The sequence below is a fragment of the Pelophylax lessonae genome (assembly GCF_965119305.1).
Source record: "Pelophylax lessonae genome assembly, chromosome: 8".
Classification (NCBI taxonomy): domain Eukaryota; kingdom Metazoa; phylum Chordata; class Amphibia; order Anura; family Ranidae; genus Pelophylax; species Pelophylax lessonae.
This window is the reverse complement of record NC_138775.1, coordinates 60215723-60350554: the sequence shown is the minus strand read 5'-3', so window position 1 is coordinate 60350554 and position 134832 is coordinate 60215723. Positions and strand designations below refer to the sequence as shown.

The 134832-nt window shown below is 43.8% G+C and overlaps 1 protein-coding gene across 1 annotated transcript; it reads left to right on the top strand.

Annotated features, from left to right (window-relative positions):
• The first annotated feature begins 23405 nt into the window (after positions 1-23405).
• On the top strand, positions 23406-118928 carry EOGT (EGF domain specific O-linked N-acetylglucosamine transferase). Its single transcript, XM_082265568.1, has 16 exons — positions 23406-23513; positions 27723-27911; positions 33466-33566; positions 37769-37877; positions 37960-38054; positions 38915-39019; positions 66817-66923; positions 72139-72242; positions 90976-91068; positions 92387-92458; positions 92569-92655; positions 96804-96872; positions 105672-105733; positions 109568-109687; positions 114054-114156; positions 118748-118928. Exons 2-16 carry the CDS (start codon positions 27738-27740, stop codon positions 118892-118894), a joined length of 1548 nt encoding a protein of 515 aa, XP_082121694.1. The 5' UTR covers positions 23406-23513; positions 27723-27737; the 3' UTR covers positions 118895-118928.
• Positions 118929-134832: the final 15904 nt, after the last annotated feature.

The window sequence follows — 134832 nt, the reverse complement described above, 5'->3', positions numbered from 1 at the left end:
CGCCTTGACAGTATGAGAGTACAGCTTAGTAGCCAAGCTACTTGTGTTACAGGCCTGTCACCATATATTCTTATAGAGCACCCACTAGGGGGCAGGCTTGGCCTTCCAAATGCTGTGGCAGAGACCCAGACAGAACTAAAAACCTGTTGGGGTCAGAGTTTGCTTCATACCACCCAAAATAGAGAAATTCGGCTGCTCTTTAAGTTAAATTATTTGTGTAATATTTAAACTTACTTTGAATTCAGTAAGATATTTTTTTTTTAAAAAAAGATTGGTTAAACTAATTGCTTATATTTTATTGACCATAAATAATGTTTCTGCTTGGAGAAAGTACGGTTCCCTTGTAAATGTGTAGATCAGGCCGATTAATATTACTGTTATTTTATATTTTATTTTCTATCAGCATCACTTGCACTCTAAGGGTCCATGCCCACTGGGCTTAAAAAAACGCTGCTTCTACAGTTTTGCGTTTTTGCCTGTAGAAGCAGCTTAATGTTACTCTGTGTGTCCATGCACATTAGGATACTTACAGGCATATTTAAAGCTCAGCATTTAGAGACCGAAAAAAGAAAAACTCTTCTGGTTTGTGTTTGAGAGGAGTTTTCTGGCAGAAGAAAAATGCTAAACACTCCTAAAACCATGTGCAAACATTTTTTTCTGCCAAAAAGAATTTTTATGCCCAGTGTGCATGGACCCTTATTTCCAAAGACGACAGTCATTTTAGTGTTGATTTGGTAACTTATTTATGGGAAATCAAAGCAAAGGGGGCATTTATTTTCTGTTGAGACTTACAAAGTGGTATAAAGCTGAAACCACAAACATGGTAAAATATCTCTTGAGAATAAAAAAAAAAAAAAAAATTGAAAATAAGAATTATTGCGTATTGTGACTGTTCTATTTGCATCACACTGAATGAAAGTTTATTTATATTTATTTATTTTTGTATATAGATTTGATGTACTAAGACTAGACATGCATGCTTACACAATGGGCAAAAGTGAGAGAAATCAATCGATTTTCCCCATCCACACTAAACCAGTGTTTTCAACCTTTTTTGTGCAAAGGCACACTTTTTTCATGAAAAAAATCACGAGGCACACCACCATTAGAAAATGTTAAAAAAATTTGACTCTGTGCCTATACTGACTATATATAAAGTAATTCTCTTGAATAGGAATCAAAGAAATTATTTTATAATTACTTTATTATGAAATAATAAAGTATTTTATAATTTTTCATATTTCTGTTTACTTACTCAGTGCGAAACCTACTTACTTAGTGCGAAACCTGGGCTTGTTTGGCTCAACACAACACAAAGCTGATATTCTGGCTGGGACCATAGCACTGTTAGATAGCTTTTCACCACACACCACGCACAGTGGAGTTGGTTTGTTTGCATCTCTGGTGAAAGTAAATCCAAATGAAATATAGCTTTGGCTATATTGCCTTGTGCCAGAGAATTTGCTTGAGCTTAACCATCTTTGCTTTCTTTTGATCCCCACTCATACTTGGGCTCTCATCTGGCTCTGAATTTTGTTCAGAGTCCAGTTCTTTCCTTTTCAAAAACTTGTCCATCACTGCAGTATCTCACTGTCACTCAGTACTTACTGCGCTTGTCTCCTCCAGATAGCCGCTGTCCGTCACACTCAGCACTCTTCTGCGCATGTCTCCATCCAGATCCATCAGTCAGCGCTCTTCTGCTCATGTCTCATCCAGATCCATCGGCGCTCTTCTGCTCATCGGCGATCTACTGCGATGTCTCCTCCTGTCCTCCTCCTGTCAGTGTAACAGTGACACCGGAGCTATTTATAGTCCTTAACATGCGCTTCGGATTAAATTGGAATTTTTCCCACGGCACACCAGGCAATATCTCACGGCACACTAGTGTGCCGCGGCACAGTGGTTGAAAAACACTGCACTAAACAGTGTGGATGGAGGAATCTCCACTGCTGGCTGTTGTACTCCAAAAGGTGCAGCACTTGATATAAGATGTAATCAATGTTTGGCTGACAATTTTCCACTTGCCTCCTTCGATTTTGAAATTGTCTTTTTCCAGACCAAGTGGTGATGACAGGGCCTTCCATGTCTGAATCAACCAAAATTCCAGCCGTGTACAGCCAGCCTTAAACTTCAGTTTAAACTTTTTTTTATTAGTTTTGGATAGAGTTGGGATGATTTTGTTTCTTTCATGTGTTGAATGCTGTGTGTGTCCCTGTTTGATTTATTCTCATTTCCTCTGTAGTCACCTCGGCAGGAAGTGATACCAACAGGGAGAGACAGTTAAAAGAGAGAAATTTCCTCAACAGTGCAACAGACATCTTTCTTCATTCATTCACATAATTTTTCACTTCATTCTTCAGCTATCATTCTGCCTTTCTTTGTGATTATCATATATAAATGTTTGTTTAATTCATGGTTACTGTTGAACTTTGTTTCAGCACTGATGGAGCGGGAGGAAGTTTGGCCCCTGAAACGCATTGACTACCACTTGTCTTCTTGCATCAAATTATTGGTGTAAAATGTTATGGACTCATAAGATAAACGCTTGGCACTCTGTTCTAAGTTTTCATGTGGATTACTCAATCCGGAGGACCCCTTGCCTTGTAGAGCTGCCTAGGTTATTTCACCAAATCTCGCCATTACAATAAATTTGATGGATGACAGATCGGAGTCCAGCAACTCATATCTACCTTTTCTTTACTTTTACCTTAACCAGGCCATTGTTCTCGTGTCCCTTTGTCCTGCTCTGGTTTATTAAAAGGAGTTTTTCATCTATTATCTGCATGTGTTTTGGATTGAGGAAATACTACTTTCCTTTTTGCTGTTTCAGACAGGTCCAGAAAGGATGTCCAAGCTCCTTCCACCATTTATAAGTAACTTGGAAAGACCCTCAGTCAGGATTAAGGTATCAAAGCTCAGGTTTTCCCCTTTACGGTCTTCTCCGCAGGATAGAGGTGGAAGGCATTCCGGTCATTCTGGTGGCTCCAGACTGGCCTTGCCGGTCTTGGTACGCAGACCTGGTTGGTCGCCGATGCTCCTTGAAGACTTCCTCTCCGAGAAGATCTGCTGTCTCAAGGCCCGATCTTCCATCCTGCTTTACAGTCGCTGGCTTTAACAGCATGGTTGTTGAAAGCCAGGTGTTGAGAGATAGAGGTCTTTCTGACTCTGTAACTCAGACGCTTTTCAAGGCTAGGAAGTCGACTACCATTAAGATTTATCATCGCACGTGGAAATTGTACGTTTCATGGTGTGAATCACTGAAGGTGCACCCTCACTTGTTTCGATCTCTAGGGTTTTGGCCTTCCTGCAGAAAGGGGTTGAACAGCGGTTGGCTTTGGGCACTAACAAAGGCCAAGTGTCGGCTTTGGCTATATGTTTCAAACACCCGTTAGCTACGCATGCCTTGTTTCGTACCTTCATACAGGGAGATGGTCCCTGCTACCGCCGTGGGATCTCAATTTGGTGTTGCCTGTTTTTCAAAAGCCTCCTTTTGAGAACATTCGGGAGATTTCTCTGCTTTCGTTGCTTTCTTGGTGGCTATCACTTCTGCTCGCAGAGTATCTGAATTGGTGCAATAAAAACCAAAAAGTGCAGCGCTGAAATCAGTATACAATTATATAGCTGAAAAGCTCATATAAAGAAAACAAAAAAGGAGAGGGGATAATGTCCAAATGAATAGTCCCAATATTAAGTGCAGAGATGTGAATCCACGTGCAAAATAACTTTCTTCCAGTGACACCAGGGAAAAGTGTAGGAAGGGGACACCCTTGTGCTCAGGTATAACAAGCAGCTTACCGAAATTCCGTGGCTGCTCAATTTAATGAGACAGCCTCTCCCAGCTAGTAATAAACCAGTAGGTCAACCGATATCAAGCTCAGGTGCTTCGAAAGACTCCAAAAGCCGAAAGCCGTTTCCGGTGTGTTGTTAAACCGATCACATTAATATGTGGCACACTTGGAACTTCTCATATACTCCATTGAACGTAAAGCCATATGTAGAAAGAAACAGAGGCCCATAGCGTAATCCCGTAAACCAATAGGTAAATTTATTAAAAAAACTACTTACAATTTAAAAGACAAAAACAGGCATGTAGTATGTGCCGGTCATGGATCTAACCGCGGCGTCCCGCAAGTCTCCAGATCAGCATATGGATAAACGGCCGGCTTCGTTGGGGGGCGTGTGGACGTTTATGTCTGGGATCGCCAACGTTTCGTCATAAGAAAGACTTCTTCTGGGCGTGACCCCAGACGCAACACACACGCCTATGTACCCCCACACCTATGTCACATGACGGTCACCTCTGCCAATGGGTGTTCAATCCCAGGGGGGCGGGAGTAATATGTTAATAACTCGATTCCAATAGGTTAAAAGACCAAAGGAAACCGTCTGGAGATAGGTGGTACAAAACGCTAATAGGAAGTGATGATCCGTCTTCCTTAATGCCCATTCGTTCAAAAGGCAAAGGGGCAGGGAGACGGTCGTCACGTGATGCACATCACATGATGAACAGGAAGTGATGATCAGTATCCTCCGATGACTCATCGTCATCCGGGCGGAAGTGACACGCTCACGCCCATAGCTGACAGGGTAAGAGGGCGGAGGCGGAGGTGCGGTCGTCACTCCAGACACATCCCTTGTAACAGGAAGTGATGATCCTCACTGTTCAAGAGTGGTGTCAGCAGAGTATGTCAAACCCTTGTAACAGGAAGTGACGATCCTCACTGTTCAAGAATGGTGTCAGCAGAGTATGTCAAACCCTTGAAACAGGAAGTGATGATCCTCACTATTCAAGAGTGGTGTCAGCAGAGTATGTCAAACCCTTGAAACAGGAAGTGACGATCCTCACTGTTCAAAAATGGTGTCAGCAGAGTTTGTCAAACAACACCGTCGGTATTCAGGCGCCCCAGACATAAACGTCCACACGCCCCCCAACGAAGCCGGCCGTTTATCCATATGCTGATCTGGAGACTTGCGGGACGCCGCGGTTAGATCCATGACCGGCACATACTACATGCCTGTTTTTGTCTTTTAAATTGTAAGTAGTTTTTTTAATAAATTTACCTATTGGTTTACGGGATTACGCTATGGGCCTCTGTTTCTTTCTACATATGGCTTTACGTTCAATGGAGTATATGAGAAGTTCCAAGTGTGCCACATATTAATGTGATCGGTTTAACAACACACCGGAAACGGCTTTCGGCTTTTGGAGTCTTTCGAAGCACCTGAGCTTGATATCGGTTGACCTACTGGTTTATTACTAGCTGGGAGAGGCTGTCTCATTAAATTGAGCAGCCACGGAATTTCGGTAAGCTGCTTGTTATACCTGAGCACAAGGGTGTCCCCTTCCTACACTTTTCCCTGGTGTCACTGGAAGAAAGTTATTTTGCACGTGGATTCACATCTCTGCACTTAATATTGGGACTATTCATTTGGACATTATCCCCTCTCCTTTTTTGTTTTCTTTATATGAGCTTTTCAGCTATATAATTGTATACTGATTTCAGCACTGCACTTTTTGGTTTTTATTGTATTTTTTGAATCACTGTTAGTTGATTTTGTGCCAGCTGCTCACTATTGTTCTTAATCATTTGGTTTTCTGTCACATCTAGCGCGGAAATTTTTCTTCTATTTATATCTGAATTGGTGGCATTGTCACGCCGCTCACCATATCTGGTGGTACACAGACATAAAGTGGTACTTCGACCTAATCAGTCATTTCTTCCTAAGGTGGTGTCTGATTTTCATCTGAATGAAAATATTGTGCTGCCTTCACTCTGTCCTAAGCCCAAACATTCAAAGAAATTTGCCTTGTGTTCTTTGGATGTAGTTCAGGTGATCAGGGTTTACCTGGCGGCTACTGAGTCTTTTAGAAAGTCAGAAGGATCTCGTAAAGGATTGGCTGCGTCTGCTGTGACCATATCCAGATGGATCAGGCAGACAATAGTTCTTGGGTTTTACGCCATCAGGTGTCAGTGCTGCAAGTTTAGAAGGCGGCAACCTTGTCGTCTGTGCATACGTTTACAAAATTCTACAAAGTAGATGTGTTGCCATCTTCAGATGCTTCATTTCCCATAGCATGTGTAGCCAAAATCCCATTATGTTGAGTAAAAAAAGTACAATTTTTATTGCTATAAATAATGAAACCTTTCCTTATGCATCTTGGCTAAGATCTCATGTTTTTCAGGTACCATGAGCATTGTGATTATCTCATGTTTTTAGAGGCACCAACGGGTCTGTTGTAATTTCCAGTCAGAAAAACAATGCATACAGGAATGCAGACATTTTCTCCTTTATTCAATCATAGCCAGCAGGAGTAAACCTAACACATTTTGTGCTGCAACAGAGCGCTTTCTTAGTCAGTTTGTTCTTACTGGCGGTGGTGGAGTCTGTAATAACATGAAATATCCACAATGCTTCTGATAACTAGAGAATGTTATAAGATTTATGGGTAGAAACCAGCAACAACATCTGAGGATGTCAGAGGGGGTCATCTGGAGCAGACATCATACATCCAAAGAGTCTGCTGTTTTCAAAGTGGCAAGGTAGGGGAGATTTGTGGTGCAATAAGAGTCTCACCAAGAAACAACCATTAGGAATGCCTCCGATGTACATATGACAATCTATGATAAAGTGAGCTGCCACCTAGACAAAGGTAAGCCTGTGAATGTGGTGTACCTGGACTTCGCAAAGGCCTTTGACACCGTTCCCCACAAACGCTTAATGTTCAAACTAAGGAAGGTAGGTATGGACCATAAGGCGAGTACCTGGATAGAGAACTGGCTACAGGGGAGGTTGCAAAGGGTGGTGATTAATGGGGAGTACTCGGATTGGGCGGGTGTAGAAAGCGGGGTCCCCCAGGGTTCTGTCCTGGGGCCAATCCTGTTTCATTTATTCATAAATGATCTAGAGGAGGGGATATCGAGTAAAATCTCAGTATTTGCGGATGATACTAAACTAAGCAGGCCAATATCTTCTATGCAGGATGTGGAAACCTTACAAGCGGACCTGAACAAAATAATGGGGTGGGCAACTACATGGCAGATGAGGTTTAATGTTGAAAAATGTAAAATAATGCACCTGGGTGCCAGAAACCAGAAAGCAAGCTACTCACTAGGGGGGGAACCTCTGGGTGAGTCTAGGATGGAAAAAGACTTGGGGGTACTGGTAGACAACAGGCTTGGCAGTGGCATGCAATGCCAAGCCGCTGCAAGCAAAGCCAACAGAATACTGGGATGTATGAAAAAGGGGATTCACTCCAGAAATAAAGAGATTATTCTCCCACTCTACAAGACTCTGGTCTGACCACATCTGGAGTATGCTGTCCAGTTCTGGGCACCGGTCCTCAGGAAGGATGTGCTGGAACTGGAGAAAGTCCAGAGAAGGGCAACAAAAATAATTAGGGGAATGGAGGGCATTGGCTATGAGGAAAGACTACAAGCACTGAACTTATTCTCTATGGAGAAGAGACGATTGAGGGGGATATGATATCAATGTACAAATATTGTACTGGAAACCCTAGCATATGGAAAAACCTATTCAGAGAAAGGGAATACAATAAGACACGTGACCACTCACTAAAACTAGAGGAAAGGCGGTTTAACCTTAAAATACGCAGGGGGTTCTTCACTGTCAGAGCAGTAAGGATGTGGACTTCTCTTCCGCAAACAGTCGTATCAGCAGGGAGCATTGATAGTTTCAAAAAACTTTTAGATGGGCACCTTAACCACTTGCCGACCAGTCACGTTGACTGTACTGCGGCAAAGTGGCTCGTTATCGTCTGGCGACGTAGACCTAAACCAGACATTCCCCTCTCTCAGCGGCGCGCTCCCGCTGTATTCAGTTACAGCGGGAGTGGGGCCAGGGTAGGAGCGGCGGTGATCACCGCTGCTCTTCCCCGATCATCGGGGAATCGAGTGTGGAGATCCGCCCGCTTGTGTAAACAAAGCGGGCGGATCTTCTAAGTGACAGACAGGGTCAGATTGCAGGGTTCAGCATAGCTGAACCTGCGATCTGTCCCTGTGTCACTCAGTCACCTCCCCCCACACACGTTAGTAAGCACCAGGCATACATTAACCCCTTCCCTGCCAGTGTCATGTTTACAGTAACCGTGCATATGTATAGCACTGATTACTGTATTAATGTCACTGGTACCCCCAAAAGTGTCAAAAATGTCGCAGTCCCGCAAAAAAAAATCGCAGATCGCCGCCATTACTCGTTAAAAAAAAAAAACACCAAAAGTGACAGAAATCTTTCCCTTAGTTAGTAAACGCAATCAAAATACGCTTATTGCAATTTTTTTTTTTTTTTACCAAAAATATGTAGCAGAAAACAAATTGGCCTAAAATGATAAAAAATTTTGATTTTTACAATTTTTTGGGGGGGGGGAATTTCATATAAAAAAAAATGTGAAAAATATTGTTATTTTTTCAAAATTGTCGCCCTTTTTTTGTTTATAGCGCAAAAAGTAAAAATCGGACAGGTGATCAAATATCACCAAAAGAAAGCTCTGTTTGTGGAAAAAAAAGGACGTAAATTTCGTTTGGGTATGGTGTTGCATGACCGCGCAATTGTCAGTTAAAGTCGCACAGTGCCAAATCGCAAAAAGTGGCCTGGATGTAAGACAGCAAAATCCTCCGGTGGTAAAGTGGTTAAAGACCACAACATACAGGGGTATACAATGTACAGTTAACAGCAAACACACACATCATAGGTTGAAGAACTAAATGGACTGGTGTCTTTTTTTCAACCTCACTAACTATGTAACTATGCGCCCATTCAACAGATTAAAAAAATAAATAAATCTTAAAGTGTCCCTAAAATCCCATCCTAAAAAAAACAGTATTACAAGCTGTTCATACTCAGTCACTATGAGATTCATTTTCTTTTCAATTTGTGCTCTGCAAAAAACCTGGTTGATCCTACTGCTCTCTATTTCCACCTTCTGTCCATGTACCCAATTTAGCTAGGGCTTAGACGTGTGGTTCGTTTTTGTTCTAAATCAAAATTTGGACAGAGTTTTTGTTGGAAATTCGGATGTATCCGAATTACAATAGTAACGAATTTAAACGAATCCGAAATAATGAAATTATCTAAACATTTTCAAATTAGAATAGTTTTCTAATTTGATTTGAATTCAAATTTCCAAATGGAAAAAAATAGAATAGAAAATTAAGGAATAGAAAAGAACATAATAGAGTAGACAAGAATAGAAAAACAATTAAATAGAAAATAAAGGAACAGAATATAGAAAATAAAAGAATAGCATAGAAAAGAATAAGTTAAACAAAATAGAATAGAAAATAAATGAACAGAATAAAATAGAATAGAAAATAAGGGAAAAAGAAATTAAAAGAATAAAATAGAATACAACCATCTTCTGAAATTCAAATTTCAAATAGAATAAATTTAAATTAGAATAGAATAGGAAAGAATAGAATAGAAAAACAAAGGAATAGAATAAAATATTTGAATAGAATGAATTTGAATAAAATAGAAAAGAATAGAATATAATAGAAAACAATAGAATAGCAAAAAAAAAAATAGAATAGAAAGAATAACCATCTTCCAAAATTCGAATTTTGAATAGAATAAATTTGAATTCAAATGGAATGCAATTCTAATTTTCCAAATTCAGTCGAATTGAGTTCAATTTGTCCGAATTTGGAAAATTTGCATCAAATTCAAATAAACTAAACAAATTCCAAAAACGAATTAAATGAATTTAACTAAACTCATTTATGTAGAGAACGAAACAGAATCTTTTGCTCTGCACGTGTCTTCTAGGGATTTTGCGGCTGTGGTGGCAACTCTGCACATGCTCTGTTTTTAGTGAGTTTCTATTATGAGCATTTCCTCCCTATCACATCTGAGCAACCCATGTGACTGTAGAGTCACACATGTGGGTTTATACACAGTGGTAAATGAGCAATAAATTAAATGTAAACACTCGCGCCAAAAGCTTACACCAATATGTGAAAAACCTAATATAAGGGAATTGCTGCTGCTCCACGTCCCACAAGCCTGCCTGGAATGGCAGATATATCTACAATTCAAGCAGCGCAAAATGTAAGTGCGGGAGACCGCTCATTGTAGGAGTGCTCACGGCTGGGAGACCGTATTGATTTTCTGTGTGCAGCAGCATACGAGCTGGATGATGCCCATGGGGCAGTTTTTAAAGCTATATTTGTTTTAATAAAACCTGGATTTTTCATTGCAATACTGCACTATGAGGAGTCCTTGTTTCATCTGATCTGAGATTCACAGGAGTTCACCATAAGACGTATATCTGGAACAGTGGACCTAGATCCTGGAAATACCCCTTCTTGTCATAAGATAACAGGGATCCACGACTTCTGGTCAGGGCCGTCTTTAAGGCAGGGCAAAAGGGGCAGCTGCCCTTGGCCCAGTCATTGTTGTGGGGCCCAAAGCAGCTGCCCCTTGAGCCAGCACTGCCTGAAAATAGTTAAGTGGATTTGGGAGGGTCCAAGAAAATGTTTGCCCAGGGTCCAATCCATAATAAAGACGGCCCTGCTTCTGGTGAGTCTTTATTTCTTCCATACCCTGAAGGTGATTGGAAGAATCCTGAAGAATAGAAAAGCCAGATTAGACTTTGCCAAAAAAAACATTTAAAAAAAGCCAGACCAGTTCTGGAAAAGCATTCTTTGGACAGATGAAACTAAGATTATTTTGTACCCGAATGACGGGAAGGAAAAAGTGTGGAGGAGGCTTGGAACAGCTAATGATCGAAAGCACACAAGGTCATCTGTAAAACATGGAGGCAGTGTGATGGCAAGGGCATGAATGGCTTCAAGTGGCACTGGGTCATTGGTTTTTATTGATGATGTGACAAAAGACAGAAGCAGCCAGATAAATTCTGCAGTGTTTAGAGATATACTGTCAGCCCAGATTCAGCCAAATGCAGCAAAGTTGTTCGGACGGCACTTCACAGTACAGATGGACAATGATCCAAAACACACTGCAAAAGCAACCCAGGGGTTTTAGAAGGAAAAGACGTGGAATATTCTGCAATGACCGAGTCAATCACCTGATCTCAACCAAATTGAGCATGCATTTCACTTGCTGAAGGCAAAACTAATGGCAGAAAGACCCACAAACAAAGAACTGAAGACAGCTGCAGTAAAGCCCCGTACACACGTAGCGATCGTCGGCCGAACGATCGGCTGTCTTTTGTCCAGGGCTGTCGTGTCTGTTGAAAACTGCAAAAGACTGCACATAAATTTTGTCGGCCAACAACAGCCGACTGCAGAAGTGATGTCATGTGATGGTTAACTTTCCTTGTCTTTTTTCTTTTCTGAGCATGCCCAGTCTTGCAAATCTGCTGTCTGTCGGCCGAAATCTGTACTGACTGGCGAACAATCGGCCGTTCTGGTGTTGGCCAACAAAAATTTTAATGCTTGCACGACAGATTCTGTTCGGCCGAAAATGCGCTGTCGGCTGTCGGAAGCTTCGTACTAACAAACCTACAATCGGCCGATCGGTCGGCGGCCGAATATTTGCGGCCGACAATCGCTACGTGTGTACGGGGCTTTAGGCAAAGCATCAGAAAGGTGGAAACCCAGTCTTTGGTAATGTCCATGGGTTCCAGACTTCAGGCAGTCATTGCCAGTAAAGGATTCTCAATAAAATATTTAAAAAATTACATTTTATTTACGATTATATTAATTTTTCCAATTACATTTGAGCCCCTAAAATAGGGGGACTGTATAAAAATGGATGCAGTTCCTAAAATTTGGACTTGATATTTCTGTTCAACACCTTGAATTAAAGCTAGAATTCTGCACTTCAAATTCATTTGGACCTAACTGTATGTATGTGTATGTGTATGTATATATATATATATATATATACACACACATATACACAGCTGCATCTCATAAAATTAGAATATCATCAATGAGTTCATTTATTTCAGTAATTCAATTCAAAAAGTGAAACATATATTTTATATAGATGCGTAAGGCTCCTTTCACACGAATGATCCAACCAGATCCACCTGTCAGCTTTAGGCGGATCTGATCGGATCCTCCATGCATCCCCATGGAGCAGCGGATGTCAGCGGAGACATCTCCGCTGACACCCGCATCTGATCCTGTCGGTATAACCCTATTTTCCATCCGTCCAGGGGATCGGATGACAACGGACAGGCGGTCCGTTCTCATCCGATTTCCCCCATAGAGAGCAGTGGGGATCTGACACCTCCCTCTCCTTACACAGAGCAGAAACTGAGCTGTCACCTGCCTGCTCAGCGGGGACCAGTGTATCAATCCACTGCTGAGCAGCACGGAGTCCGCCTACGGAGGCGGACCATGTGAAAGGACCCTTAGAGAGAGTGAGAGCGATAACACCAAATTTAACACACCTGCTCCCCATTAACTCCTAAAACCTTGTAACACTGAGTCATGTGACCCCGGGGAAGGAAAATGGCTAATTGGGCCCAATTTGGACATTTCACTTAGGGGTGTACTCATTTTTGTTGCCAGCAGTTTAGAGTGTTGAGTTATTTTGAGGGGACAGCAAATTTACACTGTTATACAAGCTGTAAACTCACTACTTTACATTGTAACAAAGTGTCATTTCTTCAGTGTTGTCACATGAAAAGATATAATAAAATATTTTCAAAAATGTGAGGGGTGTACTCACTTTTGTGAGATACTATATATATATATATATATATAGCTGTGAATCTGCCATTCACAGACCATTCACTACAGGTAAATCTTCCCAATGCATGTGTTTTAATTGAGTTCATGCACATGGGCACCTGGGGCCCTATGATGTAAAATATGGGAATATTTCCTCACCCAGGGGCCATAAGAAATTAAATGTGTACAGCCGGCCATGAGAAATTACAGGATGTGGCAGTACAGGTGTATATGCTGGTAGTTGCGTAAACATGTGAATGTGTAGATGTGCGACCCTGGACACAGACACTACCGATGGATACCCATGTACTGCTGCATCCTGTAATTGATTTCTGTAGACAGCTGTACATAGCAGCTGTGGCTTCCAGGCAGGGAAATACACCCAAGTTTGACACCATATGACCCCAGGTGCCCATGACGCCAATGAAACTGATTGATTCACCATCAGTGGATGTTTTATGTAAGTTACATTCTCTGCTTTATACTATATGGCCCATTGCCTCATTTTTGGATTTTTACATTTTTTTTGACAATGATCTGCAGATTTTGCTAATGCACAACAACCAATAGTGCGTCTCAACTAAACAGAGCAGGACCTAATCATAAAACAGCAGCTTATACATAACAGCAGGGGCGAATGGCACATCATCTGTTGTACAGCTCCATTACTAATCCCCAGCAGCTGGAGAGCCCCTTGGTACTTACATCTGCTGCAGTACTGGAATGTACTGGAATGTAATATGTCACCTCACCCCTAGTGTGGCATTTCCCAGTACCCATCTACAGCTGCCAGCACCAGGGAGAAATAATTTCATCTAAAAGAATAGCAATCTTTAGCATTAATAGGTTTATAGATTTTTTTTTAATCAAATTAGGTTTTTATTGAAAAGAGAAGTGTACAAACAAGATTACAGACATATGTGCACAGCACATCCCGGACAGCCTCCCAAGTTGTACACACATCCCAGGACAGCAGCAAATAGTGTATACCATAAGCATTATTACAGTCAAAGTTGCAAAAGTTAGTATAATTGCATAATAAGTAATCACCGGCAGAGATGGATAAACCTATCACCCCATTACTACCAATACATACGCTAGTGAATTATCCTATCAAGGGGACACAGCTCATCCGATGATTAACCTATCCATTACCAATTTTCGTGGACTCAAGCCTGGAGTATCCAGCCAAGGGCCCCAGAGGTTTTCAAAATTGCGAGGGCATCCCCTATGCTGATAGATACATTTTTCCAGTCCAAGGGTCCTTTCACATGAGCGGTGTGCTCAGCGGTCTCCGTTTTGCTCAGCGGGGATTGATCCACTGATCCCCGCTGAGCAGGCGGATGACAGCTCCGCCTCCGCTTACTTTGCAGAGATGGAGCTGTCAGATCCCCGCTCTCCTCTAGGCGGTCCATTTTCATCGGATCCTCCAGACGAAAGGAAAATAGGGTTTCTATCCATCTGGATTTCACGGACAGGATCGGATCGGATAGCAGCGGGTGTCAGCGGACATGTCTCTGCTGACATCCGCTGCTCCATAGAGGTACATAGAGCATCCGATCAGGTCCCCCTGAAAAACTGATAGGCAGACCTGATCGGAAAGCCCGTGTGAAAGGGGCCTTGGATTTGAACCCGTACATTGCACCCACTCCTTGTGGGATGGGGGATCAGTAGACTTCCAGTATCTAAGTATGACCTTTCTAGCTTGGAAAAGAGCCTTTGCCACTACTTCTCCACTATGAACATCAAGTTGGAAATTGTCCAAAATACCCAGAAGACATGGCTTGGGGTCTAGTGGTATAGAGATCTGAAATATCATATTTATTGTTTGCAATACTCCTGCCCAATAGGCGTATATCTTGGGGCAACGCCAAGTCAGATGGATCAAGTCCCCATGATTCCTGGAGCATTTACCGCAGGTGGGGATGTATCTAAGATGCCCATTTTGTGCAACCAAACAGGGATATAGTGAGCTCTCAACAGTATATATATATAATTGTATGAGCCTTTGTGCTACATTAACCACTTAGCGACCGCCCAAGTACATTTACTGCGGCAGGGCGGCCGCTCTGAGCCAGATCACGTACTGACACTTCTGAGTCTGGGGCATGCACGCGCCACCGGCGGCTTTCTCCCGATGTGACTGGACACAGCAGGAGCAAATCAGCGGGTCCGGCGGACTCTATGTCTGCTGGGCCCTGCTGATCATTCAGGACACAAACAGCCTATGTAAACAAGGCAGATTGTTACTCTTCAGAACATGTCATGAAGTGACACTCCCCATATCAGGTTTAAACAGTAAAGGTGACAGTGATGGCGAACCTGGGCACCCCAGATGTTTTGGAACTACATTTCCCATGATGCTCATGCACTCTGCAGTGGAGTTGAGTATCATGGGAAATGTAGTTCCAAAACATATGGGGTGCCAAGGTTGCCCATCACTGCTCTATGACCATCAATGTAGATCCAACAGGACTGGATGTAGCATAATCCACAAAAAAACAACTTGATTTTGGGTGTTGTTTAGTAGGGTGTTTGAATGGATCTTGTAATAACTGTCACAGACGCCCCATGTAATCTTCTTTTAATTGCCGGTGTCCTGCCGAAAGTTCCAACTTGCCGAGATCTCCAACCCATGCCACTTTCGGCAGAACACCGGGTTTCAGAGAATAGATTCACAAGAGGCTTTCCATGTGCAGACCGAGGTGTACAGGCAGAGCACACCATGGACACCTCCTCTATTTCTACCTTCTTCTTACTGAGAATGACTTTGTAACAATATACAGTAAAACCTTGGTTTGAGAGCGCTTTGCAAGACAAGCACATTTTTTAAATAAATTTTGACTTGATATACAAGCGATGTCTTGATATACAAGTAGCGTCATATATAAAAAAGAAGAGAGGAGCCTCTAAAGTGTAGCAATATGGTTACATTTAATGAAGGTTCAATATTTAGCAACTCACATGGTTGATGATTAAAACAGGCACATCTAAGAATGCAGGCATCTGGGGTAAAACTATCCACATAGACCATCCTCTGCACAGCCATCTTCATCATCCCTTCCCCGCTGCACTCCACGAGTGTTTCAAATCCTCACTTTCAGATCACTCTACTGCAGGCTATTCTTCCCGGTCACGATTGCAGACTGACAGTGGTGAGAGTCGGTGGTTCAGAAGATGGTCTATGTCGACAGCTTTAACCCGGATGCCTGCATACTTAGGTGTGCCTCTATAATCATCAACCATGTGAGTTGCTAAATGTTGAACCTTCATTAAATGTAACCATATTGCTACATTTAGAGACGCCTCTCATCTCTCTTATATTCTGTAACTCTGCTAGATTTTGCTTCTAATCCCCTTGGGAAGGCTGCATATTGTGGATGGACATTTTATGGTTACACAACCTATCACATTGCTATAATCTTTGTATATAGACTATAAACTGAAGGACTTGTGGAACGGATCATCTGAGTTTCCATTATTTCTTATGGGGAAATTCGCTTTGATATAAGAGTGCTTTGGATTACAAGCATGTTTCCAGAACAAATTATGCTCACAATCTAAGGTTTTACTGTACATCATTTGTGACAATAATATTATTACATCATATTGTGACTAGTGTAACCTTAGATCTGTATGTTATGGGGTGGATTTGTTACAACACATTCAAAGTAGTACCGTGCATCCTCATGAACAAGCAAATTGGAATTTCTGGGAATTGACTTTGTACAGTATGTATGTACTCAAGATGTGCGTAAGGGATTATGCAGAGGCAACAGTGATGTATATACAAGGAATTTACTAACCAGAATGTCTTGCTATGGAATGTACACTCCCGTCAGACGGTATGCCATGACTATATTAAAAATATATGTAAAGATAAATCTATGCGCTACCAAATGGAGAGAAGGGAACAGAAACGAGGAGGCGACAGAGGTAGATCAATGGAGCACCAGAAATCTGCAGCTAATTTTGTAGTGTCACCACATACAACAAGGTAAAAAAAGAAGTAAAAAAATCAGCGCAGATACTCTAAAATCGGTGAAGCATAAATATATGTGTAAAAGTGAATAATAAAAATGCTCAATAGTAATAGATACTATAAAATCATCAATCTTCAAACAATAAATAAAAAGGTGCTTGAGTGCCAAAGTGAAAGTCACAAACAATACTGAATATGTAGTATAGTGATCTAGGAGTTGATAATAGAATATACTGAATAAATAGCAACTGGGTGAGTATCCTGTGCAAAGTGAACACTGTGAAGGAATCAGTTGTAAAAAGTACTGATCCAAAATTCAGCTGGAGAAAAGGGAAAAAATTAAATTGTAAAGTGCCCTATGAAGAGTGAACCAATACAACTCTTCAGTAGTATAACCAAGTGAATCAATAGGAAGTGACGAAAGTGATCATCATAACAAGAAATTAAAGGTGCTGAAACAAGTGAAAGAAAATAAAAATGAAGTGCCCTATGAAGAGTAAACCACTAAAACTCTTTAGTAACACAGAAAATAAACACAGAGGGCGTACATAGATGTCCTCCCATTCTTGTGCTGCCCATGTGCCCCAGGGGATGCATGGGTGGCGGGCTCTATGCAGGGGTGTATTTTGGTTTTGTGCTACCCTAGGCAAGACTGTAAATTTGCCCCACTCCTTCCTTTTTAACGGATGTGACTCCCTCCAAATTTTAAGAACTACAATTCCCAGCGTGAACCCCTGAGATCTCACGAGAGTGGTGGGAGAGAGAGGGGGGTGGGTGAGGGAGGGAGGGAGAGAGAGGGGGGTGGGCGAGAGAGAGGGGGGTGGGCGAGAGAGGGGGGTGGGTGAGAGAGGGAGGGAGAGAGGGGGTTGGTGAGGGAGAGAGGGAGGGGTGAGAGAGAGAGAGAAAGGGGGGATGAGAGAGAGGGGGGTTAGAGAGAAAGAGAGAGGGGAGGATGAGAGAGAGGGGGGGTAATGAGAGTATGAGAGAGAGAGAGAGGGGGGGGTGAGAGAGAGAGGGGGGATGAGAGAGGGTGAGAGAGAGAGAATAGGAGGGGTGAGAAGGAGAGGAGGGGATGAGAGAGGCGGCTCTACCAACCAGTGGCCAATGGAGTCTCAGGTGGAGGGGGGGGGCAGCTGTTTTTGCTGCCCCCCCTGCAAAGTGCTGCCCTAGGCCTGGGCCTTGTCGGCCTAGGCCAAAATACAGCACTGGCTCTATGATCACTTAGTCCTTGGGACTCGGCTGATCACTGATCAGGGTAAAGGGCCAATTACAGCAGCCCTTTATCACATGATCAGCTGTCAGCCAATGACAGCTGATCGCGGAAGTAAACAGAAGCCGATTATTGGCTTTTTTTTCCCCTCGCGCTGTCAGCGTGAAGAAAAGGAGAAAGACGTTAACTGGCTTCTGTTAGAGGGACATCGGTCCCCTTAGTGCCCACCATTGCTGCTAATCAGTGCCCACCAGTACTGCTAATCAGTGCCCATCACTGTCTCTTCATCAGTGTCACTTCAGTGCTGCCTATCAGTGCCCATCTGTGCCACCTCTACTTGCCACCCATTAGTGCTACCTATGAGTGCCTCCTGATCAGTGCCTACCAGTGCCGCCTCATCAGTGCCACCTATCTGTGCCCATCAGTGCAGCCTATTAGAGCCCATTAGTGAAGGAGAAAAATTACCTGTTTGCAAAAAACAAGATATGAAAAACATTTTGTTTTTTTCAAAAATGTTGGTCTTTTTTTTGTTTGTTTAGCAAAAAATAAAAACCCCAATGGTGAATAAATACCACCAAATAAAAGCTTTATTTTGTGTGAAAAAAATAATAAAAATGTCATTTCGGTAAAGTGTTTCAAAGGGTGACAGCGTTGGAAGATGAAAATTGGCCTACCCAGTGGGCAAGTGGTTAAATGAAAAATTCACCTGCCCAAAAAAAACAATGCATATTTTTTGCAGGTAACACAAGTGAAAGGAAACGACACTACCAAATTTTGGGTTGATATCAGAACACTATTTGAGGGAACATTTTTCAATGGGGACACTATTTCTAGGTAATCTCTGACTTTGGAGGGATATGCCCTCACTTCCTGGCTTGGCTATGGGACAGGAAGTGAAGAGAAATCTCCACAATGGGACACAGATGGCAAAGAAAGCAAAACAAAACAAAACAAAAAAAAAAATAAAACCCAACAGGGCTTAGAAATAACTCACCCTTTATTCAAAATAAAAAAGTGTTTTTTTTTTAATACTTTTTTTTGGTCTAAGTATTGAAGGAAAAGAAGAAAAATTTAAGACATTATCAGCAATAGAAAGCTTGGATTGCATGCAGTGTAAGTATGGCTGTGTTATGTGATAACACAGTTATCTCTGAATAAACAGATGCATAGCAGACATGTAGGCGTGGTGTTGGGGGTGTATAGGGGTGTTGGGGGTGTATAGGGGTGTCAGCGGGTGTATAGTGGTGTTGGGGGGTGTCAGTGGGTGTATAGGGGTGTCAGTGGGTGTATAGGGATGTGGTGGTGTACAGGGGTGTCGGGGGTATATAGGGGTGTATAGGGTTGTCGGTGGGTGTATAGGGGTTTCGGGGGGTGTAGAGGGGTGTATAGGGGTGTATGGGGGTGTAGAGGGGTGTATAGGGGTGTCGGTGGGTGTATAGGGGTGTCGGTGGGTGTATAGGGGGTGTATAGGGTTGTCGGTGGGTGTATAGGGGGTGTCAATGGGTGTATAGGTTTGTCAGTGGGTGTATAGGGGTGTTGGGGGTGTATAGGGTTGTTGGTGGGTGTATAGGGTTGTTGGTGGGGGTATAGGGGGTGTATAGGGGTGTCGGTGGGTGTATAGGGGTGTCGGTGGGTGTATAGGGGGTGTATAGGGTTGTCGGTGGGTGTATAGGGGTGTCGGTGGGTGTATAGGGGGTGTATAGGGGTGTCAGTGGGTGTATAGGGGTGTCAGTGGGTGTATAGGGTTGTCGGTGGGTGTCAATGGGTGTATAGGGTTGTCAGTGGGTGTATAGGGGTGTTGGGCGGTGTATAGGGTTGTCGGTGGGTGTATAGAGGTGTCGGTGGGTGTATAGGGGTGTCGGTGGGTGTATAGAGGTGTCGGTGGGTGTATAGGGGTGTCGGTGAGTGTATAGGGGGTGTATAGGGGTGTCGGTGAGTGTATAGGGGTGTCAGGGGGTGTATAGGGGTGTCGGGGGGTGTATAGGGTGTCGGGGGGTGTATAGGGGTGTCGGTGGGTGTATAGGGTGTCGGTGGGTGTATAGGGTTGTCGGTGGGTGTATAGGTTGTCGGTGGGTGTATAGGGTGTTGGGGGGTGTATAGGGGTGTCGGTGGGTGTATAGGGTGTCGGGGGGTGAATAGTGGGTGTATAGGGTGTTGGGGGGTGTATAGGGGTTGTCGGTGGGTGTATAGGGTATCCGGGGGTGTATAGGGGTGTCGGGGGGTGAATATGGTGTCGGTGGGTGTATAGGGTGTTGGGGGGGTGTCGGTGGGTGTATAGGGTGTCGGGGGGTGAATAGGGGGTGTATGGGGTGTTGGGGGGTGTATAGGGGTTGTCGGTGGGTGTATAGGGTATCCGGGGGTGTATAGGGGTGTCGGGGGGTGAATAGGGTGTCGGGGGGTGAATAGGGTGTCGGTGGGTGTATAGGGTGTTGGGGGGTGTTGGGGGGTGTCGGTGGGTGTATAGGGTGTTGGGGGGTGTCGGTGGGTGTATAGGGTGTCAGGGGGTGAATAGGGGGTGTATGGGGTGTTGGGGGGTGTATAGGGGTTGTCGGTGGGTGTATAGGGTATCCGGGGGTGTATAGGGGTGTCGGGGGGTGAATAGGGTGTCGGTGGGTGTATAGGGTGTTGGGGGGTGTATAGGGGGTGTCGGTGGGTGTCGGGGGGTGAATAGGGTGTCGGTGGGTGTATAGGGTGTTGGGGGGTGTATAGGGGTTGTCGGTGGGTGTATAGGGTGTTGGGGGGTGTATAGGGGTTGTCGGTGGGTGTATAGGGTGTTGGGGGGTGTCGGTGGGTGTATAGGGTGTCGGGGGGTGAATAGGGGGTGTATGGGGTGTTGGGGGTGTATAGGGGTTGTCGGTGGGTGTATAGGGTATCCGGGGGTGTATAGGGGTGTCGGGGGGTGAATAGGGTGTCGGTGGGTGTATAGGGTGTTGGGGGGTGTATGGGGGTTGTCGGTGGGTGTCGGGGGGTGAATAGGGTGTCGGTGGGTGTATAGGGTGTCGGGGGGTGAATAGGGTGTCGGTGGGTGTATAGGGTGTTGGGGGGTGTATAGGGGTTGTCGGTGGGTGTATAGGGTGTCGGGGGGTGAATAGGGGGTGTATAGGGTGTTGGGGGGTGTATAGGGGTTGTCGGTGGGTGTATAGGGTGTCGGGGGGTGAATAGGGGGTGTATAGGGTGTTGGGGGGTGTATAGGGGTTGTCGGTGGGTGTATAGGGTATCCGGGGGTGTATAGGGGTGTCGGGGGGTGAATAGGGTGTCGGTGGGTGTATAGGGTGTTGGGGGGTGTATAGGGGTGTCGGTGGGTGTATAGGGTGTCGGGGGGTGTATGGGGTGTTGGGGGGTGTATAGGGGTTGTCGGTGGGTGTATAGGGTGTCGGGGGGTGAATAGGGGGTGTATAGGGGTGTCGGGGGGTGAATAGGGTGTCGGGGGGTGAATAGGGTGTCGGTGGGTGTATAGGGTGTTGGGGGGTGTTGGGGGGTGTCGGTGGGTGTATAGGGTGTTGGGGGGTGTCGGTGGGTGTATAGGGTGTCGGGGGGTGAATAGGGGGTGTATGGGGTGTTGGGGGGTGTATAGGGGTTGTCGGTGGGTGTATAGGGTATCCGGGGGTGTATAGGGGTGTCGGGGGGTGAATAGGGTGTCGGTGGGTGTATAGGGTGTTGGGGGGTGTATAGGGGTTGTCGGTGGGTGTCGGGGGGTGAATAGGGTGTCGGTGGGTGTATAGGGTGTTGGGGGGTGTATAGGGGTTGTCGGTGGGTGTATAGGGTGTTGGGGGGTGTATAGGGGTTGTCGGTGGGTGTATAGGGTGTTGGGGGGTGTCGGTGGGTGTATAGGGTGTCGGGGGGTGAATAGGGGGTGTATGGGGTGTTGGGGGTGTATAGGGGTTGTCGGTGGGTGTATAGGGTATCCGGGGGTGTATAGGGGTGTCGGGGGGTGAATAGGGTGTCGGTGGGTGTATAGGGTGTTGGGGGGTGTATGGGGGTTGTCGGTGGGTGTCGGGGGGTGAATAGGGTGTCGGTGGGTGTATAGGGTGTCGGGGGGTGAATAGGGTGTCGGTGGGTGTATAGGGTGTTGGGGGGTGTATAGGGGTTGTCGGTGGGTGTATAGGGTGTCGGGGGGTGAATAGGGGGTGTATAGGGTGTTGGGGGGTGTATAGGGGTTGTCGGTGGGTGTATAGGGTGTCGGGGGGTGAATAGGGGGTGTATAGGGTGTTGGGGGGTGTATAGGGGTTGTCGGTGGGTGTATAGGGTATCCGGGGGTGTATAGGGGTGTCGGGGGGTGAATAGGGTGTCGGTGGGTGTATAGGGTGTTGGGGGGTGTATAGGGGTGTCGGTGGGTGTATAGGGTGTCGGGGGGTGAATAGGGGGTGTATGGGGTGTTGGGGGGTGTATAGGGGTTGTCGGTGGGTGTATAGGGTATCCGGGGGTGTATAGGGGTGTCGGGGGGTGAATAGGGTGTCGGGGGGTGAATAGGGTGTCGGTGGGTGTATAGGGTGTTGGGGGGTGTCGGTGGGTGTATAGGGTGTTGGGGGGTGTCGGTGGGTGTATAGGGTGTCGGGGGGTGAATAGGGGGTGTATGGGGTGTTGGGGGGTGTATAGGGGTTGTCGGTGGGTGTATAGGGTATCCGGGGGTGTATAGGGGTGTCGGGGGGTGAATAGGGTGTCGGTGGGTGTATAGGGTGTTGGGGGGTGTATAGGGGTTGTCGGTGGGTGTCGGGGGGTGAATAGGGTGTCGGTGGGTGTATAGGGTGTTGGGGGGTGTATAGGGGTTGTCGGTGGGTGTATAGGGTGTTGGGGGGTGTCGGTGGGTGTATAGGGTGTCGGGGGGTGAATAGGGGGTGTATGGGGTGTTGGGGGTGTATAGGGGTTGTCGGTGGGTGTATAGGGTATCCGGGGGTGTATAGGGGTGTCGGGGGGTGAATAGGGTGTCGGTGGGTGTATAGGGTGTCGGGGGGTGAATAGGGTGTCGGTGGGTGTATAGGGTGTTGGGGGGTGTATAGGGGTTGTCGGTGGGTGTATAGGGTGTCGGGGGGTGAATAGGGGGTGTATAGGGTATCCGGGGGTGTATAGGGGTGTCGGGGGGTGAATAGGGTGTTGGTGGGTGTATAGGGGTGTACAGGGTGATGGGGGAACTGGTTAGGTTATACAGAAATAGTTCTACACTCAACGATCCTAACCGAGCCATGCTGCTGACTGGGCTCCGCTCTAAATCATCCTGGTCCACACCCCTATTCCCCGCCCTCTCCTGTAGCTGGCATCCCGTACATGGCACCCTGCCCCTTTAGCTTCCCACTCCATGCCCCGCCCCTCCATCCTTTCAGTCTAGTGTTGCTCCTCCCCTTCTCATTATAGCCGCCGCTCCTCCCTTCTTCTCCCACCCTCTGTCATCGCTTAGACCGCAGCCCCTCCCTCCCTCGTCTCCCAGCTCCGCTTTCTTTCTGGTCCTCTGCCCCGCCCCTCCAGCTTATCATCTGGTTGCCACGCCCTCCTTTCCATATCTCAGCCGGCTGCCCCGCCCTGCTCTTCCTAACTTGAAACCTGTTACTTCTCTGCCCCGCCCTCAGCCCCTCCCATTGTTTCCGGCTTCCCTCCTTCGCTGACTCGTAGCCGGGGATCTGGGTGATGCGGCGGGGCAGAAATCTGGAGCCGGGCACAGGAGCAGGTGAGGGGGAGGAGGACCGCCGGGCTGATCCATTGCTGCATACAGGGGGGTACAATATGCTGCTCCTCTACACTTACAGCTCTGCGATGCTCATCCTGCTGCTTTACCCCTCTGCCAGGTCATTGGTCTGCTCTGTGCTCATTGCTATGACAAAGAAGGGCATACTGCTGTACGACTACAAATCCCAGCGATCCCTGCAGATGTATGATCTCCTGTACACCCTGTGTAGGGGACTGCTGATGTCCTCACATGGCCTGAGCCATGCATAGAAATCCAGGCTGCTCAATGTACTGCATTCTACTCTAGGCAACCCTGCGTGTGTCAGAGCTGCACCGTCTACATCACAGCTGGGGGGGACATAGTACGCTGGGGGGGGGGGGGGTCATAGTGCGCTGGGGGGGTCATAGTACGCTGGGGAAGGGGGGGTCATTGTGCGCTGCGTTGGGGTCATAGTACGCTGGGGGGGTCATAGCATGCTGGGGGTCATGGTGTGCTTCGTTGGGGGGGTCATAGTACACTGGGGGGTCATGGTGCGCTGCGTTGGGGGGGGGGTCATAGTGCGCTGCGTTGGGGGGTCATAGTGTGCTGCGTTGGGGGGGGGGTCATAGTATGCTGGGGGGGTCATGGTGTGCTGCGTTGGGGGGGGTCATAGTACGCTGGGTTGGTCATGGTGCGCTGCGTTGGGGGGGGGGCATAGTACACTGGGGGGGTCATAGTGCGCTGCATTGGGGGGTCATAGTGTGCTGCGTTTGGGGGGTCTTAGTGCGCTGCGTTGAGGGGTCATAGTGCGCTGCGTTGGGGGGGTCATGGTACGCTGGGGGGCTCATAGTACGCTGGGGGGGTCATGGTGCGCTGCGTTGGGGGGGGTCATAGTACGCTGGGAGGTCCTAGTACGCTGGGGGGTCATGGTGCGCTGCGTTGGGGGGGTCATAGTACGCTGGGAGGTCCTAGTACGCTGGGGGGTCATGGTGCGCTGCGTTGGGGGGGATCATAGTACACTGGGGGGTCATGGTGCGCTGTGTTGGGGGGGGGTCATAGTACGCTGGGGGGTCATGGTGCGCTGCGTTGGGGGGGGTCATAGTACGCTGGGGGGTCATAGTGTGCTGCGTTGGGGGGTCATAGTGTGCTGCGTTGGGGGGGGGTCATAGTACACTGGGGGGGTCATAGTACGCTGGGGGGTCATGGTGTGCTGCGTTGGGGGGGTCATAGTACGCTGGGTTGGTCATGGTGCGCTGCGTTTGGGGGGGGGTCATAGTACACTGGGGGGTCATAGTGCGCTGCGTTGGGGGGGTCTTAGTGCGCTGCGTTGAGGGGTCATAGTGCGCTGCGTTGGGGGGGTCATAGTACGCTGGGGGGGTCATAGTATGCTGGGGGGGTCATAGTATGCTGGGGGGGTCATGGTGCGCTGCGTTGGGGGGGGGTCATAGTACGCTGGGGGGTCATGGTGCGCTGTGCTGGGGGGGTCATAGTACGCTGGGAGGTCATGGTGCGCTGCGTTGGGGGGGATCATAGTACACTGGGAGGTCATAGTACGCTGGGGGGGGTCATGGTGCGCTGCGTTGGGGGGGTCAGAGTACGCTGGGGGGGGTCATAGTATGGTGGGGGGTCATGGTGCGCTGCGTGGTGGGGGTCATAGTACGCTGGGAGGTCATAGTACGCTGGGGGGGGTCATAGTACGCTAGGGGGGTCATGGTGCGCTGCGTTGGGGGGGTCATAGTATGCTGGGAGGTCATAGTACCCTGGGGTGTTATAGTGCGCTGCGGGGGGTTCATAGTACACTGGGGGGTCATAGTGCGCTGCAGGGGGTCATACGCCGGGGTGTCATAGTACGCTGGGGGTCATAGTGCACTGGGAATCGTATTGCGCTGCGCTGGGGGTCATAGTGCACTGGGGGGTCATTGTGTGCTGCGCTGGGGGGGGGTTATAGTGCGCTGGGGGAATCATAGTGCTCTGGGGGGGGGGGGGGGGTCATAGTGTGCTGAGGTGTCATATTGCACTTGGGGGGGTCATAGTGCACTGGGGGGTCATAGTGTGCTGTACATTACATACTGTACATCACTAAATTCTATAAACTGTGCTGTGTATACTATACTATGGATCACTGCATTCTGTAGACTCTGCTGTACATTACATACACTTGATCACTAAATGCTTTACACTCTGCTGTTCAGTACATCATCTGGATTGCTGCGTTCTGTACACTGCTGTGGATTACACCCTCTGGATCCCGGCATTCCTCTGCGCTGTACATTATATACTCCTGAACACTGCACTCAGCATACATTGGGCTGTACATGACATACTGCTGACTGCACAGTGTAGGCTGTTTTGTATTTACCATACAGCAGACCTCTGTTCTCGGCATATTATACTTTATGTTCCATAGTCAGGACTGCTGTGCTTCAGTATGCTATGCTGTATATGACAGACTCTGGAGCACAACACTCTGCACTGTGCTATACACTACATACTCCAAACTGCCATACCGATAGGAATATATTTTAGGAATTCAGCGTCATCCTGTGCAATACACTCACTGATATACAGTAGTTTGGATAACTAAATCTGCTCCATTAAACTCTTCTTGCTGTATAGCAGTACTTCCTACACACACATTAATGTGCTAAAATATGTCTGGTGTGAGCAGAGCCCAACTTTGGAGTTTGCAGAGTCGGTGGACAATCAGCTCCTTAATTCTAGCTGAATTTGTGTGATCAAAAAATCAATGATGGACACACACCGATCCCCTCCCCCCCCTATCTTATCCAGGCTTTCATAAGGCTTTGCTCCCAGCCTCCGACCCCATAGAGGGCCATTCTGGGGGAACTTTAAGTAACTTCTGTTTATAAAAAAAAAAGTGCACCTTTAGCAACTTGTGTGTCTATATAAGCACATTTCTGACCTCATCCTATACAGCAACACTGGAAGTTTAAACACAAAAAAAGAGAAAAAGCTCTCTGACTTATCATTTAAAAGCAATCCATGAGCGCCATAATGTCACCAGTCTGCTACAGGCAGGAGGAAGCATTTCCTCAGTCTCCTCTCTTCCAGTGATCAGACTGCAACATTGTAACTTTGCAGCAAGTCACATGGTAAGAGGTTGCAGCAGGGGGGCTGATCTGTCAGACATTTGTGAACACAGCCCAGAACTGCACAGGCACCAGGGTTTACCTGACTGTCTTTTCTGAGCTGGAAACTCATTCTAGAAAGTGGATGGGGACCCTGGATAAAATGGCTTTATTCTTATGGAGAGGAAAGCAGATCTATCTTTCCTTCCCCCCTCCCTGCCATTCTTTCCTTCCTTCCTTGCTGCCCTTCCTTCCGTCCTTCTTTCCTTCTGTCCGTCCTTCCTTCCATGCTACCTTTTTTTTCTTTCCTTCCTTCCTTCCTTCCTTCCTTCCTTCCTTCCTTCCTTCTTTCCCTCCTTGTTGCCCTTTCCCTCCTTCCTTCCCTCCTTGCTTCCTTCCTTCCCTCCTTGCTGCCCTTTCCCTCCTTCCTTCTTTTCCTCTTTGCTGCCCTTTCCTTCCTTTCTTCCTTCCTTCCTTCTTTTCCTCCTTGCTGCCCTTTCCTTCCTTCCTTCCTTCCTTCCTTCCTTCCTTCCTTCCTTCCTTCCTTCCTTCCTTCCTCCCTTGCTCCCTTCCCTCCTCCCTTGCTCCCTTCCCTCCTCCCTTGCTCCCTTCCCTCCTCCCTTGCTCCCTTCCCTCCTCCCTTGCCCCCTTCCCTCCTCCCTTCTTTTCCTCCTTGCTGCCCTTTCCCTCCTTCCTCCCTTCCTTCCCTCCTCCCTTCCTTCCTCCCTTCCTCCCTTCCCTCCTCCCTTCCTTCCTTCCCTCCTCCCTTCCTTCCCTCCTCCCTTCCTTCCTTCCTTCCTCCCTTCTTTTCCTCCTTGCTGCCCTTTCCCTCCTTCCTCCCTTCCTTCCTTCCCTCCTCCCTTCCTTCCTTCCCTCCTCCCTTCCTTCCTTCCTCCCTTCCTTCCTTCCTTCTTTTCCTCCTTGCTGCCCCTTCCTTCCTTCCTTCCTTTCCTCCTTGCTGCCCCTTCCTTCCTTCCCTCCTTGCTGCCCCTTCCTTCCTTCCTTCCTTCCTTCCTTCCTCCTTTCCTTTTCTCTTTTTTTCCCGTTCCTTACCCCTTCTTTCCTTTTCCTCCCTTTCTTCCTTCTATCAATCTCTCTATCTGTAGAGTCACACATGAATGTTATCCCTCTTATTTTCCAGGAAGTGGGCCTTGTCATGCTGTATCTAATCTCCGGATTGCTGCTACATGTAGTACACCTTGGCGCTGTCAGAAATGACTCTTCTAATCTGCAGAGGATGGATCTTCCAGGTGAACACATTCCATACTTTCTGTACAGTAACCCAGACGTGGCCGCCCTCTGCTCCCAGGATCCTCGCTGTCCCTTTAGAGTAAGTTCCTACAAAGCCGCCATTGTTCACCTGTGATTTGTCGGCACCGAGCGTCCCTGCTGATCTGAAGTCCTGATGTGGCTGCAGTTCTCACATTCAGAAATATGGAGTAGGAAGTAAGGCGATAAAATGCATATAAAGTACTTTCCGATTTAAAATAATAAATCGGTAGAGGCCCAATTCACAACTCTTTAAAGCTGAACTGGCAAAATATAGAGATAAAAAACATATAGGGGCTGTTTTACCAAACGATTTATATTTCTATACAGTCCTCAGATTAACACAGCTCTGCCACACAGAACAGCCTTGTCTAGTAGGAGACCTGATTTATTTTTGTGCCGCAGTCAAAGAATTGCACTTGTAAACCCTCCCGCCCATCCATGTCTCCATTTTGTTGAGCTATCCCTTTAACCAGTTCTGGACCGGAAGGATTTTCCCCCTTAATGACCAGGCCGTATTTTGCGATTCGGCACTGCGTTAATTTACCGGACAATTGCGCGGTCGTGCGACGCTGTACCTAAATAAAATTGATGTCCTATTTTTCCCACAAACAGAGCTTTCTTTAGGTGGTATTTGATCACCTCTGCGATTTATTTTTTGCTCTATAAATAAAAAAAGAGCGACAATTCTATAAAGAAACAATATTTTTCACATTCTGCCATATAACATTCCGAAAAAAAAAAAAAAAGGTAAAAAATATAAATTTTTTTAACATTTTAGGCCAATTTGTTTTCTGCTACATATTTTTGGTAAAAAAAAAATCGCAATAAGCGTATTTTGATTGGTTTGCGCAAAAGTTATCGCATTTACTAACTACAGGAAAGATTTATGTCATTTTTATTGTTTTTTTATTTTTTTATTTTTTACTAGTAATGGCGGCGATCTGCGATGTTTAGCGGAACTGCGACATTGCGGCGGACAGATCGGACCCCTAACTGACATTTGTGAAGTGGGGGGGGGGGGGGGTACCAGTGACATTACTACAGTAATCAGTGCTAAAAATATGCACTGTTACTGTAATAATGACACTGGCAGGGAAGGGGTTAACACTGTGGGTGATCAAAGGGTTAAATGTAAGCCTAGGGGAGTGATTCTAACTGTATGGGGGTTGGGCTTGTGAAATGATGATAGAGACCTGTGATCCTATGTAGAAGGATCACAGGAGCTCTGTGATCATTCCAGAGAGAACAGTCGGCTGTGTTTACAACAGCTGACCGTCCTTCTCTCTCAGCGGGGAGCGATCGCGGGTGTCAGGCGGCAATCGGAGCTGCCTGCCCCATACATCAGAGTCCCCGCTGCTGAGCGGGGGTGGGAGCGCGCCGCCGGCGGTGCGTGCTCGCACACCCCCTAGCTGCAGGTGCGCAAACCTAAGTCAGTTCGCACAGGAGGGGCTGCCTGCCGCAGTATAACTGTAGCGGGGGGTCCTAAAGGGGTTAAAAAACACCCTTTAGCATTTCTGGCCATGGCCACCTTGATTAAGGACAATTAAATCTTTTAGCATTTTACTTCCAGGAATCCACCTGCCTTTAGCTCAGGCATGCAGACAGGAGGGTATGATTAGCTGAGAAAGCCCCTCCTCTCCTGTAGACTCCAGGGATGTATGAAATCATTTGCCTAAGACAGAAACCAGGAAGTAACTGAAGAGATGTATACAAAAGTTTAAAACAAGTATAAAGAATATACTTTCCTATGTACAGTACTTACTGAGGCTAGCAGCATAAAGAATAACAATGGTCAATGTTGGTTGAGAGAGTAAAGTTCCACGTTTGTTAACACTTAGGCCGCTTTCACACTTGTATGACTCCAAAGTTGCGCCAACTTTGAAGTACAACTTTGATGCAACTTTGACGCTACTTGGGATGGGCATAACTTGGATACGACTTTGGCTTTGAATAGTTTTATTGGACAACTGTTGCACACAAGTTACATTGTATAACATTCAGGAATGACTTAAGGCCCCTTAAGGCGACTTCACAGCGATTTTGATGCAACTTTTTGCTGCGATTTTGATGCGAGTTTGGCTGGGCTTATAATGTCTTTTCCTCAAAACGCATCAAAATCATGGCAAAAGTAATGCAGGGACTTCAAGTCGCACAGATATGAATGGGGCTCATTGGAAATAATGGAGAACGACTTGTCATGCGATTTTGCAGTCCCAAATCGCATGACAAGTCGCACAAGTATGAAATGGGCCTAATGCAACTTCATTGAAGTCTTTGGCCCTCAAGTTGCATGAAAGTCGGACCAAAGTAGTGCATGAACTGCTTTTGAACTTTAAAGTTGCGCATATATGAATGGGTATCATTGGAAAACATGGGGAACGGCATGTCGTGCAACTCTGATGTCCAAAGTTGCCAGACAATTTTCACAAGTGTGAAAGGGGCCTAACAGGTCTTGTCTCTCTCCCAATCTGTGACTGGACAGTGAAGGAGTAGCAGCAGACTGATGAGCTCATCTCTCTGTCAGTCTGCTCTTTCTTTAATGAGATAGCATATCAGCACTACAGCATAATACATTGTTTATCGTAGCTGTTTTTTAAATGATAGTGACAGAATATCAACCAAAAATCCAGAAAAAAAATTCATGATACAAATGTTATAAATTGAGTTGCAGTTCAGTGAGTAAAAGAAGTATTTGATCCCCTACCAACCAACAATGATTCTGGCTCCCACAGATGGGCTACAGTAGGTGCTCATGTGGTGCACAGGTTTGTCCTGTCAATTTAAAGCGGAGTTCCACTGGCTTTTGTGTTTATTAAAAGTCAGCAGCTGCAAAAAGTGTAGTTGCTGACTTTTAATAAACACAATCACCTGTTCCACCATCCAGCGATGCGGCCGGGGGGAGCCTTCTCTAGTGGAGCCTTCTCATGACATCTCTAGTGTGGGAACCCGGCTGTGACAGCTTGCGGCCTCAAAGCCGGGTGCGCACTGCGCATGCGCGAGTCGCGCTGCGTGTCATGACTGGCCAGGCAATCTTCTGGGACTTGTGACGTGTCCAGAAGATTGCAGGGAGAGAGGGAGAGTAAGAGGAGAACTTCTGCCCAAGCCGCCTAGGCGGCCCGAGTGGGAGCGGGTACCTGTCAAAACTAGGTACCGCCCCCCCCCCCAAAAAAAAAAATGACATGCCAAATGTGGCATGTCAGGGGGTCGGGACCACTTAAAGCGGACGTTTCACTTTTGAGTGGAACTCCGCTTTAAGAAGGTGCTCCTAATGACAACTCATTATGTGTATAAAAGACACCTGTCCACAGAATCTTTCTTCCATTCAAACCTCACCATTATGGGCAAGACCAAAGAGCTGTCAAAGGACGGGCAAGACCAAAGAGCTGTCAAAGGACGGGCAAGACCAAAGAGCTGTCAAAGGACGGGCAAGACCAAAGAGCTGTCAAAGGATGGGCAAGACCAAAGAGCTGTCAAAGGACGGGCAAGACCAAAGAGCTGTCAAAGGACGGGCAAGACCAAAGAGCTGTCAAAGGACGGGCAGGACCAAAGAGCTGTCAAAGGACGGGCAAGACCAAAGAGCTGTCAAAGGAAGGGCAAGACCAAAGAGCTGTCAAAGGAAGGGCAAGACCAAAGAGCTGTCAAAGGACGGGCAAGACCAAAGAGCTGTCAAAGGACGGGCAAGACCAAAGAGCTGTCAAAGGACGGGCAAGACCAAAGAGCTGTCAAAGGACGGGCAAGACCAAAGAGCTGTCAAAGGACGGGCAAGACCAAAGAGCTGTCAAAGGACGGGCAAGACCAAAGAGCTGTCAAAGGACGGGCAAGACCAAAGAGCTGTCCAAGGACGGGCAAGACCAAAGAGCTGTCCAAGGACGGGCAAGACCAAAGAGCTGTCAAAGGACGGGCAAGACCAAAGAGCTGTCAAAGGATGTCCGGGACAAAATTGTAGACCAGCACAAGGCTGGAATGGGTTTCAAGACCTTTAGAAAGAAGCTTGGTGAGAAAGAGACAACTGTTGGAGCGATTATTCGCAAATGTAAGAAATACAAAATCACCATCAATCATAGCCTTGGTCTGGAGCTCCATGCAAGAGTTTGTCTTATGGTGTAAGGATGATCATGAGAAAAGTGAGGGATCAGCCCAAAACTACAGGGGAGGAACTTGTGAATGATCTCAAGGCAGTTGGGACCTCAGTCACCAAACAAACCACTGGTAACACAATACGCCACCATGGATTGAAATTCTGTAGTGCCTGCAAGGTCCCCCTCCTCAGGAAAGCACATGTACAGGCCCATCTGAAGTTTGCCATTGAACATCTAAATGATTCCGAGAAGGATCGGGAGAAAGTGCTGTGGTCAGATATGACCAAAATTGAGCTCTTTGGCATTAACTCAACTTGCCGTGTTTGGTGGAGGAAAAATGCTGCCTATGATCCTATGAACATCATCCCTACAGTCAAGCACGGAGGTGGAAACATTATGCTTTGGGGCTGTTCCCCTGCTAAAGGTACAGGCCAACTTTGCCGCATTGAAGGGCCAATGGACGAGGCTATGTATTGTAAAATCTTGGATGAGAACCTTCTTCCCTCAGCTAGAACACTGAAGATGGGTCATGGATGGGTCTTCCAGCATAACAATTACCCAAAACATACCATCAAGGCAACAAAGGAGTGGTTCAAGAAGAAACACATTAAGGTCATGGAGTGCCCTAGCCAGTCTCCAGACCTTAACCCTATAGAAAATGTATGGAGGGAGCTGAAACTTCGAGTTGCCAAGAAACCTTAAGGATTTAGAAAAGACCTATAAAGAAGAGTGGACCAAAATCCCTCCTGAGATGTGAGCAAACCTGGTAACCAACTACAAGTCTTCTGTGCTTGCCAACAAAGGTACTAAAGCTGGATACACACTATCCAACTTTTGTTGGTAGATCTCCTTCAGATTTACCTTTTCTATGTAGTGCAAGGGCCTGCCAGATTGCATACAAATTGAAAGTGTTTAGGTCTGACCTCATATTATATGGTTTTGGTAAGTCTAAAGGAAAGTCTTCAGAAAATCTTATAGTGTGTATAGCCCTTTAATCATGTTTTGCTTGGGGATCAAATACTTTTTTTACTCACTGAACTGCAACTCAATTTATAACATTTGTATTGTGTTTTTTTTCTGGATTTTTGGTTGATATTCTTTATTATATAAAATACACCGATGATCAAATTTATAGACCCTTCATTTCTTTGTAAGTGGGCAAACTTACAAAATCTGCAGGGGATCAAATAATAATTTTCCCCGCTGTATTTGAGTGTACAAAACGTACACTTCATTCACTGCAATGTCAGGCAATGGGATGCAGTGCATTGCCCCAACTTTGCAGTGTTATTCATGGTATGCATTGCAGTGCATTCTATAGCAGCACTAGGCTGCATTACAGTGTGAATGAGGCACATGGAAAACAATTGTTTCCTGGGTGTCCCTGCAGTGAAAGATATTTTACCGTGCGTTATTACTTCTGTCATCCCACACAGTGTGAATTTGCCCTTAGTGTTCCTACAAATACTCTATGGTTTCCAGTTCAATAGCCATAAAAAATGTTTTGTTTTTTTTTTTGTTTTTGTTTTTTAGGAGCACCTGACCAATCCTAAGTCTTGCTGGGGCTATGAGAAGCCATGCAGGAAGGAGCACCGGTTCAGCTATCCAGTCTGTGACAAGGTTGACTTTGCTTGGTACGTGGTTTACAGCTGAAGACAGATATTTTATTGCCTGCAGATTAATAAGAAACAAAGTATAGGTGTGCCATAAGAGTGATCCTGGAGGCTGTAAAAGTTTAATTGCACCTGCAATTTATCGCTTTATCCTTTGTTAGACATGCGTATCTATGAATTCAGTTAATGGTTCTTTTTGAATGCAAAAATATGAGTATGTACCTGTATTTGTATAAATACGCACGTGTACAAACCTACAACCCTGGATGTGTCTGCCTGCATTCAGGATCATACAGTACATCTGTACGCGTACATGTTTATACAAGCACTGGCCTATATCCATGTAATTCCATTGATTTCTATGTAACATACATACTAGGGGGAGTAGAACTGGGGGAATCCATAGCGGAGAAGGATCTGGGTGTTCTGGTAGATCCTAAGTTTAATAGCATGCAAGGCCAAGCTGCGATTTCCACAGCAAGTAAAGTCTTTTCTTGTATTAACAGAGGCATGGACTCCAGAGAGAGAGATATAACTTTGCCCCTCTACAAATCATTAGTAAGACGTCATCTGGAATATGCAGTTCAGTTTTGGACACCAGTTCTCAAAAAGGGTATCGGGCAACTGGGGAAAGTGCAGAGAAGGGCAACCAAACTGATATGAGGCATGGAGGACCTCAGCTATGAGGAAAGATTAGAAGAACTGAATTTATTCTCTCTTGAGAAGAGGAGATTATACATGTTCCTCATATCCCCCCTTAAATGCATAAATGGTCCATATAGTGAACTTGGTGTTGAGGTATTCACTTTAAGGTCAACACAGAGGACAAGGGGACACTCTTTACATCTAGAGCAGGGGTCTTCAAACTATGGCCCTCCAGTTGTTTAGGAACTACAATTCCCATCATGCCTAGTCATGTCTGTGAATGTCAGAGTTTTACAATGCCTCATGGGACGTGTAGTTCCGCAACAGTTGGAGGGACGTAGTTTGAGGATCCCTGATCTAGAGGGAAGAGAGACTTCATCATCAAATATGGAAAGGTTTCTTCACAGTAAAAATGTGGAATAGACTCCCTCCAGAGGTGTTTCTGGCTAGCTTAGTAAATTGTTTTAAAAAAAATACCTGGATTCTTTCCTGGGTGTACTTAATATAAGTGGATACTAATATTTATAGGTAAAGTTGATCCAGGGAATATCCGATTGCCTCTCGGGGGATCAGAAAGGAATTTTTAATTCCCTGCTGTAGCAAATTGGATAATGCTTTGCTGGGATTTTTGCCTTCCTCTGGATCAACTGCGGGTATAGGATTGTGTGTATGGGATTGTATGGTTGTGTTTTTTCTTTTTCGTTTTTTATTGGTTGAGCCAGATGGACTTGTGTCTTTTTTTCAACCGAACTATGTAACTGAACCACCACCAGGCAGACCTCCCTAGTGTAATATCAAATAATGGCTGCTAGCATAAACCTGTGTTCCCACATAGTATCCATAGAGGGTGACCACATTATCGCAGTAAAGGATTCCCATGGTGTTATTAACGACCTTCAGTCACTGCATGAATCTTAAAGAAGAAGTGCATTCTATCAAGCAGACACTTAATATATATGTGAACTGTTGCACAGATTTACAGGATTTATGTATAGACACTTATATTTATTTTGAGCCTTGCTAACCACCAGTAGGGTGTCACTTATATTACCATACAATCTTTGCAATACCAACTTATGCCGAATGTACACTATATTACCAAAGGTATTGGGACGCCTACCTTTACCCGCACATGAACTTTATTGGCATCCCAGTCTTAGTCCGTAGGGTTCAATATTGAGTTGTCCCATCCTTTGCAGCTATAACAGCTTCAACTCTTCTGGGAAGGCTGTCCACAAGGTTTAGGAGTGTCTATGGGAATGTTTGACCATTCTTCCAGAAGCGCATTAGTGAAGTTAGGCACTGATGTTGGACAAGAAGGCCTGGCTCTAATTCATCCCAAAGGTGTTCTAGCGGGTTGAGGTGGAGGCCAGTCAAGTTCCTGTGTATCATTTGGATGTTTGGTCACCCACATAGTCCCACTCCTTAGGGGGCATTCTTTGGATTTACTGACTCTGGGATGATGACCAACTACATCTAGGTCTTGCATGATGTGGTAGTATTTTTACACCCTGAATTTGGGTGTTACATGTTACAAAAGGTGTAACTTATCCTTTAAAGTGGAACTCCACCCAAAAGGGGAAGCTCCACTTTTTTTCTTCCCCCCCCCCCCCTCTGCCACATTTCTCTTCTTTTGGGGGGGGGGGGGGAGCGGGTACCTGGTTTTGACAGGTACCCATCCCCACTCCCTGGTGATCCCGCTGCGGTGAGGTCCCCCAGAAGTTTGGCCCCCCTTCTTCCTTCCCCTGCAGCAGGGCCATTCATAAAGCGCAGCGTGCTTCACACATGCGTAGGAGGGAACCGGCTGTGAAGCCGCAAGACTTCACTGCCAGTTTCCCTTACAAGGAATGGTGGCGGCAGCACCTGAGAGCCAATTGAAAAATGGGCCGAGGTGCCAACATCGCGGGATCCCTGGACAGGTAAGTGTCCTAATATTAAAAGTCAGCAGCTACAGTATTTGTAGCTGCTGACACTTATTTTTTGGGGGAGGGGGGGCTGCAGCTCCTCTTTAAGTATGCCGGTCTGACCAGGGCTGTATAGCCTGGAGAGACTAATTGAGATTTTGAGTGTCAGAAAGTGGAACTTTACTACATGACATCATCAATACAATGTGTCACTTAACAACGCACAACACATTTAACAGCATGTAACATTTAGCAGGCACAACCGCTTCCAAAAACAACCCATGCGAGTCTAAGGGGCAACGAAAAGGCGACATATCACCTCCTCACGGACATCAGATAGGGGATACTTGCTACCAGGGTAATGGTACTCATATGCCAAAACAATCAAGAGAGGAACTCATGGTGTAGTATTTCACACAATTTAATAAGGTAAATAAAAGTATTGCACTTACATCAGATAAGAACAAACAGCGCCTTTTGTGTAATATTCAGAACCGCCGGTGCGGTCACAGCACTCGTTCTCACGAATTGCTTCCTACTTCCGGTCACGGCCGTCGACCAGGAAGTGACGTCACCACGGCGTCCCGACGCGTTGCGTCACAAACACATGTGACTTTATCCTTGAAATACCTGAAACGCTCTAACGAGTGTAAGTGGAGGTGAGCGGCCATTACACTCAGTCCTTTCGATATCTCAGCTCACCAATAGATTCGAAATGGGAATCACCGGAATTATTTGTTCTTACACCGATTATTATTGTGTTTGGGAATTTTGGACTTTCTATTGAATTTCCAATGCATGTTTCACTTTGAGAATTTTCACTTCTGGAATTTTATTGAAGAGCTGACAGTGGTTCACCCTTCAGAGGACATTTATCCGTTTCATTTGTTTTTTTGATTTTGTTTCATCACCGTTTAATACCTTTCACCTATAATCATTGTGTCACTATATATTTTTGTTTATATAAGGAAGTATATTGGTTCACTCTTCATAGGGCACTTCCACTTGTTGATCAATTTTGTTTTTTTTTCACTACATTTTTTAGACACTAGCCTGTTTTCAGTGAATGTTGAACATTTTATTGAATTATTCACTATTGTCTGCACTCTTCATCCCCAGTTTGGGTTCACTTCTACTATCACCTTTAATTAATTATTTTCTGTTATTCACACCGAATATGCTATATTGATTGATTATTTTATTGTTTAAGTGAGCTACTTAGAGTGATGGTTCACCGGTTATAGAGTACCTGCGCTGATATTTTATGTTTAATATTCCATTACTGTTTGTGGTGACACTACACTATTGGCTGTAGGACTCTGGTGCTCCACCTTTTGGATCTTTATTCTCCTCCAAGGATCTGGTTCCTTTTTTCTTTTTGGCAGCGCATAGCTTTACTTCTTACTTATATCACCTCCTCGCCGCCTATCAATCACCTCTGAAAAGCAATCCACTGCAAATCACTTTTCAGATGGGCAGCAAGGGCTGCCGCACATGTTAACGAGCCGTAAATGACTCATGTAGCTGTCCTTTTTCTATATTTCGATTTGCTTTGTTTTTTGTTAAATGAATACTGTTTGCGGTCATAATAATGACCTTTCTGGTTGCATGCTGTAAAAACACGCTGACATTGCATTGGTGTGACTGGGTGCTAAAATGTATTTTTTATTGAAGGGCAAAGAACTTAGAGGAGGCTCAAGAAGTGTTCTGGAGACAGGCAGACTTCGGATATGTGAAGGAGAGGATCGATGAAATGCAAGTTTTATGTCAGTCTCGTGAGCCGGTCAGTATTCCTGTGCAGACTGTTTTATCATTGATCACCATGGTAGAAAATAAATATTCATTCCTATAATTCTCCCTTTTAGGGTGACTCACTATTGGCTTGTTCTGCCAACCTTCAATACTGCAGAGCCACCAACCTCTACCTGGACTTGCGGAAACCTAGAAGAGGCCCTGACAGGTCAGACACATTTAGAGAACTCCAGCCTCAAATATCAAAGCTTTTCTTTGCCAGAGCTATTTGTGCATTTTTTTTTTTTTCACGTTCAAAAAAAAAAAATTACACCTGAAGGTTATTTAAATGTCCCAAAACATGATATATTTTCTGAAGGCAGAGATCCTGGAGAATAAAATAGTGGCAGACAGTGATTTTAAGCCCCATACAGGTCATCAGTTTAGAGTTAACCATAAATAATGGCTCTATGAATATTGCTGTTACTCCAGCATGCACATTGATGTGTAATGTGCAGTCCAATCAACTGAGGTGCACTGAATGGAAATTTTGGTGCCGAAACCAAAAATGTAGGATGCACTTGACCGAATATCATAGTTTTTTAAAAAAATGTATATTTTTATATATAATTGTATTATATTTGACTTTTTAATTAATATCATGAATTTAACCACTTCAATACAGGGCACTTTCACCCCCTTCCTGCCCAGGCCAATTTTAAGTTTTTAGTGCTGTTGCAATTTGAATGACAATTGCGCGATTATGCAACACTGTACCTACACCAAATTTATGTCATTTTCCCCCTACAAATAGAGCTTTATTTTGGTGGTATTTGATCACCGCCAGGTTTTTTCTTTTTTGCTAAACAAATAAAAAAAAAAAGACTGAAAAGTTTGGAAAAAAAAAAAAAAAAAGTTTTTTTCTCAGCAATAGTGGAGTTACTCTTTAGGTATTTGGCTGTATTTTGCTTTAAGTTATATAATGGGTAATCTTTATAATTAAATGTCTGGTTAACGAATATTATTTTCTTGAAACACAATAGACCCTTAGATGTTGCTGATTGCTGAATCATTTTCATTCTTTCTCAGATTTAAGGAGGATTTTATCCAGGCTGGTGAGATTGGAGGTCACTGTGAACTGGACTCCAAAAAGCTTCAGTCCCAAAGTCAGCGGAAGGGCCCCTTACAGTCTTGGTAGGTCTCATCATTTCCTGTATCATTACGTAACCCTGCCCCTCCTGCAGGAAAGGGTCTTGTGTTCTAAAGTGAATCTAAAACCATTTTTCCTGACGCATCATGGCAGCATACAATGGGTTGTGGCTCTGCCCCCACAAGCTGATAGGACTGGTTAACTATAAATCAAAGACTCGGCTCGCAGCATTCCCCTTTTTGTCCTCCCCATATCAGGACTGGAGTTGCGAGGTATCCCTTACTGTTTGTCACCCAGCCAGGTTTAGCCTCTCCTGGGTTGAAGTCCTTCCTGTACAGCCTCTACATGAGCTATATGGATGGAGCCCCATTCTGGTGGTCTGGGGGGGCATAGTTCAGCTTCTCCTGGGTGGAAATCATTCCTATACAGCCTCTACATGAGCTACAGTCAGGTCCATAAATATTGGGACATCGACACAATTCTAATAATTTTGGCTCTATACACCACCACAATGGATTTGAAATGAAACAAACAAGATGTGCTTTAACTGCAGACTTTCAGCTTTAATTTGAGGGTTTTTTACATCCAAATCAGGTGAACGGTGTAGGAACTACAACAGTTTGTAGATGTGCCTCCCACTTTTTAAGGGACCAAAAGAAATGGGACATATTAACAATCATAAATCAAACTTTCACTTTTTAATACTTGATTGCAAATCCTTTGCAGTCAATTACAGCCTGAAGTCTGGAACGCATAGACATCACCAGACGCTGGGTTTCATCCCTGGTGATGCTCTGCCAGGCCTTTACTGCAACTGTCTTCAGTTCCTGCTTGTTCTTGGGGCATTTTCCCTTCAGTTTTGTCTTCAGCAAGTGAAATGCATGCTCAATCAGATTCAGGTCAGGTGATTGACTTGGCCATTGCATAACATTCCACTTCTTTCCCTTAAAAAACTCTTTGGTTGCTTTCGCAGTATGCTTCGGGTCATTGTCCATCTGCACTGCGCCAAAGCGCCATCCAATGAGTTCTGAAGCATTTGGCTGAATAGGAGCAGATAATATTGCCCGAAACACTTCAGAATTCATCTTGCTGCTTTTGCCAGCAGTTACATCATCAATAAATACAAGAGAACCAGTTCTTTTGGCAGTCATACATGCCCACGCCATGACACTACCACCATGCTTCACTGATGAGGTGGTATGCTTTGGATAATGAGCAGTTCCTTTCCTTCTCCATGCTCTTCTCTTCCCGTCACTCTGGTACAAGTTGATCTTGGTCTCATCTGTCCATAGGATGTTGTTCCAGAACTGTGAAGGCTTTTTTAGATGTTGTTTGGCAAAGTCTAATCTGGCCTTCCTGTTTTTGAGGCTCACCAATGGTTTACATCTTGTGGTGAACCCTCTGTATTCACTCTGGTGAAGTCTTCTCTTGATTGTTGACTTTGACACACATACACCTACCTCCTGGAGAGTGTTCTTGATCTGGCCAACTGTTGTGAAGGGTGTTTTCTTCACCAGGGAAAGAATTCTTCGGTCATCCACCACAGTTGTTTTCCATGGTCTTCCGGGTCTTTTGGTGTTGCTGAGCTCACCGATGCGTTCTTTCTTTTTAAGGATGTTCCAAACAGTTGATTTGGCCACACCTAATGTTTTTGCTATCTCTCTGATGGGTTTGTTTTGTTTTTTCAGCCTAATGATGGCTTGCTTCACTGATAGTGACAGCTCTTTGGATCTCATATTGAGAGTTGACAGCAACAGATTCCAAATGCAAATAGCACACTTGAAATGAACTCTGGACCTTTTATCTGCTCCTTGTAAATGGGATAATGAGGGAATAACACACACCTAGCCATGGAACAGCTGAGCAGCCAATTGTCCCATTACTTTTGGTCCCTTAAAAAGTGGGAGGCACATATACAAACTGTTGTAATTCCTACACCTTTCACCTGATTTGGATATAAATACCCTCAAATTTAAAGCTGAAAGTCTGCATGTCCGCCGGTCACTCGCCGATCGTCGGTGCAGAGGGAGAAAGTCAGGCGGCTGATGTAAACAAGCCACCTGTCATTCTCCCCTGTGTAGAAACGGTGATCATACGGTTCTACTATGTAGGACCGTTGATCACTGTTCCTACACTAGTAGCCACAGCCAATCACAGTAAAAAGCACGCCCCTAGGGACACACTTAACCCCTCCCTCCCCAATAAAGTTAACCCCTTCCCTGCCAGTGTCATTTTGCAGTAACAGTGCATATGTATAGCACTGATTACTGCAGTAATGTCACTGGTAACCCCAAAAGTGTCAAAAATGTCAGTCAAGGGTCCGATCTGTCCGCCGCAATGTCGCAGTACCGCAAAAAAATCGCAGATCGCCGCCATTACGCGTTAAAAAAAAAAACACCAAAAATGACCGAAATCTTTCCCTTAGTTAGTAAACGCAATAACTTTTGCGCAAACCAATCAAAATAAATGTGAAAAAATGTGAAAAATATTGTTTTTTTTGCAAAATTTACGCTCTTTTTTTGTTTATAGTGCAAAAAGTAAAAATCGCACAGGTGATCAAATACCACCAAAAGAAAGCTCTGTGGGAAAAAAAGGACGTCAAATTCGTTTAGGTACAGCGTCGCACGACCGCGCAATTGTCCGTTAAAGTCACGCAGTAAAAAATCGCAAAAAACCCCCTGGTCAGGAAGGGGGTAAAATCTTCCGGGGCTTAAGTGGTTAAGGTATAGGGATTAAGTAAACAGTGAAGATTGAGAAAAAGAGAGCCAATATCTACAGCCCTGTAAGGACCTCAAGATGGAGGAAGCCCTCCAAAGATCAAGACAAGTGGCCATCTAAGAGCAGACATCCAGGCAATGTTGATCAAGGTCATCATCTCACCACTCATTGTCATTGCTCCCAGTTTACAAACCTCACAGGCTACCAGCCCTAATAGTTGCTGCATTTGTGGTGGAGAGTCATTGCTTGCCAAGCTAATATCTCAAGTCTGCCTGGAACAAGCAGGATACAGCCCTGTAAGGACCTCAAGATGGAGGGAGCTTTCTAAAAGCCAGAACATTTACCATTTAGGCGCAGACATCCAGGCAACCTTGATCAAGGTCATCTTCTCGCCCTTCATTATTATTTACAAAACACCACAGGTTACCAGCCCTAATGGTTGCGGTGTTTGTGGCGGAAAGTCATTGCCTGACAAGCTAGTATGTCAAGTCCGCTTGGAGGAAGCAACAACTGACAAAGGGGATGTCTGGAAAGTAGCCGCCTTGATTAAAGAATTGGCCAAGCAGTTGATACATGAAGCCTGTACTTCCTAGTTGGTGGCTGAATTGCCTAGCACTTCCAAACAGAGCCAGTAGGTGGTGTGCAAATTGGAAAGCTTGTCGCAAGAAGAAGGCATTACAGGGGACACAGGCTTTGATGATTGCCCAATAGAGCCTTTTGCAAGGGCAGTTTAGGACGCAATTGCCTTGAGTGAAGTGAAGGAAACTCTCCACAAGGTTAGTAAGTACTCATTTCCCTTAACTGAACAACTGGCGGAGTTAATCCAGGAAGAATAGAAGGGGTCAGAAAAAAAGACCTGTATAAACAGGTTGTCAAAACTGTATACCCTGAATAAGCTAAAGGTCGACCTGCTGCGGTCCTCTCCAATGGTGGATGCATCATTAATGCAGCTGGCAAGACACGTCACCTTGCATTAATGTTCAAGGAGGCTCTAGTCTGAAAATTAGACCCAGCTCTGAAGTGCTGCTACGTACTGTAGCATCTGCAGATGCCTGCAGACCAGCAATAACCAGTCCATGTGCTGAGTGAGTCTAATGGAAGTGGTTTCATAATTATCAACCAGCTGCTGCATCTGCAGGACTCTGAGGAAAGTTGCAGGGTCTGCTATTGGCAGTATCTTACCAAAAATTTACATTTTCTCTTGTTTATTGATGGACACAGCTCCTGGTATTCATAACCATTGGGTTATATTGCCCCCTACAGCAGTAGGACACTAGGCAGAAAAAAATTCTGGCTACACCCATGGGCAGTCCCAGGGGGCATACTCCCTCTCTCTGCTATAGCCACTCGGTTTTTTTTTTTTTTTTTTTTTAATGCCTAGTCAGGAGTAAGGACCTATTTCCTTGCTGGGATCTCTGGTCCTGGTATTTTTTTTCCTTTTTTAGATATCATTTTTTTTCTCCTGGATTTTTCCTGTGAGATCTACAATCAACTGCCAGACTGGACGACGGGCTGAATAATCTAGATCCAGTGGTCCCTCGAGTCTGGCCAGTGTGCGCGCGCAGACCTCCGCTCCGCACTAGGACATAGCCCTACTGGATGGGGGCTGGCCTGCGAGTTAAATGCCTCATGAGGTTGCATACGACTGGGTCTAAGCAAGAGTCGCATCGTTCCTCCTGGCCGACAGCTCCCCCCATTTAGATGGCGAGGGGTTCTCTCTGGAGCGGTGCCCACCTGGTTCCTTGTATGGTGAGTAGTTGCCCCCCCCTCTCCCTTTAGGGTTTTGTGGTGGATGTGGGCCCCTCCTTGGGACGATCGGACCCCCAGGATCCCCTCCTTCCTGCAGGCACCCCCCTTGCCGAATCCCTCATCCTACCCCCCCCTCCACATACGCTGGGGCTGTTTTGGGTTGTCTGGCCACTTTCCTTGGGTGAGACTGGCAATGGAAGCCAGGGGGTGCGCCCCTGGCGAACTGATAATTAACTGTACAGGGGGTTGTACCTGGTGGGGGCTCCTGCCAGTGTCCACCAGCCTGCCTGGATCTGTCCTTGAGGCCTGGTCTCCCAATCCTGGGTTCCTGTATGCCTCATGGTGCTGCTATTTTGTTGTAGCCTGTGTGTACTATACACGGCGGCCATGTTTCTGTAGTCCGGCAGCCATTTTTCTGTGGTTTGCCATTACAAATAGCGGCGGCTATGACAGTGGAGCCCTGCGGGTGGCAATTTAGGCGGTGGAAGCCCCTTCTCATCCCATAGTGCTGACTCCTGGATTTTTTACTTCCTGGAATGGATGATTCCTCCACGTCTGCAACTGCACACGAAAAGGCTCTGATGGAAGCACTGATTGTATCTGTGCGTAAGACCTGAAGATGGAGGATGCAGCTGAAGCTGCGACGGAGGCGCAGGTACTCTTTGGCACTCACAAGCCATCCAGAGCAGCAAAGGTGTTTCCTTTCCCTTCCTATTTTGACAGAATTGTCGCTAAAGAGTGGTGACGACCAAAGCGTCCCCGTGGGGTCCTTAAGCGCTTTACTAGGCGTTATCTTATGAGGAGTCACTTCTTAAGAAGTGGACTGTGCCGCCAGTGGTGGACCCTCTAGTTTCCAGATTAAACAAGGCAACCATGATTCCGGTTGAAGAGTCCCGGCCTTTAAGGATCCAGCTGACTGGAAGACGGAGGCTGTGGCCCGCCATATGTACACTCTGGCTGGTTCGGCAATGAGGCCAGTATTCACCATTGCCCTAGTGTCGCAAACTCTGACCGAGTGGGCTAAACTCTTACGCTGTGACCTGGATGGGGAACAGCTCCCCCTGCCTTTGCTGAGCTGGCAGACCAGCTGGTTCAGGGGCTGCAGTTCATCTGTGATGCCTTTTTGGATGCGGCTCCCATGATGGCTCGCCTCTCTGTTTTGGCAGTGGTCCTTCGGCGTGTCTTTTGGCTCAAATGCTGGTCTGCGGATCAGACTTCAAAAAAGGCCTTGACTGATCTTCCTTTCCAAGGAGATCGCCTGTTTGGAGCTATCCTGGATGACATCATTAAAGGTCTCACAGCGGGGAAGAGTACTTTTCTTCTGCAGGCTACTAAGGGCAAGATACCTCATTGTAGATGTGGGCCCTCCTTCTCAGCTCAGAGGAAGTTTCTTCGTCCCTCGGGGTCGACTGATAAGGGCTCGAAGCCCTTCAGGGCCTCTTCAGGGGGATCCAAACTAACCTGGTCTGGTAAGCCAAGATTGTGTTTCTATAGACCCGCGGACAATAGCTCCTTTAGCATGAAGGTGTGCCCTCATCCGTATGGGGGGTGGGGGGATGTCTTCGTTGGTTTCCGGACCCGTAGACTTCCCTAGTACAAGACAAGTGGATCCAAAAAGTATTTCGGCCTGGCTACAAAATCGAGTTTTGCTCTTGTCCCCCGGGAAGGTTTTTTCCTTCCGACTTGCGCCTGTCCCCGACTGCTTACACAACCTTTTTTAGGGCGGTACAAGAGCTGTTCCTTCAAGGAGTGATTGTCCGGTTCCGACTTCAGAACGTTTTCAGGGTTTTTACTCAAACCTCTTCACAGTCCCCAGGAAGGAAGGCAAAGTGTGTCCAATCCTGGACCTCGAGGCGCTAAACAGCTTTGTGCAGGTACAGAAGTTCGGAATGAAGTCCATTTGAATGGTAGTGTCATCCCTGACTCCCTGAAAAGGGGGATTTCCTTGCCTCTATCGATATCAAAGATGCCTACCTTCACATTCCAATATTTACCAGTCACCAGCTTTTTCTGTGGGAGAGGAGCATTATCAGTTTGTAGCGTTACCCTTTGGTCTCCCCTCTGCTCCTCGGGTCTTCACAAAAGTGTTAGCCCTGGTGCTAGCCTTGCTACGCCAATGAGGGATCGCGGTACTGGGCTACTTGGGTGATCTCCTTCTGCGAGCGGAGTCTCCCTCTGCTCTGGTGGACAACCTTTAAAGTTCAGAGTTCATATTGTGATCTCCAGAAGTCTGCTCTGGTTCTGTCCACGAAGCTGGACTATCTGGGCTTGACTCTGGATTAAGCCTTAGCCAGAGTGCTCCTAACTCTGGACAAACTCCAAATATTGCAGGCTGCAATTCGCCTCCTGTTGTCCAACAGATGGTCGTCCCTCCGGACTTGAATGCGGGTGCTGGGCCTGATGGTGTCTACCTTCGAGCTGATTGAGTTTGCAGAGTTCCATACGAGGTACCTGCAAGGGAGATTCTGATTACATGTAACAAGACTCCCCAGTGTCTGGAAAATCCGATCCGGCTGAGTTGGGGAACGAGGGAGTCCTTGATATGGTGGCTTCGGCTGGAAAAATCCTTCCTCCCTTTGTATTGGACAGTAGTCACCAGGGATGCCAGCCTGTCTGGCTGGGGAAGCATCCTCGGCAAGCATTCTCCTCAGGGGATCTGGACGCTGGAAGAGTCCAGACTATTGATTAATGTCCTGGAACTCTGAGCGCTCAGACTGTGTCAGAATCATTGGACGGATCGTCTTCAGGGTTGTCAAGTGCGCTTTCAATCAGACAATGACGTGGCTGTGGCTTATGTCAATCATCAAGGGGGCACAAGAAGTGTCCTGGCGGCTCTGGAGGTAGCCGGAATTCTAAGGTGGGCAGAACTTTTCTAAGAAGATCTACCATCGTACGTGGAAGACGTACATTGCGTGGTGTGAGTCTCTTGTGGTTCATCCTCGCTCCTTCTCGGTGGCTCGAATCTTAACCTTCCTTGAACAGATTTCTGTTAACCATAAATTGGCCTTGACTACCATCAAGGGCCAGGTGTCAGTCTTCTTCCAATGACCTTTGGCCACACACCCCCTGGTGCGTACCTTTCTTAAGGGTGTCCGACATTTTGGTTCCTCCAGTGCGGGCTCTGTTTCAGCCTTGGGATTTTAATTTTGGTGCTTTCAGCTCTGCATAAGCCCTTCTTTTGAAAATATTTGTGAGATTCCCCTGCTTACGTTGTCCCAGAAGGTGGTCTTTTTTGTGGCTATCACTTCTGCGTGCAGGGTGATAGAACTGGCGACGTTAACCTGTCGTTCCCCTTAACCTGGTGATTCACAGGGATAAAGTGGATGTGTTGGCATCTGCGGATGCTTCCTTTGGCCGTGAGGTTTTGCAGGCTGCTGTTTAACAGGATCTGATCCTCTTTGAGGGTGTATTGTTTTTTCAGGTGAGCTCCGGTTGTTTGGTTGAGCCCCTGTTGCCTGGTTGGCTAATGTATAGCCTTGGGAATTTTTTTTCTTTTTGGTTGTTCCCACCGCTCCATGTTTAACACTGCTTTGGGACGTCCCAATGGTTATGAATACCAGGAGCTGTGTCCGTCAATGAACATCAGTGAAATGGATTTTATGGCAAGTCAAAAATCTTATTTTTGTTGCAGTGGATGCCAAAAATCTGACTTGTATCTTCATGCAGACTTCCAGGTAAATCAGTGAGCCACTCAAGCAGGAAATGATGTTTCAGGAGTAGGTGGTTAAAGAAGCCCTTCTGCATGAAGTTAAGAGAAACAAGGCGGTAACAGCTTTGTAAGAGCTGAAATTGGCAGTAGACTCTGCGGCGGATGTGTCAGTAGACGTCAATTGATGTTTTTCAAGAGCGGTGTTCCCCGCAGTCATGACAAGTAGGACATTATGGCTGAAGCCATGGTCGGCGGATCCGATCTTAAAGATACAACTGGTGCAAGATACCAGACAACGGATCCAATCTATTTGGGAGTAGACATGCTACAGCCATCTCAAGGTTGACCACTAGCAGGTCGGAGTGAATATCATCTGACAAAAAAAAGAAAAAATCAGAAATGGTCCAGCATACAGATGGCAACTCCCAAGTAGATACAAGGAGGCAAACTCCTATGGACCCAGAAAAAGATCAGTAAAGGACGTGGAGAAATACCCAATCTTCATTGTTGAAGTCTTAAAAATCGAAGGCACCTGTCTTGGGGGAACAGCGGAGGTCCATTTAAGGTAGCACTCATCCAAGGGGTGCCTGTGTGAAGCTTTGCACACACACCTGGATGGAAAATATTCAGGATCAGTGGCCCATATCAGCTATATTGGTGTGACATTGGTGGACGTTTAAGGGGTGTCCACCTTCCGTTCGCTTCCAGCCAGCCAGGCTACCAGATTTGATGGAAAAGTAAACAATTCTGGTCCATTTTGTAGCTGGATCAAATGAAAAATGAGCAATTGTGAAGGTTCCAAGTGCCCAGAGGAGATGTCAATCTATACACCTCCCCCAGGGCATACACAAAAGTCTTACTGTCTGCAATAGCGACGGGAAAAATTCAGTAGAAAATTCACAGCTACTGTGTGTGTGTGTATAGAAAGGGATTAAAGCGCCATCTAGTTAAAGTGTTCAAACTCAGTACATATCTGGTCACGTGCAAAATAATCTACATGTGTCCGGGTCCGCCGATGATAGAAAATCACGGCTGCTGGAGGTGCTCACAGGGCTGGAGGAGATTTAGAGGCAGTCCGCCCCCAAGCTGACAGATTCTTTAAAGTGTGAGTTATGCCAATTTTTTTTGTATTCAGGCAAATCGCAGCGCAAAGTATCGATACTTGGTATCGCAAGTACTTGACCGAAAGTATCGTTACTCGTACTCGCCGATGAAAAAAAAAAAAAACGATATTGGTGCAACCCTAATTACCATTAATTTGTCTAGATAGGAAATGCTGTAATGTAACCTGATATTTGAATATGGGCTCCAGGATACAAGTAACCATCTTAAAGGTCACCAGTCCATTCCCAACAGGAAGGTCCAGGTGACTCGAGGGGGGAGGGGGCATTTAATTTACCATCTGATTTGTCCTGTGGAATTTTTTCACCCTTAGGCACCTGCGGTGCTTAACTTGCTGCATTAGCCGCTGTGCAGCCCAAAGATTTTCTGCCCTTTTATGTGTACTGGAACTGGAATACTCTCAGGGCTATATTTAAAGCAAGCGTTTCCTAAGAGAAACCTGATGGCTGAGATTGCTGACCACCTTCTACAAATGCTAGTTCCCTGGCTCCTATGCTGTCCCTTTGCTTTACTATTGACCTGCAACAAACATATCGATCCGAAATGTCATATTCAATTCAGAGGTCCTTATCTGCTTATTTTTTTTTTTTTTTGTTAAGATATGTTTATTGGATTTTATCAAAATGGTACACAAAAAATAGTACAGATAAAAATGCTGCAATAAAACATCAAAAAAACCTTGCAGTGTCTCCCAAGTCTCATAAAATAGTAAAGGAAAAGTCAGCACATTGATCACAAAAAGGTTGTATAAGGACTAAAGGTTATACACTCCATTACAAAATATGCAGTGGTCCATAAAATATAAAGTGAAACTATAAATATCATTTTAATGTCCCGGATCTAGAGAGGTCAAGGTAAGGGGGTTAGAAAGCTACCTGCCCCAAATTTTCTCAAATAATTTCCTTTTTTTTCCCCCCTGAGTTTGAAGGTGAGACTATACAGAGGAAGGGAATCATTAATAAGTGTAAGCCAGGAAGCTAGTGTGGGTAAAACCGACCCTTTGCAGGACAGTAAAATAATTTTTAGTAAAAAAGTATAAGATATCTAACAACCGTTTAGCATATTTAGAAAGTGTCAATTCCCCAAATTATTCCCAGGAGACACTTTTTAGTATTTAGGATATTGGGTAAACCCAGAGTAGAAGAAATAAAGGAGCCGACATACCCCCCAAAACTGCAGCGGTTCCCAACCATTTTTGGCACCAGGGACTGGCTTCGTAGAGGAAAATTGTGCCGAGGACTGACACCATGATTGATTGGTGTCAGGATGATTGAAGCACATTATTTATTTTACATTGTAATATAAATTAAATCCACTGCTCAAAAAATTAAAGGAACACTTTTTAATCAGAGTACAGCATCAAGTCAAACTCCTGGGATATTGATCTGGTCAGTTAAGTAGCAGAAGAGATCACTAAAGTGATCACCGCCGCTCCTCCCCTGGCCCGACTCCCACTGTGTCTGAAAACAGCGGGAGCGAGCCTCCGGCGGCGCGCGCGCCGCCCACGGAGGGGGGGTCCAGCGACGTAGACCTACGCCGCTGGACGATAACGAGCCACTTTGCCGCAGTACGCTCCATGTGAGCGGTCGGCAAGTGGTTAATATCACCATAAATAAAATGTTCATTTTTAATAATTTGTTGGGAATTCTTTACTGACAAGGACTGCCTATAGTCTGGAACTCATGGACATTACCAAAGACTGGGTTTCCTCCTTTTTTCTGATGCTTTGCCAGGCTCTAACACAGCTGTCTTCAGTTGTTTTGTGGGTCTTTCTGCCTTTTAGTTTTGCCTTCAGCAAGTGAAATGCATGCTCAATTGGGTTGAGATCAGGTGATTGACTTGGCCATTGCAGAATATTCCACGTCTTTTCCTTCAAAAGCTTCTGAGTTGCTTTTGCAGTGTTTTGGATCATTGTACATCTGTACTGTGATGTTCTGTCCAAACAAAGGTGCTGCATTTGGCTGAATCTTTGCTGACAGTATATCTCTAAACACTGCAGAATTCATACGGCTACTACTTTTGTCTTCTGTCACATCATCAATAAACACCAATGACCCAGTGCCACTGGAAGCCATGCATGCCCTTGCCATCACACTGCCTCCACCATGTTTTACAGATGACTTGTGCTTTGGATCATGAGCTGTTCCAAGTGTCCTCCACACTTTTTTTCTTCCCGTCATTCTGGTGCTGATTATTCTTAGTTTCATAGTTTCATCCGCCCAAAGAACTGGTCTGGCTTTTTTAGATGTTTTTTGGAAAAGTCTAATCTGGCTTTTCTTTTCTTCTGGCTTATGAATGGTTTGCACCATGTGGTAAACACTCTGTATTTGCTCTTGTGAAGTCTTCTCTTGATTCTAGACTTTGACAATGATACGCTCACCTCCTGGAGAGTGTCCTTTACTTGTCTGGATGTTGTAAATGGGTTTTTCTTTACCATAGAGTGGATCCTGCGATCATCCATCACTGTTGTCTTCCATGGACGTCCAGGCCTTTTTATGTTGCTGAGCTCACCAGTGTGTTCTTCTTTCCTCAGAATGCACCAAACTGTTTATTGGCCTCTCCTAATGTTGCTGCGTTTTTTAATGCCTTACAATGGCCTGTTTCATTTGCATGGACAGCTCCTTTGAGCGCATGATATATAGGTCCACAGCAATAGATTCCAAATGCAAATATCACACTAAAGCTGAACACGCACTATACAATTGTCTTCAGATTTTTTTCCTTTAGATTTACCAAAACCATATAATATGAGGTCAAACCTAAACACTTTTAATTTGTATGCAATCAGGCAGGCCCTTGCACTGCATAGTTAAAGCGGTAGTATACTCCGCTTTTTAATTTTTATCTACAGGTAAGCCTATAATAAGGCCTATCATAAAGCTTCTCTGTAGGTAAAATTAATATCTCCTAAACCTGCACCGTTTAGGAGATATTCATTCTGCATGCGGCCGCTGACACCAGCAGGGCATGCCAGATATTCAGAGCTCCTTGCTGGAAAGTGAACTCCTGCGCGCATGTGTGGGAGTGACGTCATTGCGGCGCCGGAGTTCAAATTATCTATGTTCATTCTTTAATCATACTAAACTATTATACATGTCTAAGGCTCGGTTCACACTGATGCGATGCGGGAACTCGCAGCCTGTTCCCGCATCGCACACGCACCCCCGGCAGTTCACACTGCCATATGCGATACGCTGGGGGTGTCAATGTAATCTTAACGACACCCCCAGTTTGATCGCATATCGCAGTGCGATCGTGCAGTTCGCACAGGATTGGATCGCACAAGTGTGAACCGCTGTGCGATCCGATCCTGATGCGGCAGCAAAAATGCCTCCTGTGCGTGTTTGCTGCGGGTGCGATGCGAATTTAGCCATACAAACTGTATGGCTAAACTCGCACCGCACAGCTGATCGCATGTAATGTCGGAGCAGTGCGCTCCGACATTACATGCGAACCCCGCACACGCAGTAGTGTGAACCGGGGCTAATTGTACTTGCCACATTGGCTCAGTGGTCTGCGCTCCTGAACAAAAAGCTCTTAGGTCATGAGTTCCATTCCCAACCATGCTAACAGCCTACGTGTTCACTAGTGTTTGATTATTTTATTTCCACACAATAATATTTTTGCTAAAAAATAAAACATTGCATGCATTTGAGCATGCAAATGATGGAAAGAACCTTTCTGATGTGGCAGTGGCACTTAGGTGTTCACCTATTTTTCAGCATACTCTGCTGTTTAAAATTTAAGCAGGTCATACCATGCTTGGGATTTGAACCCTTGGTCCAGTGGCGTCACTAGGGTTGGTGTCACCTGGTGCGGTAAAACATGGTGTCACCCCCCCCCCCCCCTATATTCGGGCCGGGCAGCAGCTCAGCGTTGGGAGTTTTTTGTAGCAGGTTGCGACGGTCATTAAGGCCTAGAGGATAGCAGGTTAGGCACTTCCTAATGGCTCAGTTCCTAGGAGCAGTAACGGATAATGGCTGACAGGCCATCCTGCCAGACCCAGCAAAAATGCAGCAGTGATCCCTCTGGTTATACGTTCGCTCCCTCTGGGTTGACCAGGCTGACTTTGGTCAGTAATGTAGCCCGTCTGTACCCTGGCAATGACAAAGTCTTTCTCTCTCTGGTGGTGCTGGGCAGTGTGGCTCTTTCTGACTTCCCCCCAGCACAGTCCTCTCTTTATGGTGTAGCACTCCCTCCCTCAGCTTTTTCCCAGGTTCCCAGTCCTCAATCTCTCCCCGTAGCAGAGTGCATGCTGGGGGCTATGGTCTGCTCCCTGTGGACTACAAATGGGGCCGCCAATCTTCCGGGACTACATGTCCCATGATGCCCCCCTAGTCTCTTCTGATTGGCCCTGAGCGGTGGCCAATTGGAAGGGAAAAAGACTGGGCAGTAAGCTAGGCGGCAATCAGATGAGAGCCGCTCTCTCTTCTCCTGCACTGCTGACAGGAGAAAAGAGGGGGGGAAGTGGGGAAGATAAACTGACAGCCCGCAGCTCGCTACCTGTTCTCTGGTGGACTGAGCGAGGAAAAGAGCCTGTTGTCACTGCTTAATCATACCTCCCTACTTTGAACTTCAGAATGAGGGACACTGGAGGAGTGAAAAGTTCTGCGGCATGCTAGGTCGCTGTAAATTGTGGGAGGAGCTAAAGGGATATGTTTAAACAAAACCCAGGCTTCCTTGTACCTATAAAATATGCTTTGATTGTTTTGTCTGAGCCTACCTTAAAGAATAAATTCAATAAAATAGTCAGGGACTGCATAGCAACCAGCAACTGTTGAGACAATGAAGACTTTGGTGAGAAGTATATAATGTACAGTATTGTGTATATAATGCGGGAGTGTGTAAAGCAGAGCACAGGGGTTGGGGAGTGCTGCAGCCAGTGACGGGTTTAGGATACATAGCGCAGGCTGCAGGGGTCCAGGGTGTGTAATGCAATGGGTTCAAGATTTAGATGAATGTAATGCACAGAAGGCTGTAGCCAGTGCCAGGTTTAGGAGTACATGATACACACAGAGAGCATTGTCCAGGAGTACATAATGCACAGAACGCAGGGCTCAGGAGTGTGTAATGTATAAAAAAAAAATAATCAGGAGTACAAAACAAAGAGTGCAGGAGACAGGGGTGTGTAGGGGTAAGGAAAGGGCAAAATTCCTCCCACAGACAAGAGATGGTCAGAGACTGTGGAAATAATACAGGAGGTGGTCAGAGACTACAGACATGATACAAGAGATGGTCAGAGACTGCAGACATGATACAAGATATGGTCAGAGACTGCAGACATGATACAAGAGACTGCGGACATGATACAAGAGACTGTCAATGACTGTGGACATTATACAAGAGACTGTCAGAGACTGTGGACATGATACAAGAGACTGTAAATGACCGTGGACATGATACAAGAGACTGTCTGAGACTGTGGACATGATACAAGAGACTGTCTGAGACTGTGGACATGATACAAGAGACTGTCTGAGACTGTGGACATGATACAAGAGACTGTCTGAGACTGTGGACATGATACAAGAGACTGTCTGAGACTGTGGACATGATACAAGAGACTGTCTGAGACTGTGGACATGATACAAGAGACTGTCTGAGACTGTGGACATGATACAAAAGACTGTCTGAGACTGTGGACATGATACAAGAGACTGTAAATGACCGTGGACATGATACAAGAGACTGTCTGAGACTGTGGACATGATACAAGAGACTGTCTGAGACTGTGGACATGATACAAGAGACTGTCAATGACTGTGGACATTATACAAGAGACTGTCAGAGACTGTGGACATGATACAAGAGACTGTAAATGACCGTGGACATGATACAAGAGACTGTCTGAGACTGTGGACATGATACAAGAGACTGTCTGAGACTGTGGACATGATACAAGAGACTGTCAATGACTGTGGACATTATACAAGAGACTGTCAGAGACTGTGGACATGATACAAGAGACTGTAAATGACCGTGGACATGATACAAGAGACTGTCTGAGACTGTGGACATGATACAAGAGACTGTCTGAGACTGTGGACATGATACAAGAGACTGTCTGAGACTGTGGACATGATACAAGAGACTGTCAATGACTGTGGACATGATACAAGAGACTGTCTGAGACTGTGGACATGATACAAGAGACTGTCTGAGACTGTGGACATGATACAAGAGACTGTCTGAGACTGTGGACATGATACAAGAGACTGTCTGAGACTGTGGACATGATACAAGAGACTGTCTGAGACTGTGGACATGATACAGGAGATGGTCAGAGACTGCAGACATTATACAAGAGACTGTCAGAGACTGTGGACATGATACAAGAGACTGTCAATGACTGTGGACATGATACAAGAGACTGTCTGAGACTGTGGACATGATACAAGAGACTGTCTGAGACTGTGGACATGATACAAGAGACTGTCTGAGACTGTGGACATTATACAAGAGACTGTCTGAGACTGTGGACATGATACAAGAGACTGTCTGAGACTGTGGACATGATACAAAAGACTGTCTGAGACTGTGGACATGATACAAGAGACTGTAAATGACCGTGGACATGATACAAGAGACTGTCTGAGACTGTGGACATGATACAAGAGACTGTCTGAGACTGTGGACATGATACAAGAGACTGTCAATGACTGTGGACATTATACAAGAGACTGTCAGAGACTGTGGACATGATACAAGAGACTGTAAATGACCGTGGACATGATACAAGAGACTGTCTGAGACTGTGGACATGATACAAGAGACTGTCTGAGACTGTGGACATGATACAAGAGACTGTCTGAGACTGTGGACATGATACAAGAGACTGTCTGAGACTGTGGACATGATACAGGAGATGGTCAGAGACTGCAGACATTATACAAGAGATGGTCAGACACTGCAGACATAGTACAGGAGATGGTCAGAGAATGTGGAAATAATACAGGAGATGATCAGAGACTGCAGACATAGTACAGGGGTTGTTGGAAGACTGCGGACATAGTACAGGGGTTGTTGGAAGACTGCGGACATAGTACAGGGGTTGTCGGAAGACTGCGGACATAGTACAGGGGTTGTTGGAAGACTGCGGACATAGTACAGGGGTTGTTGGAAGACTGCGGACATAGTACAGGGGTTGTCGGAAGACTGCGGACATAGTACAGGGGTTGTCGGAAGACTGCGGACATAGTACAGGGGTTGTCGGAAGACTGCGGACATAGTACAGGGGTTGAAAAAAAGTCTGGTGCGCTAAATTGTTACCATCATGAACAAGTGTTATGTGATACCAAAACTTGACCTTATTAAACAATTGTGATGATTACAAAAAATTAAATACAGAGTGAATAAATATTCCTTGAAAGAATATTACTTAAAACAAAATTATGCAATTGTCACACACAATAAAAAAGTCCAAATGTGAAAAATGATGACAATCGTGATACAAATGGGATGTGAAGGTTTCCCACCACCTCACAGATTTGCTTCTTACCAGAATTGGGTTGGTAAAGGGCAGATAGCAGAAAAATCGGTCCAAATGCAAGGGGTGGGAATGCCACTTACCTCTCTGCACATGGACAGGATTAAGATATGACGGTCAACTTCCAACTACCTACACTTCTCATTGTCTCCTATGTATCAGATCTCCGTCTACCGCAGGTAATTCAAATACCGACTTCCCCACCAGGCGAAGTGGCTCCTCCCACTGATCCTACATCAAGAAGTAAAAGGACCTCGGATTGAGCTATATGCCAGGAGTCCCTCTTTACATATGACCTCCAGAGAGTCTGCATAATAACCAATAGCCTGAAATAATTGGGATCTGGTAAGCAGCCCTTTTATATATAGGTGTGGGTCTCAGCACAGCACTCCCTCTTGGTTTCATCACAGAGGTTCCCCTTTGAACCGATTTTTCTGCTATCTGCCCTTTACCAACCCAATTCTGGTAAGAAGCAAATCTGTGAGGTGGTGGGAAACCTTCACTTTGTATCACGATTGTCGTCACTTCTGAATACCAGTTCACCACTATTTCACCTCCCAACATTCAGCACCTGTGGATTTTAATTGGACTTTATTTTGGGATTTATTGCACTTTTCACATTTGGACTTATTATTGTGTGTGACAATTGCATAATTTTGTTTTATCCTTGGTTCACACTTATGCGATGCGGGAAGGCTGCGAATTCGCAGCCTGTTCCCGCATCACAAACGCACCCTTGGCAGTTCACACTGCCATATGCGATACGCTGGGGGTGTCAATGTAATCTTAACGACACCCCCAGTTTGATCGCATATCGCAGTGCGATCTTACAGTTTGCACAGGATCGGATCGCACAAGTGTGAACCGCTGTGCGATCCGATCCTGATGCGGCTCAAAAAAGGGTCCTGTGCGATTTTACTGCGGGTGCAGTGCGAATTTAGCCATACAAAGTGTATAACTGAATTCGCACCGCACAGCCGATTGCATATAATGAAGGAGCAGTGCGCTCCGATATTACATGCGAGCGCCGCACTTGCACAAATGTGAACCGGCTGTTAAGTAATATTCTTTCAAGGAATATTTATTCACTCTGTATTTTATTTTTGTAATCATCACAATTGTTTAATAAGGTCCAGTTTTGGTATCACATAACACTTGTTCATGATGGTAACCATTTAGTGCACCAGACTTTTTTCATCACTATTTATTCCTATTGGATCTTTGGTTGCAGCTCACATACATTTATCAGTGCACTTTTCCACATACATTATAGTACAGGGGATAATGGAGACTGGGAGCATGCTTCTGTAGTTTACAAGAGACTGGACACATAGTACATGGTATATTACAGCAGCACTCTCCTAAAACATAAAATACTGTTGAAGTTCAATTTTCTTGAAGTTAAAAAGAACATGAACAATCCTTCCAGTTATAATGTGCCAGCAGTGCAAGGGTTACCTGCAATTTACCTTGTCCTACTAATGGTAGCTTCTTCTATCCTGACAGAGAATGCCATAATCAGCAGTGTGGTGTGCCTCCTCCCCCTCCTCCTCTGTGTACACAGGAAGTAAACATCACAGCTTAAGGAGGAGGGGCGGCTTTAGTTCAGTGTACTCCGTACATACACTACAGTGAGAAGTGTAGACTGGAGGCAGCTGGGGAGACATCCCGGGCTGGTGTCACCCCTCTGGCGGGTGTCACCCGGTGCGGACCGCCCCCCCGCACCCCCCATAGTGACGCTACTGCCTTGGTCTAGTCTTTCTATGTGGGAGTGCTACCCACTAAGCCATTGAGATGAGCACAATTATGCTTAGAATATAAAGTAGTACCATGATTAAGGAATGAACATAAATCAAGAGAATCTATATTCCCCTAAAATACAAATGCAAGATCATTTCTAAATCGTCAAAAATTAGTAGACGTCACTTGTTTTGCTAATATTTATATTATTATCATTGATGTATGGGTTATATCTCTATTCTTTATATGAGAAACTTTTTTTATATCTAATTCGTATTTTATGAAAATGTTGAGTTCTATTTATATATGTTTATTCTGTAATCGCTATACTTCTTTATATTCTAGGTGTAATTGTACTCAGCACAGTGGCTTAATCTTTAGCACTCCTAGCTAGCAGCACTTAGTTCACAAGAGTACCCGAGTACCCGTCATCAGAGTACCCGAGTACCCGTCATCAGAGTACCCGAGTACCCGTCATCAGAGTACCCGAGTACCCGTCATCAGAGTACCCGAGTACCCGTCATCAGAGTACCCGAGTACCCGTCATCAGAGTACCCGAGTACCCGTCATCAGAGTACCCGAGTACCCGTCATCAGAGTACCCGAGTACCCGTCATCAGAGTACCCGAGTACCTGTCATCAGCCCATCAGAGTACCCGAGTACCTGTCATCAGCCCATCAGAGTACCCGAGTACCTGTCATCAGAGTACCTGATGGGCTGGTGACAGGTACTCGGGTACTTTGATGGGCTAGTGACAGGTGCTCTTTATTGGGGGGGGCAATCAGTGTGGTTGGGGTGCACTGTACTTGGTAACTAGCTGTTACCACAATCTCCTCCTCACACAGGATCAGTGTGTGAGGAGGAGAACACGGTGACAGCTAGTTACCGTGTTCTCTGATGACATTTGTGACCGGCTGTGATTGGACACAGCCGGTCACGTGGTAAAGAGCCAATTTCATTGGCTCTTTACCTAGATCGGGGATGGGCTCTGTCCGAGGGACGAGCCTCGTCCCCGATCGCCGCGCTGAGGCGCTCGCCTTAAGGAAGGAACGAGCGGCTCGCGCTGGAGCCGCTCATGTGATCGGCTGTGATTGACACAGCCGATCACGTGGTAAACAGCCAATTTCATTGGCTGTTTACCTTGATCGGGGTTGGGCTTAGTCCGAGGGACGAGCCTCACCCCCGATCGCCGCGCTGCACGCCCCCCGGGGGCGCGCAGTAGCGGGGAGATCCGGGCGCCGTCATATGACGTCCGCCCGGATCGAGAGGATTTGTGCCGACGTCTTTTTACATGACGCGGTACGGAAGGGGTTAAGGCAACACAGTGCTGTATCGCAAAAAATGGCCTGGTCATTAAAGGGGTAAAACCTTCTGAAGCTGAAGTGGTTAATTGGCCGTAGTATGTGTGAAATCGGGACCTTCTCTTGTACACAGGGATACGTGAATGGATAGTATGTAAAATTCTGCATACATTGTTAAAAAGCCTATATTAAATAAAATAATTATCTAAAAAAGTAGAATTAGGTAGACTGTACGGTTGAAGTTCGCCATGCTGACCTGCTGATACCTTTTTGTTAATGTGGCCTGCCTGGAGTTCTTCCTTTTCCCGAATTTTTTTTTTTTTATAAATCTCAGGTTTGCACTTTTTTGTAGTAGCCAAAGAAGGACACTTGTAATTAAACACCAGAGGTATAAATCAAAGTCAGGCCGGAGAGGTCTAATTAATTTCTTTACACCTACTGTAGACAGAAATCGATGACACTGTTTGGTGTTTTTTGTTTTTCGCTGCTATTGATTGGGAGTCGCAGACTGGTACACTTGCTTTTTGGGGCCACACTGTACACATTTTTATGACACCTTTCCCTGTTCCTGAAATATTGCAGTATTTGTATGTAGGTTAGGCCTTTTTACTTTTACAGATAATTGTAACGGTAAAGCTGAACTCCAAATCGCTACTACTTGCAGAGGGATTTGTATTTCTGCCCATTCTGTCCTGGGATTTACACTGTCTGGCAGGGCAGGAGACCTGATTTTTTGCTGCTTCAGTTAGGTAACACTTACAGGTCTTCTCCTTCCTCCAACCTGTGATTGGACACTGAAGGGAGAAGCAGCAGACTGATGAGCTCATCTCTCTGTCACTCTTCTCTTTCCCTCCTGCAGTCTATGCCTTGTTAGCATGTGAACACTGCAGCACAGCTAACTGCAGTGCCATCTTAAGAGCATTATAGGCCCCCGGGCAATGCAGTGCACTGGGGCCCCGCCTACACAATCACCCACGAGAATAAAAATGCAAATTATCGATAAGGCGATATTTATTGGTACAGCAGTGCCAGGCTAATGACAGCTTCCAAGTTCGGGGTCTGAGTCCGGGGAACACACACAGGCGGGAGTCCGACTCGACTGTCCTGTGTGTGCCTGTTCCCGTAGAGGCGGCCAGGCATTCCTGCAGTTGTGGGCTCCCCCTCCACGGCCCAAGTGGCCTGACAGCAGTGCAGGGCAGACAGGCGCTTGCCACCTGCTAAGTTTGGCAAAGGAATGCACACGGGAATCGGGACTAATGCTTGGCTGGGGCTGGTCGCTTGGCAGGTGGGGCCCCCCGGGCAACTGCTCAGCGTGCCCATTCAGTAAGTTGGCCCTGGCTAACTGACACCTTGTGCTGCTTCTCCTTCTCCAAGTCTGAGCTCTGCTGTACAGGGAGTTTTAACCACTTAAGCCCCGGAGGATTTGGCTGCTAAAGGACCAGGGTTTTTTTTGCGATTTTTTACTGCGTGACTTTAACGGACAATTGCGCGGTCGTGCGATGCTGTACCTAAACGAATTTGACGTCCTTTTTTTCCCACAAACAGAGCTTTCTTTTGGTGGTATTTGATCACCTGTGCGATTTTTTGATCACGCGCTATAAACAAAAAAAGAGCGTAAATTTTGCAAAAATAACAATATTTTTCACATTTTTTTATATGAAATTCCCCAAAAAAAAAAGTAAAAATCAAAATTTTTTAACATTTTTCGGCCAATTTGTTTTATGCTACCTATGTTTGGTAAAAAAAATCGCAAAAAGCGTATTTTGATTGGTTTGCGCAAAAGTTATCACGTTTACTAACAAAGAGAAAGATTTTTGTCATTTTTGGTGTTTTTTTTTTTAACGCGTAATGGCGGCGATCTGCGATTTTTTTTTTTGGTACTGCGACATTGCGGCGGACAGATCGGACCCTTGACTGACATTTTTGACACTTTTGGGGTTACCAGTGACATTACTGCAGTAATCAGTGCTATACATATGCACTGTTACTGCAAAAATGACACTGGCAGGGAAGGGGTTAACTTTATTGGACAGGGAGGGGTTAAGTGTGTCCTAGGGGCGTGCTTTCTACTGTGTAGGGACACTGCTATTGGTGTAAAAGCAAAGATCAACCGTTCTACATAGTAGAACGGTCAGATCTTTACTTTTACACAGGGAGAACTGACAGGCAGCTTGTTTACACAAGCTGCTCTGTCTTTCTCCCTTCACAGGAGCGATCGCAGTGTGACTGGCGGACATCGAGTCCGCCGGTCACACGCACTGACTTGCCTGTGAACGAGCCGCGGCGGGCGCGCGCCTCGGCGGGCGCGCGCCCGCCCGCGATAGGCTCGCAAGTCAGTGACAGGCGAGTGACGTACCGATACGTCACTCTGCCTGGCCGGGGCTGACCGCCGCAGTATATAGTCGTGCGGCGGTCGGCAACCGGTTAAGCAGGTGATATCAAGTCAAATTCAGGTGCTTTCATATAAAAAACTTAAAGGGTAACTTCACTTATGTGGGGAAAAAATCAGCAAATAAAGGAAAAACAATATAGCGTATACAGTTGCAACACAAATTATATTGAATTTTAATAAAAATGGCCTTTCCTTTTCAATCTGCAGCTGTTGTAATTTCCTGAAAATGCAATGCAATATGGCTACCTGGAGCTGTTCTGAACACAGAATGTGTACTGACCACACCCCAGAAACCTTTCCTGCTTGTGTGATTGGCTCACCCATTTTCCCAGAAGTCTGTCTAAAAGTCAGATTTCTGGCATCCCCTTCAACAAAAATGTCATTTTTGGTGAGATACTGCCAATAGGAACACGTCTAAAGGGATGCAGGCCCAGCAGATTTCCTAATTAGTGCCCTGCAGCTGCCACAGCTGATAGATAATTATGAAACCATTCTTATTTGACCCACTCAGCACAGAGGAACAAACAGGGATTTCTTCAGAATAAGAAAAGGTAGGAATCTGCAATTAAGTTCATTAAAATACTTGCAATGTACATGGATCACCCAGAGGGGAATGTTTTTTTTCTCAACAAAAGTGGAGTTGCGCTTTAAGTTTATAGCATTTAAATAAAAATAAATTAAGACCCCTTTCACTCTTGTGCGACTTATCCTGCGACTTGGGACTGCAAAGTTGCATGACAAGTCGTACCTCATGATTTGCAGTGAGTACAGTTCATATCTGTGTGACTTCCATGTAGTCCCTGCATTACTTTGGCCCCACTTTGATGCGACAGGCATTGCTTCAAGTCGAAACGGAGTCGTGTCAGTCACGTGGCAAAATCGCACGACTTTCAGAGCGCTCAAGTGTGAAAGGGGTCTTAATGATTTATTAGTGAATACAGAGCTAAATAAAATTGTGTCTTTGAGATCTGCCTGGGGTTCCACTTTAAAGTGTAAGTTCACCTTTACACAAAAAATTAACACCTTACACCCTCCGACTCCTCCGGTCCCAGGTGGACTTACCTCTGTGGGTAATTAGCTGCCACTACCCACAACGGCGGTGCAGAGGTCTGGGGATCTGAAAGCACCGCTCTTGTTCCCCCTTCTTTCCTTAGGGATGCCAGGACAGATCAGAGCCATTCCAATTGGTCGAAGCAGATCACGTGAGCACTGGTAGCCTCGTATTTCTCTCAGCACAGGTTTCCTTTAGCTACTTGACATCCGCGCTATAGCCTAATGGCGGCTACAGAGCGGACCTGAATTTCCGGGAGGGCGTACATTGACGTCCTCTATGCAACCTGGCCTGGGACCATGAGACTCGTCTGATCGGAGATCGGGACGATCCCGCCCCCTTACCACGTGATCAGCTGTCAGCCAATGACAGCTGATCATGCGAAGTAAGCAGCAGCCGGCGATCAAAAAACAACGATCGCCGGCTGCTGTTAGATGGACATCGGTACCAAAGAGGAGAGAGATAATTTGTGCCACCTACCAGTGCCCACCAGTGTCACCCACCAGTGCCACCTACCAGTGCTCACCAGCGCCACCTACCAGTGCCCACTAGTGCCATCTGCCAGTGCCCACTAGTGCCACCTACAAGTGCCCACCAGCGCCACCTACCAATGTCGCCTATCAGTGCTCATCATTGCCACCTATCAGTGCCCCATCATAAGTCTCCCCTACCAGTGCCTATCATTGCCCATCAGTGCCACCTATTAGTGCCCATGAGTGCTGCCTATTAGTGCCCTTCAGCGCCACCTACCGGTGCCCTTCACTGCGGCCCATCATTGCCCATCAATGCCACCCATCAGTTCCACCTTATCAGTGCCACTTTATCAGTGCCCATAAGTGCCACCTTATCAGTGCAGCCTATCAGTTCCCATCAGTGCAGCCTATCAGTGCCTATCAGGGCCCCTCAGTGCCGCCTCATCAGCGCACATCAATGAAGGAGAAAAATTACCCATTTGTAAAATTTTATAACAAACTAAAGTTTTTTTTTTTTTTTCAAAATTTTTGGTCTTTTTTTATTTGTTCAGCAAAAAATAAAAACCCCAGTAGTGATTAAATACCACCAAAAGAAAGCTCTATTTGTTTGAAAAAAATGATAAAAATTTCATTTGGGTACAGTGTTGCATGACCGCGCAATTGTCATTCTAATTGCGACAGTGCTGAAAGCTGAAAATTGGCCTGGGCAGGAGGGGGGTTTGAGTGCCCTGTAGGCAAGTGGTTAATTATAATTGGTGGGGTTATCCAGTAGGAAGTCCTATTTGTATTCTTGGATGACACGGTTTCCTATTGGTACGTTGGACCTTGTCTTGGCTGGGAGCCATGATGTTTTAGCAGACATAACAGGGCTGGAGGGATAAGACTCCAAGAGTGGAGATACCACTGAGACGCATGAGATCACAGATTCCTGGAAACACTCAAATGCCGTCTTATAACCGTGGGAATTATCAAACCAATACAAGCCTAGGTGCCAGCAGTGCAAAGACTGGGAAAATGACCGTAACCTATAGCAGTCAGTGGAACTAAACGTAACCACTTCTGAACTGGAAGGTTTACCCCCTTAATGACCAGGCCATTTTTTGCGATTCGTCGCTCTGTTACTTTAACTTGCAATTGCACTGACGTGCGACGCTGTACCCAAATAATATTGATGTCCAAAGAGCGACAATTCTGAAAAAAAAAAAAAGCAATATTTTTCACTTTCTGCTATATAACATTCCCAATAAAAAAAAAATGTAAAAATCTAATTTTTTCACCATTTTAGGCCAATTTGTATTCTGCTACATTTTTTTGGTAAAAAGAAAATCCCAATAAGAGTATATTGATTGGTTTGCGAAAAAGTTATCACATCTACAAACTAGGGGAAATATTTATGTCCTTTTTATTTATTTATTTATTTATTTTTTACTAGTAATGGCGGCGATCAGCAATTTTTAGCGAGATTGCGACGGACAGATCAGACCCCTAACTGACATTTTTGACACTTTTTGGGGACCAGTGACATTACTACAGTAATCAGTGCTAAAAATATGCACTGTTACTGTACTAATGACACTAGCAGGGAAGGGGTTAACACCAGGGGTGATCAAAGGGTTAAATGTGACCCCAGGGGGTGTTTTTTAACTGTGTGGAGGATGGACTTATGGAATGAACACACAGGGATCTGTGTTCCTAAATAATAGGAACACAGGAGCCCTGTGTTCATTGCTGACAGAACAGCGGTCTGCCGTGTTTACAACGGCAGGCCGCTGTTCTGTCTTCGGCCCCGCAGATCCGCTTCCCCTCTGGCAAATGGGCACGCGTGTGTGTCCCCACTAAACGACGTATGGGTACGTCGCTTCGCGGGAACCTGCCGACCTGCTGCAGTATATGTACGGCGACTGCTCGGCAAGTGGTTAACCACTTAAGCCCCGGAGGATTTGGCTGCTCAAAGACCAGGCCCTATTTTGCGATTCGGCGATTGTGACTTTAACGGACAATTGCGCGGTCGTGCGACGCTGTACCCAAATGAAATTGACGTCCTTTTTTCCCACAAACAGAGCTTTCTTTTGGTGGTATTTTTACTTTTTGCGCTATAAACAAAAAAAGAGCGTAAATTTTGAAAAAATAATATTTTTCACATTTTTTTTATATGAAATTCCCCAAAAAAATGTAAAAATCAAAATTTTTTAACATTTTAGGCGAATTTGTTTTCTGCTACATATGTTTGGTAAAAAAAATCGCAATAAGCGTATTTTGATTGGTTTGCGCAAAAGTTATTGCGTTTTACTAACTAAGGGAAAGATTTTTGTCTTTTTTTCAACGAGTAATGGCGGCAATCTGCAATTTTTTTTTTTTTTTTTTTTTTTGCAGGACTGCGACATTGTGGCGGACAGATCGGACCCTTGACTGACATTTTTGACACTTTTGGGGGTACCAGTGACATTACTACAGTAATCAGTGCTATACATATGCACTGTTATTGTAAAAATGACACTGGCAGGGAAGGGGTTAACTTTATTGGTGATGCAGGGGTCAAGTGTGTCCCTAGGGGCGTGCTTCTAACTGTAAAGGGGCGTGGCTAGTGATGTAACCACAGAGACATACGATCCTACATAGCAGGACCGTATGATCTCTGTTCTTACACCAGGGAGAATGACAGGCGGCTTTGTTTACATTAACCGCCTGCCTTTATCCTTCTCCAGCAGGAGATCTTCGCCGGTCACTCGCGCTGGGATGGCAGTGAACGAGCGGGGGCGGGAGCGCGCAGGGGCACGCTCGCCCACTATTGGCTTGCGGGTGAGTGACGTACCAGTACGTCACTTTGCCCAGGGGGGGGGCTGACCGCCGCAGTATATGTACTTGCCGCGGTCGGCAAGTGGTTAAAGTGTTACTAAACCCAGAAGCCTGTATTCCCTAGATCTGGTCTCCCACAGTACACAGAACATGGAAATGCAGAAGTTTTAGTAAATATAGACTGCTAAATACCTTTTCTCATCAGCGATATATAGAAGTGTGACTTGTATCAGTGTCCAGCCGAGCACTGGTTAAAGCGTTGTAGGAGTTTTCATTCTCCTCTGACTGTTCTATGAGGCTGCATGACCCCTGACTGCGCCGATCACCTTCCCCCCTCCCCCCCCAGAAAGAAAAAAAAAATCTCAAGCAATACACACCAAACTGAGCATGTGCAGAGTGCCCCCAAGGCTCCGTACTAGCAACTGATGGACTGCGACAGTAAAAGAAGGGGAGGATCAGATAAGACAGGATCAAACAGTCTTTTTACACCAAGCGGAGGATTACCCCTTAGGTTCCACAGTGAGTATAACAAGCATGCTTTACTGCATATACAGACTGATTTTACTGTTGTGGGTTTAGTAACACTTTAACTATTACAAAACTGAGAGCAGGCGGCTGTTTATTGAAGAAGAGACATGAAATGTAACAACACTTAACCTGCCCTGCTTACAGTCTTCTCATGAATGTACACTGAGCTGCACATGCGCACCTCAGCATGCATTCTTGGCACACTCTGGCTGTGCCGGAAAGACTAACTCCTGTGTGCATACGTGGGATGACGTCTTTCCACCACCGGCCAATCAAGAGGCCAAAAACCCTGCACCTGGGAGTAACCGGGGAGAAGATGACAGCGGCTGGCAGGGGATGTAATCGCTGCATCACTGGAAGGGGGAGGTGCGTATTTCTGGGGGCTTAGTTCTGCTTTAAAGTCCATCTCCAGGCAAAAATCCTTGATACCTCCTACCTATTCATAATGTGACAAACCCTTCTAAAAACCTTTAAAACGCAACTGAAGCTGCTGTCTTGGGACCTCTCTGTGGTGCCTGTTATGTTAGTGGAGACTGGTGATCCACCACTGCCATCCACTCCATGCACTCCATCCATTCCATCCATTCCATCCACTCCATCCACTCCATGCACTCCATCCACTCCATCCATTCCATCCACTCCCACCAACCAGTCTCATTGCTGCTCCTCACAGCACTTGAATCAAAATATGAGAGATCTATCTTATTAGTATAATCCTGTTTATTTCAGTGTGTTGCATATGAAGTGACAACTGTCAAATGTTTGTCTCTCAGGGGCTTTGACATTTGCTTTACAAGTGAAACCATCATTCATAATAATTCTCCTTTAAATTCTAGGTTTGCAGAACTGCAGACTTACAGCTCCTTAACCTTTAGATCTGTGGAGGATGGACTCTGTGACATCATCATTGAAAAACCAACTTATTTCATGAAGCTGGATGCAGGTAATTGCCCCTTGTGGCTGATGATTAGAATTTGTTAGAATATATATATATATATATATATATATATATATATATATATATATATATATATATATATATATATATATATATATATATATATATATATATATATATATATATATATATATATATATAATTTACGGTATCTCACAAAAATTAGTACACCCTTCATATTTATGTAAATATTTTATTATACCTTTTTCATGTGACAACACTGAAGAAATTACACTTTGCTACAATGTAAAGTAGTGAGTGTACAGCTTGTATAACAATGTAAATTTCCTGTCCCCTTAAAATAACTCAACACACAGCCATTAATGTCTAAACCTCTGGTAACAATAGTGAGTACACCCCTAAGGGAAAATGTCCAAATTGGACCCAAAGTGTCAATATTTTGTGTGGCCACCATTATTTTCCAGCACTGCCTTAACCCTCTTGGGCATGGAGTTCACCAGAGCTTTACAGTTTGCCACTGGAGTCCTCTTCCACTCCTCCATGACGACATCACGGAGCTGGTGGATGTTAGAGACCTTGCACTCCTCCACCTTCTGTTTGCTGATGCCCCACAGACGGTCAATAGGGTTTAGGTCTGGAGACATGCTTGGCCAGTCCATCACCTTTACCCTCAGCTTCTTTAGCAAGGCAGTGGTACTCTTGGAGGTGTGTTTGGGGTTGTTATCATGGAATACTGCCATGTGGCCCAGTCTCTGAAGGCAGAGGATCATGCTTTGCTTCAGTATGTCACAGTATATGTTGGCATTCATGGTTCCCTCAATGAAAAGCACTCACAATAAATAAGATGAGACATGTGCTACACAAAGCTGTAGTAGTCCAAGATCCGTCCGGTATCTTCAGGGCCACTGCACAATGGTGTGGACATCCGGAGCTCTGCTTCCTGTGTGGGCATCCTCTGAGCTGTATGTGGCGTAAGGCTCCTATGACGCAGGTGGATGGGCCCAGTATGAGAGCGTAAGAGCGATAACCCCAAATTTAACACAGCTGCTCCCCATTCACACCTGAGACCTTGTAACACTATCGAATCACATGACACCAGGGAGGGAAAATGGCTAATTGGGCCCAATTTGGACATTTTCACTTAGGGATGTACTAACTTTTGTTGCCAATGGTTTAGACATTAATGGCTGTGTGTTGAGTTATTTTGAGTGGACAGCAGTCAGTATTGTCACATGAAAAGATATAGCGGCCAGAGGAAAGAAGCATAGCAGCAACATGCTTATTTGTGTGAACAGGATCCCTCACGTGGTCAACCAACTCCATTCTCTCAATGGGGACGCCCCATAGTACCGCTCCTCACCACTTGGGAGTCATTATTTTCTTTCTTGGTGTGTGTGTATGTGTGTGTTTGTGTCGGTCTGTATATACACTGCTCAAAAAAATTAAAGGACCAATTTTTAATCGGAGTATAGCATCAAGTCAGTTAAACTCCTGGAATATTGATCTGGTCAGTTAAGTAGCAGAGGGGGTTGTTAATCAGTTCCAGTTGCTTTGGTGTTTATAAAATTAACAGGCGCGCTAGATGGACAACAATGAGACAACCTCAAAAACAGGAATGGTTTTTCAGGTGGAGGTCACTGACATTTTGTTTCCCTATTCCTCTTTTCTGACTGTTTTTCACTAGTTTTGCATTTGGCTAGGGTCAGTGTCACTACTGGTAGCATGAGACGATACCTGGACCTTATAGAGGTTGCACAGGCAGTCCAACTCCTCAAGGATGGCACATCAATCCGTGCCAATGCCTGAAGGTTTGCTGTGTCTTCCAGCACAGATTCAAGGAGACAGGCAGTTATTCTAGGAGAGCTGGACAGGGCCGTAGAAGGTCCTTAACTCATCAGTGGGACCGGTATCTGCTCCTTTGTGCAAGCAGGAATGTGATGAGCACTGCCAGAGCCCTACAAAATGACCTCCAGCAGGCTACTGGTGTGAATGTCTCTGACCAATCAATCAGAAACAGACTTCATGAGGGTGGCCTGAGGGCCTGGCATCCTCTTGTGGGCCCTGTGCTCACTGCCCAGTACCGTGGAGCTTGATTGGCATTTACCATTGAACAGCAGAATTGACAGGTCCACCACTGGCGCTCTGTGCTTTTCACAGATGAGAGCAGGTTCACCCTGAGCACATGTGACTGATGTGAAAGGGTCTGGATAAGCTGTGGAGAATTTTATGCTGCCTGTAACATTGTTCAGCATGACCAGCTTGGTGGTGGATCAGTGATGGTCTGGGGATGCATATCCATGGAGGGACACACAGACCTCTACAGGCTAGACAATGGCACCCTGACTGCCATTAGGTATCAGGATTAAATCCTTGGACCCATTGTTAGACCCTACGCTGGTGCAGTGGGTCCTGGGTTCCTTCTGTTACATGACAATGCCCAGTCTCATGTGGTGAAAGTATAACAGGCAGCATAACGTTCTCTACAGCTTCTCCAGACCCTTTCACGTCTGTCCCATGTGCTCAGGGGGAACCTGTCTCATCTGTGAAAAGCACAGGGCACCAGTGTCGGACCTGCCAATTCTGGTGTTCAATGGCAAATGCGAATCTAGCTCAATGATGCTGGGCCGTGAGCACAGGGCCCACTAGAGGATGTCGGGCCCTCAGGCCAACCTCATGAAGTCTGTTTCTGATTGGCTGTAGACAATCACACCAGTGGCCTGCTGGAGGTCATTTTATAGGGCTTTGACAGTGCTCATCCTGTTCCTTTTTGCACAAAGGAACAGATACCGGTCCTGCTGATGGGTTAAGGACCTTCTACGGCCCTGTCCAGCTCTCCTAGAGTAACCTCCTGTCTCCTGGAATCTTCTCCATGCTCTCGAGACTGTGCTGGTAGACACAGCAAACCTTCAGGCATTGGCACGTCTTGATGTCCCATCCTGGAGGAGTGGGACTGCCTCTGCAACCTCTATAGGCTCCAGGTAGCCCCTCATGCTACCAGTAGTGACACTGACCCTAGCCAGATGCAAAACTAGTGACAGTCAGAAAAGACAAGAAGGGAAAAAAATGGCAGTTGCTTCCACCTGTAAAACCATTCCTGTTTTGGAGGTTGTCTTATTGTTGCCCATCTAGTGCACCTGTTAATTTCATTAACACCAAAGCAGCTGAAACTTATTAACAACCCCCTCTGCTACTTAACTGACCAGATCAATATCCCAGGAGTTTGACTTATAGCTATACTCTGATTAAAAAGTGTTCCCTGAATTTATTTGAGCAGTGTATATTTTTGGTGCAGTTAGTCCTGGGTTCCTCCTGGTACATGACAATGTCCAGCCTGATGTGGCGAGAGTATGCAGCCAGTTCCTGGAGGATAAAGGAATTGATACCATTGACTGGCCTCAACGCTCTACTGACTGAATCCAATAGAACACCTCTGGGATTTTGTTTCGGCCCATCAGACGCTGCCAGGTTGCACCTCACTCTGTTCAGAAGCTCAGTAATGCCCTGGTCCAGATCTGGGAGGATCTACCCTAGGGCACCATCCATCGTCTCATTAGGAGCACGCCCCTATGTTGTCAGGCATGCATAGAAGCACATAGGGGCCATACCAACTACAGAGTACCATTTTGAGTTGCTGCAATGAAATTTAAGTTCCTTTAATTCTTTTGAGCAATGTATATGTGTGTGTATGTTTATATGTAATATATGTATATGTATATATATATATATATAATATATATATATATATATATATATATATATATATATATATATATATATATATATATATATATATATATATATATTTTTTTTTTTAACATAAGACCCTCCACCTCCTGTTTGGGCTGTACTGCCCAGAAGCAGGCAGGGTTCAGGGAGTCCACAAAAGCCAATGTACATCTAGGCCAAAGTTGGCCATACTTGGAGCAAATTGTGGCCCATTCCTGATAAACCAGCTGATATCTGCTCAGTGTGTGGCCCTGTCAGTTCTACAACCTTTGAAGAATCAAAGGAGCTGGGTGGAAAGCTGTCACCTGAACAGCAGCTGACAGGGCTGTCCAAATACAGTAGCTGCAGCAGATTTGTCCTTCCATGCTGTGTAGCGTGGAGGAATCTATTGGTGTATGAGCAGCTTAAAGTGAAACTAAACTGTATCTGAGCACCACAAATTGAAAACACTATTTAGTTCACTTTGGAATCACTTTGTAAAACACCCGCTTAGCATGTCTAGCTGTGGCCATCTTGGGTAAGGGCAGATGATTTGTGTAGTATTTACTTTCTGGAATCCATCTGCCCTTAGCTCAAGCATGGAGGCTGGAGGATGTGCTAAGTTGAGAAAGCCCCTCCTCCATATGAAAGAAAAAAATTGCTCGTGAAGACTCCTGGGATGTATGACAGCATTGTGGCCTAGAGTAGAAACCTGACGGTAACTGAAGAAATGTAAAAAGTTGAAACCGGTGATCAGCGACTTATAATAGGACTGTGATAGTGTGGAGGACAATCTGACACTGGCTGGGCAGTACACCAACTGACACTGACATCATTAGTGACACTAATACAGTAATCAGTGCTAATATTATACACTATCACTGTACTAATGACACTGGCTGGGAAGGGGTTAACTTCCAGGGGTGATCAAAGGGTTAAATGTGTCCCTAACAATGTGTAATGTGTGGTGCTTTTACTAAATTCACTTGCTGTTTTTTTTCTCTGCTTTGCAGGAAATAAAAATAAAAAAACAGCAAGATCGACTGTCAGTGTTCGGAGCTCTGTGTTGCTTACAACACAGAGCTCCCTTCCCTGCATGACAGAGCTGATCAGCGGTGCTGGCGACCAGTTATTGGCCGGGACCCACTGATCGGCTTGAGTTGCAACAAATCACAGCACAGCTGGGGCGGCGGGTGCACGCTTCCTACCAAGAAGCGCTAATTGCGTATCAGATACGTGACCTGGCGCAGAGCGGCCGCCCTACAGCAGTATATCTGAGTGGGGTGGTCAGCAAGCGGTTAAGGATTAAAAATAGTTAATGTTGACTGGGAGAGTTTAGTTTTGCTTTAGGACATGAAATTAGGTCATTGTCTAAAAAATGAATCCCAGGACACGCTCTCATCAACAATGGCTCAGCGTGCGATGGAGATACATTATCAGGACTGGAAGTTGTGAGAAAAACTGTGTATACAAGTTGATATACACTGCTCTTTATATTGTATGTTTTTTTTATTTTTTATTTTTTTTATTTCAGGTGTAAATATGTATCACCACTTTTGTGATTTTGCTAATCTTTACATAACACAACATGTGAACAACTCATTTAGTACTGATGTCCAGATTGTCATGTGGGACACAGTAAGTAACTTTATATTTTTTTTAATAAAACTATATTCGTGTATAATTCACCAATTTTTTTTTTTTTTTTTTTTCACATTCTAAAGGGTGGACAGTTACGGTTTCCACCCTGAGCTACACCCCTTAATTTATTCACTAACACTATTTATTGATTTATTTATTTATTTATTGGGTGGAGGGATTGGGAGGGAAAAAAAAGGGGAAATGAAAAGAAAAATAGTTGAAGGGTAATCTAAATGCTAGTGATACCAAATTTCATTGTTTTGTGTAAATCGATGTTTTTGTTTCGTAATGTCATATTTTTTATTAGTCATGTATGTAAAGAAATTTAATAAAAATATTTATAAATAAATTAAAGACTAAGAGCCGGTTCACACTGCCGCGACCTCTAAGTCACCTCATAAGGGGCGACTTGTTAGCACGACTTTGCGCGTATTCAGCTCGATTTGTATGATAGACGACTTTGTACGACTTTGTATTTGGCCAACCAGAATATGATGGTTCTGGGTCATGCTCAATCACACAAAAAAAGTTCTTAAAAATTGTCATTTTTGATAGAGAGCCAATTATTGAAAAAATTATTGAAAAAAAAAAGAGATTTCTTTGGATTTAGTGTCTGGGGGTCTAAACCTGTGAAGTTTTCAGCTCTGTAGCATGTCCAGAACCAGAAAAAAAGATAATTTTTCTTATAATTTTTAGTAGCACAGGCATATGGCTTCTCTCCACCTGGGCGTTTTTTTGCTGGCATTTTTTGGGCGTCTTTGGAGGCAATGTTTGGGTTTTTTCATAGGACACTATAGGCATGTTTCTGTTGCCCTTAATAGATGGCAATAAAGATAAAGCAACAGACGGGCAGGTTTATTTATTTATTTATTTTTTTAAAGAGCATACGATATAATTATCAGACAAATGATCGTCCACTTTTTTAAATTTTTCTTTTTTTTTCTTTTTGCATGCTATTCTCATATCGAAAATGATGAGGTTACTAACGTAACAAAAATTCTCACACGACATTATAAAAATAAAGAAGTGATGTAATGTGTTGTAGGGTATTGTATTATATTTTTGAAAAATAACTGTACTGATTAAACAAAAATTTAGTATTGTACAAGAAAAATATTGTCCGATCAGGTAATATCGGGTGAACCTTCGTGATCGGCTCTCGAAAGCTGTGCACTATCAGACTATCGTACGATCTCTTCAGAAGCAGTATTTTTTGTATGATTTTCTGATTGTGTGTGTAGGGGCCTTAATTCATTTGTTAGAAGAGACAGAGCTTAGATCCAGTCCCCTTTTTAACATTGCATAGAAGGGAAAACTAAGATTTGTTTTTTAACAAGGATAAAACAATTAAAAAGGTAAGCATACATTTTAAATATTTTTAAATTAATCTATGTGAATGGGATAGATATAAAGTAGGCTAAGGCTGGCCATACACTATACAATTTTCTTGTTCAACTTTCCTTTAGATTTACCAAAACCATGTAATATAGGGTCAAACCTAAACACTTTCAATTTGTATTCAATCAGGCATGCCCTTGCACTACATAGTTTAAGGTAAATCTAAAGGAAATTGAATAAGAAAATTGTATAGTGTATGGCCAGCCTTACTCCCAATATGGTTGCAAAAGTGGAGATACAAATTTAAAGGAGCAAAACTTTTTTATGTTTTAGATAAAGTATGGTGGTTATAATCCTGTTTTTTGTTTTCCATTTGATAATTTCCCTTCCTATCCTAAAAAGAAAAAAGAAAAAGCCCCATCTTAGATTAAAACAGTTGTCCCCATTGGAAGGTTTCCCCTGTTCCTGTTTCAGTGACAGCTATAAAATGTTGGAATGCCAATCATTTTCTGCCGGGGGAGACAGTGGTGACTGGGACAGACTGAGAGGGTAAATCTTCCCAGTCGTGACACAGACAGCATTTAAAAGTTTTGGTTTTTGTTCCTAATCCAGATCTTTTCTGCTATTATGAGCTGTCTGGTGTATGAGTGTTAGTGGGAGGACTCCTACACAATAAAGCTGCCCATAGATGGATCAAAACTTGTCTGGTTTAGCAGGGACCGTATGGCTATTGTGGTCGAAAAGAAGTCAATTTACCGATCGACTTCTGTTTAACCACCCGGTTGTAAAATTTCTGCTTGGGCAGAGCTGGAGGTTGAAGACTGTATTCGGATGGTGGGGAAGTCTCCCTGCTTTTAGAATACAATGACATAGCAGGGAGGACTCACCCCATCCACCTCAAATGTGTGGATTGGAGAATCGGGTCATTTTTTTCATTTAACCCATTGGTTGAATGAAAAAAAAAAAACAAAGATCCATCTATGATCCCAATGTCTTAAGCTCCAAGGGGCGGAGTGAAACCTGTTTGGGGCATGGACTTGCAGGAGTCTGGGCTGAGGCTGCCATTCATCTCCCTTCATGCACATGGGTCTGCTTCATGATGTGTGGCTTATGGATCTCTTCCTTTGACATTGCTGCAACGTGAAGCTAGGACAAGCTCCCTGTCCCTGCCTGCACTCACAGCAGTGTAACTAGACTTTACTTCTCTGCCTGAGCGGCATCTAAATTGTCTTTTTAGAACCATCTTTGGCCAGCTTAAAGTGGTTATAAACCCTAGACATGAAATATGAACAAAGCATATTCCCCTATAGCGGGGCTCCACCAATACCAGGCGCCAGGTCGCCATGGTGACTAGAAAATGCTACCTGGTGCCTGGGCTGTTGTCAGCCCCAGTGGCTAGCATGGGGGGGCACACCATTGCCGGGTGGCCAGCAGATGTAATGTGTGTTTTCTGAAGCAGGGGCTGGGGGAAGGGCAGCGCTGTAAAGCTAGATTAAAAGGAAGAGGGGGGGGGACTGTCAAGGGCCGGTTAGGGCAGATGTGGGGCTGTAGGGTAGTAGGAGGGGCAGGACAGGGGGAGGAGCAAGTGTCCACTGTGCAGCTCTCTTCTCCCTCCCGCTGGGTGCCGATTCAGATCGAGCGGTCTAGGGAGGGGAGACTCCCTGAAGGAGGAACTGACAGCTCTGATTGGGCTTAGCAATGGCCCTGAGCCAGACATCACCTTGCGGTGATCTTACGGGCTCTTGAGAGCCCCCTATCCCCTAGACAGCCGGTGTGGCTGTGAAGGTGGCGGGTATCAGACCCCTGGCCTTCTCATCCAACTCGTGAACAAAGACCAGGCAATCTCACGCCCTGCCGTCACTTGCGTAACAATGCCACTCTCAGCTGCACCCGGCATACAGATTGTCCAGCTTGCGGGACCACAATCTAGATGCCAGCAGGCTGAGAGCGATTGTCACCGGGCTAATTAAACAATTAACCCTTTCTCTGCCACCACCGCTTTGTTTGAGCCTAGCAGGCGCTCGTAATTTTAGAAATACCAATTATGACTTTAGAATAATCATCTGTAACACGCGCTGTCACAGCAGACAGGAGTGTCCAGAGGATTTACTCTACACAGTAGCGCTCTTTCAAGAGGCAGGTTCTTTGGTTGGCTTGCGTTAAGAGCTTAGAGACAAATGAACACTTTTCAAAATAAGGTTTAATTATAAAAAGGTTAAAATTAGTGCAAATAAATAGATAAATAGACTAGATAGAAACTATAAAGAAACACAATTCAGCAATTTAGAAGAATAGATAAAGAATTAGAAATGGAAATACTTGCATTCAAAAGTCCTTGTATTATCAGAGGGTCAGAGCTGAGCGTGTGTGATCGGTTCTTCCCTTGAGCGATGTTATGGCTTGATGTTAAAAATGAGAACTGAGAGCTCCATCAGCCTCTCTTTTTCTCTGGCCCACAGGGGGTGTCACCAAAAGTACTTGACCAATAAACACTGGGGCCATGGGCGGTCCCGGAGGCTCATAAACTGCTAAGGGACCTCCCATTTAGACAGATTTTATAACAGAATTCATATCTTGAACAATGTAATGGTTACATTCTTGAAACTGATATTTTATTGTATGGCATTGAATTTCACATCCATGGACACCAAACACAGGTTATCTCGTAATAACCTCTGACCCGTAAGGCATCTGACCGCTAGCTTGTCTTCCCTAGGAGCGAATGTGATCATGTTTGACCCTAATTCGATCTGTATTTTATTTGGCATTCAAATATATACTTTCTAGAGACATATCTTGTATGGGTAAAAAGTTATGAATTTGTGTGTGACTGTATTACAGTTCTAATGACCATCTGGGCGGTGTGTTATTTACGACCCAGCCTGGTCAGTCTTAATGCTTGCTAGTTAATGGCTTTACAGCCTAGCCTGCCATCTGCCAGGCGTGCTAATAAGGTTTTCTTTGAAGCTCTGAGCCCAAACTTCCTGCATTCCAGGAGGTAATTAACACTGAAAAAGGGGGCTGGGGAGTTGGGGGCTGGTGAAGGAGTGTTTTTTCAAACTGCAGAGCTCGGAAACTAAAATGGCAGATGTGTAAGACAAAATGGTGTCCCAGCGCAGGATACCATCACAGTGGCCACCTATCAGTACCCCTCAGTGCAGCCTCATCGCTGCTTTATCAGTGCAGCCTCATCAGTGTCCTATCAGTGCACACATCAGTGCAGCCTCATCAGTGCCTCATCAGTGTCCTTTTAGTGTAGCCTCATCAGTGCCCTATCAGTGAACATCAATGCAGCCTCATCAGTGTCCTATCACTGCAGCCCAATCAGTACAGCCTCATAAGTGCAAAGACTTTTTTTGCAAGAAGACAGCGCTGGACCTCCATTTTTTTTCTAGGTAGCCTGGTATAGTTCCTCTTTAAGATGCAGATAATGCTTACCAAAATGCTTCTTTAGAACCGATGCCTTTGGTGCTTGCGAAGAGGAATATTTTGTTGTTGATGGGGATAATAAATCAGGGGACTATTTTAGGAAAGCATATTTGTAATCATTATAGGACTATTCTTAAGCGTGAGAACAGGAAGTAAAATCTCCTGTTTGTTCCATACTTGAAGCTTTGCTGCACTGAACTGAAGGAAGAAATTGTTGAAATATTGAATCTGCCCAGTGCCATGGGAGAGCGGGCTAAGGGAAGGAAATGTACTGGAGAAAGTGACAGGGAAACTTTCCATACAATGTACCCTCATAGAATACACTCTGTGTGATTGACCGAGTCATATTCTATCCATTCATTTTGTTTGCAGTTAGCAGTATTTTTTATTGTCTCATTAAATCGGTAAACTTTACTTGGTCTGTGAGATAGTAAACTTATTACATGGTATTAATGATCTGCTGTATTCTGGTCATGAAAGCATACAATGTACATTTTCCTTTTTCTGTCTAATACAACCAAAATTCCCCGGTGTTCGATTCACCTAGTCAGCACAGATATCCAATAAAAGTGGCTCTGTAACCATCCAAAGGTCCCTGCAAAAGTAGATGATTAATGGCCAAATGAATTCCCAGTTGACATCTGCTACTATATACATTCCAGGTGCATCATAACAAAAGATGTTCAAAGTCCTAAAGTTAATTTTCCTTAAAAAGCAGCTACACCCTGAGCAGAGATACCTGACCCTTTTCTGGCAGCTGCAGAGCAGGACCTTTTGCTTTCTATATGGAAGCAGTGGTCTCTCTGCAGATTTCTGATATCCTCTGAGTCAGGCTTATAGCTCAGCAATTATAAAAGTTGCTCCTCACCGATTGGAGAGCTTTGGTTCCACAGGGGGTGTGTCAGAACTATGTAGGGAGACCACTGCTTCCATATAGAAAGCAAAGGTCCTGCTTTGCAGCTGCTAGCAGGGTATTTTAAGACTGGGCAGAGACACCTTCAGACGGATTTGTCAGTTGCTTTTGTTGTGTGATTGGACTTGGACCCCTTAGGAAAGGCTGAACCAATATTTTTCCACTGCTTGAAAAAAGGATGCCCTGGCCTGTACGAACCTGCTTCTCTAAAGTTAGGTCTTCTGGAGGAGCAAAATGACTGATGCTGCCACTTCCTCTCCTGCGGAATCAGGCCTGATTTACTTGCAGACACTCGCTGAATTGCTGTTTCTAAGGTCTTGCTGAACAATCAAATGGAACAGAGCGAAGACTGTGCTTGGAGGCATTGTCTGCAGACTAATGCTTCAACCATAAGGCTCTCTGGGCTGCCAACGACTGAGCCATGGGTTTCGCCATCCTGACCTGATCTATAGCTGCCTCTGCAAGAAAGTTTACTGCCAATTTGACCTACTGGAGTGGAGACGAAACACCATTTTCCCCCACTTCTCCCGAAGACCAAGACTCCAAATCCGCTACCCAAACAGAAGTGCAGGCTATGGATGGCTTGCAAGCTGCTCCTGCCACCGAATAAATCCTCTTCATGTCCATAGCAATTCTACTGTCCATGGGGTCCTTAAACGATACCGAATCTCCCAGTGGAAGAGTAATATGACGGGCCACCCTTTTCCCAGAATGGATATAATTTAGATGTTCTATTATGAACATTTAATTGCTTATCAGGCCTAGCCCTCGTCTTCAAACAATTCTTGAACCTCATAAATGAGAGGATAGAATGTGACAGATTTTTTTTTTTGTAGACCTAGATAGTATTTGCAGGGCATGTTAGGCGGTGAGCTTTCCTCCTGCTCCTTTATAGCCTTCTTTACTGCCTCCACTATATAGGGAACTAAAGAAAGGTTGAAGGAATGAGTTTCCTGATCCTCCTCTGAACTTGAAGACTGGGAATTACGGTCTTCTACTGAGCCAAACCTGACTGAAGCTCCAGGTTCCGAGCCTTCGGAGGAGGACAAGATCACATACTGCCTTCGGGACGCTTTGATGCGCTCTGCATCCCCTCCTTCACAGTGCTTCTGATGTAAGACTTAACCTGCCGCACATCTGCAGCATTATCGAGAGCCACACAGGTCCAACATCAGACCGAAAGCCATGCAGACCAATTTGATGCAGTGTGCGGCATATGGTCTGAGCACTGACAGGCTGACCCCCCCCCCCCCACCCCTTCAACCTCTGTAGCAATACTGGCAGCACTCGTATGTCTATTTCCCAAAGACAACCTCTGGATATGACCCTGAGCACGTACAGCCTACTTCTTTGGTCCACCATGGTGAGGCCTGTTCTGAGTGGAACCTGACCTGTTAAACCACTGTATGGTCTTGGCCACTGTGCTGCCGCTCAGTTTCAGGGTCTTGGCAATCTTCTTATAGCCTAGGGCCCTAGGCCATCTTTATGTAGAGCAAAAATTATTTTTTTTTTTTCAGATCCTCAGAGTTTTTTGCCATGAGGGGCCATGTTGAACTTCCAGTGTCCAGTATGAGAGAGTGAGATTGCTAACACCAAGTTTACCACACCTGCTCCCCATTCACACCGGAGACCTTGTAACACTAACAAGTCACATGACAACTGGGGAGGAAAAATGGCTAATTGGCCCAGTTTGAAAATTTCCACTTAGGGGTGTACTCACTTTTGTTGCCACTGCCAGCAGTTTAGACATTAATAGACATAATGGCTGCATGTTGAGGGGACAGCAAATATACACTTACACTCAGTATAAATTACTATTATACAAGCTGCACACTCACTACTTTACATTGTAGCAAAGTGTCATTTCTTCAGTGTTGTCACATGAAAAGATATAATAAAATATTTACAAAGATGTGAGGGGTGTACTCACTTTCGTGAGATACTAAATGTGTGTATATATGTATGTGTGTGTATATACACTTACCGGCCACTTTATTATGTACACCTTTTCAATTTCTTGGTAACACAAATTGCTAATCAGCAAATCACATGGCAGCAACTCAATGCATTTAGGCATCTGGATGTGGTGAAGACGACTTGCGGAAGTTCAGATCAAGCATCAGAATGGGGAAGAAAGGGGATTTAAGTGACTTTGAAGGTGGCATGTTTGTTGGTTCCAGACGGGTTGGTCTGAATATTTCAGAAACTACTGATCTGGGGTTTTCACGCACAACTATCTCAAGGGTTTACAGAGAATGGTCTGAAAAAGAGAAAAAAAAACAGTGAGTGGCAGCAGCAGAAGACCACACAGAGTGCCACTCCTGTCAGCTAAGAATAGAAAACTGAGGCTATAATTCGCACAGGCTCACCAAATTGAACAATAGAAGATTGGAAAAACGTTGCCTGGTCTGATGAGTCTTGATTTCAGCTGCTGCATTCAGATGGTAGGGTCAGAATTAGGCATAAAAAACATGAAAGCATGGATCCATCCTGCCTTGTATCAATGGTACAGGCTGGTGGTGTAATGGTGTGGGGAATATTTTCTTGGCACACTTTGGGCATTGTTTAAATGCCATGGCTTACCTGATTATTATTGTTTATGACCATGTCCATCCCTTTATGACTACAGTGTACCCATCTTCTGATGGCTCATTCCAGTAGGATAATGCACCATGTCACAAAACTCAAATCACCTCAAACTGGTTTCTTGAACACATGACAATAAGTCACTGTACTGCAATGGCTTCAACAGTCACCAGATCTCAATCCAATAGAGCACCTTTGTGGTGGAACGGGAGATTCGCATCATGGATATGAAGCCGACAAATCTGCAGCAACTGCGTGATGCTATCATGTCACTATTTACTAAGATCTCTGAGGAATGTTTCCAACACCTTGTTGAATCTATGCCATGAAGAATCAAGGCAGTTCTGAAGGCAAAAGGGGGTCCAACCCGGTACTAGTAACAGGGCCAGATTAACGTAGGGGCTATTGGAGCTGCAGCTCCAGGCCCCTACCTTTTATATAGGCCCCGGGTTGGTCATATTCACTGTTACCGCTCTTCTGTCACTTGTAAACACAGAAGTCTGGCTTCTATGCTCGCTTCCCCAGGCAGCTCCCTCAGAACCTCCCCACACAGCACGAAGGCCGGACAAGGAGGGACAGTTGCCGATGCATGGATGTGTTTATGGGCTTCAGAGACAGCATCCCATGTTGAATTAGGCATGCATGGCTGCACCCTTCCTCCTCTGGGTGCATGCCAAGGCACGGCCCTTAAGGCCCTTCAAAATCCTCAGCACCAAGCCCATGATGCTCTTAATCCGGCCCTGACTAGCAAGCTGTACCTAATAAATTGGCCGGTGTGTGTGTGTATATGTATGTGTGTGTGTGTATATATATATATATATATATATATATATATATATATACATATGTGTGTGTGTGTGTGTGTGTGTGTGTGTGTGTGTATATATATATATATATATATATATTTTGTACAGTGTATTGTGTGTGTTTTGTGTTAGCATGACCACTCATGGTCCCCATCAAGGAGTATGTGAAAGGGTGACAACACCGAAGAACACCTGGAAGACAGGTACATAGTGTTGTCACCCTATAACAGGTAGTGGCTGAGCAAGAACCATCATGGCTAGATCATCATGAACTATTTTTTACTGAAAGCTGCAGATTTTAAGGTTAAAAATAACTTAATACCACAATAAAAGTTAAAGCTTATAAGAGAATTAGGTGGTGAGTTTTACATATTGTGCATCCACAAAGTATTCACAGCGCTTCAATTTTTCCACATTTTATGTTACGGCCTTATTCCAAAATGGAATAAATTTAATTATTTTCCTCAAAATGACAATGTGAAAGAAGTTTGATTAAAATCTTTGCAAATTTATTAAAAAAAAAAAAAAAGCTATGAAAAAAATCCCATGTACATAAGTATTCACAGCCTTTGCTCAATACTGTGTTCAAGCACTTTTGGCACCAATTACAGCCTTAAGTATTTGAGAATGATGCTACAAGCTTGGCATACCTATTTTTGGGCAGTTTCTCCCATTCTTCTTTGCAGGACCTCTCGAGCTCCATTAGGTTGGATGGGGAGCGTCGGCGCACAGCCATTTTCAGATCTATCTAGAGATGTTCGATTGGGTTCAAATTTGGGCTCTGGCTGGGCCACTCAAGGGCATTCACAGATTTGTCCCATAGCAACATTTTTGTTACCTTGGCTGTGTGCTTAGGGTCGTTGTCCTTTTGGAAGACGAACCTTCGCCCCAGTCTGGAGTGCTCTGGTGCAGGTTTTCATCAAGGATGTCTCTATACATTGCTGCATTCATCTTTCCCTCGATCCTGACTAGTCTCCCAGGTCCTGCCACCGAAAAACATCCCCACAGCATGATGCTTGCTGCCACCACCATGCTTCACTGTAGGAAAGGTATTGGCCAGGTGATGAACGGTACCTGGTTTCCTCCAGACATGACGGTTGCAATTCAGGCCAAAGAGTTCACTCTTTGTTTCATCAGATCAGAGAATTTTGTTTCTCATGGTCTGAGAGTCCTTCGGGTGCCTTTTTTGCAAACTCCAGGCGGGCTGTCATGTGCCTTTTACTGAGGAGTGGCTTCCGTCTGACCACTCTACCATACAGGCCTGATTGGTGGAGGGCTGCAGAGATAGTTTCTTTGGAAGTTTCTCCTCTCACCACAGAGAAACGCTTGAGCTCCATCGGGTTCTTAGTTAATTCCCTGACTGAGGCCCTTCTCCCCCGCTCAGTTTGGCCAGGCGGCCTGCTCTAGGAAGAGTCCTGGTGGTTCCAAACTTCTTCTGTTTATGGATGACGGAGACCACTGTGCTCATTGGGAATGTCAATGCTGCAGAATTTTTTCTGTACCTTTCCCAAGATCTGTGCCTCAATATAATCCTGTCTCGGAGGTCTACAGACAATTCCTTGGACTTCATGGATTGATTTGTGCTCTTACATGCACTGATAACGTGGGACCTTCTATAGACAGTGTGTGCCTTTCCAAATGATGTCCAATCAACTGAGTTTACCACAGGTGGATTCCAATCAAGTTATAGAAACATCTCAAGGATGATCAGTGGAAAAAGGATGCACCTGAGTTCAATTTTGAGTGTCATGGCAAAGGCTGTTAACCACTTAAGCCCCAGAAGATTTTACCCCCTTCCTGACCAGGGGGTATTTTGCGATTTGGCACTGCGTGAATTTAACGGACAATTGCGCGGTCGTGCGATGCTGTACCCAAATGAAATTGACGTCCTTTTTTTTCCCACAAACAGAGCTTTCTTTTGGTGGTATTTAATCACCTGTGCAATTTTCTTTTGATCATGCGCTATAAACAAAAAAAGAGCGATAATTTTGCAAAAATAATATTTTTCACATTTTTTTTATACGAAATTGCACAAAAAAAAATGAAAAAATCAAAATGTTTTAACATTTTAGGCCAATTTGTTTTCTGCTACATATGTTTGGTAAAAAAATCGCAATAAGCGTATTTTGATTGGTTTGCGCAAAAGTTATTATGTTTACTAACTAAGGAAAAGATTTTTGTCATTTTTATTGTTTTTTTTTTTAACGAGTAATGGCGGCGATCTGCGTTCTTTTTTTTTTTTTTCCGGGACTGCGACATTGCGGCGGACAGATCGGACCCCTGACTGACATTTTTGACACTTTTGGGGGTACCAGTGACATTACTACAGTAATCAGTGCTATACATATGCACTGTTACTGTAAAAATGACACTGGCAGGGAAGGGGTTAACTTTATTACAGAAGGAGGGGTTAAGTGTGTCTCTAGGGGCGTGTTTCTTACTGTGCAGGGATGTGGCTTGTGATGTAACAGCAGAGATCAACGGTCCTACATAGCAGGACCGTATGATCTCTGCACTTACATAAGGGAGAATGACAGGCGGATGTGTTTACATTAACCACCTGCCTTTCTCCCTCTGTAACCGATGATCGCGAGTGAGCGGCGGGGTCCGTGAACGAGCGGGGCGGGAGCGCACCTCCGGTGGCGCGCGCTCGCCCCCCTATTGGTTCACAGGCTAGTGACGTACCGGTACGTCACTTTGCCTGCACGGGGCTGACCGCCGCAGTATATATACTTGCGGTGGTCGGCAAGTGGTTAATACTTATGTACATGTAATTTTTTATTTTAAATAAATTTGCAAAGATTTCAAACAAACTTCTTTCACATTGTGATTATGGGGTAGTGTTTGTAGAATTTTGAGTAAAATAATGAATTTAATCCATTTTAGAATAAGGCTGTAACATAACAAAACGTGGAAAAAGTGAAGCACTGTGAAAACCTTCCAGATGCACTGTATACCCAAAACAGTGAACATTTTATTTATTTATTTTTTGTTGGGTCCTTCTGAGACCGAACGAGAAATAAATGTCACACATAATTTACGAGTATAGTGGTCATACCAAATAATAGGGCTAAAAATATATTTTTTTTTGTAGCCCCCGTTTGCTTTTATTACTAATGCTGGCGGCGAGTCTCTTGGGACCCGGTGTGCGGGTGGGGGGAGGTTCGGCAGGATATTGAGGGATCTTATCACCGGCAGCCAGTCGGTTCAGTGACGAGGAAGGATATCCTCCCACTCAACCTGTTGGGTTCCATGCCAGATTGTATCAAAAGGACGGATTGTGATTTACACTCGGCTGCAATCTCCTGAATTATTGAGGTGTGTAGCCCGGTCTGCATCCTGACTGGCTGTTGTGTGGGAGATACAATGACCACTATAGCAACGGAGCAAGCTATTGTCATCTGCTAATGGCCATCAACTCCCACTCCTATACAAGCAGCACGCCGCTTTGTTCGAGCTGCCACACCGCTTCAAAACTGATCTTCTCCCGCTCAGGCAGTTTAATGTGCTGTCACATTTCCACATCTGTCATCTGTTTGTTATGATAATTAATTGTATTGCCTGCGATAATAAGAGCACATCACATATAGATCGGTCTCTTACTTCTCCCAGTCGTCAGGCTAGAACTTTTTACCCACTCTAAAGCATTAACCAGCTTAGAAATGATCAGCCAATAGATTTAAAGTGGTATTAAATCCAAAAGCAAACTTTTATTATATTGCAATTTACCAATCCTTAGATGTGGTGGCTGCATTAGTTTTCCTTTTCAGGCTTTCTTTCCCTTTTTAGGCTTTCTTTCCCTTTTTTTTTTTTTTTTTTTTCATTTGCTGATCTGGCCAAAAGTCTGTTGTTTCTCAAAAGGACAAGCTCTCTTGCAGATGTATCAGTTATGGGCCATACACACTATAAGATTTCCTGAAGAGTTTTCCCTTTAGATTTACCAAAACCATATAATATAAGGTCAAACCTAAACACTTTCAATTTGTATGCAATCTGGCAGGCCCTTGCACTACATAGAAAAGGTAAATCTGAAGGAAATCTACCAACAAAAGTTGGATAGTGTGTATCCAGCTTTAGACAGGGCATCAAACTGGTGGCTCCCGAGCTGTTGCAGAGCTACAAGTCCTATCATGCCTCTGCCTATGGGAGTCATTTTTGTAACTGCAAAGCATCATGGGACATGTAGTGCCGCAACAGATGGAGGGCCGCCAGTTTGACACCTGTAAAGGGTTGAGACAAACCATTTCCCACTGTCAGGGGTGCTTGCATTTAGGGCTGCTGATAGAAATCACAGTACCCCGTAGAGCCCCCCCCCCCCCCCCCCAAATATGGCTCCTTACTAGGGATCGACCGATTATCGACAAAGCCGATATATCAAGGGCCGATCTGCACTTTCCCCGATTTATCGGAATCGGGCCCGGCGGTGACCGATATTGCCAATATTTCTGGAAAGTGCTGTACCGGAGTGATGCCTGCAGCTAGAGGCATCACCCCGGTACCGGCATCCATAGCCGACGGTCGGCTGTCTTGTTATGACAAGGAGCGGGAGGGGACGTCCCCCCTCCTGCTGCCCTCCGCGGCTCGCCCGGGTCTCCCGTCCCACCGCATTCAGCTCTGATCGGGTCTCCATGCAAAAACCCAGAAGTGATGTCATGAGTGACATCACTTCCGGGTACTGTCTGGCGCCAGATTAAAAAAAAAAATGACAGCATTGAAAACAGCCAAACTTGGCGTTTTGAATGCTTTTATGTGCAGAGGAGGGGTTTGGGGTATTTTAGACCCCCAGATCTCTCCACAAGAGTACCTGCCAAATAAAAAAAAATTTTTTTTCTTTAAATTTACCAAAATATCGTCCAATATCGGCCGATATGCATTGGCTAAAATATCGGTATCGGCAACGAAAAACTGATATCGGTCGATCACTATTCCTTACTGCCTGTCAAATGCTCTCTGAAGAGCAATCCAAATGCTGACTGCTCTTTGGAGAGCAAAGCACATGTGAATGAGCCTTTAATTCCTAATTCTTTTTTAAAAATGTTAATTTTTATTTTTTTTTAGAACTATTTATTTTTTTTTTTCATTTTTTTTTTAACTGCCCTATTGGGGGGCTTTTGGTGAAATAGCAGGGACACCTGATGTCTTGAGACAGAGAAAGGGAACCGAGATTCATTCGTTTCTTGATCTGCAGCCTCAGATGGACAGATGAATGTATAGAAAGCGCTCTGAGGCTTCTTGTTCATTCACAAACTGAAGCATAGTAAACACAGTTTACTACACTTCAGTGATGAATGGACAGAGGAGGAATCGTTACCGATCACTCACTATGTTCCATGTGAAAAGGAAGGGCTGGTAAATATGACACATTTTATCCGCCCCCCCCCCGCTCTCTATCCTGAAACAATATTCCTGTGTGCTCCCAGCAGCTTCTGGCAGGAGAGGAGGGAAGCTGGCAGCATTTCTGTGGTGGGGGGCACTCAGGGTGACCTGGGCAGAAGGTGGCAGGGGCCACAGATACTAGACAGCTGGTCCCTCTGCAACGCAGCCGGAGGGAGAAATCCGGCAGTGCTGCAAGGGGATCCACAAGAGTCGCAAGGCAGTAAAACTGGCCCTCCTGTTCGGCAGGTGCCCGGGCCCCTTTTTTGAAGTGATGGGGCCTGGGCCAAGTACAGGAGGGCTGGCTGTACTGCCTTATCAGTGACCCTGCTTACAATGATCAGTTTTTAGTTATGTAAAACCTTTATCCCAAAGAAAAAAAAAAAAAAAAAACTCTTTGCTGTAACTGCTTATGAACTGTATAAGCTGAAGTTTAGCTTCAGTTTTAGTGTATCTAAATCTGCTAGTGCCTCTAACACCCCTCCCCCTAGACATACAAAGCCGCTTTCTAAAGGTTGCTGCTTCATCCAGAGTGTAGGCACTCTAATACAAGAGGTGTGTTACAGCTGAAAACAGAGAAAAAAGGCCTAAGCAAAGAAAACGAATGCAGCCACCACATCTAATAAATGGTAAGCTGCAAAATATACAATTTTTAGTTTTTGGCTTAATACTGCGTTAAGTCACTTTATTTAAAAGCAAAAAAAAAAACATTTTGAATGCATTCCTACCGTACATGCACATTTCCCCATGTTGTAGCTCTTTAAACCTTAGAAATCCCAACCGGTGTTGTCAGCCTTGCTTGATTTCTCCCTGCTGGACTGCAGAACATCTACCCCTCTCCATCACCAATACAAAGGGGAAGGTGTTCTGCAGTCCATCAGGGCTGACAATGTTGATTTGGACACTAATCCAGTGTGCTCCTAACTTCCTATCTGCAATGACAGTGCAGTGTTGTTATTGCAGATAGGAAGTTAGGAGCACACTGGATTTCTGGCAGGTAATAGGTATCTTAGGATGCTTGTATGGCAGATGTACTGAATTATCATATTGTGTTTTTTTGTTTTTTTTATATATATATATTTTGCCCAAACATTTATTTAAAAAAATCGTTGTGTAATCATCTTTTTTCCAGTTTTAATTATATTTCACTATCTTATTTATACATTGCATGTCAATTTCTGTTCTTGTTTTGCCTGTTCATCATACACTTTTTTTCCCTTTTTTTTAGGGCCAGTTCACAGTCACACCATAGAAACGCAGTCTGGATGCGATCCAGATGCTTTTCTGCATGCGTGATTTTGATGTGTTTTTTTTAATGCATTTTTGGTGCGTTTTTGATGCAGTCCAGTGCCTCTTTTTTTTTTTCTTATATGTTCCAGTGCGTTTTTGGTGCATTGCGGTGCATTTTTGATGCGATTTACAGTGTACCAGTACAGTCCAATGAAGGAAAAATGCAGCATGTTCTTTTTTTTTTTTTACTGGAACTGCAAGCTCTGGTGTAAACTATGCCATTGGAAACCATATGACCTACTTTCCATGCGTTTTCAATGCAGAAAAAAAAACGCATTGGACTGCATGTGGTAAAAACTTAAGTGGTGCCCTTAAGAAAAAAAAAAAGGTAATGCACATTGCAGCTCACATCAACCTCTGTAGAGGAGAAATGCTTATAGGACAATCTGATTTTGTATTTTTTTTTTTTTTAATTGTGCACAAAACACTGACTTTAGAAAGAATTGCAAAAACAGAATCATGAGGAATGAAGGGAAAAATAACCTTCTTCAACTAATGACATGTGTATGTGTTCCATTCAGGACGAAACATGTTTATTCATTTACATTATGCTTGTTCCAGGTCTGTGACCTTAAAAAAAAAAAAAAAAAATGGCTGCACGAGTACTTCTTTACCAAGCACAGTACAATCTGATTGTGTCATTTCCTTTAGATCTACCAACATTGAGGGTCTGCCTGATTGGATAGATTAGATGGGTCCTACTGTTACAGTTTTGATAAATCTGTATGTGATTGTACGGTTGGATTGTACAGTGTATAGTGGCGACCCTAATGCCCCTCATTCCCCAGCAGCACATGCTCACCTCCCCCCCCCCCTCCCCCACCGCTCCTGGTTAGTACCTTTGTACACCCAGAATGTGGCTGTAATGTAGTCTAAAAGGTGGACCCAGGGCTGGATTTACATCTCAGGAGCCTATAGGCAGATCATTCTGAGCCCCCCCCCCCAAAAAAAAAAAAAACATTTTTTTTTTTGATAAATTACCACAAAGGTCTAGGAAACGCAAAATGTTATTAAAAACACACTAAAGTGAATTTTTAGGGCAAACAAATGCAATAAAAGACCCAATTGTTGGTAAAATGGAAAAGAAGAGGTTGCACCGAGTAAATAGATACCCAACATGTCGAACCTTAAATGTGTGCGCCCCCGTTAAATAGTGACAAACTTCAGTACCCTATATTTTCTATAGGTTACGCTTCAAAAGCCCCCTATAGCTCATCAGTTTGGTGTTAGAGGAGGGCTGATGCTAGAATTTTTGCTCTCATCCTGGCATGCACAGCAATATGTAGGGTGTATCGCAATTAACGTTTTCACATGTGGGCACCCCCGACACTTGCGTTTACTTTCATATGTGTGTGTGGATGGGGGAAGGATTTTATGTGCTTGGGTGCAACTTTATTTTTTATTTAAAGAAAATAAATAAATACACCCCTTCCCGACTATGCTAGCTGGAGAATTTGGCAGGCTGACCCGGAAGTGATGTCATGCTCGTCGCTTTCCGGGTCACAAACAAGAAGGGGCGGGGAGTGGACGTTTGTCCGCTGTTCTCCCCCCACCTACCGGCACCCGCCATGTCTGTCTTAGGCCTGAAGATTGGCAAATTAAGCCTGGAATTCATGGGGGAGGGTACAGGGGGTATTGCTGGTACCAGAGGTGTGTGAAAGCATTCAGATGCATCATGGCTTCCATCTAGATTATTTGTGAAATCCCTGCTGTCAGGTCCATATGATGTACGGTCCTGGCAGCAAACGGGTTAAAAAAAAAAAAAACTTTTATACGGAAGGGCACCTGTGGGCACATGCCTACAGCGTCTAGTGGAAAATCCAGCCCTAGGTAGACCTAGCCTTTAACCAGGGCCGCTGATGGGGGGGGACCACCAGCCCTGGTGTAGGTGGCCCGAGCACACAAGGGGGCCCACACAGAGAGGGGGAATAGTGATGTACAACAAATACAAGATCTCCCTGCTGCCAGCTTTTATCTGTTGAGAAAGAGACAGTTGTCACTCACTAATCTCCCTCCCTGTGTGGGCCCCCCTCCCAGCACTGGCTCTAATGTTATCTCTACTCTGGAGTTTATTTGTAACTTTGTTTCTCTCCCTCTGTCTCTCTGATCCCGGAGTTCCAACTGCCCAGCCTGTATATTTTTTTCATCTCATCTTCATTTTTATTGATTACCATCGGGGTTTTTTCAGATTTAGCAGGAATTATGTGAGTTATGTTATGTTTGTGTCTGCTAATAGTGATTTTGTTGTTATTTTAGCTAAATATATCTTTAATATTTTCTTGGGGGGCCCTGCCAGGTAGTCTGTACGGGGCCCCGCGATTTCTAACGGCAGCCCTTGTAGCCTTTCTTTGTTTCCTTGGGTTTAGTACTTTTTCCTGAGCCTGCAGTGTACTTCTCTGTGTTATAGTGGAAGCTGCTATCAGGTTAGGGTGTGTCTGGTAGAATTTTTTTCTATGTTAGGTCTGTTGGTAGTGCGGGCTGAGGGCATGTGCTGTGATAAGAAATTCTGGCTCAACAACAATTATTTAAATACAAGAGCTGTGTGTAGGCTTACTTAAATCTTAAAGTGCTTTGTGTTTTTCTTCCTGCATGAAACAATTTCCGCACTTTTCCTGTGTAGGAGCTTCCTGTAATAAAGACTGGTCACTGCTGCTCTTTCTGCTTATGCAGGGTGACTGGTCTTGTCTCCTCCCCTCGTGTAGTCTTCTGCTGGCACCATCTAGTGGGTGGAGCCTGCAGAGTTCCTCCCATAGGTCCGCCCTCTGCACAGGCTATGTACATCACAGTGAGGATGTCACTGCTGATTTACAAGGTAATATCTGGGTTTTTTGTTTGCATTTGGTGCACACAAAGTGGATTTATATCTGTTGAGGTGAATATGTAATATATTTAAATTAGAGTTTTTCTTAAGTTCAGCTTAAAAGGCAGTCCAGCTGTATAAGTAGTATGTGTGTATAGCAAATGGTAAATGAATGTTCATTTCTCCTGATTGCAGAGTTTCTATGGCTATGGCGATTTGTTTGGGGAGACATGGAAAGCATTCACTGACCATGAAGTCATCCATTTGAAGGAATACGATTCCAAAACGGTAAAGTTCAGCAACCGACTGAAGAGGTCATTCCACTGCCCTCTTGCCTGTCAATACATGTGAATGAAAAACACCTGATTGGTCGAAAGTGCACCCTCTCCCAGTCTGAGCGCTGCTATTCAGGTGCTTTCCGCTCAGATTTAGATACTGACACTATCTGCATATAAAAATTCACTTCATATTTCTTAGATAGCATAGCTTACATAGCTGCATTCATTGGTTTGGTTTTAGTATCTCCTGAAGTTCAGCTTTAAGAAAATATTACAATATGTAACATAGGGGTCAATTCACTAAGCGTTACATAACACTGAGAAAAATGCGGTAAAATACTTAATGCGAAAACAAATGTGTAAATGTTCAGGTCACTAAGAATTGTGTGGTAAATAACTACTGCAGTAAAGTTTTGATAATGAGGTAAATACCGCATATTTCCATTCGGTAATGTATTGCATTGAGCTGGTTGCTAAGGATCAGGCTGGGAAGCCGACCGCTGCCTCCTTAACAACAGATGACTCAGCTGTCAGCGGGTTGCCTGCTGACAGCTGAATGTAAAGAAAAGGAAGCTGCTAATAAAATTTATGGGAAAAAAAAAAAAGTGTGGGCCCCCCCCTCCCAATGCATACCAGGATCTTTGAGTCTGATACGACTTTTAGGGGAACCTCAGCCAAAATTAAAAAAAAAAAAAATGATGTGGGGTCTCCCCCAAAAATCAATACCAAACCCTTATCCAAGCATGCAGCCTGGCAGGTCAGGAAAGGGAGGGGATGAGCGAGCCCCCCCCCCCTCCTGTACCATACCAAGCCACATGCCCTCAACATAGGGGGTGTTGTGGCCCCGCCCCTTGTGACATCACCGGCTAGGAGCATGGGTAACTCCTCCCCTTGGCTTTTTAAAAACTCAGACAGCGGAGCAGAAAGTCAGCGGGATCCTTCGTCGGGGTTGAAGGTTTTATTTTTTTTTCCGCCATCTGACAGTTCTTAAATAGCCAATGGGAGGAGTCACGGCCCCCCTTGTGATGTCACAGCCCCAGCATGCTCCTGGCCACTGACGTTTCTTTTTTTTTTTTTTTTTCATTTGAAATACCTAATCGTAGTTTGTTTTTTTTTTTTGTAAATTGGACTTTCTTTTACCCCATGCAATATTTACGCAAATGAGTCACATGATAGTGTTATCACCTGCGGTAAACTTTAGTGAATTGACCCCATAAAAAGAAATATAAAAGAATTTATCTTACTGGAGTGACGTTTCCGTTAACATGGTAAATAGATGCAACTCCCTTTTTATTACAAAGATAACTTGTTCACATTTTCTGTTGTAGGTCTACTTTAAGGATGCCGTGTTCGCACTTCTCCCCCGTATGAGATATGGGCTGTTTTACAACACGCCTCTGGTAAGCCCGTTATTCCCAGACATGAAAGATGACAACGGAATATTATTTGAAGACCGGATATTTTGCGCTTTATAACTGCCGTAAATCTGAGCGGGTTTTTGTTTTTCCAGATCTCTCATTGCCAAAGCACCGGATTGTTCCGAGCCTTTTCCCAACACGTACTCCACCGGCTGAAGATCTCTCAAGAAACATTAAAGGTGCGCTGTAAATCCGTTGCAGAGCAGTCTCTGGCCATGGATCTTTTAAAGAGATATCTTCTGCTTTTTAAATATTTTTGGGTCACTAGAATTTATTTCTGCAGTATATTATAGGCCCATATATTTATTCATGGAGTACAGTTATTATACTTAGAGATATGCAGTGATGAATAGAAAAGCCAAAAAGTTGTGTTGGGGAGTAGCTTTCAAATAGATGGTTGGTTATCATGTCTGTGCTACTATCATGCATACCAGGAAAAAAAAAAAACCCTGCGCAAATGGAAAGAAGGCCAGACCAAAGGAAAAAAAGAGTCCAAATTTATTTATTACTTGGCACAAAAAAAAAAAAAAAAACAGCCAACATGTTTTGGGGAAATGCTCCTTTCATCAGGGCTACAACAAAACACAATCTAATATAAATGTGACTGATAAAATCATGAGCCTTACAATCTTAGAACATCATGGATAACATAAGAAAAGTGTACCTTTTTCTTCAATGAAGTCTACCATTATGCAAATCCTGCTTATCTTTTGCAGGTAGACAGCTGTACATATGTGAATGTCCCATTACTCATGACTCAGTGGCAATGGTCTCCAGAAAAAATAAAAAGGGCAGATCTTCCCAGTGGGGAAGTGTACCCACCTCCTCCTTACGATATACATTTTTTTTCTTTTTTTGTTAGATTTACTTTTACTTAAACACTAACCAACTCTAAAACCTCAACATTACCTTTATCCTGGACCCACCCACTTAACCGGACTATTAATCGCATTCTAACATTTAACTTTATCTAACTTCTAAGTCGAAACCTTACTTCTAAAGTGGTTCTAATCTCAAAAGTTTTTTACTTTAATGTATCCCCCACATGAAGTTAAAAAAATGCCCCACTACTTGTCCTACCTTCTCCATCCCTAAACACTTGCCTGGATCTTGTAAACGCTCCAGTGCTGTCTAGGCTGAAGCACCAATCCCCTCACTTTCTGATCTCACAGGAGACACTGAGAGCAAAGGGAGCAATTGGCTCCGGCTACTGTCAGTCAGAGAGTGGGGGCGAGGCACTCAAGAGGAGGAAGAAGGTGACAGTGCTGGCAGGGTACTGTCAGAAGAGGAGGTAAGTGACCTTTCTGTGTAAAAGTATTGCACAGAGCAGATAAGTATAACCACTTTATTTTAACCAAAGAAATAGCCTTTAGTATAATTTCCAATTCCATCCTAACCCTAGCTGTAAACTTCAAGCTAACCCAGAAGACTTGCAGCATTATCATGACGATAAATACTATTGCTTCAACAATACTTCTAATAATACTGTTGTACACAAAGTTTATTGTGCCAAGGCAAATCAATGCCATAATACATGCATTGAAAAAATGTAGATGTGGATTCATCAGCTGGTTATGGTTTGAGTCTATCTATCTATCTATCTATCTATCTATCTATCTATCTATCTATCTATCTATCTATCTATCTATCTATCGTGTTCTGTGTATATGAATGTGTGTGTGTGTGTGTGTGTGTGTGTGTGTGTGCTCTACGTATGTGTGTGTGTGTGTGTGTGTATATATATATATATATATATATATATATATATATATATATATATATATATATATACACATCTATATATACATCTATAGTATCTCACAAAAGTGAGTACACCCCTCACCTTTTTTTGTAAATATTTTATTATATATTTTCTTGTGACAACACTGAAGAAATTACACTTTGCTACAATGTAAAGTAGTGAGTGTACAGCTTGTATAACAGTGTAAATTTTCTGTCCCATCAAAATAACTCAACACACAGCCATTAATGTCTAAACCGCTGGCAACAAAAGTTGAGTACACCCCCAAGTGAAAATGTCCAAATTGGGCCCAATTAGCCATTTTCCCTCCCCGGTGTCATGTGACATATTAGTGTTACAAGGTCTCAGGTGTGAATGGGGAGCAGGTGTGTTAAATTTGGTGTTGTCGCTCTCACTCTCTCCTACTAGTCACTGAAAGTTCAACATGGCACCTCATGGCAAAGAACTCTTTGAGGATCTGAAAAAAAGAATTTTTGCTCTACATAAAGATGGCCTAGGCTATAAGAAGATTGTGAAGACCCTGAAACTGAGCTGCAGAACAGTGGCCAAGACCATACAGCAGTTTAACAGGACAGGTTCAGAACTGGCCTCGCCATGGTTGACCAAAGAAGTTGAGTGCACGTGCTCAGCGTCATATCTAGAGGTTGTCTTTGGGAAATAGACATATGAGTGCTGCCAGCATTGCTGCAGAGGTTGAAGGGGTGGGGGGGGGGATGTCAGCCTGTCACTGCTCAGACCATGTGCCGCACACTGCATCAAATTGGTCTGCATGGCCGTCTTCCCAGAAGGAAGCCTCTTCTTGGGATGATGCACAAGAAACAGTTTGCTGAAGACAAGCAGAGTAAGGACATGGATTACTGAAACCATGTCCTTTGGTCTGATGAGACCAAGATAAACTTGTTTGGTTCAGATGGTGTCAAGTGTGTGTGGCAGCAACCAGGTGAGGAGTACAAAGACAAGTTTGTGTTTCCTACAGTCAAGCATGGTGGTGGGAGTATCATGGATCTTTGGCTGCATTAGTACTGCCAGCACTGGGGAGCTAAAGTTCATTGAGGGAACCATTAATGCCAACATGTACTGTGACATACTGAAACAGAGCATGATCCTCTCCCTTCGGAGACTGGGCCGCAGGGCATTATTCCAACATAATGACCCCAAACACACCTCCAAGACGACTAATGCCTTGCTAAAGAAGCTGAGGATAAAGATGATGGACTGGCCAAGCATGTCTCCAAACCTAAGCCCTATTTAGCATCTGCAGGGCATGCTCAAATGGAAGGTGGAGGAGCGCAAGGTCTCTAACATCCTCCAGCTCTGTAATGTCGTCATGGAGGAGCGGAAGAGAACCCGTGGCAACCTGTGAAGCTCTGGGGAACTACACGCCCAAGAGGGTTAAGGCAGTTCTAGAAAATAATGGTGGCCACAGAAAATGTTAACACTTTGGGCCCAGTGTGGACATTATCACTTAGGGGTGTACTCACTTTTGTTGCCAGTGGTTTAGACATTAATGGCTTTGTGTTGAGTTATTTTGAGGGGACAGCAAATTTACACTGTTATACAAGCTGTACACTCACTACTTTACATTGTAGCAAAGTGTCATTTTTTAAGTGTTGTCACATGAAAAGATATAAAAATTTTACAAAAATGTGGGGGGTGTACTCACTTTTGTGAGATACTGTGTGTGTGTATATATATATATATATATATATATATATATATATAAATTATAATTATTGTTCATCCTGTTAAGGTGCATAGGCATATCAATCTGATTTTATTGAGAAAACGGTAAAGGTTTACATCCAAATAGTATATGTGGAAAGTAGTAATTGGAATTAAGGGTAATTACAAAAAAAAGAATATGAATTCCATTGTATAGATACATTTTCATTTTGAAGGTAGGGTAGAAGATATACATTAGTATAAACATGTAAAATTAAGGAAAAAGAGAAACAAAGGGTGCAGGGCATTAACATTGGCATCATATGTAAGAACATAAAATAATTAGAGTGTCGTAAAAGTCACTAGTACACAAGTAGTCCTTGGCAGGAGTATGCTGAAAGGATCACACACTGTCAAAATGCATCAGTAAAACTATTACTCAGTGTTTGGGTATAAGACACTTAAAAAGTGGTACTTATGGAGAAGGGAGAATAAAGCAAGGAGAAGGGTAGTGAGATAAGCATATATGGTTTACACTCCCAACATGGCTAATCAGGTGGTGGGATCACATTCAAACAAACTCTGACAAGTAGCAAAACATGGACCATGCAGACCATGTGATTGAAAACTGGTCTTCCTTTTCAGCTTCCTGAGCCAACAAATGTTCCAGGTCTCTTATGGAGTCCACCGCATTTGCCCGATTTCCCAGAGAAGGTATCTCCAGTAGTGGGGAATAACTTCCCTGGCCTGGGTAGGAAGTGTCACAAGACCTCTTTTTTGACAAATTTGGCATACTTAATGTTTAAATTCCTATACGATTCTTTTTTTTTTTCCTTGAAACTCATGTAACACGTAGTGGTAAAAAAAGTCCTCAATAACAATTTTTTTTTTTTTTGGCTCTAGGAGGAGAAAATCCGAGTCACCATTCTTATACGTAGCACAGAGTTCCGAAAAATATTAAACTTGGACAAGGTATAATTTTTTTTTTTTACATTTTGGGAGGTTTTTAATAAACATATAAAATTACCTGTTCTTTCTTGCAGATGGTATAAAAGTATTATCTGGAATAAAATTCCCCAGGAACCCCCATAGGCTGAAAGCTCTAATATGCAGATCTTGACTTTCTTGAGTTGAGGACTGTCTCTTGTAATATCTTATTTGGTTGTCCTAAGTGACAGGCAGCCAAATGTTTAATAAAGATTTGCTGGAGGTGAAAAAATACTTCATGTTTTTGGAGATAATTGAGATTTGCCTATTGGAGCACCCCAGATTTAGTGGATTCCAGTATGCTGAGAAGCTATGCAATTGAGGCAGCATGCTTTGCATTCCCAGTTATATTGTATACAGTTTATTGAACAAGAAAAAGTGGGTAAGCTATTTGTGTATACTGGGCAGGACCTTTTGACATTTTGCAAGTTCCATTCTATATACCACATAGTAGGCAGGCCAAACTGCGTAAAATAAATATCATTTAAAGGCCTGATTTTTAATACTATTTATTGTTTTGGTTTTTACTTTTTTTGTTTTATACAATAGGAGTCAGTTTTTCTTAAATTTTTTTTTTTTTTTTTTTTGGCGAAATTGACCACATGGCCTCAATGAGATTTTCGGGAAAACAGGCTTTTTTGTGATGAAAAGAACATTTACGGGTTATGGGATCCCCATGTCTCTGCCACATTTGAAAGAAAAAAAAGTAATTCGATCCTATGTGGCACACTTTTTTTTTTTTTTTCGTTCTGTCATTGCTGGCCAAATTTTATATGAAAAACAATAATATAAAAAAGACCTCGGAGCCTAGGAGCTTTCCTGTCAGTGGTGAAGGCAGCCTTAGACACTGGATGGCTACATCACTCAGATGATATTAAAGCATGGGCCATCACGGCCCTCTCACCTCTGCAAACTTTAAAAGCAGTGTCATTTTTCTTTAGCTATTTTTTATTTTTATGGTTTGATCCCCAGCTGCTGTTCTTGCAGGTGAGAATTACATCTCCTCTGCTCCTGAAGCCTCCTGGGATGGGCCTTTTCCATATCCAAGGAAGCATCAGCTTTGACACACCAGACCGTCCTGCAGCTGGTGGAGGGAGGACCTGCGGTGCATCATCAGGGAGAGAGCTGCCTGAACAAGAAAGAGACAGCCACCTCCTGATGATGTCGGGAAATAAGATGGCAAAGCAGGATCTGCCCTGCAGAAGAGGCTAGAGGATCCTAGCAGGACATTGCTGGATTCCCTAGGTGTGCGGGTGTTTTTTTTTCAGGACAACTAAGCGATCAAGGTAAGAGGGGATGGAGGAGTGAAGGGGGGTGTGTCTACAGACAATTCTGGATGTCGGGCCAGAAATCAGCAGATCATATTCAGAGTTCTAAACATATTAGCAACTATGAAATTGGTATTTTTTGGAGTGTAGTTCCTTAATTACCTGGCTATCTTCCTTTTTTAGATTATACAATTTTCTATCCTTCCTCCACAGGTGGAAGGAAAGAAAATAGCTTGATTCCCCTCCCCCCCCCCCCTCAACACAGTCCGTGTTAATGAGGGAATCCCTCCCACAGCGCTATTGTATTATGCTAGCTGGGGGCCTTCGCATGCAAAAAAATCCAACAGGCTGGTTGTACTAAAATAGATTGATTGATGGCTGAACCGGCCAGGATTCGATCCATCTATGGCCGGCTTTACTCTTTACTCTGCTGTATCTTTCTCTTTTGGGGTACATGATAGCAGTGAAATAAATGTTCAATGCAAAAGGGCTCTATTCCTTCATCTTTAAAAAAAAAAAAAAAAAAAAGTGATTTAAAAACTGCAGAAAAAGATGCATTGTCCATGGCAAAAGCATTGAATTTCCAAGTTTTAATGGCATTGCGGTAATGCACATGGCACCACTATGCACCTTCATGGTGCACCTGCATTGCAGCAAGCTATGTATTGTGGTCCTGATGTAAATGCAGCATGCACAAGTTTTGGTCTGTTTCAGTGCATCAGGCAGCCCATTCAAATGAACAGGCTGCCCTAACCTAACCCGTGATCAGATTGATATAAATGGGCCCTTTACAAAGAAAGAAAACTGCAACTGAACATGACGGGATCTTTTCTTACACATTTTGTCTTTGGAAGTCAGACCTTTTGAGATTTGTGGCAGAAAGTGGACGCAGTATTGTACAAGTTACCCTCCCCTCTCACAGGCAGCTGGAAGTTCCCAGGGGGAATTTTTCTCTTTCCATTAGTAATGGCTGGCTTAAGGAGGACAGATCATCAGACAGAAGTGTTAGGGTGGGATAGGAGGCCTGGGCCAGCAGACACTGAGTGCCTTGTTTAGCCAGCACATTCCAGCAGAATTTGGAGACTGTTAACTCTGAACATTCCCATGTACAGTCAGTCATTTGGTGTTTTTAGTTTGATTCTATATTGCAGCAGGAACCTACAAAAGGTTCTTGTCGTTGGAGCAAACACAGGGTATTCATTTGCTAATAGAGAACACTAAACATGACTACCAAGTTGGGTCGCATGGAAGAGCTTTAAAGTGAAACCGGCCCTCTTAGGTGTTGGTTTAACTTTCTACCAGGGTTTATTTTTTTTTGTGTTTGTGTCTGGGTCTGTTTCACTTTTTCTCCCAGAAACACAACAGGAGGTAAGATGAAATCTCAAAGACAGAGGCAATCCCCCATAAGACACTTCCCCCCTTAAGACAATTAAGTGTCCCTAGTGGACGATTCCCTTCTCAAATCAAAAATAACATTTTCTAATTTCCTCATCACTTGTTGTTAGTATTTCCAATCATTCCATGATGTCCTGAGGGAAAGTGAGGGGAAATCTCCCCACGTAGGAACACAGCTGTAGAAAAAAAAAACGACAGGGGCTTTAACCCCTCCAGTCTTGTCCAAAACAATTTGTGTTGGTAATTTCTACTACCTCACTAATTGGCTTGATGATTAATATAATACTTGATTACAACCTCTTGTCTATATAAGAATCTAGTCCACGCTGATGTGGCTATTATCAATAAAGTTAATAACAAATGATAACAACTGTGCTAAAAAATAAAGATCTAATTTATTTATATAGAAAAGAAGCTGGCTTTTAATCAAATCAAAAATAATGAACTACAAAGTAAGTAAGTAATAGCACAAAAAGAATGATGTTACAATGGAAATACAAAATGCTATCATACATAGAGACAACTGCAGGACAGAAAGTTACAGAAAAAAAGGAACAAAGCATAATGGAAATACATTACACAGACATTTTGTAAAAAAAAAGAACTGTAACAAAGTGCCTAGCGTATCATGCCTTCATCCCCATATGTAACATACACACAACCAAAATTCGCCCATGGGACTCTTAAATGAGGCATAATACAAAAGTCATTAAATATCAATTTATTGTACAAGGATTGAACACATAAATATATAAAGTACACATAAAAATGTTTGGCATATGAAGCCAATGGGTTACACACAATATTTACTGTACATCAAGCACATATTTTCAAAAACATGCTTTACATAACCAAGATGATTGCAATATGAGAGAGGACCTTAGATTGTAAGCTCCTTGAGGGCAGGGACCTATGTGAATGTACAATATATATGTAAAGTGCTGCGTAAATTGACAGCGCTATAGAAGTACCTGAAAAAATAATAATAATGCATCTTGTTACTCGACACGTTTCGTGAATACTTTCACTTCTTCAGGAGTAGATGCCTCCCACAACAGAACCCTATAAAACCAGCTTAGAACTTGATAAAATGTCGCATCTCCAAATAGTGACCACTGCTCCGTGTCTGACATGGGAGTAGTCGAAGGGGACCAAGGCAACTGATGGGAAAACCAATGAGGTGGCACGAGAGATCATGGCTGTGGTAAAAAAAAATAATAATAATATATACCAAAATACCAAAAACCAACCAACCTAGTGTTTGCAGAGGTGAGTGATGATTCTCCAACCAAACAGATCATGATCTCAAAGGAAAATGCATCTACTCCTGAAGAAGTGAAAGTATTCACAAAACGCGTTGAGTAACAAGATGCATTCCTCTCTCATATTACAATTCTCTTGATTGTGTAAAGTGTGTATTTGAAAATATATCAGCATGATGTTGAGGAATATATTGTGTGTAACCCACTGGCTTGATATGCCTAACATTTTTATACCTTTATGTGTCCAATCCTTGTACAATAAATTAATATTTTATGACTTTTGTATTATGCCTCATTAAAAGTCCCATGGGTGAATATTGCCCTGATAAAAAAATAAGAGTGGTTTACCTCTGCTTTAAATGTTTTTATTTATTGAATGTATGTGTTTACTATGCCCTGCACCCAGAAAAGCTTTGCTATAGACTTGTTTAGTATTTGAAATATGAAAAAAGAAAAAAAAAAAAAAAATTGAAACACAAAAAACTCCACGTGTAGTTTTTTTTTTTTTCCCAGTATTTTACACAGCTTAGACTCTTTCCTGTCCACAGTCTGTGATTCCCAGCACAATGCCACTAATATATAATGTAAGTCCTTTTTTGAGAGCCGCTAGTTACATCCTTTTCTTGGCTAATGGCTCTCAGTCCTGAGTGTCACTGACAGATTCTCTCCCCACTATCGGAAACCAGTCTTCAACATCTGATCACCATGTCAGCTATGACACAGGGTTTACTTGCCACTGACAAAATAAGTCTCCAGCCTGCATGTTGCATTGCAGATGCTATTGCAGCCAGAGGGTGGCAGTGTTCATTGTTCAAGACTGTAAATGTTAAATACAATTACAGTATTAGAAAAATGTATAATCAATCTACCTTGGGGTAGATATTTTAGGTAGTAGGACTGTGTTTCTAATTACCATAGATTACAGTGATTAGTGGACTACAAAAAAGTCATAAATTCTAAAAAAAGAAATGGCATAACTATAATTTAGTGTGCAGTTGTGGGTTTTTTTTTTTACGCAGGTTTTATCAAAGCTATTTTCAATTCTGTCAATTTGTCATTTTTTTTCCCCCTTTTGTGCTTCAATCCTTTGGTAACCTGAGTTTAGAGCATGGGTGTCCAACCTTTTGGCTTCTCTGGGCCACATTGACTGTAGAGAAATTTTCTCGGGCTGCAAATAAAATATATACTATAGTTACAGTATGTAAGTAATAAATTGCCACCCTGCCCTTCCCGCAACACTGCCCCCCCCCCCCCCCGCACTAAAGGATGATGAAATGAAATGGAATCAGTATACAGAGGTTTACTTCTTCTGAGAGATATTAAAGGAACACTGTAACCACCATGACCACTTCAGTGATTTGAAGTGGTCATGGTGGTAGGAGTCAGAAACACTGCACATGCTGGAATATTTTACAACAGTCACACACACACAATGACTCCTGCGCTTAGGAAAATGGCCCCTCCAGATGGATGTGCTTTAGGTCTTCATTACTCTTAGAAACGGGTAACCACGGTCTTGCTGCCCTCAAAGACTTAGGGGAGTCTAACACTGCAACTATATAAAACACACAGAGGGCGCACCAACCTATTGCATTATCCTGAGACAAATAATTTATCAGATAAAAGCTCAGTAAGCAATGTACTCACAAAGACCGCAAGAAATTGCGCATCACAGATCACTGTACCTTCCTTCCATTGTTTCAATACGTATGGGTGTAACAGTCACTGAAGACCCCGTGGGCTGACGCGTTTCTAAGAATTCTTCTTCAGAACCACCTGAGCTCTGAAGAAGAGGAATTCCTTGAAACGCGTCAGCCCACGGGGTCTTCAGTGACTGTTACACCTATACATATTGATACATTGGATGGAATGTACAGTGATCTGTGAAGCGCAATTTCGTGCTGTCTTTGTGAGTACATTACTTACTGTGCTTTTATCTAATAAATTATTTGTCTCGGGATAATGCACTAAGTCGGTGCGCCCTCTGTGTGTTTTATATATATATGGGATATTTTACAGTTATGTGCTGGGGGCTAGTTGCACCCCTAGCACATATGACTTAGGCAGCCAGAAAATGTCATGTCCTTATTCATACATGTATGAACAAGGACATGACCTATTATGACAAAACACAACTGGTTATTAAAAAATCTATTGCAACAATTTACACACGCTAATGCGCATACCTTTTCTACTTATTTTGCAGACTGCTGGTGCGGTTACTGCTGGCGTGTAATGCTGGTCATGTGGGTACTGCTGGTCATGACGTCGGGTACTGCTGGAGGAAGCAGCGGCTGCAGTAGAGAGCATAGCCGCTGCTTCCTGTACGGCTCTTGTCACAGGCGGAGTGCATTTCATATCACTCCGCCTGTGACAGAGCCGGAGCTATACAGGAAGCAGTGGCGCTGTCACTGACTGCAGACATCCTAAGTCTCCCGCGGCAGCTGGGAGATCTCATAGCACTTGCAGCTAGTGCGTGCCCATCCAATGCAGCCTGAACAGTGCCCATCCAATGCAGCTTCACCAGTGCGTGGCCATCCAATGCAGCCTCACCAGTGCATGCCCATCCAATGCAGCCTGATCAGTGCCCATCCAATGCAGCCTCACCAGTGCATGCCCATGCAATGCAGCCTGATCAGTGCCCATCCAATGCAGCCTCACCAGTGCGTGCCTATCCTATGCAGCGCCACTAGTGCATGCCTATCCAATGCAGCTTCACCAGTGCGTGCCCATCCAATGCAGCCTGATCAGTGCCCATCCAATGCAGCCTCGCAAGTCAATGCCCATCCAATGCAGCCTGATCAGTGCCCACCCAATGCAGCCTCACAAGTGCATGCCCATCCAATGCAGCCTGATCAGTGTCCATCCAATGAAGCCTCACAAGTGAATGCCCATCCAATGCAGGCTCACCAGTGGGTGCCCATCCAATGCAGTCTGCAATGAAGAGAGCCGCTGGATTACACAGAGCGGGGATCTCCTGCTTACCCGGCGACCGCTGTCATACGAAGTCTTTCCTCCTGGACCGGCCCCTATGATAGACGTCACCAATGAGCTGTCTATCATAGGAGCTGGTCCAGGAGGCGGGGCTTCATATGACAGCGGCCGCCGGGTAAGCAGGAGATCCCCGCTCTGTTTGTAATCTGGCAGGGCTCTCCCTCCCCCCCCCTCCCCTCCCCTCCGAGGCAGCCTCTGCCTACAGTTAGTTGGAAGCCGCTGTGGCCGTCCCCCCGACTCAACTTCCTTCCTCCCCAGCAAAAAAAAAAAATTGTCTGTGGGCCGTATTGCCTGCGGTTCCGGGCCGCAGGTAGGACATACCCGGTTTGGAGCCTAGACAATCTGCAAAATAATGTAACAACGATGGGGATCATATATATGTTTTAGTTGTAGGCATATTTCAATCTTTTTTCTTAAAAGTAAAGAGGTCATTGATGTGAAAAGTCATGTGACTGTTTTTACTCAGTGTAATGGTGGCCACACGTTTCAGTTTTCTCATCAGATTGATATGCAATTCGTTCAAAATTATTAAATCGGCAAACAATTGGATAGTCCTAACTTCCCTTCCAATCAATTTACACTGGCCAGGGCAGATAATGGTCAATCGTTTTGTATCAACCTTCAGCACTGAGATACTTGAATTCAAGCGCATTTCAATCAATCAGATTATGGAAAGCGGTGGAAAGTTCCTCCATTATCTTTGGGAGTGTTCAAGAGGGATTTAGCTTGGAGATATCCATCTGTCCATGCTTGTTTGACCTTTATATTCGGGATCAAACTAAAAGGTGAGAGCACAACCTTGGGAGTCCTGGTGAAGGTGGCACGTGATCTGTTGGATTCACTTTCTATTCAACGTTTGTTGTGGACTTTTATTATAAAGGATTTTGAACATTATTACTCCTATGACCTAATATCACCATAGTTGGATGTATTTACCACATACAGTGGGTAAAGAAAATTTACACCCCCTCTTTCAAATCACATTTTGTTGCTTTACAGCTTGAAATGAAGACAGACACACAGTTTTTGATTTCGTCAGCTGTATTTACTAGTCCAACAAATAACATCCAAATAAAAGATATAACACCAACATGTCAGAAAAAAATAAAAAAAAGAATCCCTTAGTTGGAAAAAGGATCACCCCCTTATATCAGTATTTTGTTGGACCACCTTTTCCTTTAATTACCACCTTTAGTCTGTTGGGATTTGACTCTACTAACTTTACACATCTAGACTTTTCAATATTTTTGAGCAGTTCTGCAAAGAAGAGTGAGCAAATCTTGCAAAGCTAGTGGAGACCTATACCAACAGACTAAAGGCTGTAATTAAAGCAAAAGGTGGTTCAACAAAACACTGACATAAGGGGGGGTGATCCTTTTTAATAATCTGTGATTCTGTTCTTAAATTTTTCTTACAGACATGTTGGTGTTCTATCTTGGATGTTATAGGTTGCACAGTAGATACAGCTGGATAAAACAAAAATGGTGTCTGTCTTCATTTCAAGCTGCAAAGCCACAAAATGTGATTATTTTAAAGGGGGGGTGAGTCTTTTCTATACCCACTGTATGTCTTAATTTTTTTTTTTATTACTCCTTTAAATATATTATTTCTTAGTGCAGCACTTTTTTTAACTGTCAATCAAAATCCATTTCTCTGTGGCATATTGGTTATGTAGTTTGTTGACTATAGATTGTTTATTCCTATTCTAAGATTCACCGTAAAAGAAACCGATCATTTATTGGACTGCAATTTAATGGTGATAAATCTATTTTAATTCTCTGAAACACACCAAGAAATGGAGCAAAAAAGATGCGTTACAGATCCATTTATTTTCTAACATTTGATTGGTGGATGTTTCTCTCTAGCTGGTTGGTGCATTGAAGACGGTTCCTCTCTACCAAGTCAATGTTGTGGATTACAAGTACAAGTAAGTGGACTGAAATCTCAACTGTGACTGTCCTAAGTATAAGTAGCCCATGTAGTTCTGCTCGCAGTAATTCTGAGGATCACTTGAAAAGAAGTGCATGACTTTTACAGTTCACATTCATTGATTATAAAGATGTTCTTTTATTGGTCACCTGTATGACTATGCTCCAATGTGGGGACAGATTTATAAAGCCGTGAATGAGACTTTCACCTAACCTTTACAAGTGCTCATTCAATTAGGCTCTTTTCACACTAGCATATTATCTACTGCCTCCCTGATAAGTGGTCCATGGTGGACCACTTTTCAGAGGACTGTAAATGAAGGTTTGCAGGCTTTCTTTTTTTATTATTGCATTGAAGGAACACTCTAAGTGTTTAGCTCGCAGTTGCAGGCCCATTCACTTACGTGGTAGAGTTTGACAGGTGGTGCAGCCTGTCAAACTCGGCATGTAGTGTTAAAATTGGCACAGCAATGTGTACTCCTCCAAGTGGCACCATGTCTACTTGTAAGTTTAGTAGGGGGAATACATTTTCTGTTCGTTCTGCCCCCTGGCCGTAAGTGTGAATGGAAAATTACTGTCATTTAACCACTTTAGTACCACGCTATAGCCAAAAGACGGCTACAGCGTGGTACTATTGTTCTGGGAGGGTGTCCATAGCTGTCCTTCCAGAACACTACCCCTGGGCTGCACATCGGGCACCCTCTGTGACCGCTGTGGCTTTCAGACACAACTGATCACAGATCCGGGTATGGGGCCAATCGTAGCAGCGCTTTACCATGTGATCAGCTGTGTGCAATCACAGCTGATCACATGTAAACAGACTTGCTGGTTATCAGCAGTCCTTTCCTTACATGCTGTGTCTGTGTAAGGAAAGGAATGCCGATAACCGCAAAGACTACCAACACACGGTTTATACTGATAATCAGTGCCTTGATTATTAGTGCAGCCCCATCAGTGCCCATCAGTGCAGCCTCATTATGCCCATCAGTGCGATCTATCAGTGCAGCCTCATCAAGGCACATCAGTGAAAAAGAAAGTACTTATTTGCAAAATTTTATACCAGAAATTAGGAAACTTTTCGCTTGTTAAGCAAACATTAAAAAACCCATTGGTGGATTAATATCACCAAAAAAAAAAACTGTCCAAAAAAAATTATTAAAATTTTAAATGAGTACAGTGTTGCATGACGGTGCACTTGTCATTCAAAGTGTGACAGCGCTGAAAACTGAATATTGGCCTGGGCTGGAAGGGGGTGAAAGTGCCCAGTAGCCAAGTGGTTAAAACACATGCATCTATAAGGTTCACCTGCAGTGAATATACACTGCATGGCCAAAAAACAAGATTCATTTCTGTCCAGTGTTGCATTCATTTTTCACCAAGATCTTGTATTGATGGGAGTCGGACCACTGCGCAAAGCCTTCTCCAGCGCTTCCAAAAAGATTCTCAATGGGATTAAGTTCTGGACTCTGTGGTGGCCAAATCAAGTGTGAAAATTATGTCCCATGCTCCCTGAACCACTCTTTCACAATTTGTGCCCAATGAATTCTGGCATTGTCATCTTGGAATATGCCCATGCCATCGGGGAAGAAAAAATCCATTGATGGAATAACCTGGTCATTCAGGTAGTCAGCTGACCTCATTCTTTGGGCACATGCAGCAACTATCCAATAGGATAGTTACTGCATTCTTAGCTTAGTTAGTTGCTTAGTTAATTCCAGGTGGTGACTGTTTTTTTTGGCCAGGCAGTGTATGAGTATGTTCTGTAGAGTAGTTTTCCCCAGCATGAAAATAAGTAACAATATTTTTTGAGTTTCTAGGTGTTTTTGTATATTGCATTGTGAGCCTTGAAATGTAAAGAGAATCTATAGTGTTTTCTATATTTTTTAGATGGATGTGTAAAATAGATTTGTTTGATGTAAATGATTTTGTCAGTACATGTGATTGGTTCAAACACCTTGTTTTAATGTATTTTTTGTAATTATATATGAACGGGGGGCGCGGACATTTTTGCTCATTACACACACACACACACACACACACGCTAAGCTTACTTGCATCGCAGTGCTACCCAACGGTTGTACGGCTTCTTAGAATGGGGGAGATTTACTAGAACTGGAGAGTGTAAAATCTGGTGCAGCTCAGCATAGAAACCAATCAGCTTCCAGGTTTTTTTTTGTCAAAGCCTAATTGAACAAGCTGAACTTAAGACGTTGATTGGCTACCATACACCGCTGCACCAGATTCTGAGTGCTCCATTTTTAGTAAATCCCGCCCAATGTGTCAACTAAGGCCTGGTTCACACTTATGTGTTTTTAGAGCCTTTTGCAGAAACGCACTACAGTACATCTAACATGGTTTTCTTTGGGCCACATTCACATGTACGCTGTTTTCAGCCGCTGGGTTTTTTGGAAAAAGTCAGGGACTTTTTTAAACGCAAAACAGTGCATTTTGGGTTCAATAGATCTCAATAGAGAAATTGCAGAAAAGCATGTAGTGTGTTTTTTGGCACGATTTTTGTTTTTTAATCTGCCTAACAACAAATTGGCCAAAAAAACCTAACAAAAGCATAAAAAAATTCAAAATGCATCAAAAAATGCAGGAAAAACGCATGTGCAAAAACACACCGCAAAAAGCACAGCAGAAACAAATCAAAAGCAAACTGCATAGGTGTGAACCAGGCCTTACTCACCCAAAGCAATGCTCTCCGTATGTGACTAATATCTCAACAGTTTTTAAGAGGGAAGAGCAGGATAATTGCACTGAGCAACTAAAAGCTCCCTCTAGGGACTAATTTACATACTGCAATATTTAATACAATAAAATAATTGTGTTAGAAAGAGAAAACTTCGAGAAATGTGAAAGTTAGGTAAACCACTAATTTAATGTATATGCTGCAATAATGACACTCAATATACTCACTAATATTACAAATACTTTTCCTTGAACTGTGTTTATTTGGGATATTGTGTATTGCATTAAACACAGTCTAGTCTGAATTGCAGATGTCCGTTTCCATATATAATATAGGTAACTGTATTGCACACAGAAACTTAAAGTCCTGTAACAGTACCATTTCTCAATGTTACACTTTAGGTACACTGACTATATGAACAAAGCATATCCCTTTATAGTGTGTACTTCTATCAATCCAGAGTGTCAGGTTTCATTTCTGTCTGCTGCTTTGTTCCTCTATCAGCTTGAGTCACTTCTGAAAGTTTTCCTGACACCAAGAGAAAAATGGTGACATGGGAGGGATCTTCAGCTGATTGACATCCTCAGCTCTGTTGCTGTGTGAAAGGGGTGTGTCCCTTCCTTCCAATCAGCTCTCAGAGCTCTCCTCACTGAGCTCTGCAGAGTGTAATTTCAACTCTCCACCCCCTCATTTCTGCACTCTAACAAGCTTTATAAATTGTGGACTTTGAACGGATGTGGAGAAGATAATATTGCAGATAGAGGTACAACATATGTACAAGGATTTGTCTCATCTCTGTGCTTTACCTGAGGCTAGTCCCTTCACCGGGTATGCGTGCGGATTTACAACCGCTTTAAAGCTAAAACCAAAACTTGGAGAGATCTCCTTTGAATTTCCATTGCTTCCCTACACCCCCCCCCCACACTAAAGGTTTGGTTTTATATATGCGTGAACACAGGTGTGTATCACTTGTGGTAATGTGGCCTATGTGAGGCACTGTAGTCTACCACATTGATGTATGATTGCTGTGAGAAAAGCAGTTGCAGGGTAAGCCTCCCAAAGACTTTACTCTATTCCAGAGTCTAATCAGAATCTTCATAGCAGAAGTAATTTTTTCTATTTGTTTCTTTTTTTCCTTTAGATCTCTTGGATTTCTTGAACAACTAAGGATCACACATAATTCAGATATATTTATTGGGATGCATGGGGCTGGACTGACACATTTGCTCTTTTTACCAGACTGGGCTGTTGTATTTGAGTTGTAAGTGCCTTTTTTTTGCTTTAATAAAATAAAATGTACTGCAGGCAAATAAAAGTAAAATGGAATTATACACACCCAAAAACACACTGCCTGATATACAACATTTAAACTATACAAAAAAAAATTTTTTTGATATGACTATTATTTCCAATGTATCTGATCTTTTCCATATTTTTAATTACTTTTATACATAATATGAGAAGGTAAAAAGAAGCTGCGCTGTAACTGATATTAGCTGTATCACACTGACAGATAACAAATGAACAATGGTAAATATTCATAAAAATGTCCAAACATATGGCACAACCAGTGCCTAAAAATACAAATAGGATAGTCCAAAATAGAAGAGTCTAAAGTGCACTATAGAGGAAATGAGTCCGCCACCATAGATCACTCCTTCAGCCGTTAGTGAGGCATGCTGAAAGTATGCTATGCGCTTACCAGATTGATAAGGAAAAACAGCATCATATATAATAAATGGACATCTTATGGGCACATCCAAAAGCAGAGTTCCTCTCCTGACCGCATCTTTCAATGCACAGAGACCCGCAGCATCCAGCAAAAGCCACACCAGGCACCTCGTCCAGATCGTCAGTCAAGCAAAGAGGTATGCAAGAGAAGGGCCACAATAGTGTAGATTTCAAATACAATTTATTAAACCATAAAGAAATACACTCACAATTCGTAGTAAAATCAATAGCGCTGTCGGCAAACAATTCAGAACGACCGCCGCCGCCCGACTTCCGGGTACACCGTGGTGACGTCAGCACGCCTTCCCTACGTGTTTCGTCAGAGATCATCCCCAGGAAGACGTCATCTCTGACGAAACGCGTAGAGAAGGCGAGCTGACGTCACCACGGTGTACCCGGATGTCGGGCGGCGGCGGTCGTTATGAATTGTTTGCTGACAGCGCTATTGATTTTACTACGAATTGTGAATTTCTTTATGGTTTAATAAATGACCGGTCACACGTGCGGGGGGTCCGTGACCACGGGGAGCGGGAGCGCGCCTCCGGGGGCACACGCTCGCTCCCTAGACCCTCACAGGCTAGCAACGTAGATCTACGTCACTTTGCCTGTGAGGGGCTGACTGCCGACGTAAATAGTCGTGCAGCAGTCGGCAAGTGGTTAAAGTGGAAAAAAGTTAAATATTGTGAATACAAGCTTTTTAACACAGCGTAGAGTCTCTTCTGCAATAAAATACCCCTACCTTCCTGCTTGCAATCCCCTGTAGATTGTACATTGAGTCGCCCATGCGCAGCTTAGTTTACTTTCAGGCACACTCGCTGTGTGCAGAGATGACTGCATTCCTGCGCATGCAGGGATTTGCTGTCATCTCACACCAACCAATAAAGGTAGCTAAGGACTGGCACCTGGAAGAAGCTGAGAAGGAGATGCCGACAAGGGACCTTGCGGGCGTCAGATGATTGGAACAGAGGTAAGTATCTGGGCCTTTATTTCTGCTTTAAGCTCTCAACAAACGTTTCAAATTGATTGTACAGTCTTTACATTTGCCACACAACATTGCAATAGGAGGATGTACCTAAAGCAGCTATTTCATTATATTGAATCAAACAAGCCCTGTGCAGTTGTTGGCAGATCTGAAGAAGATTGTATAATCAAATTGTATACACTATATGGTGAGCTTTAATGTGACAGCAGGCCATTGCTGAGATTGTGATCCATGGTTTACCATGAGTTTAGTTTCAAAGGGAAGATAGGCCGGCCATACACGGTTCAAATCTCAGCTGGTTTAACAGAAACCGGTCGAGATTTGAAATGTTAATGGGCAGGCTGAATGCACCAAGTTAATCAATCGATCAACTTGGGTACAACCAGCCTACTGGATTCTCTTGCTAGTGGCTGCTGTAGCTGCTAGCATTAATCACTTCCCCCGCCCGCCACAGCCCCCTCCTGCCAGGAGCAAACAATTGCTCGGCAGGAGGGATTCCCCGGTCAGCACTGTATGTGTTTTTGGGGGAAATTTGCACCGTGTATGGTCAGATGGCCTCTGATCGTACAGAAAACCTTTGTATCTGAGATTAGATGACCTCTATTCACAGGCTTTGTGGAAGCTGAGTTCATTTCTCAGCAATAACAGAATGACAAGAAGCAGTTGTAAGGTTGGTCTCTTGTAGGAGGTGATTGTCACGGTTGTGGGTCCCAAGTATTTGGACTAGAAAAGCTTAGAATTTCTCAGATATTCAATGGGAGACTTGCTAAATTGGTATTTTAGAATATAATGGCTCCTATTGCATTTCACATTTTAAAAAAAAGTTCTTCATGTATTCATATTTCTAAAACAGTCCTAACATGATGTCTTGCAGAAGAATGTCCAATATATATTTATAGATTCTTAAAATAAAGCAGAAAGTTTGTTTCCCACGAGCTTTGTGTGCGGGGTCAGTCTGGTACCCAAGCAGATCAGATCTGTCTACTTGTATGTGAAGACTGTAATCTTCTGGCATTAATCACAGTGACAGGGCTCCTTCTTTATTAGTAATTATTTATAATCGTGACGTAGTTCAGGTATAGTGTTACACTGTAAATCTTGTTTTATGGTGATAAGGGTTAGAAAATATATCTTTAGCCTAGTTCGAAAAATTCTCAGTTGAATCTTTGCCATTTACTAGTAACAACCTGAATATATAAATTAAGATTCATGTACAGGTCCAAGGGCTATTTCAAAGAAAATAGATACCCCCCCCCCCCTTGCTTTTTTGGCATTCCTTGTTGTAATACTGAGGGGTCTCCACTTCCCACAGACTAGGCACCCTGGTATACTAGACTATACCAGGGTGCATAGTCCATTGTTGCATATAGTGGATTTCATAAAAAATTATTGTAGATTTAATGGCCAAAAGACAACTAACCATCACATCTATACAGAGATGTATAGTAACGAAGTAGAACTACTTAAGTACTGTACTTAAGTACCGAAATGCGGTATCTGTACTTTCCTAGAGTAGAATTTTTTTCTCCTACTTCTACTTTTACTTCACTACATTTTTTCGATGATTTCGATACTTCTACTCAAGTATTTTTTTTTTGTGCTGCATAGTTACTCGTTACTTTTAAAAAAATTACCACTGCCAGAACAGTAGATGGCAGGTTGCATAAAGCTCAAAACAATGTGTATAATGTCATTTGTAAATCAGCGCATACGAAAATAAAGGCTGTGTATAATAAAAGCTGCTATACCAAATCTTTCCAATAAAAAGAAAATATGAAACAAACAAATAAATGGTGCTACAGCGCTTAAAGTGCATCAAGAAACTACTAACAAACACAGGTTAATCATTTGAATAAATCATTTGAAATAATAAAAAACAATATGATGTTCAAACTTTTGACTTCTTTCTTTAATAACTACATAACACAGTACTTGTACTTCTACTTTCAGTACTTGAGTAGAAATTTTTTTTCAAAACTACTGGTACTTTTTACTTTTAGTACTTAAGTAGCAAATTTTTTGAAAAAACTACTTGCAATACTTAAGTAAAAAAAATGTTGAATACTTTAGTACTTCTACTTAAGTAACTTTTTCTGCGAGCACTTCCACTTCTACTTAAGTCACTTTTTGATCGAGCACTTGTACTTTTACTCAAGTAGAAATTTCGAGTACTTTATACAAGTCTGCATCTATATGAACTTGTTGGAAATCCTATTCCAAAACTGTGACTATTATTATGCAGTTGCTATAGCATACTTCACGCTTCTTCGAAGGCTTTTCACAAGATTTTGGAGCATGAATTTATGTCCATTCTGTTAAAAGAGCCTTTGTGAGGTCAGGTAGTGATGTTGGGTGAGAAGACCTGGATCCTTCTAGATTGTAAGCTCTAACGAGCAGGGCCCTCTTGTTCCTCCTGTTTTGAACTGTATTGTCTTCCCTCACATTGTAAAGCGCTGCGCAAACTGTTGGCGCTATATAAATCCTGTATAATAATAATAATCACTTTTTAGAGTGTCCTAATTCATATCAGAAGTGTTCAGTAGGGTTAAGCTCAGGACTCTGTGCATGCCACTTAAGTTCCACCACACCAGACTTGTCAAACCATGTCTTTATGGAGCTGGTTTAGTGCCCAGGGGCCTTCACCAAGCAGTTACATTGTTACAAGCCTATGATTTTCTTTGATTACCCTTCAATGGAAACACTGGAACCCATCATTTAGAGAAGTGTCCAATTACTTCTTGGTATAGTGTAGGAATGATGGTCAGGTTTCCAAAAATGTATGGCCTTTAGTGTATAGTGTATATAAAAAGGGCTGTTATAGTATAAATGTGAGAGCTTTCATTGCTGACTTGTATTTAACTGAGTAATCTCATAATTGTTAAGTCACAAATATGAATGATATGAATTTTTTCAGGTATAACTGTGAAGATGAAAGGTGTTACTTGGACTTGGCAAGGCTTCGAGGAGTTCACTACATCACGTGGGAGAAGGCCAACAAGGTTTTTCCTCAGGATAAGGTAAGTCTTGGGCTGACTGTATGGTTTGGAGATTACATATCCTTGATCTGTGTATATCGGCCAATACTGGGCGATGAGAGGCACCACAGGAAGAGAGAGGAGATCTCCTTCCTAGTGGGAACACAAATGGCAATACAATCCTGAAACCACCATGAAGCCTGAATATCTCTCTGCAAAACCCAGCTGTTAGTGGTACTCCCACTGTTGCCCACAGTAGCCTATTTTGGGAAAAGCAAAATAACAGTCAACCTAGCACTCCTATTACTTAAAACCTAAATAAAAAACAAGTGGTATATACCTCCACCCAAAATTGATACAAACAGTAAAATCGGTGGCACTCGTTGAACAAATAAAAGCACATATAATTAATTAAGCACAGTGTAAAACATCCAAATGGTAAATTATTGTAGACCCCCACCCAGCCTCTGCAGCGAGCCCAACTGTAATAAACTGCACATTTGGAGCGCCATTTTCTTGTTAACCCATAGCGGTGATCAATCATGAGCGGGTGGTTGCTTTTGCCTAGAGATGAAAGCTGGTGGAAAGCAGGCTGGATCAAAGTGGTGACTGCAGAAGAGATACCACTGAGTTCCCTTGCTGATGTGAGATCTCTAATAAGCTGCATTGGAAATGTATGTGTGGTGGTGGATGCAGAAGTTTTCTCTGCTATCTTCTGCTGGTTAAAGGTGGAGGCTTACACACCCGGGTGGAGGAAGAATCTATATATTTGTATTAATGGACATTTATGGACCTTTTAATAATGTGCTGAATGTATTATCTGTGTTCTGATATGAGTGGAGGATGAGTCAATTTTGGGTGGAGATATACACCAATCAGCTATATTATTATGACCACCCACCATAACATTAGGTCCACTTACCTAATATTTAATAGGTCCCCTTTTTGCCGCCAAAACATCCCTGATCCATCGAGGCAGGGACTCCACTAGATAAGGCTTTACACTGCCTCCACCAGCTTGCCTTATTCCCATAGTGCATCCTGGTGCCATCTCTTTTTCATCTCTTTTCCCAGGTAAGTAACGCACACGTACCCGGCCATCCACATGATGTAAAGAAAAACCCGATTCATCAGACCAGGCCACCTTCTTCCATTGCTCCATAGTTCGGTTCTGATGCTCATGTGCCCTGTGTAGGCCCTTTTGGCTGTGGACACGGGTCAACATGGGCACCCTGACTAGTCTGCAGCTACACAGCCCCCCACACAACAAACTGCGATACATTGTGTGTTCTGACACCTTTCTATCAGAGCAGAAAAAACAGATCCCCCCTTGAAATGCGTCAGCCATCTGAAGGTTCCCCCGACGTGCTGGACCCAGTCCCGGTGACCTGTTTGCTTTGTATCCATCATGGACTTTGAAATGCTTTTATGACTGATTTGTTTGTGAGTATATATTTTACACATTTTTTACTTCTATAAACATCACTTGGGTAATGCGCAAGGTTGGTGCGCCCTCTTTTAGTTTTCTCTGCAGTGTTTCCATTGGGTGTTCCCCAACCCTTGGAGGGCAGCAAGGTCTGTGCATCCTCCCGGAGCCATTGAGATCCTAAACATCCACCGCCTTCACATCCCTTTTGAGCGCAGGAGAATCTTTTTTGTAAACCTTTCTATCCGAACCAGCATTCATTTTTTCAGCAGTTTGAGCCACAGTTGCTCTTTTATTAGATCTGACTACACTGACCAGCCTTCAGTCCCCACCTCCTTCAGTGAGCCTTGGCCGCCCATGACCTATTCGCTGGTTTTCCTTCCTTGGACCACTTTATGTAGGTCTTGACCACTGCAGACCACACGAGCTGCAGTTTTGGAATTGCTCTGACCCTTTCATCTAGCCCAGTGGTCTCCAAACTGTGGCCCATGGGCCAGATGCAGCCCTTTGCTTGCCTTTATCTGGCCCTTTGGGCACTATTCCTCCCACCGACACCAACATTTGGGCATAGTGACACCAATGATGGAGCACTATTCCATTCCACTGACACCAATGATGGAGCACTATTCCTCCCACTAACACAATCTATGAGGCATGGTTTCTACCATTAAAGTTGGTACACTATTCATTTCAACGACACCAGCAATGGGGCCCTATTTCTCCCAATGACACCAACCATGGGACACTATTCCTCCCACCGACAACATGCTTATTTATTTTTTTTTCTTAACCAAAAACATGTAGCAGAATACATATTAGCCTAAATTGATGAAGAAATTTGATTTTTTTCAATTTTTAATTGGATGTGTTTTATAGCAGAAAGTAAAAAGGGGAATGTTTCCAAAATTGACAGTCTTTTTGTTTATAGTGCAAAAAAATAATAAACACACAGGTGATCAAATACCCCCAAATGAAAGCTCGATTTATGGGGAAAAAAAGGACATTTTATTTGGCTACAGCGTCGCATTTGTCAGTTAATGTAATACAGTGCCATATCGCAAAAAATGGCCTGGTCGTGAAGGAGGATAAATCTTCCGGAGGGCAAGTGGTTAAATGATTTATATATGTGAATTATTTTTATTTATCTTATTGTTCTTTCTTTTTCTGGAGAACACCAGGTAGCTTAGAGATCTGCAGTAACATGACGGCTGCTGCCCTGTGAGCTAATATATGTAGATATCACATGGAGATAACAAAAAAAACAAACCAATGGGGCACTTTGTGAGGCTGGCCATACATTATACAATTTTCCTTTAAACTTATCAATACCATATAATATGAGGTCAAACCTGCACACTTTTAGATTGTATGCAGTCAGGCCGGCTCTTGCAATACATAGTTGAAGGTAAATCTAAAGGAAATTGATTAAGAAAATTGTTTAATGTGTGGCTAGTTTTACTGTTACTTACTGAACACTCCGATTGTACGAATCAGGTATGGTACTTAAAGCGGCATTGGTCAGACTTTAGGTTGCCTTTCAGTTCTGACTCCCAGCTCCAGAGTCAGATTGAGTCAGCAAAAATGTATAATAATATATGATGTTAACCAGTGGAGTAACTGTAGCACATAGCAGCCCACATGGCTGCTGTGGGGCCTGAAGGTGGAAGGGGGCCGTAGTAGGGAGGCTGTTGGGGCAAATTATTCATAGAACATCTCTGTACACGTGTAGATGATATGGTACCGTACCATTAAGGATTGGAGTGGTTGAACTTGATGACAGCCCTATTCCCCTCTAAGCTCTATGATGTCAGATACCCAAGAGGAGTATTTGGGATCTTGGTGTCACTAGTCACAGTTCAGCGAGAAAGAGGTTGCTGGGGGGTCCAATCAAATTTTTGCTGTAGGGCCATGTGATCTGTAGTAAGGTTTTTTCCCCCTTTGTGACCAGACCATTTTTTGTGATACGGAACCGTGTTACTTTCGCTGACCTTTGTACGGTAGTGCGACTCTGTACTCAAATAAATTTATTTTCTTACAAGTAGCGCTTTCTTTTGATGGTATTTGATCACCTCTGCCGCTTTTTTTTTTGCGCTATGAAAAAAAAAAAATATATATATTTTTTACTTTCTTCTATAAAACATATCCATTAAAAAAATGTAAAACATCTAATTTCTTCATCAATTTAGACCAATATGTTTTCTGCTACATATTTTTTGGTAAAAAAAAAAAAATTCCAATAAGCGTATATTGATTGGTTGGCGCAAAAGTTTTATAGTATCTACAAACTTTGGAATATTTCTATTTCTTTTCTTTACCAGTAATGGCAGCGATCAGCGACTTATATTGCCGCAGACAAATCGGACACCTAACTGATACTTTTCACACTTTTTGAGGACCAGTAATACCAATACAGTGATCAGTGCTGGAAAATATGCACTGTCACTGTATTACTGACACTGGCTGGGAAAAGGTTAACATCAGGAGCGATCAAAGGGTTAACTGTGTGCCTAGCCTATGCTTACTCACTGTGTGGGAGGTGATTTGGCTAGGGGAAGGCAAAGCTCCGTGTTCCTGCTTTGCAGAAACACAGGATCAGTACCTTCCCTTCTTACAGAACAGAAGTCTGCCTTGTCGTTCTGCCTGTGTACTGTGTAATCGGCGGGTGCCGGCTGACATTGAGTCCATGCTTCCCGCCGCTGGGCTCCCGTTATGTAGGATCACACACACAGCGGGATCGGGTAGGGCGGCCGCCCTCCTGCAGTAAAAGTACAGTGGGCGGTCCGGAAGTGGGTTAAAATAATTTATTATAAAGTAATTTTACAAAATGTATTATGTTGAGGTTCCTTTTGTAAACTCAATTCTGTTTGGCTCAGTTTAGAAGATGCTCCCTTCGAACACCCCACAAAGTTTCATTAGGTGTGTGGAAGTTGCCTTTTCAGTTTGTGTTTTTTTGTAAAACTACATTGTCCTCTCCTCGCCCATTGATTGGTCACACATTGATGGCTATGGTTACAGCAAAGGAAAATTAATTGGTCATTAGTTCAACCTGTCAATAATTCCCCTTGTGCCCTATGGAGAAAAAAAACGATCAATAGATCCTGGGGGCTTTAAATGAAAGCTATTTCTGTGCACAGAATGACTTAATTAACTTGTCTCTCGGTAAAAAAAAAAAAAAAAAACTTACTTCACAATGAAATTATGCTTTAGGGACATCATCCGACTTTGGGGGAGCATCCGAAATTCACAAACTACTCCTTCGACATCGACGAATTCATGAGGCTGGTAGGTTCGGCTGCAGCTTACGTGTCGCATCATCCGAAGTGGCCGCTACGAAGACCGCGTGATGAACTTTGACCGTTAACAGTTGGGATCCAACATACAATTTATCCACATTTTTTACATAAAATTATTTTATTCAGTGTAATTTTCTTTATTTATTAGTATTGTTTTTTTCATGTTGTTGATGGAATTTTTAAATAGGCAGAGAAGGAAACATTTTTTTTACCCATCTTGCATTGCTTCCACCACACACCTCATTCGCTAGTCCGGAACATAAGCCATCAACGATGTGAATTGCCTTCTAGGTGTCATGTTGTACTCGGCTAAAAGGCTTTATCGCATGAGTGAAGTCTGATAAGAGAGCTTAAAATTAAATACAGCGGCTCAGTTCAGTGTCAAAGGAAGCAAGGGTTCTAGAGATCAGGGCAGGCACACAAAATGAAGATCATGAAGTTCTTTAAAGGGAAACAATAATCGTTTTGGAACAAAACATTAAGCAAATGGCTTTTTAAGATTAACTTTCAGAAAGATACAAAAGATACATTTATACAGCTCTGTATTATTAAATGTTTTCATGCATTTTTAATACAACTAATGCAAGCACCTGAATATGACTTGGTAACGGCCTCTGGCAGTCACTTATACTTGTGTTCCCCAACCTTTTTTTGGCACCAGGGACCCCTTTTAGTGTAGCCAATTTTTTCAGGGACTGGGGGGGGGGGGGGGCAATATAGTGGATAGGGAAGGCGGTTCATGGAGTCTTACAATTCCCCCTGCACGGCACTGTAAAGGGGCACTGTGATGTAAAGGGGACTGCACTGTAATGATTACAGTCCCCCTTTACAGTGCAGTCCACTTTATATCACAGTCCTCCCTGCAGTCAAGCCTCCCCATCACAGTCCTCCCTGCAGTCAAGCCCCCCCCTCTTAGTCCTCCCTGCAGTCAAGCCTCCCCCCCCATCACAGTCCTCCCTGCAGTCAAGCCCCCCCATCACAGTCCTCCCTGCAGTCAAGCCCCCTCCATCACAGTCCTCCCTGCAGTCAAGCCCCCCCATCACAGTCCTCCCTGCAGTCAAGCCCCCCCATCACAGTCCTCCCTGCAGTCAAGCCCCCCATCACATTCCTTCCTGCAGTCAAGCCCCCCCCATTACAGTCCTCCCTGCAGTCAAGCCCCCCATTACAGTCCTCCCTGCAGTCATGCCCCCCATCACTGTCCTCCCTGCAGTTATTGTCCCCCCAACACAGTCCTCTCTGCAGTTATTGTCCCCCCAACACAGTCCTCTCTGCAGTTATTGCCCCCCCAACACAGTCCTCCCTGCAGTTATTGTCCCCCCAACACAGTCCTCTCTGCAGTTATTGCCCCCCCCCAACACAGACCTCTCTGCAGTCATGCCCCTCATCACAGTCCTCCCTGTAGTTATTGCCCACCCCCATCACAGTCTTCCCTGCAGTCATGCCCCCCCATCACAGTCCTCCCTGCAGTCAAGCCCCCCCCCCCCTCATCACAGTCCTCCCTGCAATCAAGCCCCCCCCCCCCCCAAATCACACCATTTTGTATACATTTTAAACTGATATTTTATCTGTTTTTCTACACTAAAAATAAACAATGAATGCACCATGCACATGTGTCATGGGAGTTTCTAGAAAGACAGACCACAGTAGAATATATTATTTTAGGAAGTCTGCCTCTCATTTGAAACCTCTGACAGAATCATACGGAGGATGAAAAGGTAATAGGAGAGAAGTCAATGCTCATGCGTGTAAATTTCATTTTCAGCTACTGAGCACTGTAAACAGCAGGCATTTTACAGCATGGTAAGGGGAGGCTGCAAAACATGAAAAAAGTGGCAGAGGATGCCACCTGCTGCTACTTATGAAAAAAATTATATTGATGTGCAGTAATTCAAAGTGTTAAGTTTTTACTGGTGTCTGAGGCTCCATTTCTCTTCAGTCCCATAGGCGTTGATTTACTATAACTGGTGCACTCAGAATCTGTTGCAGCTGTGCATAGTAGCCAATCATCTTTTAACTTCAGCTTGGTCAATTGAACTTTGGCAATGAAACCTGGAAGCTGAATGGTTTCTATGCAGAGCTTCACCAGATTGTGCACTCTCCAGTTTTAGTAAATCAACCCCATAGTGACAAAGACTTAATAGACTGGAAATGAGGACAAATCTGCAACAGGATCATAGACAACAATAAAACGGGTTATATTCTTTCTATACTTTACAAAAAAAGTGAAAACATTATTTTTCTTTTGTTCATTGATGGACACAGCTCCTGTCATTCTTGACCACTGGGTTATACTGCCCCCTACAGGAGTAGGAAACTAGGCAGAAGAAAATTCTGAAATGTAAAAAATCCGCGCTTAGGATAATTCTAGATTTCTAGTATTTGATGTTGGCTGCAGCCTACCTTTATACTATATTGCTAAGAATATAGTGAGAATGAAGGAAAAGGAGGGGGAAGGTGTATGGCGCTGCCAAAAAGTGCTGATGTTTCTGTATGTCCAAAAAATAAGTGTTAAAGGTATATACAATAAAAATCACCACTATAAATAAAGTGTCCAGTGCAATGTATGTGTCTTCCTAATAAATGTGCAATACTATAGGATAATTCAACTATGTAAATGATAAATATTTGTGCTGAACCTTGAAAAAAAATGGATACAAAAAATATGTGAGAATTGGTATGATAAGAAAAATATATGAAATGTATGAAATATACAAAATATGAAAAATAAATAATAAAAAATAAAATAAAAAATATATATAATGTGTGAAATATACAAAATATAAAAATAAATATATAAAATATAAAAAGTTGAATCCACTTAAATCTACAGCCGTAAAATACAAAACATCAAGTAGGCTTAAATGAGGTGCACAGTAGGTATATAAATATTATGGCAGCAATAATACAAGAATAAATAAGTCCGTAACACCTAAAAAAGAAGAACAAATAGTCCCACAATGCTAAAAAAACTTTTCCTAAAAAACTTTTCCTAAAAAACAGGGCAAAAAGGTGACTTGAGTGCAGGTGTTCTGATGATAGATATTAAAAGGTGCTCAGGTATATGGTAACCATTCAGTGCTCCCCGCACCCCTTGGACCGCACTCACCAGAACTATGTACCCCTGCAGGGGTATCAGGCCTTGAATCTATAATCCTGGATCTCCTCCACTGACCATCAAAGTGGTTGGGTGGTCCAATTATCTGCCCGAATCTTGTAAACCCGGTTCCTTGGTGTTAGGGTCCGAAGGTGTACCGATATATGGGGGAAGAAGGCTCACATAGAGTAGTACCGCTTATTTTAAAATACTTTATTATATATCAAAAATTAGGTACTCACAAAGGGAATAGAGGGTAGTGGCATGAAAAAATAGCAATGGTAGCGCACTTCCGGGACGCCGTGCGTTCCACAGGGCGGATGTGCGTTCCACTTAGGCGGATGTGACGCGATGAGCGTCATCGCGTCACATCCGCCCTGTGGAACGCACGGCGTCCCGGAAGTGCGCTACCATTGCTATTTTTTCATGCCACTACCCTCTATTCCCTTTGTGAGTACCTAATTTTTGATATATAATAAAGTATTTTAAAATAAGCGGTACTACTCTATGTGAGCCTTCTTCCCCCATATATCGGTAAACCTTCGGACCCTAACACCAAGGAACCGGGTTTACAAGATTCGGGCAGATAATTGGACCACCCAACCACTTTGATGGTCAGTGGAGGAGATCCAGGATTATAGATTCAAGGCCTGATACCCCTGCAGGGGTACATAGTTCTGGTGAGTGCGGTCCAAGGGGTGCGGGGAGCACTGAATGGTTACCATATACCTGAGCACCTTTTAATATCTATCATCAGAACACCTGCACTCAAGTCACCTTTTTGCCCTGTTTTTTAGGAAAAGTTTTTTAGGAAAAGTTTTTTTAGCATTGTGGGACTATTTGTTCTTCTTTTTTAGGTGTTACGGACTTATTTATTCTTGTATTATTGCTGCCATAATATTTATATACCTACTGTGCACCTCATTTAAGCCTACTTGATGTTTTGTATTTTACGGCTGTAGATTTAAGTGGATTCAACTTTTTATATTTTATATATTTATTTTTATATTTTGTATATTTCACACATTATATATATTTTTTATTTTATTTTTTATTATTTATTTTTCATATTTTGTATATTTCATACATTTCATATATTTTTCTTATCATACCAATTCTCACATATTTTTTGTATCCATTTTTTTTCAAGGTTCAGCACAAATATTTATCATTTACATAGTTGAATTATCCTATAGTATTGCACATTTATTAGGAAGACACATACGTTGCACTGGACACTTTATTTATAGTGGTGATTTTTATTGTATATACCTTTAACACTTATTTTTTGGACATACAGAAACATCAGCACTTTTTAGAAGAAAATTCTGGCTACACCCATGGGCAGTCCCAGAGAGTATACTCTCTCTTTCTGCTATGGTCACTCAATTTTTTCGGCCTAGTCAGGAGTAAGGACCTAGTTCCTCGCTGGGATCCTTGGTTGTGGCAAAAAAATTTTTCAGATAGAACATTTTTTCCTCCTGGATTTTCCTGTGAGATCTACTATCAACTGCCGGCGACTGGACAATCGATTGTGCGCGGGGGGGTTGTACTTGGTGGGGGCTCCTGCCAGGGCCCCCCCGTCCTGCCTAGATCTGGCCAGAGGCCGGGTCTCCCAATTTCTGGTCCCTGTATGCCTCGTGGGGCCATTTTGTTGTAGCCTGTGTATTCCTATACACATGGGCTAAGTTTCTGTAGTCCGGCGGCCATTGTCTTGTGGTTTGCCATTGCAAATAGCAGCAGCGGTGATTTTGGCCGTGGAAGCCCCTGCTTATCCCCTGGTGCTGACTCCTGGATCAATTAGCTTCCTGATCGCTGCACGTGTAGTGCAGATTCTCCTGGTGGTTGCAAGTGCCTGTGTCGGCGGGTGGGGAGTCTGGTGGGGTCCTTTCCCTCTCTGCTGAGGATCGCTCTGTGCCTTCTGCTTGGGGACCGGGTGGTGCTGACAGCGCAGTGGGGGTTGTCCCTTAGCAGTGTGTTACACTTTTTTGTAGGGACCCCCCTGGTGATTCATGAAGTCTTTGGAGCACATTTCCCCACCTAAACCCCTCTCTAAGGCTGCGGGGCCCTCCAGGTCCCCACCATCCATCCATGCACTGATGGCGGTCCTGGAGTCCCTTGTGTCCCAGGTGGAGGCAGCTTATGGAGAATGGGCTAGCAAAAAGCTAACAAAAAGTTCCTACGCTGTCCTCCTGGAGGGAGAACAACTCCCTCCTGCCTTTACTGAGCTGGCAGACCACCTGGTTCAGGGACTGCAGTTTATCTGTGATGCGTCTTTGGATGTGGCTCCCCTGATGGCTCGCCTCTCTGTTTTGGCGGTGGTCCTTCGGCGTGTCTTTTGGCTCAAATGCTGGTCTGCAGACCAGACTTCTAAAAAGGCCTTGACTGATCCTCCCTTTCAAGGAAGATCGTCTGTTTGGAGCTACCCTGGATGATGACATTAAAGGTCTCACAGGGGGAAGAGTACCTTTCTTACACTGGCTGCTAAGGGCAAGAAGAGATTCTGATCAAATGGGACAAGACCCCGCAGTCTCTGGACAATCAGATCCGGCTTAGTCGGGGAACAAAGGAGTCCCTGATATGGTGGCTTCGCTCTCCAGTGCTTCGGCTGGAAAAATCCTTCCTCCCCTTGTTTTGGACAGTGGTCACCATGGATGCCAGCCTGTCTGGCTGGGGAGGCGTCATCGACAAGCATCCTGCTCGGGGGATCTGGATGCTGGAAGAGTTCAGACTACCGATCAATGTCCTGGAACGCCGAGCGAGCAGACTGTCTGGATCATTGGAGGGATCATTTTCAGGGATGCCCAGTGCACATTCAATCAGACAATGCCATGGCTGTGGCTTATGTCAATCACCAAGGGGGCACAAGAAGTGCCCTGGAGGCTCCGGAGGTGGCCGGCATTATAAGGCGGGCAGAACTGTTCGTTTCAGCCTTCTCCGCCATACACATTCCCGGTGTGGAAAATTGGCAGACGGATTACCTCAGTTGGCAGGCCTTGGACCAAGGGGAGTGGTCCCTTCATCCGGAGGTGTTTCATCTGCTATATGTCTGGTGGAGTTGGCGTCTCTGCTCAACAGAAAGGTGCAGAGGTTTGTGGCTCGGTCAAGGGATCCTCTAGCAGACCCTACAGACAAGTTGGTGGCCCCGTGGGATCAGTATCATCTGATCTACTCCTTCCCTCCTCTCAAGCTTCTGCCCAGACTCCTATGCAGGATCGAGGCAGAAGGGATTCCCGTCATCTTAGTGGCTCTGGTCTGGCCTGGTATGCCGATCTAGTGCGGATGGTTGCTGACGTCCTTGGAAGCTTCCTCTCAGAGAGGATCGCTGGCTTTGACGGCTTGGCTGTTGAACGCCAGGTGCTAAAGGATAGAGGTTTGTCTGAGTCGGTGATTCCTACATTGTTAAACACTTGGAAATCTACTTCTAGGAAGATCTACCATCATACGTGGAAGATGTACATTGCGTGGTGTCTCTCTTGGGGTTATCCTCGCTCCTTTTTGGTGGCTCGGATCTTAACCTTCCTTCAACGGGGATTGAACAGAATTTGGCCTTGAGTACCATCAAGGGCCAGGTATAGCCCTTGGCGGTCTTTTTCCTCAGAGTGTCCAACATTTGGTTCCTTTTAGTGCTGGCTCTGTTCCCATCTTGGGATCTTAATTTTTTGCTTTCATCTCTACAGAAGCCTCCCTTTGAAAATATTTAGGAGATTCCCCTGCTTACGCTGTCCCAGAAGGTGGCCTTTAAGGTGGCTATCACTTCTGCGGCGTTATCCTGCCGTTCACCCTATTTGGTGATTCACAAGGATAAGGTGGTGCTTTTCCCCTGTCCGTCATTCCTTCCCAGGGTGGTCTCTGACTTTCATTTGAATAAAGACATTGTGTTGCCTTCTCTGTGTCCCAGTCCTAAACATCCAAAGGAAATTGCCTTGCATGCCTTGGATGTGGTCCGGGCAATTACGGTGTACCTGGCAGCTACGGAGTCTTTCAGGAAGTCACACTCTACTTGTGCTCACGGATGAACCTCAAAAAAGGTTGTCCGCTTCCACTGCAACCATTTCCAGATGGATCAGACAGACGGTGGTTAAGGCCTATTCCATCAAGGGTCAACTTCCTCCTTTCCCTGTCAAGGCGCACTGTAGGCGGGTACTTAGTGCCTCCTGGGCCTTCCGTCATCAAGCATCAGTGACGCAGGTTTGCAAAGTGACCACCTGGTTGTCGGTGCACACTTTTACAAAGATTTATAAAGTAGATGTGTTGGCATCTGCGGATGCTTGCTTTGACCGCAAGGTTTTGCAGGATGCTGTTTACGAGGACCTGATCCTCTTTCAGGGTGTATTGTTTTTTCAGATGGGCTCCAGTTGCTTTTTAGTTGAGCCCCTGTCATCTGGTTGGCTACTGTTTAGCCTTGTCATTTTTTTGCTGTTTTTACTACCCCTCATGTTTGACACTGCTTTGGGACGTCCCAATGGTCAAGAATGACAGGAGCTGTGTCAGTCAATGAACAAAAGCGAAAATGGTATTTTTGACTTACTGTAAAGTTCATTTCTATGACGGACACAGCACCCACCCCTCTGTGGAGTTAAAATTTTCCTGACACTGCTCCACAAACCTGAGTGACCGTAGCAGAGAGAGGGAGTATACCCCCTGGGACTGCCCATGGGTGTAGCCAGAAATTTTTTTCTGCCTAGTGTCCTACTCCTGTAGGGGATAGTAGAACCCAATGGTCAAGAATGACAGGAGCTGTGTCTGTCAATGAACATCAGAGAAATGGATTTTTACTGTAAGTCAAAAATCCCATTTTATGTTTGTATTGCTGTTAAAAACTGCCTCTCACTTTTCTGGCTGGTGAAACCATTGTCAACGTAAGTCAGGGAAAATCTCTGATACCAGTAAAAAAAAAAAACCAGCAAGTATTCGAAACCTTGCCCGCCCCCTCAAAAAAAAAAGGCTTCTAGCTAAAAATCAAAAATTATTTTTTTATTAATCTGACCATAATAAAGAGAGGCAATAATATAAGCAAATGCACTATAAAATAAAAGGGGACCATAATGGATTTTGAATATACATTTTGTATCTTATACCTAATTAATTTTTTATTTTTTTACTTACTGTTCCACATTTAATGGCTGTATTTTATAATACAATATGTAAACACTTTCTGTGCTTTTTGTTTCATTTTATGAATCAAAGGAAAATTATCAAATTGTTAGAAATCCTATTTTTGTACCATTAAATTGACTTTACATTTCATCAGAAATAAACGCAATGTGAGTTGGAGGTTTGCTTCCGAAAAATATTTTACTGGGTTGTGTGTGTTTTTTTTTTTTTTTTCTTGATTATGACAGTTTTCACCAAAGGGGAGGGATGCACTGCACAACATCTATTTTGTAGGTGAATAAAGACTTTCTGGCCATCCTTTTCCAAAAACGTTCCTCCTTCCTAAAGGAGTCTTTTTAGTGCAATTTTCTGGGTTATTTTCACATTTCAGACTTTTTTTTTTTTATTTTATTTTCACCTTGAGATCCTGCCAATAACCTACTTCCTGGCCCGGGGGAACAATACTTACTCACTGTACTGTACCTATAGAGAAGCAGCATAGGCATTCTAGGACAGGGTGTCTTGACCTGCAGCCCAAGATGATTATGAGCGATGCCCAACACAAACTCTTGCTTGAAAATGTTGATTTTTTTTTTTGGGGGGGGGGGGGGGGTTTGTAAAAATCCATTTACACTTAGCAAGCACATGTAGATGAACATTTTTTACTTTACTGGACTTTATAAGTGTTATCTTCTCAAAGAAAAATATACCACTCTTCACAATCATTCCTATATTTTCAAGGATGAAGCACACAAAGGGCTAAAATAAAACCAAATTATCTGATGAGCAACTTGAGAATTCATTGAGAATTGCTACTAAATCCATCCAACTAGGTATTGATGCGTTAGTTTAATAAAAAAAAGTGTCAAATATTGCACTAGTTTTATGTTGCCCTCTTTTACTTTTATAATAAAGAATATTACAAAAAAATGAAGTTTTATTACTTAGATAGGTACGTTGTGTATATTGGTGATTGTTTGGAATCTGCCCGACAATTTTTGCCCACCAGCTATCACTGCTGTTAGTGAAATTTATGTGAGGCCAAAAACTATTCCTCTTCTTCCAATGTGGCCCAGGAAGGTCAAAAGGTTGGACAACCCTGCTCTAGGACTACAACCCCTCATACAAACTCAAGGTGTCAAGGATCCCACCCCCTTGAGCATGTTCCCATGTAGCCCTGTACTCACAGAGAGAATTCCGTAGAAAGCAGCACCACATCATTAAAGCAGAGTTCCACCCAAAACTGGAACTTCCGCTTATCTGTTTTCTTCTCCCTCTGGTGCCACATTTGGGGGGTCCCTACTTCCGGAGGACTCAGCCGCAGTGAAGTATGTCACAAGCCCCGTCCCCTCCTCCTTCGCCTACACCATTCAGAATGTGCAGCGTGCTTTGTGCATTTGCAGTAGGGAACCGGCCGTGAAGCCGCAAGGCTTCATTGCTGGGTTGCATTCCCGCCAATGGCGGCAGCACCCGACAGCCAATGAAAATATTGGCTGGGGTGCCGACATTGCTGGATTCCAGGACAGGCGAGTGTCTTATTATTAAAAGTCAGCAGCTATAGTATGTGTAGCTGCTGACTTTACATTTTTTCTGGGGGAGGGACTTTAAGTGGTATGGGCTGCAATTAAGACATACCTTGGGTTTGCTTCAAAGTGTATTTCCCCTTCTGTTGCCAAATTGGAATAACACCTATGTTATATATCCCCACTCACATAGCATATCTTAATAAGAAATGTTTAAAAATTCCAGCTTACATTTTTTTAGATGCTCTATTCTGGACCCTCAAGTGAGGAAAAATACTATATAGTTCTCTTTAAGGGAGCTGGGCAGTGGAGTTTTCCATAATTAACCCTGTCTGTGCTGTGCAGACAGATCTTCATGATCAGTTTTAACTAGATTTGAACACTGTCTGACCTAACAAAGGGTTAAAAGTGTAGAAAAAACTCATATGGCTGCGAGTGTAATTGCCATCTTCCCTTCTTTGTAATACACAATATGTGTCCTCTTTTTATGGGATTTTTAAGGCAATTCAAACATCAATATATATTAAAATATATCTATTATTTTTTCTAAAAAGTGGAAGTATAAAAACAATTTTCCAAACTCGTGAGATTTTTTATACACAATGGCATATGACACAATAACCTCAATCATAAGCATCCAGATTGCATTAAAGTGGTATTCCCCAGCTACTTGTTGTTCAGTTCCATCATCAATTGAAAACAACCGGAGATGGTTCCCATTCTGTGGGGATATCCAACACATTTAGAAAAAATACAAATAAATTCTATGGATTTTTACCACTTCTGCAACAGAGTAATTTGTCTTTAGAATCAACAATCATTATATTTGTACATTAAATTCATTTAATACATTTAACAAATGCTTACATTGTGTGCTATCCTTGGCTATAGTGTTCCCATGACCCAGAGAAACTTCCATGTCATAAATGTAACACCTTATTCACGCTATGCAGAGACTGCTGGAACATTATCCAAAGAGGTTTGACACCATAGCTTAGAAAGGAAGGAGAGGGGGGAGACTTATTAAAATGGGTAATGTGGATTTTCAAATATTATTGTCCATTTCATCCAAGTATCAAAAATCAAAGCTCCAAGGTATATTAACACCAAGAAAGGACAAATTGGGGCACAAGTACTTGCAGAAAGCAGCTCTATGATGTACCTGCCCAATTCAAGCCCTTTTGGTGGAGAGAGCAATCCATGTGCAGGCCCCAGACTTTCTCTCCCATGCAGCTCCCAGGGAATCCACTTGTCCATTCCCAACAGCGAGGTCAGGAAAATGGCATCAAATGTGGTCCCCTACGTCCCACTATACCACGTTCGCACGTCGTAATGATGTCATGCATCGCCACATCAAAAAGACGCCGGTCGGTCCCCGAAATGACAACATCCGGAGACCAGTAGCCGCCATATTGGAGACAAAACCCCCGCCGACACAGGATATCTCTAGTGCCTGAGAAACGGGAATCATCCCGATAATCCTCAGTGCTCGCATGAGAGTTTGAAAGGCCCCCCTAACACTTTGTAGGGTCCTTTATGTGCCAGGCATAGTCATGAACATTCACATCATGGAATCACAGGGTTAAGGGGGAACACTTGCACGAAAGCAGCACAAGTCATGTTGCAACACACTTTATAGAAAGAACAAAACTTTACAAAATACTTTATTCTAACAACTAGGGTTAAAAGTGTGTAGAATTTGTTGGGGACGGGCTCACTCTGACATTGTTCAAAATCTTTGCAGTCAGCAATGACACCTCCTCCTGAGAAACACCTAAAAAAGGTAATACATTTTTTTTTTACTTTTTTTTTTATAGGCATGCTGCGTGAAGGGGAACACAACACAAATATTGGATTTTTTTCAAACTTGACTGCAAAAATAGAAATAAGCTTTAAGCTGGGTTGCAAAAATCAGTGTTGTTTTTGTAGTTAAAAATGGATGGGTATAGGGTGTAACGACAAGGGCAGTAGCCCATCCCCAACCATGCTCTGAAGGAGTGGACTGACCCTTCAAGACCATTCTTAGTCATTTTTTTCCATTCAAAACTAGGATCTAGTTTCATGAAGCGGTTACTAAATGTAAATATGCACAGTTGGCTTGTGGTGGCCCACTTCTTTTGTTTTTAATCTTCTGACAACCATAACTATAAAAATCCCAGACATAAAGGCTTCCTATTAATTGAAAAAGTGCTACAACCCCAAAATAACCCTTAACGATAAGCAGGGTGAGATGGAGTATATATAAAAATATTGACTTTTATTGGTACAAAATATAAAAAATACCATTGGTACAAATATTGTACCAATAAAATGTAATTTTTTTTATGTATACACTTTTTTTGTATGTCTTTGCACCATTTAAAAGCCCCAATTTTTTCATTCAATTGTTTATGTTGATTTAAGGGGTGTGGTGCTGAATGACCTCCAGACACCTAATCCTTCTTTTGTATAAAACGATGGGTTGGAGACTCATGTGCTCGTTTAACCCCAGCTCAGGCATCCAAACGTCCAATCAAAGAGAAAAAAATCCGGTACCACGATGTCTCAAAAATAAAACATACTGTATATGATTTTAATTAACTCATCCAATAAAAGGAATCAATACCTGTAAATATTGTCATATTTCAACCTCTTACATAGGTCTTAGTCATTATGAATAATGCCTATGTAAGTTGCTGAAACGCGTCAATATTTAAAGCTATTGATTCCTTTTATTGGATGGATTAAATAAAATGGTATATGTTTTACTTTTGAGACATCGTAGGGTTTGATTTTTTTTCTCTTTGATTGGACAAAGGTTTCCTAAAACGTATGTCTCTACTAAAAATTTTGAAGAAGCATTTGGTCTTGTTCATATTCGTTTTCAATGCTGCCGTCTGGTGGGGTTTTTTTTATTTTCTGCCTCTAAACACCCATCCATGTTAGCAATGTCCATACACACATAGGCGTTTAGAGGCAAAAAATAAAAACACTGGCAGCGCATCCAGGAGCAGCATTTTGGTAGAAAAAAAGCTTGGTGCGTGTAAATGCTCGTTAATGCCAGACACAATTAGTGCTTGAGCATTATTTAATTTCAGTAGTCAGAATAAATTATTATTCTGGCAAATTAAATTAATTCGGGCTCCAGCGTTCAATGCGCCGAAACACGTTACACACTTTTACAAGAGTAAAAACATTTTTTCAGCCAACACACTGCTGCCAGTAGGAGGAAAAGCATCTAGGGGAGAAGACCAAACATTGTGTACACAAGGTCTAAGGGTTGAGTTTACAGTGCATCCGGAAAGTGTTCACAGCATTTCACTTTTTCCACACTTCATTATGTTACTGCCTTATTCCAAAATGGATTAAATTCAGTATTTTCCTTGAAATTCTACAAACAATACCCCATAATGACAATCTGAAAGAAGTTTCTTTGATATCTTTGCAAATTTATTAAAATAAAAAAACACATAAGTATGCACAGCCTTTGCTCAATACTTTGTTGAAGTACCTTTAACACCAATTCCAGCTTTAAGGCCCCTTTCACACAGACGGACTGTTCAGATCCGCCTGTCCATTTTTTTGGAGGATCTAAACAGATGCCCCATGCATCTCTATGGGGCATCGGATGTCAGCGGAGACATGTCCGCCGACATCCGATCCAATCCGTCAAATCTGGACGGATGGAAACCCTATTTCACTGGGAGACCCGGGCAACCAGCCTGCACGGCCGCCGAAGAGAAGACCCAATCAAAGCCGCATTTGGCTCTGATCAGGTCTCCATGTAAAAACCTGAAAGTTATATCATGACATCACTTCCGGGTACTCGGCACCAAATTCTAAACAATTACAGCATTCAAAACAGCCAAACTTGGCGTTTTTAATGTTTTTAAGTGCAGAGGAGGGGTTTGGGGTCTTTTAGACCCCCAGATCCCCTCCACAAGAGTACCTGCCAAAAAATACCAAAATATCGGTATTGGTATCTGCAATAAAAAAACGATATCGGTCGATCACTACTGTGAACTGTCCAGCCCTCCTGACACTCTAGGTTCAGACATGTTGTGTATACCTTTAATTGACACACTGGCACAATGCAGATCTGTTTTTACTCTTTAGATTTGCTTTACTCAAAAAGAAGGCTTAAAAGAGGTATTAATCAACTAGGCCCTGGGTAAACAGCCAAGGCTCAGTAGAAATAATACTAAAGAACAGTTAAATAACCAGTTATAGTAACAAGCAAATACACCAACATACACAGTATCTGATAGTAAGTAAATTAATCTCTCGTAAATTGCTATATGAAATACTCCTACTAAAAGGGAATCCCAGGCCTGCCTTTAGTATCTGTATTCTAATGAGAGATGAGGTAATCTAGATACAGCACCAGTAGCGTGTCCCCTATAAAAGCAATAAAATAGCAATGTTCAGAATGCAAGGCCTTGCTATTATCTTTACCAGCAGTTGGAGCTCAAAGAACAAATGATTCCCCCGTGTAGCATAGTGTGAGACAAGCAATGCAAGATAGCTGGTTCTGATTATTGATCCACTAACTGATCCAAGTGTAGGGTGTCTGTATACTGTACAGTGTTCCAGAGATGCTTTATCAATTGATAACTGGATTTTGAGCACGTGCTCTCTCACCAATCCTGATATCCTTCTTATAAGTTCTGGAAGAAAAAGCAAAAGCAACTCACCACACTGTAAGACACTGAGATGGCTGTGCTCTGCTGTTTCAGTGAGTCCTGCGACTCCGATTTGATCAGCGGTGCTGCAGGGGTGTCCACGATGTAGCGATTGTCATCCGCTCCCCCTGGGCTGAGTCTGGAGACAGCTGGGTGGCGTGCAATAGGCCGCAGTCCTCTCTCCCTGTGTCGGACCGCAGCACACACGATGGATACCGCGAAGCAAGAGAACGTGGGCCTGGTCAGCAGATTCCTTTATAGTCTCTCCCCCAATTCTCCCCTGGAGCGAATGGCGTGCTGGGAGGTGTAGTTCATAAACAGTTCCGCAGTGCAGTAATATGCCTCGTTTCCACTGAGCGGATCGGCTTGGGTCGGTTCGTTACGGTACGCTAATTTGAGTGTTTCCATTATGAAAGTGGCCCATACAACCGAACCAAACCGCACCATTCCTGGTCCTGCTTCAGATGTAGGGCCATAGGAAATGGTACGGTACGGTTAGGGCGGAGCTACTGGCGTCACACAATAGATTCCACTGATTGGCGGACAGGAAAACTTCAATGCTCACGTCAAATGAAAGAGCAAAACAAACACCTCATTTGGTGTAAACCCCGCATGGCCCCTGGTGGCCCGACTTGCAGTGGAAACACTCACCTGAATAGACCGGACCATTCTAACCCTTCCAAACTGTACCGACCCGAACCGTTCCGCTCAGTGGAAACGAGGCAATATATTCCCAGAAGACTACAGTTCCCACAATGCTTTCTTCCAGTCTCAGGAGTATGATGCATGAAATCCAAGACCAACACTAGGGGAGCACAGAGATAGTCTGAGAGAGCAGGGAATATGACTGCAGTGTCAGATAATTGTAGTACGCTCCCGGCTACGTATGCATCAAGAGCATCTGTTTAATCTTGGAGCACTCCCGATAGGTGGGTCCCAGTGTATTGCAACCATGCTTGTCCAACAGGGCATGCAAAGCTCATCATTGTCTTTTGGCACAGGCATGCAAGCTTTGAACTCTGAAGATGGTAACAATAGGCTGAGATAGGCTTCCAGGCAGCTGGCCCCACCAACAGATATGTCTCCATGAGTACCCCATGTGGTCATACTGTGCAGTGTAATAATGACCCTCCGCCATTCATTCATTAATCAGTATAATCCTCCCTTGTGTAGATATCCAAAAGCCCTGAGACGGCTGCTGGATGTGGCCATGTTGGATGTGGTGTCAGCTGACTCAGAACTGTCACTCCAATGACACTCTAGTAGTCTATAGTATTCCCTTGGGTCTGACCCCGGCAGCTACACAAATGCTTACACTGGGAGGTGATGAGTGGAGTGAAGGAGCTGGGCCAGCACAGAGAGTAATTTAACACTCCAGGTAGAATAGAGGGCTATAATGTGCAAGGAGGGGAGGGCTGTGCTAGAGAAATGACTAGTCAAATTGGCTAGCATGTTTAGAGGCAGGTTGCAAGTGCATAAAAAAAGAGGAGAAATACTGCAGTCAAACTTGTAAAATACTTGTTTTTTTCTAAGCTGTTACCTGCAATTGTTTAAAGCTGAACTCCGGGGTAAGTAAATATTATCTAAATCTAGAATTCAGAGGAAATTCTTGGATCTTGGTGTG

Coding starts and splice junctions, on each gene's coding strand:
- EOGT (XM_082265568.1), top strand. CDS start 27,738: ATGCTGTATCTAATCTCCGGATTGCTGCTACATGTAGTACACCTTGGC. Junction 38,055..38,914: donor CCTAGAAGAGGCCCTGACAG/GTCAGACACATT, acceptor ATTCTTTCTCAG/ATTTAAGGAGGATTTTATCC. Junction 92,459..92,568: donor TGTTTTACAACACGCCTCTG/GTAAGCCCGTTA, acceptor TTGTTTTTCCAG/ATCTCTCATTGCCAAAGCAC.